This window comes from Chaetodon auriga, chromosome 8 (genome assembly GCF_051107435.1).
Source record: "Chaetodon auriga isolate fChaAug3 chromosome 8, fChaAug3.hap1, whole genome shotgun sequence".
NCBI classification, from domain to species: domain Eukaryota; kingdom Metazoa; phylum Chordata; class Actinopteri; order Chaetodontiformes; family Chaetodontidae; genus Chaetodon; species Chaetodon auriga.
In genome coordinates this window covers 21609510-21746433 of record NC_135081.1, presented here as the reverse complement: position 1 = coordinate 21746433, position 136924 = coordinate 21609510, and the positions used below count along the sequence as shown (strand labels likewise).

General features: G+C 41.5%; 15 protein-coding genes, 2 long non-coding RNA genes, 1 other non-coding gene and 1 pseudogene across 38 annotated transcripts in view; 11 read left to right on the top strand and 8 right to left on the bottom strand.

The window, feature by feature from the left end:
* rab25b (RAB25, member RAS oncogene family b) overlaps window positions 1–295 on the bottom strand; it is a 10435-nt gene extending 10140 nt beyond the window's left edge. The window contains exon 1 of the mRNA XM_076737121.1: window positions 2–295. Coding sequence (XP_076593236.1) covers window positions 2–38 — 37 coding nt within the window. The 5' untranslated portion in view covers window positions 39–295. The remainder of the gene's footprint in view (window position 1) is intronic.
* Window positions 296–1763: 1468 nt separating this feature from the next.
* On the bottom strand, window positions 1764–4881 carry lamtor2 (late endosomal/lysosomal adaptor, MAPK and MTOR activator 2). Its single transcript, XM_076736284.1, has 4 exons — window positions 4678–4881; window positions 3758–3920; window positions 3511–3600; window positions 1764–2362 (listed from the first exon to the last, which is right to left on the bottom strand). The coding sequence occupies exons 1-4, from the start codon at window positions 4743–4745 to the stop codon at window positions 2306–2308; spliced, it is 378 nt and encodes a 125-aa protein (XP_076592399.1). The 5' UTR covers window positions 4746–4881; the 3' UTR covers window positions 1764–2305.
* Window positions 4882–5362: 481 nt separating this feature from the next.
* On the bottom strand, window positions 5363–11049 carry LOC143325142 (uncharacterized). Of its 4 annotated transcripts, none has more exons than XM_076738059.1 (8): window positions 10877–11049; window positions 10043–10194; window positions 9829–9953; window positions 9146–9369; window positions 8523–8638; window positions 7427–7595; window positions 6378–6534; window positions 5363–6259 (listed from the first exon to the last, which is right to left on the bottom strand). In XM_076738059.1, the coding sequence occupies exons 1-7, from the start codon at window positions 11021–11023 to the stop codon at window positions 6394–6396; spliced, it is 1074 nt and encodes a 357-aa protein (XP_076594174.1). In that variant the 5' UTR covers window positions 11024–11049; the 3' UTR covers window positions 5363–6259; window positions 6378–6393. The 4 variants fall into 4 exon arrangements, with proteins under 4 accessions (XP_076594174.1, XP_076594176.1, XP_076594172.1 ...); XM_076738061.1 differs by having other exon boundaries at window positions 9832–9953; XM_076738057.1 differs by having other exon boundaries at window positions 5363–6534.
* A 1558-nt stretch (window positions 11050–12607) lies between these two features.
* On the top strand, window positions 12608–13616 carry LOC143324206 (1-phosphatidylinositol phosphodiesterase-like). Its single transcript, XM_076736505.1, has 2 exons — window positions 12608–12660; window positions 12776–13616. Exons 1-2 carry the CDS (start codon window positions 12608–12610, stop codon window positions 13614–13616), a joined length of 894 nt encoding a protein of 297 aa, XP_076592620.1.
* Window positions 13617–15978: 2362 nt separating this feature from the next.
* Window positions 15979–19160, top strand: LOC143325005 (uncharacterized; annotated as a pseudogene). Its single transcript, XR_013077498.1, has 7 exons — window positions 15979–16019; window positions 16778–16972; window positions 17194–17313; window positions 17478–17534; window positions 17785–17988; window positions 18423–18545; window positions 18716–19160. The product of XR_013077498.1 is annotated as an uncharacterized LOC143325005 (transcript).
* Window positions 19161–19540: 380 nt separating this feature from the next.
* Window positions 19541–25912, top strand: LOC143324776 (uncharacterized). 2 transcript variants are annotated; one of them, XR_013077481.1, is made up of 6 exons: window positions 19541–19590; window positions 21327–21511; window positions 22114–22230; window positions 22880–22936; window positions 23093–24935; window positions 25078–25159. XR_013077481.1 is itself a non-coding variant. In XM_076737499.1 (6 exons), the coding sequence occupies exons 2-6, from the start codon at window positions 21335–21337 to the stop codon at window positions 25258–25260; spliced, it is 732 nt and encodes a 243-aa protein (XP_076593614.1). In that variant the 5' UTR covers window positions 19541–19590; window positions 21327–21334; the 3' UTR covers window positions 25261–25912. The 2 variants fall into 2 exon arrangements, 1 of the variants encoding a protein (XP_076593614.1); XM_076737499.1 differs by having other exon boundaries at window positions 23093–23290; window positions 25078–25912.
* An 837-nt stretch (window positions 25913–26749) lies between these two features.
* On the top strand, window positions 26750–32375 carry LOC143324781 (uncharacterized). The gene is made up of 7 exons (XM_076737503.1): window positions 26750–26825; window positions 27858–28052; window positions 28323–28439; window positions 29841–29897; window positions 30167–30367; window positions 31410–31532; window positions 31633–32375. The coding sequence occupies exons 2-7, from the start codon at window positions 27876–27878 to the stop codon at window positions 31696–31698; spliced, it is 741 nt and encodes a 246-aa protein (XP_076593618.1). The 5' UTR covers window positions 26750–26825; window positions 27858–27875; the 3' UTR covers window positions 31699–32375.
* Window positions 32376–33097: 722 nt separating this feature from the next.
* Window positions 33098–37314, top strand: LOC143325185 (uncharacterized). Its single transcript, XM_076738118.1, has 7 exons — window positions 33098–33208; window positions 34078–34272; window positions 34346–34438; window positions 34918–34974; window positions 35228–35425; window positions 35926–36048; window positions 36754–37314. Exons 2-7 carry the CDS (start codon window positions 34096–34098, stop codon window positions 36817–36819), a joined length of 714 nt encoding a protein of 237 aa, XP_076594233.1. The 5' UTR covers window positions 33098–33208; window positions 34078–34095; the 3' UTR covers window positions 36820–37314.
* Window positions 37315–37975: 661 nt separating this feature from the next.
* Window positions 37976–40047, top strand: LOC143324832 (uncharacterized). 2 transcript variants are annotated; one of them, XR_013077488.1, is made up of 5 exons: window positions 37976–38040; window positions 38818–38878; window positions 38965–39038; window positions 39481–39683; window positions 39835–40047. It is a non-coding gene; the product is annotated as an uncharacterized LOC143324832 (long non-coding RNA). The 2 variants fall into 2 exon arrangements; XR_013077489.1 differs by having other exon boundaries at window positions 39466–39683.
* LOC143325323 (small nucleolar RNA SNORA17) lies at window positions 39615–39739 on the top strand. Its single transcript, XR_013077524.1, has one exon. It is a non-coding gene; the product is annotated as a small nucleolar RNA SNORA17 (small nucleolar RNA).
* Window positions 40048–41089: 1042 nt separating the features above from the next.
* On the top strand, window positions 41090–45518 carry LOC143325184 (uncharacterized). Of its 2 annotated transcripts, none has more exons than XM_076738116.1 (7): window positions 41090–41187; window positions 41963–42157; window positions 42734–42853; window positions 43407–43463; window positions 43692–43889; window positions 44606–44719; window positions 44989–45518. In XM_076738116.1, the coding sequence occupies exons 2-7, from the start codon at window positions 41981–41983 to the stop codon at window positions 45052–45054; spliced, it is 732 nt and encodes a 243-aa protein (XP_076594231.1). In that variant the 5' UTR covers window positions 41090–41187; window positions 41963–41980; the 3' UTR covers window positions 45055–45518. The 2 variants fall into 2 exon arrangements, with proteins under 2 accessions (XP_076594231.1, XP_076594230.1); XM_076738115.1 differs by having other exon boundaries at window positions 41142–41323.
* A 1894-nt stretch (window positions 45519–47412) lies between these two features.
* On the top strand, window positions 47413–49409 carry LOC143324207 (uncharacterized). Its single transcript, XM_076736506.1, has 6 exons — window positions 47413–47559; window positions 47663–47773; window positions 47974–48030; window positions 48150–48320; window positions 48915–49028; window positions 49299–49409. The coding sequence occupies exons 1-6, from the start codon at window positions 47413–47415 to the stop codon at window positions 49365–49367; spliced, it is 669 nt and encodes a 222-aa protein (XP_076592621.1). The 3' UTR covers window positions 49368–49409.
* Window positions 49410–50732: 1323 nt separating this feature from the next.
* Window positions 50733–55401, top strand: LOC143324001 (uncharacterized). 3 transcript variants are annotated; one of them, XM_076736157.1, is made up of 8 exons: window positions 50744–50799; window positions 51447–51508; window positions 52443–52707; window positions 52800–52910; window positions 53042–53098; window positions 53294–53464; window positions 54335–54451; window positions 54696–55339. In XM_076736157.1, the coding sequence occupies exons 3-8, from the start codon at window positions 52537–52539 to the stop codon at window positions 54765–54767; spliced, it is 699 nt and encodes a 232-aa protein (XP_076592272.1). In that variant the 5' UTR covers window positions 50744–50799; window positions 51447–51508; window positions 52443–52536; the 3' UTR covers window positions 54768–55339. The 3 variants fall into 3 exon arrangements, with proteins under 3 accessions (XP_076592274.1, XP_076592273.1, XP_076592272.1); XM_076736159.1 differs by lacking the exon at window positions 51447–51508 and having other exon boundaries at window positions 50733–50799; window positions 54699–55401; XM_076736158.1 differs by lacking the exon at window positions 51447–51508 and having other exon boundaries at window positions 50733–50799; window positions 54696–55338.
* A 6648-nt stretch (window positions 55402–62049) lies between these two features.
* LOC143325036 (protein rapunzel-like) lies at window positions 62050–73190 on the bottom strand. Of its 3 annotated transcripts, none has more exons than XM_076737909.1 (3): window positions 72934–72994; window positions 64958–65020; window positions 62050–64706 (listed from the first exon to the last, which is right to left on the bottom strand). In XM_076737909.1, exon 3 carries the CDS (start codon window positions 64678–64680, stop codon window positions 63505–63507), a length of 1176 nt encoding a protein of 391 aa, XP_076594024.1. In that variant the 5' UTR covers window positions 64681–64706; window positions 64958–65020; window positions 72934–72994; the 3' UTR covers window positions 62050–63504. The 3 variants fall into 3 exon arrangements, with proteins under 3 accessions (XP_076594024.1, XP_076594023.1, XP_076594022.1); XM_076737908.1 differs by lacking the exon at window positions 72934–72994 and adding an exon at window positions 68860–68974; XM_076737907.1 differs by lacking the exons at window positions 62050–64706; window positions 64958–65020 and adding an exon at window positions 69198–71439 and having other exon boundaries at window positions 72934–73190.
* Window positions 73191–84687: 11497 nt separating this feature from the next.
* Window positions 84688–89676, bottom strand: LOC143325128 (protein rapunzel-like). 3 transcript variants are annotated; one of them, XM_076738036.1, is made up of 3 exons: window positions 89461–89676; window positions 87575–88071; window positions 84688–87480 (listed from the first exon to the last, which is right to left on the bottom strand). In XM_076738036.1, the coding sequence occupies exons 2-3, from the start codon at window positions 88066–88068 to the stop codon at window positions 86790–86792; spliced, it is 1185 nt and encodes a 394-aa protein (XP_076594151.1). In that variant the 5' UTR covers window positions 88069–88071; window positions 89461–89676; the 3' UTR covers window positions 84688–86789. The 3 variants fall into 3 exon arrangements, with proteins under 3 accessions (XP_076594151.1, XP_076594152.1, XP_076594153.1); XM_076738037.1 differs by having other exon boundaries at window positions 84694–87480; window positions 87575–88116; window positions 89461–89610; XM_076738038.1 differs by lacking the exon at window positions 89461–89676 and adding an exon at window positions 88847–88939 and having other exon boundaries at window positions 84694–87480.
* A 69-nt stretch (window positions 89677–89745) lies between these two features.
* Window positions 89746–101929, top strand: LOC143325130 (uncharacterized). The gene is made up of 6 exons (XR_013077505.1): window positions 89746–89943; window positions 90511–90631; window positions 97464–97531; window positions 98362–98496; window positions 99301–99431; window positions 101801–101929. It is a non-coding gene; the product is annotated as an uncharacterized LOC143325130 (long non-coding RNA).
* rpz (rapunzel) lies at window positions 92663–100534 on the bottom strand. 3 transcript variants are annotated; one of them, XM_076738041.1, is made up of 4 exons: window positions 99722–100534; window positions 98774–98851; window positions 96038–96117; window positions 92663–95435 (listed from the first exon to the last, which is right to left on the bottom strand). In XM_076738041.1, exon 4 carries the CDS (start codon window positions 95381–95383, stop codon window positions 94700–94702), a length of 684 nt encoding a protein of 227 aa, XP_076594156.1. In that variant the 5' UTR covers window positions 95384–95435; window positions 96038–96117; window positions 98774–98851; window positions 99722–100534; the 3' UTR covers window positions 92663–94699. The 3 variants fall into 3 exon arrangements, with proteins under 3 accessions (XP_076594156.1, XP_076594154.1, XP_076594155.1); XM_076738039.1 differs by lacking the exon at window positions 99722–100534 and adding an exon at window positions 99059–99077; XM_076738040.1 differs by lacking the exons at window positions 98774–98851; window positions 99722–100534 and having other exon boundaries at window positions 92663–95437; window positions 96040–96120.
* Window positions 101364–111495, bottom strand: LOC143325127 (uncharacterized). 6 transcript variants are annotated; one of them, XM_076738034.1, is made up of 10 exons: window positions 111160–111495; window positions 110796–111009; window positions 110247–110332; window positions 107248–107340; window positions 106931–106980; window positions 105503–105601; window positions 104075–104349; window positions 103110–103409; window positions 102649–102739; window positions 101364–101982 (listed from the first exon to the last, which is right to left on the bottom strand). In XM_076738034.1, the coding sequence occupies exons 7-10, from the start codon at window positions 104322–104324 to the stop codon at window positions 101562–101564; spliced, it is 1062 nt and encodes a 353-aa protein (XP_076594149.1). In that variant the 5' UTR covers window positions 104325–104349; window positions 105503–105601; window positions 106931–106980; window positions 107248–107340; window positions 110247–110332; window positions 110796–111009; window positions 111160–111495; the 3' UTR covers window positions 101364–101561. The 6 variants fall into 6 exon arrangements, with proteins under 6 accessions (XP_076594149.1, XP_076594146.1, XP_076594147.1 ...); XM_076738031.1 differs by having other exon boundaries at window positions 106230–107340; XM_076738032.1 differs by having other exon boundaries at window positions 106931–107340.
* A 7892-nt stretch (window positions 111496–119387) lies between these two features.
* On the bottom strand, window positions 119388–129049 carry il21r.1 (interleukin 21 receptor, tandem duplicate 1). The gene is made up of 9 exons (XM_076737659.1): window positions 128982–129049; window positions 128544–128653; window positions 128271–128379; window positions 127003–127175; window positions 126394–126527; window positions 126050–126272; window positions 125768–125849; window positions 123675–123768; window positions 119388–120992 (listed from the first exon to the last, which is right to left on the bottom strand). Exons 2-9 carry the CDS (start codon window positions 128602–128604, stop codon window positions 120219–120221), a joined length of 1650 nt encoding a protein of 549 aa, XP_076593774.1. The 5' UTR covers window positions 128605–128653; window positions 128982–129049; the 3' UTR covers window positions 119388–120218.
* Between the last annotated feature and the right edge of the window lie 7875 nt (window positions 129050–136924).

The window sequence follows — 136924 nt, the reverse complement described above, 5'->3', positions numbered from 1 at the left end:
CCCTTAAAGACAAAGTTGTAGGGCTCATCTGACCCCATGTTCTGTCCATGCAGTGTTGCCAGCCCACAGTTTACTGCCGCGTCTCCAGCACTCAGAGACTGATTGCAGGATGTAAGATGACACTGACTCACACCACAACCAGCCTGCCCCTCAGTTCCTCAGGCTTCAGGAAAGAAAATGGCTGCAAAATGTTTTGACACATGAATGCCACTCGCCAGCTCTCTGCCCTTCACTCCCCTTCCCTGTCTGAGTTAATAGAAAGCTGGCTTGTTTGAACAGGACATGTTGAGGGTATCCAGGTTGTTCTGCTGCAGCAGGCGGGGCTTCTGTCAGGGAGTGGTGGGGCAGCGGTGGAGGTGGAGTCAGTGCAGGGCAGGTTGGACAGGTGGGGCGACTGGCAGGTACAGCTGAGAGGGAGCGTCAGGCGCCTCCTGCTGGACCAGTCCAATTCCTGCATGCAGGAAGTGAGAATGTTTCATCACTACATGAGGAAACCACCCTGAAACAGAAGAGTTTACATAATATTTCTATAATATTACACCATAACGTTTTCTGCGATTTTTTTTTTCATCAGCTTCTTCTTAAGCTCAATTTCAGGGAAAATGACACAAAGATACCATCCATCCTGATTTGATGGGATCTGCACACATACATGATATATTGACATTTCTGTCAATAACAATAACTGATTTGTTTCCTTCTTTTTTGTCATAATCCTCTTGTAAATTCAGGTCTATTGTTGTCATTTGATTTGATTTGAATGACTGTTTGTGGTCATTTCAGTAACATCTGTCAAAAATGCACCATCAAAAGCAGCTTTCCTTTTCTTTCCTGCTTCCAGACTTGATATTTCTATTCATTTAATCACATCGCTCATGTTCCTCCAGTTTCTCTTTGCCAAAGAGGTCAAGGTCACTCTAACTGTAGAGGGTTGGAGAGTTTGTATTCTGGGCCACAAATGCACCATAACAAGATATTAATGAGCCCTTTTTCGCCCTGCCATGGTTAACTCAGCCATGTGCCTCAGACTATTTCCTTGTTAGAATAATTGGGCGTTCTAGTCTTAGAGTTTTAGCAGGAAGTCATCATAATAAACGCTGACATGCAGCGTGGAACAAAGGCACTGGAAGGAAAAATCATATTTAAATCCATCTGATTCAAATCAACTGATTTCAAGTCAAACTGCACTTTGAATCACAGGGTTTTTTTTGTTTGTTTTTTTTTAGTTTTCCAATCACTACACTACTCAAATGGCTTTTATCAGTATTCACTTCAGGTTTTGAGGCAAGTGAGCAAGCAAAGAGCAAGTTTGATGTGATTTCACAAGTGTATCCTCTGATTATCTACAGGCAAATGTCAGAGAGCTGAAGATGCAATAAATCGAGAAATTAAAACTGGTTAACGTTGAAAAAAAAAAAACCCAAACGATTATTTCAACATCGTGGAAATGTGAAAATGATGACAATATGAATCTCTGTTTATGTAATGAGAACAAAATAACAACATGAGGGTTTGCTGGCTCTGTATTCTGCATGTACCCAAATCAGCTTTATGGAGGGGTGATAATACAGCATATATAAAATACATCTTAATGCTTTCTTTAAGTGGCCTTTTTAGTGCAACATTAAAAATACATTATTATATGTCTAACAGAAACACTGAATCCTAGTAAATCTGACGTTTTAGCTTTGAAATCATCAATGACTCATATCAATCTCCAAGCACTCAGTTCAGAGCATAAACACAAAATAAGATCGTGTGAATATTTGTCCAAAAACTGTTTATTAGACAGCTGTGAAAGAAAACTTAGCAAATAATCATAATGCATTTCATCAGGCAGAAATTCTTCTGAGGGTTTCCAAAAGCCTTTGTATTATATGCATTTCAGTCCGCTGATAGGATTCAAAATGTTCAATTTTCTGCTTAACTGTTCTCGGCACGCTTGAACGAAAACTGCAAATGAATGAATCAAGCGTGGGACCAGCTGATAATGGAATCATTTCAGCAGTCGTACACTCAGACTTCCCACCGACAAATTAAGTGGACTTTCAGACTATTAGATGAACGGAGCCACAGGAGGGGGGAAATATTTAAAAACCCATACAAGTTATTTGTTTCAATACCATGATTATAAATACAATGACTCCCCCACCCCACACACACACTCACTCACTCACTCACTCACTCACTCAGGGCCATATGCATCTACACAGAATGTTACAGTAGTCCACGAATGACCTGGATCATATGCTTTTATTTTTCCTGGCAGGCAGAAGAAACAAGCAGAGCTTCAACCACATCTCCACTATGATGCTGCCACTTGGGTTAATGGTTCCTCCAGATACTGCACCAGTGCTTCTGCCTATAAACACAGCAGACACAGAAAAGCGTTAACAAAGGCTGTATTCACAGTCGAAGCCATTGCCTTATGTGCTGTCTGTCATTGTAGTTGTGCAATAAGGCTTCTTTCTAATCTGAACTCTGAGGAAAATCCACTATAAAACAGGTTTCTTATCTGAGTCAATACAACATGATTGGTTTTAAATCAAGCTCAACAAGACATCATGCAGCACTGTGCAACAGGACTATTTTTAATTCAGTGTTAAAGTAATTTTTCAAGCAAAACTGCCAACAATATTTGATTGTTTAACCATCTCAAATGTGAATATTTGCTGCTGTTGCTTGTCTCTAATCTGAGTAAACTGAATATCTTTGGGTTTTGGACTGTTGATCTGACAAAACAAGACATTTGGTGTCATCATCTGGAGCCTTTGTCACTGCTTCATAATGTTTTAGAAGCAAAATCGGGAAAATAATCAGCAGATTTAATTATAATGACAATGACTGTCAGTTGTGGCCACTGTACAGTCAACTCGTCCATATTTCTACAAGCTTCTTGAATGCAGTAGTGTTCTCTTCAAGTAATTTTCAAAGAACACTTAAGGTTTAGATATTTGGGATTGAGTCAATACACCTGGATGTCAGGCGGGGTGAAAAATCTCAACTGCACACATTTTGAAAACTGAAGTCTATCACATCGAGAGGCTGCAGGTGTGAATGCTGTGATATTTTCATCGTTCAATCTTTGACTGAAATATTCTGCCTGCAAACGAAATTCAGTGTTCACCTACTTAGAGGCTCATTCAGAGTTCGCCTGTGAAAAATGTCAAAATCTACATGCAATTTTTCATTGAACAAGCAGCTAGTACAGCATCGCCAACCTTGGTGACTGAATTCAGATTTGTTCAAACGTGTTCCAGTGGTCACAACTCCTTTAATGTCAAATTAATCTTTCTTTTTTTTTGGGGTGGTGGAGGTCAGGGATCTTCAATACAAAGCTTGAAAGGGTCCTATTACATGTTAGTGCTCTAACACAAAATATACAAATGGCCTTGATGAGTACAGCAAACTGCAGTGAATACATGCCATGCCAGTGAAAGCAGGACATTGGCTGTATGGGTAACCAATGAGTGGCGAGAGCATTGACAGGAACAGTGCTGGAACTCTCACCTTGGCTTTAAGCATTCCAAAGCCCACCGTCTCCTTGGCGTACATACACAATAGTAGGTTGGCTACACGAGTAATGGCCACTCTTCCTTCCTGAGAGAGAAAACAAGAGAGAGAAGGTGACCAAGTGCCCAAACGCCACGTGTCTGAATTCACAGTCTAACAATCAAGATCCTTTTGCCAGAACTGAGTTTGTTTAAACTGTCCTCATCATAAACGGGAGAACAGCTGCAGCGGATGGCCTTCTTACCATACAATCCATGAGAATGAATTTGAGTTTGTCCTCGTTAAAGGCTTGGTGGCCGTTCTTGTCGTAGGCCGCCCAGATGTTGCTCGCGATGGCGGCTGTCACTCGTGCGTCAGTGTCCCCATACCCGGAGTAAGCCAGAAGTGATCCTTCATTATTCAATAAGCTGGTGAGAGTGTGAAGTTGGAGGTTTCAGTATCCAGCAGATGAAAGTGTGAAATAATTTTCCTACAGGCTGTCAGTCTATGGATTATACTTGAGCTCCTCTATCGAGCAAGCTAAAACGTACAAGTATGTAAACTGTTATTAGTGATGCTACATGCTTCAGTTAAATGATTATGTTGCGGTCACAGTTAAAACAAGGTGTTTGCAATTTTAATTCTTTCTAAAGTCCACTTTCAACTGATAATAATATATTTACACTAAGAAATAACAAATGAAGGCATCTGTAGAAATGCAGTTACAGTTTAAATGAGCATGACCGAATCAGTGAATTTTTCCACTTTTTTTTTTGGACATTTTATACACATAACGATTACAATAACTGGCGGATTAGTCAAGAACAAAACTAAGTTAATTACTCTACGATAAATATTTGGTTACATTTCAGCTCATTTAAGACGTACCACTAGCAGACAGCATGTTAGGTTGACTGTTACTATCGCTGCTTGTGATCAGTGCATTGATGTTATTATTAGCTTCTGGTTTCTTGTACCGTAGCGTTCAAAAGGGGGGTTATCGTCTATTTATCGTGATATTTTGCTGATTCTTTGCATTTCCACGTATGACATAAAGCCGATAGTTGTAACCGTTACAATAACACACTGAATTATGGTCAAAAACCGTATTGACTCCTGCAGGTTACAAGTAGCATCTTGCTAGCATGCTGCTAGCTAGCCAGCTAGCTAGCTAGCTATACTCACAGGGTGCTCTGGACTCCGTTCGTGTTCGCTTGGCTGAGGACCTGCGTTAACGCCTTTGGTCGTAACATAACTACTTTACTCACTAACGACTGAAAAATGCAAAGAAATTCGACTGTCAAACGACTAAACAGCCTCTAAACTGTCAAAAACTACTCCTCAACTTAAGTCAGCTGACTATTTTCCTCCTTTTCCGGGTGCCTTCTCAATGCATTGTGGGAATTGTAGGAACAGATTTCGCTTTAAAAATCTTGATTGATTTACTATCAAATTTTTATATTTACTATGTGTATCTCAATGTGCATAGTATATTTATTCATGCGCTACAGTTTTAGGTAGTACTTTAAGTAAGTATTTCCATTTTTTTTAGGACTTTACCCTTTTCAACCCCAAATACTTCGGAGAAAAACACTGTTTGTACGCCTGCATATTTATCTAACACAAAGCTATTACAGCTATTAGTTCAGTTTAAGATTCTATGTGTAACACTGATAAGGTTTTTTAAGTTTAAAGACAAAAGAAAATACACTTTTATAAATTGAGCGGTAACAAATATGTAATTTTACTTTAAATAATTGTGTACTTGCATTTGCATAAAGGCACAATAAAGACTTTTACAGTTCCTGGAATAATATTTGTTGCGTTGCTTCAATTACTTAATTAACAGAACTGTACAGATGACTGTCAGTGATGAAGACATCCTTTAAATTTTAATTTCTTAGGAGAAGAACCGTCGTTTTCAGATGTTTCAGAAATCACTGGAAGCAGCAATCAATTTGTCGGAGGCACAAGGCAAAAACTGGCAAATGGAAATTTCAATTGTTAGTTTAGAATTTTAAAAAAAATCCAAATGGGTCCAAGTTTACTTTATTTACTCTTACAGCGTTAGTCGACAGCTTGAACCAAGCCTGTTGGGTAACGCAGTGAAACCACTGGCCGATTGGAATAAAATCCTCTGTAAAGGTTTCTGGAATTTTTAAGGCGATACTGTGACTGCAGCACTTTCATTGAAGAACAAATTACCGATTATAACAATCAGATGGAATTTCTGTTTTTTTCTCGGCAAATTTTGTGAAGCCAGCAACAAAATCAGAGATATCAAAGGGATGTCCACCTCAGCTTAACAAAATCTCTACCATCTGAAAAGTCTCTGTCTTCTCACTGTATAGAAGGTCACATTGTCCACACTCATATCTTTGGTCCAACAACCAGAAAACATTCACTTTCTCCTCCTCAAACATTTAGCCAGTAGTATCATACCAGCAAGATTCAGTACAGTTAAGAGAAACAGGGGAAGTACAAAGTGTCCAGAACTGGTCAGGGTGAGGAGATAATATAAATTAATACCAGTCAACTGGGCAAGAAGATGAAAAAAAGCATGTGAAAACAAGCTGGTTCTCCAGACAGGGAAAGAAAGTAACTGTCGAAAGTTGATCCCTTGGTAACATCACGTAGACGAACTGTGAGTGAGCATGTCAGAAATCATCCTGCACTGGTCGGAGTAACTCAGCGGTCGCGGCGGTGAGAGTCGTGGCATCACTTAACAGGTAGCAGCGCTGCCACAGCATCAGGGGAAGGACCAATTCTGTTAGAAACCAGCAACAGAGATAACAAGTGACTGGAGTTCCACTGAGCTGTCCAGATGTCAGGTCAGACTTGCATTTAATGGAGGACTGTGCTCAGATATTTATTGATTTTTAAACCTCCCATGCCAGTGAGTTAGGCCAGCAGTCTCTCAACGGCGGCGTTGACATCCCCTCCTGTGGCGATGAGTGCCTGCAGGTTGGCTTCTCGGTTGATGAAGCCCATGGCGTTGAGCTGGTCGAGCTGCTGCTGGAAACGAACCTCCGGGGTCTGAAGCTGTGAGGGAGGAGACGACGCATGAGGTCAGAAGCTGCATATTTACAGAGGAGGACCTTCTTCATGCAGATTACAGACTTTATATGGGGACTGAAGAGATTCTGCCAAACGTTTCTTTATGTCAGCTGATGTTGATGATTTTTCCTTTATAACCAAACATCTAGCACTCTGGGTTTGAACTCCCACGTCAAGCATCAACTCATCCTTTGACACAATGTCATATTGTAAGTGTTGGGACTTTTCACTTTTTTAAAGCATCAGAGGAGCCTGTCAGCTATCATTAACTAACACTTTTACCGCTTCCACTTCACCTGCTTTCAGTAATTCCATTTCAACTGACGCTTCGAGCCCTTACAGGTCTCAGGTCTTCAATTTTCAACAAAAACTAGATTAAAAGTAAGCTTCAGTGTGTCCACTTAAGCTGACACTGACATTTTCTTTTAATTTGTACACATAAAATTAAAATTTAATTATTTCAGAACTTACACTTTAACTAGAACTTGCAGCACTTTCACTTAAACCTAATTCATTGCTGATTACATTTCTTTGACTGTATCTCAACTGCTGCTCCAACTTTTCCAGTATTTCAGCTGTTTCAGTGAATGTAGCCCTTTCTAGTTTTACTATATTCTCACTTTAATAACATTCAAAAGAGTGAGTGTTAAAAGCTGCATTGATATTCAACGCCAACCAAATTTACAAATAGCATTATCAATTGGCCTCAATGAAAAACACTAACACTCCCAACAAGTTGAAGAGGCTGCAAAGTGGAAAGAATCTAAACTGATGCAACTGCAGCATCTGTCTCAGTTAAAACTGAATTAGAGCCGCTGAAAAACATTTGGTCTGATTTTAGAAACAGAACAAATTCGGGTAATTAGAGGGAACATACTGATGGCCCCCCACCAGCAAACATCTGTAACATCTGCTGTATGAGCTGTTGCTGAGAGGGACTGGTGGCTGAGGGGGGGCTTGCTGCTGCGGCCATGGCAGGAGGATGACGGTTCTCTGGAGGGATGCTGCCCCCTGTGGTTGGAGGAAATGTGAAACCTCCAAGAGATCTAGAGAAGGGAAAGATACAAATATAAATACACTGTGACTTCAACACATTGACCGCGTGTTTACTGTTTCTTTATATAAATGAACCTACAACCAACGTAAGCCTAGCAATCATGTGAGCTGATAATATTAAACTGAACACAGCGTAAATAATGTTTATCAACCAGGCCACAGAGATCTGAGAGCCAATATTTAAACTTTTATTGAGCTGCACTTCGCTTCACCGAGCACTCACATCGCGAGGCAGTTGGATTCACGAGACCACGATATCATACGAAATCACGTGAGATCACAGGAGCCGAGAATCCTTCGTAACAGGGTTCAAGTTGTGTGTTTCTGGCTGATCCACGGTGGTCTGGACCAATCAGTGTCCTATGAGGAACTGCGAGTTATGGATGGGTGTTGAAAACAACAATGGCGTTGTCTGAAGAAGATAGTGTAGATGCTGCTGCAGCATCAGTTATATTGAAACTGGAGAGCGTTCCTTCAATGAAAGAGCCAAGAACGGCACAGAAGACTTTCCTCAATGGAAAAGACGTTTTCGCTCCTCTTCCAACTGGCTTCGGCAGGAGCCCTACTACAAACATCATATGGTTCGTTGATTTAAGAGCCCACGGTAGACGGTGATAGACAGATGGTTCAGCCAATCACCTGCCAAGTATTTTTTGAAAGTGCATGCCCTTTTCCAAACAGTTTCCAAAGACGACTTCCCAGATGGTTCTGTGTAAGAAACCATCTGGCGTCTCAGGTTACTCACTCACTCACTCACTGTAGTTTACCAAAGACTTGTGCTTTGCTCTGAAGTCTTGATACAATGTCAGAAAGGTTCCTGTATACATTAGAGCAAATCTTTGGGGTCTAAGTCGGGGCCTCCCCTGAGGACTTCTCTTCATGATTTAAATGACTGAGGGAATTCAAACAGCTGGTACCTGGACATGAATCCCGGGACTTCTGTCTCCAAGGTCTGCAGACCCTGTTGGATCTGTATGAGGGCCTGCATGGCTCTGGGGTTGGACAGCATGGACAGCATTTCAGGATTCTGCATCTGCAAAGACAAACATGACAAAAGTCAACTCTAAGCTGAGCAAAGTCCCCAAAGTCCTGAAAGATGATTCCCTTTTTATCTTGTCCACACAAGATACCAATTTTGATGTCTGCATAAATTCTCCACAGAGCAGTATAAACCCAAAACTCAGGGTTGCTTAGTGCCCAATCCTGGTTACACATCATCTCAGATCACTGGTGGTTTCCTTGCCAACTCTATGGTTTCTCAAGGCAAGAGAAAGTCAAATAACAAAAACACTGAGAGCTGGGGCGGCATAGAGGAAGAAGCAACATTCTGCCTGGAATGACAGCCACCAGAGCCACTCCACCGTGTTGGACCACTGTTGGAATGAACTTCTGCAACTGATGTCTCAGACTTTTCCTTTATATTCCACCCAGCCCATTTTACCTGATGACACCTTGGATCCTGTTTCATGCAGAAAATACAGTTTTGAGTAAAACGATAAGTCACAAAATTGCACAAAAATGACATAATGCAAACACACACATCCATGTTCTGTTCCATGAGCTGCTGCATCTGAGGACTGCCTGCAAACATCTGTCTCATCAGGTTTGGGTTGGACATCATGTTCTGGACCAGCGGGTTCCCCATGATCTGTGACATCAGCTGTGGGTTGGACATGAGCTGACTCTGCACCTGCTGTTGCATCCCCATTAAGTTGGAAGAACTCATGCTCAGATGTAACAGGCTGGACAGCTCACTGAGTCCACCTGAGGATGAGGAGAAAGAGGAATAAAAGCAGGAGTTTAGTCCCCTGAAGGTATGTCCTGACAGTGAACTCCTACATTTTGTTCTGACTCATCAACTTTTAATTAATGTTAATAGTGTGTGCAGTGTCTGATGTATGATTTATATGCTTATTCTGGAGGCTTACTGTGCAAGGCTATAACAATTTCCATTTATACCATCAACAATTACGTATCATCAAACTACAGGAAGGGGAGACTGAGCATGTTTTCACATGTTGTCTTTTCACATTGTGTATATGTGAATTGGTGACTTTCTTCTTCTGCTCACTGTTCCTCTTGGGAATAATTAGTACATGATCTATGTGATAGAAATCAGAAAACTTTAACTCACTGCAGTGCAAAATGAAAAGCAAGTAATTCAAAAGAGGTTTATAGTCCTGCTCATTGCATTAGCAGGTTGTGTTGGTGTCTGACTCGTACCACCTCCTGTTCTGTCTGCTACAGAGGCGCTGGAGGAGCTGCTGCTGCTGCTGCTGCTGCTGCTGCTGAGGCGCTGAGGCGCTGCAGGACTGGAACTGGTCTGAGATGTGCTGCCACCTGTTGATCTTAAGAGAGACAGCAACCATCAAATAAGACTCTGGCCTGGCTTGACCTTTGCCTCTCGCCCTGCACACATCTCATGGACTGTACTCACTTTGGGGCCGTCTTGGTAACAAGGTGAACAGTGAACCCGTCTTTGACGCCACACTGGTGTAAAGAGTCACCATCCTTCAGAATCTTTCCAGCAAATATCAACACCAGCTGGTCCAGCTTGACCTCGAACTTTTTGGATACCTCCTGTTTAAACTGGACAAGAGCAAGCACAGATGTGCATTTATATGGGAATTTGCACAAGAACATGATCAGCTGGGACGATCAGATGGTGAAACTACGATATTCAGTGTGCACTTGAGTGCGGACGTGCAGACAAACAACCGAGGCCAGACGGTAGATTTTTGCTTAAAGGCCGCTCAAACAGTCGATTGGTTAACAGTGGAAAAAAGTGAACAGGTCAACAGATATCTTCACTGATCAGTACGCTTGCGTGGTTGATCGTTATCAGCACGCAAATTTGCTGAGCAACGTTGGTCAACTTCACCCCACCCAGTCACTGAGATAGCGAGCTGTCACTGAGCGGTGGGCAGATAACGTGAGATAACGTCACGTCGTTATCGCTCGCCTGAACAAACAGTCATTTCGCTACACGTCCAACTTTAGAATTATGTAGGATCAAATTTAAAATGTCGCGATGTTTCACTAACGGCAACGCTAACATTGACGCGTTAGCTCCGAACCGTTAACTCTCCGGCCATTTCCGTAATCACACAAATGTCTGCTAACTTTGGAAAAATTCAGTCTAAACGTTGTTTTCTACCCGTACACAGATTGTTTTAACGCAGACAGACACTAGATATCTATGGGCCAACGAAAATATATGTAATGATGAAGTCCGCTGTTGGACAACAAATAAAAATGTCCGTTAACGCACCTGTGCGACAGAAGAATCCTCCGAAATCGCAATTTTTTCTTGCCCATTAGGGCTTTTGACAGTGACCATCATCATAGATCCTCCGGGAGTAACGTTTCTCTCTACATCCGCTACCCCAGTTTGGTCAGTGCTGTTTTCCTCCGCCATCTTTACCGCTTCCTCTTCTTCTTTGGTATTTCCGGGAGTCGACGCTTCCTCGGCGTGTTGTTGCCATCCATCGGTTATCATTTAAACAACAGCTTTAAATTTTGGTCTTGAATCGTGGAGAAAATGAAATACTTTCGTATTTTGATATTGACCATCTGAGCCCATGTTGAAAACATCCTTTATCCAATCACGTATTCACAAAGTGGTGAACCTCGCTCCATCTCGTTTGTGAATGACTGAGCCTTTCCAGGATGCACCTTTCATACCCAATCATGGTACTATCACCTGTTACCAATGAGCCTGATTACCTGTGGAATGATCCAAACAGGTGTTTTTGGAGCATTCCACATCTTTCCCAGTCTTTAGTTGCTCCTGTCCCAACTTATCTGAAACGTGTTGCTGCATCAAATTCAGACTAAACAGATATTTACAAAAATCATTGAAGCTGATGAAGTCAAACATTAAATATATTGTCTTTGTATTGTTTTAGCAAGCATTAGCAAATTATCACATTCTGTTTCATTTATGTTTTCCCACAGCATCCGACCTTTTTTAAAATCAGGGTTGTATCTTGACAGCAGGGCCAGCAGCAGATTGGACAGGACTTATGCTTGATTGAGACAGCATGGAGCTCAGAGACAGACCGTTTGGGCCTGTATAACAAGAGCTGCTTGGTGTGCAAAGTTCTTATTTATTTCCTTATTTTCTTGTAAACCACACACACGTGCAGAAATATTAATTCAAGTTCATTCATTGAAACTGACAAATTGCCATTTAATGAACAGTGTGAACATATTTGATTCTGCCATGCTGTAACTTGGACACTATGAATCTCATTGCCTGGAGAAAAGCTTATATCTGAATCCTACCCCTGATGTTTTTACTGACACATCAGTGTGAGTGTGACCATACCTACCTTCCATACAGTCCTTAACCTCCTGTACATTATAGTCTGTTTCAGATACAGCATGTGTGTTTGTCTGTTTGGCCCTTTTCATCAGGTGATAGTACATCTTCAATGTAAAGTCACCAATTACATGGCAAACATGCTAGCTCACACATTTTTAACTCATTCAGCTCTTATTTAACAGTTGAGCCATCATATATTTGTTGCACTGGTGCAGCTGCTGGCATTTGAGATAGTGCATGTTAGAAATCAAATCTAATCAGGCCAAAGATTTTGTTCCAGTAAACGGACCTGCCTTCTCAAACACCACAGTCTGTGCAAACATGTTTTAATCTCCGTCATCAAGAACAATCTGTCACACATCTGATATTTATGGTCCACACCTCAAATTTTCCAGATAACCAAGCAATATAAGTTTGGATTTGTAGGTGGGCAGTCCACATTCTGACCATCGGAGCGGTCTGCAGTGAAATCTTCTTGCCTGTAAGGTAAGGTACAAAAAATAATTAATTTTAGCAGGCGTTGTTTATTAAAACCTTCCAAGTGTGTGCTTACCTTGGATAATTCATTAGTAATTTATCCATGCATGCCTTTTATTCAAAATGAATGATTTTGCTGTGATAAATGTTTAATTATTTTTACAAATTATTTGCTAGATTGCTCATCTTTCTGCAAGAATGAAGGTTGCTCACAAGTGTCTGCTTTTCCACTATGTTTTGCTGTCTGTCATGTAAGTATAATCTGAAAGATTTGCAAATAAAGTACATGCAGAGATACTTTTTAGATTGTAACTTTGTGGCATTGGAGTTATTGTAACGTCACAAAATCTTCTTTTAAATCATCAGCTTTTTGTGCCATGGCCAGTACTTCAATGACAAGGGAAACCTTGTGCTGCCGGAGTCCTACAATATTTCATGGATGGCAGAAATTCAGGATTTCCGCACCCTCTCTCTCGTCAGCATCCCTGGTACCCATGACAGCATGGCCCTGTACGGAGGTCCAGAGGCTCAATGCCAGGCTTTCTCCCTGATGGATCAGCTCAGGGCCGGCATTCGCTTCCTGGATCTCAAAGTGTTTGGGCTAGGTGGCACCCTCTATGTCATTCATGGGGTGGCATATGAGCACAGCACGCTGAAGGAGGTCCTAGACACTGTCCAGGCCTTCCTGTCAGAGTATAAGACCGAGGCTGTGCTCATTGAAGTGCGAGCAGATTCTTTCGAGAAGGTCATGGTCAATGAAATAGTTAAGAGTCTGATTGGCAATAACCAGCATTATTGGGTGACCTCCGGAATGCCAAATATGGGTCAGATCAGGGGCAAAATAGTGTTTTTGCAGAAGAATACGTTCACTCTTGGAATTCCTCTCATAGAACCAGATGGAACAGGTAGCCAGAAGGTCACCAACATTAAAGATAAGGACAACAGAATAATCAAACAGCTGACCCAAGCTGCTGAAGCTTGTGGAGGCGATAATGCTGTTTTGACCTACACCAGCGGCACCGGCTTTGGTTCTTTCTGGGGAATGTTCCTGACTCCCAAAAGAGTAGCTGAAAAGGTAAACCCGTGGCTCAATCAATACCTGAAGCAGTTTTACCCCAATCAGCCCAGACCATGCTTAGGTATCATTGCCATGGACTTCCCCGGCTTTGACCTCATTCAAGATGTTATCAATCTAAACCGCTGGTAGAGGTTCAGGAATGCTTTTCAGTGTGAACCATCGTGTGTTCAAGTGGTCGAAGGTTTGAATGTGATGGATCACGATGACGTCTTTCCTGTAGCTTTCTCATCACTCGTCACTGTTCACACTGTGTTACAGCTGAAATGTCTGGAAATCCACAATGTAATCTGAAAACTGGTACTCTCCCTGTCTTTCTCAGCTCTGTACTGTGTAAAATTGGACACAATGGCAGTAAAATGTTCTGACCATAAACATGAGCAGAATAAATGTCATTATATTGCTTCATCATTGATCTGAAGGTCGTGTCTCTCTTTGATTTTGCCTCTCTGTGACTTTGTGTGAAGCCTCATGCTGCCTTAATGTGTAAATACAGCATTGAAATAAGTACTCAGATCTTGGGTAGAAGTAGCAATACAACAATGTACAAAAAAAAAAAAAAAACCTCAATTACAAGTAAAATAACTGCATTCATTATCTAATTAAGTAAAAGCACAGAGGCATTATCAGCAAAATGTACTAAATGTGTCAAAAAAGTGCAACAAAAGTGCATCATTATATTATTGTATAATCATCAGTGTTGCATAAGAAGCGTTTTAATGTCGTAGCTGGTTGAGGTTGGGCTTATTTGAATTACTTACTGTAACATGATTGATGAACATGATGATTCTGAAGCTGAGCTGCTGGATGTTAATCATTCAGAGTCTGTCTGCAGAGACAGAAGCTAAACTGGCACATTTGTTTTATTTACTACGACATTAAGTTTCTCAATGACAGTAGTGGTGACTGTAAATTTCCCGGTGAGAAAGGACCAAGGCTTTAGTTTCTGCCAGTAGTCGGAAGAAAAGAACATTTCTTAACCAAGAGTCTTATCAGCTTCCCCTGAGTTTCACCTCTAAAGGACAAGATTGGGTCGTCTGGATGAGAGCCACTTGTTAAGAACTGAGATTTAACCAAACAGCCTTACCAGATAAAAAGCGGACGCAGGGCAAGATCCTAAATAAGAAGGAGGGGTGCGAGGAGCATTCAGAGACTTTATTTAAATACAAATAACGAAAAAATACGTTGTGTGTTGAAAATGTTGCTGAAGTGAAAATGTGCTTTTAAGTATCAAAGGTAAAAGCAGTAAATTCAGAGAAAATGGGCCAGCAAACTGTGATTCTTCCCTCTTTTTAGACAAAACATGTAATCAAGAAAATATTTGGGGGATTAATCAATAGTGAAAATAATGATCAGTTGCAGGCTTAATAATAACCAGATGTAACCAAATTGATATCTACGGACACTGTAATATGCATCTCTGTTATTTGGCACTCGAACGGATTTTCAACTGTCCACCAAACTGCAGCTCTGTATCCTTGACCTCTAACAATCGTGATCAATGCATTTCCTTCCTCATAAAATATTTACAGAGCTACATTTTTAAAAATGTGAAACCTGCATTGCTTACTAGCAGTCTTCTTCTTCTTTCCCTTTGTAGGCACGTTGCTGCATGTCTTGGCACATTACCGCCACCTGTAGGTCAGTACAATAGAGACAAACAAAATGGGCACTCGCTTATAGAAAAAAGCTTCATAGTGCCTTTATGTATGAAGCTACAGAGGGAGACAATTAGCTTAACTACTTCACTGTAGACGGCAGAAACAGCTGGCCCGGCTCTGTCTGAAGTTTAAAAAAATCAGCCTATGACCTCTAGAGTTTACTAAATAATAATGTTTCATGTGGTGTTACACACAAACCTTGTAAAAGTCTTTATGCTAAGCTAATCAATTAATAAAACATACAAAAGTCTAACAGTGTCCTGACTTCTTACAGGCACTGCTAGTTCTAGTAAAGGGGATTTAAAAGGGACAAAGCCAACGATGAAGCAAATCAATGAGGGATGTGCATTTCCCACATGTGAGCGTCCACTCCTTTGACCTGTAGTATTCCACTGAAGAAATCCGGGTGTGCACTCTTGCGTAAACTTGAATGTGACCGCATCCTTGTTTGTTTGAGTGAGTTGATTGTCATATAATAATGTAGCCTCTGTTGGGTACGAAGTCCAAGTGCTCTCATATTGACCTGAGGCAGCGACTACTTTCAGTAAAATGGGGTTGTGCTGATTTTTAGATTCATGACACGTGCACTTTTGGCTGCACCCCTGCACATCACTGCCAACTTTTCTTTGCTTTAGGCTGCAAGAGTAGCATTTGAATAAAAATCAGAGTAGTTATGGTTATTTATACTTCTTTGTGTTTATCTGAATGATCAGCAAAGGGTTAAGTTTCTTTATGGGGTAGGTTCTTCTGGGAACAGGCTGACAGGAGTTCTTCTTCTGCTTCTCCAAACAAGATCTGTGCAAACAAACATACAGTCAAAGAGATTTTGGAGTACAATCACTTTGTTTCTTCTTCTGCTCTAAGACACAAAAAGGTGAGTCTTTATTCGATCTCATCGGAGGATAGTGGAACGCATTGGCAGCTTCTCAGGAGAGAACAGGTGCGTCGGTGGGTTTAAGACAGATTACAGTATCAAATATATGTATACCGCCACCTGTGTTACTATATTACCACCTCATGCCACTTTTTCTGCCTGGTGCGTTTCTGTTTAGCCTTCACTGGACAAAATAATGGAAACACCTTTACCTACCAAAACCCATCATCAAGCCTGCCAAGTGTCTGCTGCACTTAATACTGCAGCTGTTCATGCATAAATTTGGGGGGTTTCACAGGAAACAGATTTAGAAAATAGTCACAGTCAAAATGCTGAATGAAAAGAGAGACAGACTTTCAGTTTCTACTTTGGGTCAAGCTGTAAAATGCTGGATTGTACAGTTCCTACAAATTTCTTCAGATCCTTCCTGACTGGTTATTACTGACGTCTTTTGACTGCCATGTTTACAATGAAACCACAGAACTCCTCTTGTTGACTGAACAGATCTTCATGTGCAGAATCAGTGGAGGGCGTCTAACTTCAACTACATAACATTTGACAGATATGATTCATTATTTTATGAACTGTAGTGGAAACTGTGTTGTGCACATCAGTTTTAGCCTCAGTAGCAGCTGGTTTTCAGATTGGAAATGATGATGATGATTTGATGTCAGTATTCAGTATTGAAGTGTAAAGAACCAGCCGCCATAACCTGATTCAGCTGATTTAAAGTTTATGCAGTGTCTTGTCTCTTTCAGTCTGCAGCAGAGGGCAGGATGTCTGTGGCTATGTCAAAGGCTGACGGGGTCACTGTGCTCACTTTGTCCGCTGACCCCCAAAGCGTTTGTCCTCCACTGTGTCAAATCTTTAAAGCCCTTTGTTACAGCCCTGTGTGCTGCTCCGTGTCCCAGCACCTGAGGAGGGTCCGGAAATCTTCTCAGGCAGACTTGGGGGTGAGAAACAACCTCATACTATATGTTTGAAGTTGCTCTGTGAAGTTTAGCCCATTTTAGTCTCAGCTCTGTACCTGTTGTGGAGCCTCAGGTGATGTTCTGTTTATATAGGAAAGCTACATAAGCGTCTGCACCACAGGGCTGCTCTGCACCTTTAACAGCGTCACCTGGTAGCTGCAGTGATACCGTACAGCTTGTTCACGATGTTTCCTCCTCTGCAGGCTCTGCATATTATGATCGGGCTGCTCAACATCGGCCTTGGAGCGATCCTCTACGCATGTTATGATGCCTCTTTGTGGGAAATGCATGATTCCAAGTTTTCGTTTTGGCTCGGAGCAATTGTAAGCAAGTGAATGCTGGATTTTTTTTAAATAATTTTTTATTCAAAACTCACATCTGGATACATCAAATTTTTCCCAAAGCTTGGAGTGAAGACAAATACAACTTTATTCTGGAATGTGGAAAAATGGACGTTGAAAGATTTTGTTTGTTGTCTTTTCTCTAGTTTATCTTATTTGGCATCGTGAGCATCTTGTCTGAGAAGTACCCCAGTCCATGTCTGGTGAGTAGTTCAGATTTCTAATATCCTCATGTCATCTTTCATTTAATTATCATCTTATTCTTGTTTCAGTTCAAGACAAATGAAATGGAGAATTTTGTACTTGGTACATGTAACGTCACATATCACATAACGTCTCAGTGTAAAAGGGCGAGATTGTCTGTGACTCTTTAATTCCATGAGTGCACTGTATGCTGTTCATTGCCTGCTGTGGGTTTGTGTTTGGTTGTGCTTAAACTGTCTTTTATTTTAGGTCATCCTCAATGTGATTCTGAATCTGGCAGGAGTTGCCTTTGCCATTGCAGCCATCGTAGTCTACAGCATTAATATAGCACAGATGAGGTGGAGGATGTGGTGGATGTGTCAACCTAATTATTACAGGCCACGATACACCACACCATCTCCTCGTAAGGACACTGTGATGGAGAAATGCTTGGAGGGCAAAGCAATGATTCTGGTAAATGTGGAAAATGTCATCTCAGTGTTCAAAATACAAGTTGTATTACTGATGAGTGGATAATAGAGGGCGTATTGATTATCTGACCCTTTACAGATCTACAGACTTATAACAGGTTTATTATGAGGAACCTCTCACAATCACCAGCATCACAGAGAATAAATGAAAAAAAAATCCAGTAATAAAATGATTAGTTGATGAATTACTTATCCATTGACCAAAAATACATCACCAGCTATTTTTATGGATTAATCGTTTAAATAATTTATCAAGCAATACGAAAAAGGTTGAGGTGGTTAACTGTCATAGCTGTTTGAGAAGACAGAGCCATGATGGTGTTACCTGATCTCATTTGCTTTCATTCATACTGATCTTCTTCATCACAGGTGTTTCAAGATCTTAAAGTAAACACACTCTTTTTGGTGTCCCACCAGATGCTTCTGCAGAGCATCAATGCTGTGCTGATCATCCTGTCGGTGCTGGAGCTCTGCATCGTGATCAGCTATGTCATCCTGGGGATCAAGGCTCTGAGAAGCAGTATGAAGAAGGAAGTCAAGGTAGAGTCTGCAAACCCATGTCTCACTGTTGAACCTGTTGTTAACTCAGGAAATGTTCACTGCCTCAGTTTTCCTCTTTTTAATGCCTCGTCGTGTTTCAGTCTTTATGTGTGAACGGAGCCATAAAATGATGAACCTCAGGTCATAATTTTATTATTTTTCTCTTTTAGAGCACTGATGACCCAGAACACTACACTGCTGGAGGAAGTCACCACGGACCCTAAAGCCTAAAGAAAGAAATCTCTGCTTTGTGGTATTATGATCCTGTGTGTGTACATCGTTGACTGTATTATAACATCAATGATTTCCACAAATGATCAGGCAGTCTCTGTCTAACTGCTAGTCTTTTCCTGCCTGGGTAGCTTAAAAATATTTGCACTTTTGATAGTTATCTGCACTAAATTGTATCTGCTGCAGTCTATTTCCTTCTCTGTTCACGTTTCTCTAAAATTGTTTCCATTTATCATGATTTTCTACCAAGTCATGTGCCTCACAATCAGTATGTTTGTGTGTAGAAGGGAAGGTCGTGCATGTGTGTGACGTTGATGGACTGATGGGGTCTTTGTTTGCTATTTTACAATATTTGACCTTTAAAAAATAAAGGCATCAAACTAATTGACTGTTACATATTTGATTGTTTGTGTTCCGGTCATGTGTTTAATTAACTAGTTGTAAAATAAGTCAGTTGCTTGGCCAGTGCAGGGAAGTCCTGGAAACTGCATTTAGATAATAATAAAACTGACAGAAAACACGATTGAACAGTTAAATGAACAAAATGGGGTTGTGCTGGGGAAATTTGCACTCATGATCTCTAAACTTTTGGCCACAGCCCCTGCATATCATTACCTTATCGAAGTAGAGTGTTCACAGTGATCTTTTTATCTGAATGATCAGCAAAGGGTTAAGTTTCTTCATGGCTTCCATATCAGGGGAGGTACATCTGGGAAGCTCCTCTCTTCCACTTTCAAGCAATAACTGCGCAACAGTCACTCAGTCAAACATATCAGGTGGAGCACAGCACGCCACACAACAGCAGACACAAAACGTAAGTCTTCATTCTATGTTTTAATTCAGTTTTGTAAAGAAACTTAATCAAGCTGGAAGCAATATTACTCCAATATTATGGAGCTTACACATGTATTGTAATAATACAGCTTACGGGTGATGGTAAGCAATTGAAATATTTGACAAAAATGCTATTAGCCCCATTTTAGAGTTAATTTTAAGGTTTTTTTTTTCTTTGTCAAACAGGATAAAAATTAATTTCAGCACTCAGTTTATGCAATATAGCTTCCGTCCACCGGTGGCAGCACTGAGCACAATGCTGCTGAGTGAGCAGCACTCCGCCCAGTCCGTGAGGAAGAAAGACCGTTAGCTTGGAGTTTGATGCGTTTGGGTATGAAAATGTATCTCCAGTCAGTCGGAATAAGTCGTGTTTCTTCTACCTCACACTGGCTTTTTCCCCCGTGGTACCTTGCGGAGAACAACCTCATATAACCGTCTTCAATGTTGTTATAATTAGGCTCCATTTTAGTCACTGTGATTATTTCGTTTTTCTTTGTATTCATGCATTTTTCTGTCCTCATGTGAACCTGCAAATCATCTGACTATGACCTCACGTGAACCTGCTAATCATACTCCTTAGCTTGAACACTGTTGCATTCTCCTCGATAAGACGGACACCAGATGTTCCCACAGAATCCTCTCCTATCTGTCAAGGTTAAGTCTGTCCCGTTAGACACACGCCTTGAAACCAACACACACACACACACACACACACACACACACACACACACACACACACACACACACACACACACACACACACACACACACACATCTTTTGTATTATATTTCAGTTAGTTCACGTGAACTTTGGTTGGCCTGTTCACGTCAGAGATAACTGGCCAATGAGAGATCGCATGTAAGTCCAACCTCTGTAACGGGGCAAGTCCCAGCCCATGAAGATATGTATGCATCCGCAGGTCTGGGTAGTGGGTCGCCCTAATCGAGGTTCTGTGAGAGCTCTGTCACTTCGAGCGGTTGTTTTTTTACGCAGGTGCGACGCTAACGTTACGATTTGTTAGAGGTTGACAGATTTAGGCGCTGTGTGTCACGTTATGTTTTTTCAAAAGTGACGTGAAACAGTTTAAAACCTGATCAGCTGGACCTCAGTGCTTGTTGGCAAGAGAGAGAAAGTCAAAGCTGGGTAAGAGCATCTTCTCAAAAGGGTGGATCGGACTTCAATGTCCAAAGTCCTGGATGAAGCTTAAAATGTTCACTTAATGTTAAAACTATTTTATGGAGCCGTTGAATCAGTTGTTATGCTCACATTTCTCCTGATGACTAAACTCATCTTCATGTGCAGAATCACGCGTTTAACTTCACTCATGTAACACAAAAAAGTCCACACATGCATCGTCATGAAATAGAATAGGGCTGCCAGCCTTACAAAAATCACCATTTAATATAGTAAATAATTGATAATAATAATAATAATAATAATAACAATAATAGAAATTGAAAGTGACAGGACAACATGTGATTTAGTATTTTGATATCTGACTTGGTTACGCTATGTATGATTCAGTTTTGTTTTGTTTTGTTTTTTTTGTAGTGGAAACTGTGTTGTGCACATCAGTTTTAGCCTCAGCTGCAGCTGGTTTTCAGATTGGAAATGATGATGATGATGATTTAATGTCAAGATTCAGTATTGAAGTGTAAAGAAACAGCAGCCATAACCTGATTCAGCTGATTTAAAGTTCATGTACTGTCTCGCAGCAGACAGGATGTCTGTGACCATGGCCAGGACTGACGGGGTCACTGTGCTCACCTTGACCTCTGACCCCCAGAGTACTTGTCCTCCACTGTGTCAAATCCTCAAAGGCCTTTGCTACAGCCCTGTGTGCTGCTCCGTGTCCCAGCACCTGAGGAGCGTCCAGAAAAGTTCTCAGTCAATCCTGGGGGTGAGAAACAACCTCATACTTTATGTTTGAAGTTGCTCTGTGAACTTTTGCCCGTGTCACTGTCAGAGTTTTTCCATTTCACCGTGTCATTTCTGTCCTCGTCTTCAGATCATGTTGCGTTCATCTATTAGGGCTGCTGCTTATTTTCATTGTCAATTTATCTGTTGATTATTTTCTCAAATAATAGATCATTTTAGTCTATAAAATGTTAGAAAATGATAAAGAAAACATCGATTAATTTTTCCCAAAGCCCAATGTGATGTCCTCAGATGCCTTGTGACCAAAGATATTCAGTTGAGTGCCATTAAACGGAGAAGAAACCAGAAAATATTGACAGTTAAGAACCTGGAATCAGAGAATTTTGACTCTTTGCCTTAAAAAAACTACTTGCAGAGCACCTTTATTAATGGGGAGATGCATTTATAGTTTCAGCTGCAAGAGGGCTGCTGCATGTAATGTACTTGATGTTTTCCTCATTAATGATTTAGCCCTGAGAAGCACTTTGTTCTGCACCACAGGGTTGCCCTCCAAATCAGAGTCACCTGGTAGCTGCAGTGACTGTACAGCTGTTCGTCGTTCATGCTGTGCTTCCTCCTCCGCAGGTTCTGCATATTATGGTCGGGTTCCTCAACGTCAGCCTTGGAGCGATCCTCTGCAGCAGTGGTTTTGGCTCTTGGTGGCAACTGAACCTCTTGTTTCCTTTGTGGTACGGAGGAATGGTAAGAAAACTAATGCAGTATTTCTCTTTCTTTTTTTCATTCTTCTTTTTCCTTACAAAATCTACATCTGTTTGCTCCCAAGTCTGGCTGTGGGCCATCAGAGTGCTTGGTGTAGGACCTTTCAAACATGGTGTCCAAGGTGCTCAGTTCATCAACTCGTCCAGTGGATGGGGTGATAGCACAGCTTTTCTTATTCCAATGAGCGTTTTCCAGACAGCTGCAGGGTTGTTGGTGCTTGATCACACTCCAGTCCTGCTCATATGTGAGTATACAGTGTCAGCAAATGTGTTGTTGTTGTCAGTCAGTGCGCCCCTTGCGGTCTTGAAGCAAAGTCAGTTGCCTCAGGAGTCCATCGCTTTCCTGTAATCTTTTTACAGCGGAGTAAAAGTGTTCCAGTGTGCTCCCTTTGCGTGTGGCCCAAGGAAACAGTTCCTTGTAGCACAGCCGTTTGTGTGAGAGTTGAAATTTTCCATAACAGGAATGACTGAGTTTAGCCGAGTTTTCCACAGAGGAAATCAGCCAGCAAGCGCTGTGCTTCTGCAGAGGGCGCTTGGCAGGGGAATGTAAAGACCAGCGAGGATGGTGGACGAGATTCCTCTCATATGGTAATGTGGAAGTTTAAAGATTTTGTTCGTTCTCTTCCCTCTAGCTTATCGTTTTTGGCATCACGAGCATCTTGTCTGAGAAGTACCCCAGTCAATGTCTGGTGAGTAGTTCAGATTTATAACATCCCCATGTCGTCTTTCATTTTTTTTATCATCTTATTGTTTTATTGCAAGTCAAATTTTGCACGCTGTATGCTGGTTATTGCCTGCTGTGGGTTTGTGTTGGTTGCACTTAATCTGTCGTGTCTTTATTTTAGGTCATCCTCAATGTGTTTCTGAATGTGGCAGGAGTTGGTTTTGCCATCGCAGCCATCGTACTCTACTGCATTGATACAACACAAACAAGGTATTTGTGGATGTGTCAACGTGCTTATCACAGTTCAGAATACAACGCGGCATCCTCTGACTATTACATCATGGAGAGGCAGTGCTTGGAGGCCAGAGGAGTGGTTCTGGTAAGAGTCATCAGCCGTCAGATCAGGTGTAGCGTGATGGTGCTACCTGATTTGATTTACTTTCTTTTCCTTGTTCATTTGAGACAGTGGGACACATTGGTGTCACTGAGTCATGTGGGTGGTATTTTTATTTGTTCGGTACTCTTTGCTGTGAGTAAATAACCGGTCAGATGTCCTGATCACTTAATGCTGTTTAGCTTTTCTCTTAGTTTTGTTTCATTTTGTTTGTAACCCCGATTCCGTAAAAGGTGAGATGCTGTGTAAGACAAAAAAAAAAAAACAGATCTTGTGAACACATGATTGGATGAAGGATGTTACTACATGAGCTCAGGAACACGTCGTAAAACTTGTTTGTTAAACAGAGCTTATTTGTAAATGACTGGATTCCGGTTTTATTTATCTTTTACTCAGAGTCCCAGCTTTATGGAATCGGGGTTGTATTACCCTTTGAGAGATTCCCTTTGTGCCTGTGGCAGCTGTCATTGCAAAAGACTTAACAGTTAAAGACAGAAATTCAACAGCAGAGTGCTCCACAACAACGACATCACCAACAATCAAGCACAACAACATCACAAGAGCTGCGCTGAAGGCTCGAAGGATCTGTGGGCATGAGAAGTCAGTAAAGTACCTCCGCCCTGATGGAGGCGCATTAACACTGTTATTAAGTTTGCAGAGAGCAGGAAGTTAAAACTCTCTCCGCAGATGATCAATAGAAGGAGAATCAATAATATGTCTGTCTGTTCCAAATGTTTGAAGTCATCCTCTCCTTTTCACCCCCATTACGCAAAAGACAGTATTCCAACCAAGCTGTTGTCATGACTGATGAAACTCATATTCCTGTTTACAAGCAGCTGTGCGTAACACAGCCTCACTCTTTCTTCTTTCAACCTCCTCCTTGAAAAAGGATTGTTTCTGCACATATCAGAAAACCTGTTGAAGTGTTTCATAGTGTTTAAAAGTAGGTGTGTTTCTCCTCCCGACTTGAAGTGGATGCTTTTCTTTTGTGCCTGCTTCTCCACGTCAGGCTTGCAAACTGTGGGCGAAGCAATGCGCAGAGCTGACCGTAAACAGGCAAGAGGCTGCGTGTCTCAAACACCCACTGAGACGTTTATTCTGAATGTGCCACACGTGTCCAAAGAATGCTCCTAAAACCTGGATAATATCAGCATATCCTGCATGTCTAAGGCTCCTCTCAGAATAAGGCCTAAATCGGAAAATCCAACCAGAATATGATGTTTACGTGACCCTTATGGAATTGGGAATATTGTCATATTCAGAATAATAGTGGAATATTAGTGTGCATGTAAGCATCGTCAGTGTAATCCAACAGCACTCCACCCATCTCATGCTTCAACAGTTCTCGTCTTGCAGTAGCAACCTCTCTGTTAAACCATGTGATCTTATAAGATTAATTACAGAAGAAAAGTTCCAAAGTTTGTTCTGCACCTCATTGAGAAAACAATCTAACACTGTTCTTTCAACACTCCTCATTACAACACACGTCAAGGACACTGTGCGGTAATAATTTAAGACCAGTGGTTTGGATATTTTCGAAACAGGCATTATAAATGGAGATTTCCCGGCTGCACACCCACTTCCCAAAGGCTGACGCCCAGAAATGTCATGGCACGATAAGGCAGTACAGGTAGAGTGCAGGGTCTCTGCTCACCCTTCTCGTGAGTCAGAAGTGATGAATGAGAGGGATTTTTTTATGTGTGAGTCACTACATTGTTCTTCATTCTGCCTTCAGAATCTTAAAATAAAAACTTTTTTTTGTGTCCCACCAGACGTTTATGAGCGGCGTCAGTGCTGTGCTGACTGTTCTGTCGGGCCTGGAGCTCTGCGTCCTCATCAGCTGCATCATCCTGGGGGTCAAAGCTCTGCGGAGCAGTAGGAGAGAAGACATGCTAGAGTCTGCACGCTCATTTCTGACTGTACGACCTGTCGTTTACTCAGGAAAGGTTCAATGAACACAAATACTCCAGCTACTAGTTTGAGTCCTGAAGTGCATTGATGTTGTGAAGTTTAAGATGTGTCTGAATTGGGAAGAGAAAAGTATGGCCTACAGTCATTCCTGCTGGAAACAGTACAGTTCATGAGTGTATGAAAGGTGTGAATGAGGCTATTCTCAAAAGTTTGACTGTGTCTGCACCTTTTTATGGGCTTTACTGAAATTATTATTCTCTTTAAAGGACTGAGGGCCGAGAACAATACAAAAAAAAAGCTGCTGGAGGAACTCACCACTAATCCTACAGCCTAAAGGAAAGTCTCTCCTTTGTGGTACTATAATCCTGTATGACTGCATGATTTACACAACTTATCAGGTACAGTCTCCGCCAAACTTCTGCTCATTTCCTGCGAGGGTAGCTTAAAAGTATTTACACTTACATTTTAGAGTGTTTTTGATCATTGTCTGCTGCTGTTATATCTGCTGCTGTCCATTTTATTTTCTATTGATGTTAATAACGTGCCTTACAATCAGTATGTCTGTAGATAAAAGGGAAGTTAATGCACATGTGTGACACCGATGGACTGACTATTTGCTGTTTTACAATATTGAGCCTTTAAAAAATAAAGACGTCAAACCAACTGAGGGTTTACTATTTGATTGTTTGTCTTCCTGCGATCTGTTGTAAGGAAGTCCTTATTGGCTGGGCTCTGGTCTCTACACTGTCATCAGTTAACAGGTCGTATTCATTTATTTTCTTGTGTTGTGTGTTTTTAATGTGCAATGAACAAATTAAATCCATCATAATACTTCAAATGTTTTGTACAGTGTCATGCTATGTCTTTATGTATTTAGCAACAAAATATAAATGAATTCAATACAATTAAATGAATTAAGTGTTTATCCACTTGGACTTATTCCTGGAAACTGCATTTAGATAATCAGGCAGTGAGATAAAATGGAGACGTACAGGTGCAGTGAAAGGTTTGGACACACCGCTGGGTTGAAGATTTGTGTGTGAAGCGTCCATGTTTTACAGTTTGTAGCTTCTTTGAAGCGACATCCATATCTGAAGCTTTGTTGTCACCACAAGCTGATACAATCTCCCGAGCTTATATTCTACTTCTACAGTGATTAAACTAATAAAAATGAAAAATAAAAAGACAAACCATTGACTGAGAAGGTGTGTGCAAACTTTTGGCTGGTGCTGCAATTCAACAGCTGAATGTGATAAGTGAAATCAAAAAGGTGATTGTCGCGTTGTCGTCGTGCGTGAAGAATGGACTCATGACCTTTCAATTTCCAGCCGTCGCTCTGCATGTTGTCGCCACCTTTTCTCTGTTTTCGGTGGTAAGAATAGCACTTCAGAGCATCATCAAGGCAGGGTGTTCAAAATTAAGGCTTAGCTGAATGATCATCAAAGGGTTAAGTTGCTATCAGGCCACAAAATTTAGGGAGGTACTTCTAGGAACAGGGTGGCAGCAGTTCCCCTCCAAACAACTGAGCAACAAACATCCAGGCAGACGGAGCTCGTCGGGTGGAGTACGATCATCGAGGTTTTGCTTCTACTCTAATACACACAAAAAGGTAAGTCTTTATTTTATGTTTGAATCCTAGAATACCTTTTTTTTTTTTTTTAAGCCTAATTACATTTTAGCCAGGTTTTAATGTGCATGTCCTTACTGCTATGAACTCAATGAAGGATGGATGAACTTCCCAGGAGCGGAAAGGGTGTGTCCGGTGGTCATTTCTGTTAAAATCTGGACAAACCATGTAAAGTCCAAGATGATACAGAACTTTTCGTTCACTGACTGCAGGGCTGCTCAGATACACTGTGCTCAGGTTCTTTATTGTCATTTACGTCTGACATTAGACCTTAGAAAGCTCCCTGCAGGACCATCAGACCTTAAATGGTCTGTTTCCACAGGCAGCACGCCTCCTGCTGACTAAACTGATCTTTGAGTGCAGAATTTGTGCAATGCCCCTTTAACCTCAATCACAGGACAGAGTGGAATCTGTGCTGTGCACATCTGTTTAACAGGCCTTAGTTGCAACAGTTGAGCGCCTGTCCCGCCATGCAGTTAGTGGTTTACAAACACCACTCTCAGACTCACCACCAAATGGCTGCTTCACACCGTCATGGCTGTGCAGCTGCAAAGTGGAGAGAAATGATGTGAAACTGTTTGTTGGTGGGAATCTGAGACAAACCAGTGTTGCGAAAGAAGGAAGGAAGGAAATGCGGGCCACTGAGTTTAAGGTTAGTTGAAGGTCTTTTAAGCTGAAAGCAGAGACAGGGTTTGTGGACAGGCAAGCCAGGCAGTTGCCCCAGCCACTTATTTACAACAACGATTACTGATAGGCCTGAGCTTTCAGGGACCCTTTGTTGGCCCCTGGACCTCACTTTGAGAACCACTAATCTATTTTTTCAGTATTCATCTCAAATGTCCCAGAAATTGTGAATTTATGTGTGCAAAAACCAAATTTTTGCAATGTGCATGGGTGGGGTGGGGGCCCCAGGCATTTCATTCTTGGAGCCCCAAGAGACCCTAGCAACACCACTGGGTGAAAGAAACCTGATTCAGCTGATTTAAAGTTTATGTACTGTCTTGTCTCTTTCAGTCTACAGCAGCAGGCAGGATGTCTGTGACCAGGACAATGGTTGATGGGCTCAATGTGTTCACAGTGACCTCTGACCCCCATAGCCTTTGTCCTCCACTGTGTCAAATCATCAAAGGCCTTTGCCAAACCCCTGCATGCTGCACTGTGTCTCAGGCCCTGAAGAAGGTCCAGAAAGCATCTCTGTCTCTACTGGGGGTGAGATATATTTGAAGCTGCTCTGTGAACTTCAGCTTTAAAGTCTTTCTGTGTGTTTTTGTCATAAAAGTTTCTGTATTACACAGTCAGGGCTCTGTACCTGCCTCGAGGTAATGATCAGTTTATATGTAGGTAAGCTGCATTTAGAAAACACCAACAGTTGGTTCTGCAGCACATGGCTCCTCTCTCATTAACTTCAACTGTCACCTGGTAACTGTAGTGATGCTGTACAGCTGTCTGTTGTTCATGTTCATGTTTCCTCCTCTACAGGCTCTGCATTTTGTCGTTGGGTTGCTCACCATCGGCCTCACATGCATCGTCTGTAGCGGCGGTGCCACTTGGGACGGAATGGGGCACACCTTGTTTCCCTTTTGGATCGCAACAGTGGTGAGGAAGCTTGTTTTAATGTTGACCAAGTGCCAAACTCTGCAGTTCTTCAAATAGCCACTTGAGGCTGGCTCCAAAAGCGAATCAATCCCCATAGACCCCCATATTAAAATGTCCTACTTTACAGCAGAAATGAACATGTTTACAGCCTGGTACAAAAAAAGTTTTGGTCTCTACAGCTAATTTCGCTGTTCATAACAATTGTGCAGGGGGTGACTCTTCAGAAAACATTTCAATTATAGCTTAAAGTCATGCATAATTATGGGCATGGCTGCTTTGAGTGACTGCTAATCGGTAGGTTTCAGCAACCAGGCTTCATTCGACCTCAGCTTCACCCACTCTCCACCTCTTTGCTCATTTTTGGATTAGCCGGGAGTTTAGTCAGGTGCTGCTAAGATTGCGAGAGCTGGAGCCGCTGACACTAAGCTTCACAGCTGCTCTTCAGACACCTGTGGCTGACGTCACAGAGACCACATCGGTGTTTTATACAGTGTGAGGACCAGACACAGTCTGAGCTCACTTTGAAGTGTGGCTGCACGGTTTATCATTTCAGCATCGATGTTCATTTTCCAGGACTAATCTACAAGAAAGTTCTACCTGATGTTACATAATTAATTTCATTTCGGCAGATTTAAGGGCTCTTGGATGCACAGAGTTTGCTCAGTTTGCATTTTCTTCTGGTGACAGGCGGCACTTCATCACTTTATCAAACAACCAAAGCTGATCCCACGAGTCACCACTAGTGTTTTGTTTTTCTAGCTCCCATGAAAGATATTGGAGACTGTCATACAGTAAATTGCTGTGTTGCACATAGACTTTTCTGTTGCATGTGGAGAATGTGACTGGTTGCACACTCAGCTACTCCCTATTTAAGATGGCCTCTCATTGTCTCAACCCATTTGCCTGATGAGGCTCTAGCTGTATATATGACTCTGAACAGACATGGATGATGAACTGCAACCTGATTGGTTGATGGAGGCATACAACTGTGAGGTGGTAATTCTAGTTATTTATGTTTTACACAGTGTCCCGACTTGGTCGTATAATGAAGCAATTCTAGCTAAGAAGCTTGGCGAGCACCTTTTCAGCCATAACGTGGCTGTCCAGCACACAGACAAGCTAAATGACTGACTCCTTAGCTGCCAGCTCAGTGTCACCAGCAACCAAGGGACCTTTTCAGTTTCATCTTTGACTCTGGACTCAGGTGTCACATCTTGTTTTCATCCACCTGCTGACATTAAGAAGTATGCAGCCGGGACATTCACAAGTGTGAGTGTGTGATGAGGGTCACCTAGTTTCCCTCTTGATACTCAGAATACAATGATGCTTCATATGAGAAATTACATGTATGGTGTTTGATGTTTGTGTTGAAGAGGATTTTGTTTGTTGTCTTTTCTCCAGTTTATGTTACTTGGTCTCCTGAGCATCTTGTCTGAGAAGTGCCCCACTCCATGTCTGGTGAGTAGTTCAGCTCTAAACATCCTCATGTCGTCTTATTCTCACTTTAGTTCAAGACAAATAAAATTGAGAATTTTGCACTTGGTACATGTAACGTCGCGCATCCCTCAGCATTATACACACCCACGTTGTCTCACAGTATGTATTTCCATTGGAGAGGGTAGAATATAGATTCAGTGTCTTGCTCCAAGGGTGAGATCGTCTGTGACTTTTTATTATTACCTGTTGTTGGTTTGTCTTTACTTTAACGGACAAATCTTGTATTTTAGGTCCTCGCCAATTTGATTCTGAATGTTATAGGACTTCCTTTGGCCATTATAGCCATCGTACTCTACTGCATCAGTATGGGAAAGATACGGCTGTGGTGGATGTGCCATCTACATGACTATCCAGAATACAATACGCCAGCTCCATCTACTGATCAGCAGATCTTGATGCGGAAATGTTTGCAGGGCGAAGACCTGGTACTGGTAAGTGTGGAAAATGTCAGCTCAGCACTCAAAATACAGCTTGTTCAACCGGTGAGTGGAAAATATTATTTTACAGATACTGTCTTGAAAGTTACCATCCATGTTGACTATGAAGAACATCTCAACACAAGTTTACAACAGGCTTCATGGAGAGTATAGTCATAAATAAGAAAAGTTAAAGGATCAGTGTGGGAACCGGCGGTGCAAAACTTGTGAAAAATGCAAATGGTCAGTGATTGATTTGTCCGTTCTGGGCTACTGTAGAAACACAGCATGGACCCAAATATTCTGTACATATAAAGAACTCATGTATTTCATGTCTTCCATATTCAGCCAGTAGATCCCCCTAAATCTTACACACTGGTCCTTTAAATAATTGTTTTTATTTATCAAAAAAAAAAAGTATTGGGCAAAAATTCCAAATGTGAGCTGGTTTTAGCCTCTGAAATGTGAGAATTTGCAGCTTTTCTCCAATTTGTATGATTGTAAACTGAGTATTTTGGGGGGTTTGACTGGTTGGACAAAACAAGCAGTATGAAGATGTCACCTTGATCTCAGGGAAGTTGTGATTGGCTGTTCTTGTTGTCATAATTATGAGATCCTGATCTTGTAATTAGATGAGGTTGGTTATCAATCATCACTGTTTGAGACGGCAGATGCATGATGGCACTACCTGATCTAATTAGCTGTCATTTGCTCCTTAGTTGGAAACAGTGGGAGATATTCAAATTATTATTAGTACAGTATTCTGTGCCTTGAGTAAATAACCAATCAGATGTCCCGAGGACTTCATGCAGCCATGTTGAGTGACATGAAATAAAGCAGTACTATCCTGCACATAATTCTCATAATTAATCTCATAATTATGAGATCTTTTCTTGTAAGTATGAGATAGTAAGTCATGATTATGAGCTACAGAAGCCATAATTACCAGATAATGTCTCTTCTTTTTTCCTTCGGTGAATGAATGTGCTTCTGTAATAATTATTTGCAGTCTGAAATAAATGTTAGTAAGATTTTTTTTTTTTTTTTTTCCCACCAGACATTTATGCTTGGCATGCATGCTTTGCTGATTATCCTCACTGTCCTGGAGCTCTGCGTCATCGTCAGCTGTATCGTGTTGGGGGTCAAGGGCCTGAGGAGCCGTGACACCAGTGAAAACGTGGTAGAGTCTGCGAGCTCATATCTTACTGCAGAACCTGTCGTTTACCTGGGTGTGTCTGCACCTTTTGATGTGCTTTACTGATATTATTTTTCTCTTTTAGAACACTGAAGGCCCAGAACCCCGCAGAACACTGCTGGAGGAAGCCAACACTTACCCCCCAGCCTAAAGGAAAATCTCTGCTTTGTGTAATCCTGTGCATGTATACCGTTGACTGTACGTATTGTAACGTTAATGATTTACACAAATTATCAGGTGCAGTCTCTGTCAAACTTCTGGTCTTTTCCTACAAGCGTTGCTAAAAAATGTTTGCACTTATATTTTTGATAATCATCTGCACTGCTGTCCATTTCATTCTCTGTTGATTGTATATTTTTATAAAGGGATTTTATACGGGATTTCGTGTGTGTGTGTGTGTGTGTGTGTGTGTGTGTGTGTGTGTGTGTGTGTTGTGGAGACTCGCCACCCTTATGGGGACAAAACGGAAGCCCCCATAACGTAAATCATTACATTTTACAATGAAAACTTGAGTTAAGGTTAGGTTTAGGTTGTGGTAAGGCTCAGTCTCCAGGAAATGAATGTAAGTCTATGTAATGTCCCCAAAAGTTACAGAAACACATCTGTGTGTGAATGTGTGTGTGTGTATAAACTGTGTAAGTTCTTATCGAGTAACGGGACACATTTACCTACAACCCTGTTTCCAAAAAATTTTACTATGTAAAACGTAAATAAAAAGTTTTACAAAGTGTTCCTGAGTCCGTGGAGTGATATCCTTCATTCAATCATGTGTTCACAAAGTGGTGAACCTCGCTCCATCGTCACCTGTGAACAACTGAGCCTTTCCAGGATGCCCCTTTCTTACCCAATCATGATTCTATCACCTGTTACCAATGAGCCTGTTTACCTGTGGAATGTCCCAAACAGATGTTTTTGGAGCGTTCCACATCTTTCCCAGTCTTTAGTTGCTCCTGTCCATATTAGTTTAAAAAGTGTTGTTGCATCAGATTCAGATTATCGGTTGTTTTTTTGTTTTTAAAAGTGGAACAATAGTCATTGCAGCAGCAAACTCAAAGTCACAGAACACAGCGTGTTTGGACAGCCCTCTCCTCCACCCACATGGCAACCTGATCCCGTCCCTCCCTTCCTGCAGTTGCTCTACATTTCATGGTGCATGGATTCATAGATTTACAACAACACAGCAAAGTGCGCTGACATACTGTACATTATGATGTCACACATGTACAAATTCAAGCCAGCAGCTGTTGAACATCACACTCCTTTCTCTCTCTAAATCCGATTTCTCCGACTGGACTAATTTCCTGGCACTGTGGCAAAGTCCTGGAAACTACATTTAGAAAATGGTGCAGTGAGATAAAATATAACTGAACTGTGAAAAACGTGAAAGCTGTTTCTTTGTCTTTGGCTGAAAGAGTAGCATTTAATAAAAATCAAAGCAGCTTATTCACGCTTATCTTTGTGTTCGGCTGAATGATCGACATAGGGTTAACTTTCTCTCATGCTTCCAGATGTAGGGAGGTACTTCCTGGAAGAGGTTGGCAGAGTTCCTCCTCTTTTCCTTGTCCAAACAAACTGAGAAACAAGCCAGCCTGCCATTAGCCAGGCTTTGACGAGTGGAGTACAAGCGTCTAGCTTTTTTTTTACTCTTAAGACACAAACAGGCAAGTCTTTACTCTGTGTTTGATTCATAGAACATGTGTAAAGTAGTTTATTTAAGCCTGATCACATTCAGCCAGTTTTAAATATATATGGTCCTCCGCTGGAAGTGAATGCATCCATGTTTAAGCCATTCAGTGCTGATCAAGGTTGTGAATGGATGAGTGTTTCAAGTTAGAACTCTCTGGAGGTCAGATAAACATCTTGCCAGCTTGTCAGGAGAGAAAAAGTGACGTCCGATTAAAATCAAAACAAGCCATGTAAAATCCAAGATGGCGTGTGAGGACAACAGCGCTGCTCAGAGGCAACGCTCTCAGGTTCAAGTTCTTTATTGTCATCTGACTTTAGAAAGCTCACTCCCGGATTGATCAAGATATTTGAGCTCAAAAGCCAATCAAATACACCCTCCCTTCAGTGCCGCTTCAGAGGCTGAATAAAGTATTTTTATACAACGTTGGTCAGGTAATGTCTCTGATGATATTCATGTTTCATTTCTATCATGGTGTGAAATGAGCTCTGTTCCTCATGGATGTGGGAAAGAGAGATACAGAAAGTCGCTGATTGACTGGAATAATGTTGTGCGGCTCGCTCTAAGTTTGCAAACTTGGCAGTGAGCTTACTAGTAAGTGGAATTGGCTACAAAAGCCGCCATTTCACACCGCCGTGGCTGTGCAGCTGCAAAGGGGAGAAAGATGATGTGAAGCAGTGGGTTGGTGCAAATAGCAAACAAACCAGTGTTGTAGAAAAAGGCGTGTAGTTGATTTGCAGTCGCCTTTTAAATGGCGGCCAACAGGAAATGCCAGCAACTGAGTTTAAGGTTAGTTTGATCCAACCTCATTCAGCAGATTTAAAGGTCCTCTGTTCTCTCTTTCAGTCCACAGCAGCAGCCAGGATGCCTGTGACCATGGCCAAAGCTGAGGGGGTCACTGTGTTGACTTTGACCTCTGACCCCCACAGTCCTTGTCCTCCACTGTGTCAAATCCTCAAAGGCCTTTGCTGCAGCCCTGTGTGCTGCTCTGTGTCCCAGCACCTGAGGAGGGTCCAGAAAACGTCTCAGTCTCTGCTGGGGGTGAGTTACAGCCTGATCACAGGGCTGCGCTCCAGTTTAAGCGGTTGTTCATGCTGTGTTTCCTCCTCCACAGGCTCTGCACATTGTCGTTGGGATGCTCAACATCGGCCTCGGAGCGATTCCCTACGATGGCGACAACCTGTCTCCTTTTTGGCTGGGAGGGATGGTGAGCGAGCTTTTTTTTTTAATGATATTTTTAAGTGACAACAAATACAGCTTCATCTGGGCTGTTCGGCTGTTGCGGCTAATCACAGCTTGTCTGTTCACAAAAAGAATCACGGGGTGTGGTTCAGTTTACTATTTTTCCATTTCACTTTAACCAACTTGTGGTATCATCTGATGTGGCTGAATCTGAGTGGAAAAGATCCTTTACTGTCTGTGTTAGGGGTTTCAAACTCACTGAAGGGGCCATCTTCAAATATAAAAATGAATGTGCATGTCAGATACGTAGAGGCAGAGGGTGAACAGGTTAGACCCAGCGACTGTTTGGGAGGGAACAAATTTACATTTTAAGGTTACCAAGTTTCCCTCCTGCTGCTCAAAATACACAGATACTAGTCTGAGATACTAGAAAATACTATTACTAGAAAATATTTGTGTGGATGAATGGGCATTGAAAGATTTTGTTTGTTGTCTTTTCTCTAGTTTATCTTATTTGGCATCGTGAGCATCTTGTCTGAGAAGTACCCCAGTCCATGTCTGGTGAGTAGTTCAGATTTACAATATCCTCTTTGTGCATTTTTCATTTTATTGTCATCTTATTCTCCTTTTGGTTCAAGACATAAAAATGGAGAATTTTGCTTCGGCTGTTTCCACTGTAGAGATACAAACCAATGATTGTAAACGGGCGAGATCATCTGTGACTCTTTAATTCCATCAGTGCACTGTATGCTGTTCACTGCCTGCTGTGGGTTTGTGTTTGGTTGTGCTTAAACTGACGTGTCTTGTATTTTAGGTCTTCCTCAATGTGTTTCTGAATCTGGCAGGAGTTGGTTTCGCCATAGCAGCCATCATACTCTACAGCATTGATATAGCACTCATGAATTTGTGGTGGATGTGTGATGATGATGATTACCGTTCACCTTACAATACACCATCTCCTCGAGAGGACGTTGTGATGGAGAAATGTTTGGAGGGCAAAGCAATTATTCTGGTAGGTGTGGAAAATGTCATCTCAGCAGTCCAAATACAAGCTGAATAACTGATGTCTCGTCAGGGACATTAAAGCTGTGCTCTCACAGTGACAATATGATAATCAGAACAATTAGGATTTTAACAAATGACCTCTGATATGCAAAGTCATCCATCAGAAATGCATCCAAGCTGTCAAAGGGTGTCACCCTGAAAACTACGGTACCATCTGGTAACAGCTGTCAGAATGAAACATGCTTATGTTTGAGCGGCAACAAAGCTGAAATTCCTCCTCAAGTCACAGAATCTGATGGGTCATAAATATGGTGTAACACATGTCATCTCACAATTATGAGATAGTAAGTCATAATTACGAGGTAGAGAAGTCAGGAATGTGAGATAATATCGTCATTTTTCTTTTCCTTTGGTGAATGAATGTGCTTGCATAGTCTCAGTCTGACATAAAAATCAAAAGGAAATTTGAAGGCATTTTAAAGTTGACAGTTTTTTTTGTCCTATCAGATGCTGAAGAGAGGCATCATTGCTATACTGATTATCCTCTCAGTCCTGGAGCTCTGCGTCGTCATCAGCTCTGCCGTGTTGGGGATCAAAGCTTTGAAGAGCAGTGAGAAGAAGGAAAACAAGGTAGAGTCTACAAACTCATGTCTGACTAGAACCAGCTGTTTGCTCAGAAAACATTTTTTCCTTCATGTCGCTGCAAATATTGTTGTTATGAACCTCTGGTCATAATCTCAGTTGTAATCTTTCAGATGCTACATTTGAAGGCTCATCGTTTCCTTAGTTTCATGTCAGTCAGAACAGGAAGACAGTGCATTATTTTCTATCGGAGCTGATTTGCGCCATTTACAGGCAAGTTAAATTAAGGATAGGATTACAAGCAGGGGTGCACATAACTGGTACACGTGTGACAAAAATCAGAAATGCATAACATCCGCTTATGTCTCTCAGCCCTGATGCTGAGCTAATGGGAGGTTCATTCAGGGACTGGGTGCTGCATCTTCATCATCTACTCTACAGGAAGCTGAAGCAGAGAACCATGAGAGAGACACAGAGGAGGACAGCGAGAAAGATTGTGTTTATTAAGACTGCACTCTGTATGGATGAGTACCAAACCCCACCCCCAGGTACTCACCTGAGTACCTGACTAAAAACATTATGTGCGCCCCTGATTAAAGGAATAGTTGTACGTTATGGGAAAGAAGTGCGGGTTGGCTCACTGTTTCTCACATATTTTCATGTACGAATATGAGAATATGTGCTATTCTTAACAGTCTGAGTATGTCTGCACCTTTTATCGGGCTTCACTGATATTATTTTTCTCTCTTTTAGAGCATTGATGACCCAGAACAATACAAAAAACTGCTGGAGGAAGTCACCACTAATCCTACAGTCTGAATGAAAACCTCTGCTCTGTGCTGTCTGTTACTATAATCCTGTGCCTTTATGCCATTGACTGTCTGTACTGTAACGTCAGTGATTTACCCAAATTCAGATGGTACAATCTCTGTCAGTCTTTTCCTAAAAGGGTTACTTGCACTTAATATCTTAGAGTATTTTTGGTAATATTCTGCACGATATTATACATGCTGCTGTTTGTTTCATTCTCTGTTGATGTTTTTTTTCTTTTCTTTTCTTTTTTTTTTCCACAATTGTTGTCATTTATTATGTTTTGAAAGGTAAAAGGAAAGTTCATACATGTGTGATGTTGATGGGCTAATGTGTTTTTTCTATATTAAAATTAAGCAGTTGTGCTCTTACAAACAGGAATGATCACATTAAAGCTGATGTGTGAGGTGAAGACGATGACTATGATTTGTAAATCATTACATTACTCTTTTTCTAATGCTGTCTCTGGCTGAAATGAAAGTTAAATAAAATGACTGAAGCCAGTCTGCTCAGTCATGTCAATCCAGCTGATGTGAACATCAAACGCAAATTTCATCTTTAGTGTGGCCTTATGCTTTCTTGTTTCTACAGGCAGACACATTAACTTCGCTAAAACCAACCTACTCGATACTGTTTGTTCGCGAAGCATATGAAGCTTGGCCGCTCTCAGGTTCCGTAGTTGAACAGGCAGACCTGGCTCGACCTCATGAACGGGGGCTCCCGAAAAGCTTGGTATTTCACCCGGATGGGCGTGGCTAAGAATGAGCTAGTTTTATATCTAAAGCCTGGAAAGATGAACTAGTTCTGATTAATAATCGTATACATGAGATCTTTTATTTGATTAATGTCAAATATGAAGGTATACAAATATATTAGTCATGTGTTCCTATAATTTGTGCACGTGGTCTCACAGGTATGTGTAGTCTGCTTTGTAAACCTCTTCAGGCTTGAGGTAGTATGTTATTATGAGAATACAGACCCCCCCAGCTGAGTAGATTTAATGTTGTTGGACATAATTTAGTCTGTCTTCTTGTCTTGTATATTTTAGCTCTATTTAATTGTGCATGTTTTCCAGTATAAAGTTATGATAGTCGATTTTGAGAATGTATTAGAATTCGAGTGCGTAGGTGTGCGTGTGACGCAGAACGTAAGACTCCGCCCCTGGGTAACATACCTGGTTTTTATCGAGTCCCCGCACGTCGGTCGGAAAACTGCGACGAGGATAGTCTGGTGAGTGAGTTTGTGACTGTATACATAATAAATAACTTCATATCTATTGTATTTTAATACATGGCGTCAGATATTGCTAATTAAACACAAACGAACGTATTTTATAATGAAATAATAGCGTAAATTTAGAAACTGAATGCGACATCTTGGCATATTTAGCATATTTTCACATATTTATTGTGTAACGAGAGCAATAATTCATGTTAATATTTGTCACAGTCGAGGTTTACTTCAACACAAATGCTCATACCGAGTGTTGTTTCTCATATTTGGTGAATACCTTCCTGCTTTGGGTGACCTGCCTTACACTTGTTCAGCAACAGGCTATTTTAAGTTTTCTGCTGCCTCAAGTTCACGTTCAGGGAGGCGTCGCAGTTCTCGCGTTTATTACAGGCTCAGTCATACCCACCAGACCTGCTGGCGGTGCATTTGACAGTCCTGTGGAAAAATCTTAAAAAGATAAATGTCAGCTGCATGTAATCATTACTTACATGACGATAACAGTTTGTTTAGATTATTTTTCTAGCTGATTGTTATTCATTGCAACTGTGTGGTCTAAATGGTTTTCCATGAATTGATGCAAACGCTGCGACAAAGTGATTCATAAAAGAAGTGACAGGAAGTTGAATAGGTCATGGAAGATAAAAATCTAGGGAGAGTGCTGTGTTAAATACTTACATTAACATCTCCAAATACAGCTGTTATAGCCACAGTGTGACATTAAGGTTTTTTTTATAATAATAATAATAATCCCTTAAATTAATTTCTCACTCACAGATGTGGCCTTCAGCACGGTTTCGTGGGTTAGGGTTAATGGACCGATGGACCATCATCTTTGGTATGTCAGAATATTCTAGTGGTATGATTTTGGTTGGAATACTTGCCCTCTCTGTCCTCTGATGTCTTGCTCTTGTTCATGCACAGTGAGAAGATGCGTGGCTTTGCCCTCCTGAGAACAGCTGGTCTCAGACGTTGAGATGACAGCGTTTCAGAGCATGGTAACTGGTCTTGTTGAAATTGTGCTCTGTAACTGGACACACCAGAGTTAACATTGCCCCTTGAGACACAACTCTGACTGCAGTGTCTCTGTTGTGCAGTGAGTGGGCAAACAGTAAGTAACTGGCTCACGATAGCTCAATTGCCACGGTGCAGTGGCCTTTGGGTATGGAACCGGGCCAGATACTTAGACTCAGCTTACCCCAAGGTTGATGTATTCCCATGAACTGGCAGTCAGTGGTCATTCATGTGATCAGCCCTCAGTCGTAGAAATCTTCAGAATCTTCAAAAAAATGTTATTATTCTGATAATGAAGTTGTGCAGTACGTCCGTATTTGAAGCAAATGAGAGACATTAGGAGGCACAGGAAGTAGGACAAAAATGCAGTTAATTGAGTTTAACTGTTTTGATTCTGTCCTACTAATGAAGGTCTGTGTCACATAGAGGTCCAGGGGTTCGCCTTTGATGGACCAGGTGAACCTGTGGAGCAGCGGCATAGTTTCCCGGGAAGGTGAGGATCCAAGCCGACCTGATACCTGCAGACTATTTGCTCCTGTGTTTCCTTCGCTCTCGTTCAACATGCCCCTTGAGGCGTTGCAGTCTGACATTGTGTCAAGCCTGTGTCATAAGGCGGCAGAAAATAAAAGGTCAGCATTCTCATCGGTGTTCAAAACCTCCAACAGTGGGGATTTGGACTGATGTAGTTTACCAACAGATCCCTTTATTTAGAGCTGGTAAAAGATTCAGTGTTGGATTAGGGGGTTAACGTAACATCTTAACTCTGATTTGCCTTCACAGTGTAGTACCCCAGGCTCAGGGCAAGACATTTGAGGCCATCTGCAGACACGTATGCCTTGACGACATGGTGGAAAGTGAGCAGTTTACAGCCGAACACCTTGAAACAAGGGCTTCAAGACATGCCTAAAAATATAAAGGCATGTCTCAGGACAGCAGTATACACCTTTATGATATTTGATTGACCAAAGTATTTAAATAAAAGGCCAAATGTGACTGAGTGTGTTTTATTTAACTACCCACTGCATCTTAATCACAAGAAACCTCATTAAAAACACTTCTGTTGCATAGCTAATGCTGTTTTCTTACAGTTAATCATTTCAATATGTATATTTTTTACATGTTACCTGTTGCGTATATTTTGATGTTGAGCTGTGCCTACATTAATTTCTGCATTGAAGTTATCAGGCATATTACTTTGCTGCAATAGCTGAGATCCAAAGACATGAAATGTCCTTTATTTTTTGGACAAGAGTAGACAAGAGATTGTTCAGCAGTCATTGTTACGTTTCCCTCATGAAAAAATGTTATTGAGGGATCTAATGAGCTTCTGTAGAGCTCCAAAATGAACTTTATTCTGTTTGTAATTATCACCAGATGTGTGAACAATTAATGATTTTCATATTTCATGTAACCGCCGCAGCCGTTTCTCTTCACCAGGTAGCAGATGTACTTAGCCAGGCCTCAGTACATCTGTTACCTGACCAGTACTTCATGCAACATGTTTGTTATGTATGTTCCTGAACTGCTACCAAAGAGAACCCATCTATCGAAGCCATTCGGTGCTCAACAAGTGTGTTAATGGATTAATATTTCAAGTTAGCATTCACCGGAGGGTAGATGAACTTCTTGGCAACTTCTCAGGAGAGGTGAAATGTGTGTCAGGATGGGTTTAAAACACAAAAACTGGACTCAAGTCCCGATAAAATGCGGTTGATTTCTATTGAAATCAATACGGCCCATATAAAAATCCAAGACGACGCTTAATTTCTTCCTCGTTCATACTGATTGAATGGAGCGCTGCTGAGAAGCATTGCGCTCAGTGCTGCCACTCGTGGCTGGAAGATAGACTACCACAATACTTACGGAGGATCATATTAAACTATTGACAAAAAAAAAATCCTATTATCTCTTTTCAGGGTTACGTTAACGTCTTCTCTGTCACTCTTTTTAATGTCAAGAATCAGCTTTAACGCTGATGCAATATAGCTTCCGACCACCGGCGGCAGCACCGAGCACAGTGCTGTAAGAGTGAGCAGCACTCGAGCAAGTAGATCCCCAGCAGCTTCAGGACAAGCCTATTCCACGACAGAGCCTCAGAGACCGCAAACACACCGCAGACAGACCCTTCAACCGGTGAGAGACGAAGACACTGTATGTTGTCGTTGTTGGCAGTTTATATGCCGTGGGTGACGTTGGTTTAAAACACATCCTACGGTCCATCGGAATAAGTTGTCTTTCTGCTACTTCACAGTAACTTTTTTCCTCTCTGGTAAGTCGCGAAGATCATACTTCATTATTTCGTATGAATGCTTCAAACGGCTGCTGTTACACAATGGTCCAATGCGAACAGTACCGTATATTTTAGGTTGAGATAAACTGTTTTCTTCAGTCAGCTACTTTTTCCTGATTCCAGTGAACTTAATTCGATGAAAACAATCTTTTTTGGGCTGTGCGTGACGTTACGATTTACCAGAAGTGGCGTTGAACAGATGTGCGTAGAAAAAAACAACAGTGGACCTCAGTGGGCCTATTTGTTGACGCGGAGAGGAGGCGGAGGCAAAGTTCGGTGACACTGAGCTTCTTTATCAAAGGTCCAAGGCTGAAAAATGTGAAATTATTTCATGTTAAAATTGCGAAGAAACACATACGACCTGCATAATGCTCGCGGATCGTGTCATAACAATAGCATACATAACAACAGCAGTTACACCTTTTGACTGACTGAAGCGGAGTAATCGTGAAAACAGGCTTGACTCCAGCATGACTTGCACCCTGCAGTCAGTGTGTCCGCTCAGTTGCCAGTTTGTTAGGGACACCTATTTAAAACCAATGCAGTCTAGATCAGCAGTCATCCACTGAATCCTGATTCAGCTGATTTAAAGTTCATGTACTGTCTCGTCTCTCTCAGTCCACAGCAGCAGGCAGGATGTCTGTGACCATGGCCAGGACAGGTGGGGTCACTGTGCTCACTTTGAACACTGACCCCCAAAGCGCTTGTCCTCCACTGTGTCAAATCCTCACTGGCCTTTGCTACAGCCCTGTGTGCTGCTCCGTGTCCCAGCACCTGAGGAGCGTCCAGAAAAGTTCTCAGTCAGTCCTGGGGGTGAGAAACAACCTCATACTTATTGTTTTAAGTTGCTCTGTTAACTTTTGATCATTTCACTGCAACAGTCAAAATACATGGGGCGCATACAACACATGCGCTGAAGTATGCAGCACAGCCCGTCCATTAGGGCTGCAACTGAGGATTATTTTCACTGTCGATGAATCTGTTGATTATTTTTTCCATTAATCTGTTCGTTATTGGGTCTATAAAACATCCGAAAACAGTGGAAAATGTCCATCAGTGTTTCCCAGAGTCTGAGTTGGCCCTCATATGCCTTGTTTTGCCCACAACCCAAAGATATTCAGTTTACTGCCATAGAGGCTTCCAAACCCTGCAAACCACCTGCATTATCACTTGGCAGAACTGTATGCACACACTGAAGCTGGCACGCAACGCGGCTCTCTACCTGCATTCAGGCGATGTTCTGTTTATAAACACCATGAAACTATGAGCTAGTGGTCCAGTGACAGTTTGCTGTGCACCACAGGGTGGCTCTCCAGAACCGTTTCACCTGGTTTCTGCAGTGATACTGTACAGCTGTTTTTCGTTAACACTGTGTTTCCTCCTCCACAGGCTCTGCATATTATGGTCGGGTTGCTCAACATCGGCCTCGGAGCGATCCTCACCAACGGTGGTGGCGCCTCTTCGTGGGAAATGGATAGTTCCTTATATCCATTTTGGTTCGGAGGATTGGTAAGAAAGCTGGTGTTGTGTTTGTATTTTTGATGTTCTTTTTCCTGACAAAATGGACATCTGTTTACTCCTGAGTCTCTCCCAAAGCTGGAGTGAAGACAGTTACAGCTTGATCAGGGCTGTTGAGTTTATGCCAGTGAGATCCACTGAGCAGCTTCTCTCTTTCGGGACATTCTGAGCTCACTTTGAAGTGTGAAATTATGAAATCCATAAAAAGCAACTCTACAATTTCCCGCCTGTTTTCACGCTGCTGGTTTGCTGCTGTACCATGAGTTTCAGACCTGCGTATGATGCCGTCTAACACGTGTCTGGAAATCATCTTGTTACCGTTACCTTTTCGATCCAATGAAAACTTTTCTATTAGCTTTTGCGAAAATTCAATTTGCCAAATTCAGTGTCGTTATGAAGTTCCCAAAAGCCTCATTGTGTTTTGCCTGAAGCTGGTAGCCTGACTAGAGAGTGATTTAAAACGATCCTGTCATGTAGGGGTTTAATAATTGTGACGTGGATGTATCAGAGATGTATACGATTTTGTTTGTTGTCTTTTCTCTAGTTCATCTGTTTTGGCATCGCAAGCATCTTGTCTGAGAAGTACCCCAGTCCCTGTCTGGTGAGTAGTTCAGCTCTATAACATCCTCATGTCATTTTTCTATCATCTTATTATTTTATCGTAAGACAATTAAAATGGAGAATTTTGTACTTCTTACATGTAACGTCACGTAAACCTCAGCAGTATACACACCCACAGTATCTCCCTCAGGAGTGCTCCGTATGCTGTTTACCACCCGCGGTGGGTTTGTGTCTGGTTGTGTTTAACCTGACGTGTCATTTATTTCAGGTCATCCTCAACGTGTTTCTGAATCTGGCAGGAGTTGCTTTTGCCATTGCAGCCATCGTACTCTACTGCATCAATATAGTAAGCATGTCGCTGTGGTGGATGTGTCATGGCGATTACTGGGACTACGATAGGCCAACTCCGTCTCCTCACGAGGACATCATAATGGAGAAATGCATGCAGGGCGAAGCAATTGTTTTGGTAAGTGTGGAAAATGTCATCTCGACATTCAAAACACAAGCTGATCATTGCATTGGTTTTCCCTCTTATGGACAGAGTGCACAGAAATTCAAATGGTTCGAATGTGTGTATTCTAACGTCATTTGTGGCCTAATACCAACACTGGGCCTCTGATCTGCTCTGTTCATTCAGCAGCAGCTAAACCAGAATGAGATCTGTCAGAAATACAAAACCATCCATCTCTCAAAATGTGTCACCTGAAATACTATGGTACCATCAGGTCACAGCTGTCCAAATAAATTTTCTTTCATTTCCAGTGGCAATATAACTGAAATCCACACTCAGGTCACAGAATCAGGGGGGTCGTGGATGTGGTGTAACACGTGCCATCTCATAATAAGGGCTGCTGTGGCTCAGGAATGGGGCGTCTGTCCACCTATCAGAAGCTCGGTGGTTCAGTCTGGTCTCTGCATATCATGTCGAAGTGTGTGCTTGTGTTGTAAAAGCGCTTTGAGCAGTCATCAGGCTAGAAAGGTGCCGTAGACATACAGTCCATTTAGCATAATTATTAGATCTTTCCATAAAAATGGGATATAAAAGTTATAATTACAAGATAATCTGCCTCCTTCATAATTAGTTGCATGTCGAAATAAAAGTCAGAATCAGAATCACACAAAGAAAACTCAAATTTGAAGGTCATTTTAAAGGTAACACACCGTTTCTTCGTGTCCCACCAGATGCTTGCACAAAGCATCAATGCTGTGCTGATCGTCCTGTCGGTCCTGGAGCTCTGCGTCACCATCAGCGCTGCCGTGTTGGGGATCAAAGCTCTGAAGAGCAGCGAGAAGAAGGTAGAGTCTGCAAACTCACGTCTGACTGTAGAACCCGAATGCTGACTGAACACAAACGCTGCGCTTTTTCCTTCGCCTCACTTTGCGTTGGAGTGTTTCTGATGTCGTAATCTCACTTACAACTTTTCGGGAAAGAAGTGCTGGTTGGCTAGCTGCTAAGCTAATCACCTGCTGGCTGTAGCTTCATATTCAGTGTACAGACATGAGAGTCAGATTGATTTTCGTTGTATGAAATTGTGTGTTTTATTGATGCCCTTTTTCTCTTTCAGAGCATTGATGACCCAGAACAATACAAAAGACTGCTGGAGGAAGTCACCACTAACCCAACGGTCTAAACTAAAGTCTCTGCTTCGTGCTGTCTGTTACTATAATCCTGTGCACTCACACGACTGACTGTCTGGACTGTTACGTCAGTGATTTACTCAAATTCAGATGGTACTATCTGTCAGTCTTTTCCTACAAGGGTAGCTTAAAAATGTTTGCACTTAATATTTTAGAGTATTTCTGGCTATATTCTGCACTATCTTATAAATGCTGCTGTCCGTTTCATTTTTTGTATTGTTCTCATTTATTATGCTTTTCTATCCAGCAATGTGCCCAACAGTCAGTATGTTTGTTGGTAAAAGGGAAGTTCATGCGTGTGTGTGACACTGATGGACTGATGGGTGTTTTCTTTTTTAATTATATTAATATTAAGCCAGTGTGAAGACGATGACTATCATTAGTGAATCATTATATTCATCTTTTTCTAAATGCTGTTTCTGGCTAAAATGAAAGTTCAATAAAATGATTGAAGGCAGTCGTGTCGGTCCAGCTGATGTGAACATCCTGTTTTTTACTCTTATTCATTGTGTGTGTGTGTGTGTGTGTGTGTGCTGTGATTACTGAGTCACTGCAGTGACCTAAAGTTTGACAAAGAAGTGGAAATAACAGCACATTTACTCAAATTCTGAAGTACAGGTTTGAAGCACTTGTACTTCACTTGAGTATTTTTTTTACATGCTACTCAAAAGTATCCCCCTTCTATCAAGTTAATTTAGTCTGCAATTGAGTCCTTAAGTTTTATTTTCCTCTAAAATCAGCAAAGCTCTTGTTTAAAGTCAACTTTCATCTTTAGAGCAGCCTTGTTCTTTAATATTTAAGTTAAAACAGGTTTAAGTATTTTTTCCGCACAAAAGGTTTAAGGACTGAAATGTCTCTATAAGATTGAGGTTATTGAAGATGAAATGGCTGAAAACTTAAAGTAGTTAAGTGCAACAAAACCCCTGACCTGATGTTCTGATGTTGGTGGACCCGCCAGCACTGCCAGGAACACTGTCAGCCTTCAGTGAGTGAAAACACAGCATGGAGGCCACGATTAAAGGGCTATGAGAATATTATTAATGGTTTATTAATAGATTATGAGATCATAATATGACCTGCCAAGAATCTCGTATCTTTCTTTGTGAAGACACACATGTTCAGAAAGCACCAGGGGAAGCGTGTGACTTTGTGTTTTTGAATTGGTCCACTTCAATGAAACTCATGTCAGGTTGAAAGTAGAGAAAAAGGTTGTGAATATAAAAAGAAAACACAGGGTTAACCAGAGAATCTGAAGCATCTTTATAAGGACCAAATGCCAAGTTACCTCTGACTGCAGCCGAAGATGTGAGGAAGACAGTGTACACAGTGATGTCTGGCTAACTTGTGCTTTTCCACTGCTCTCTATTACCTCAAATGCAGTTTCGTCTCACTGCTTCTTCCGTCAACACTGATTACTTGCTTTTTGTGGAAATGAGGCTTTTATTCTGAAAAAAATGGGCCGGACTTAAAGGAAGTAAGATTTTTTATTGCTGCCAGATGAGCAGAGGCTGCTGGCAGAGGAAGCAGACTGTACAACTACAGCATCAAACCATCTGCAGGTGAGTCCTCCTGTGTTCTGATGTGACCTCTGAACTGGAATTTATGGACGTTTTTAATGGGAAAGTTTGCTAATTTTGAGTTTTGTGATATTTTTTCTGTGGTCTCTCAGAGATAGGTGCGTTTTTGGTGCGTGAGGAAGAGCTTTAGATGAAAGAAAATACTTATAAACAACACAGAAAATGCAGCATTTTCAAAGTTCACCCTCAAAAGAAAACAAGACAACAACCGTCGTAATGGCAGAACTTTGTGTGTTATATGTCTTTGCCGGGGTCCAATCAATTGTGCTCAATTTTAATGTCAGAGAAGTACACTGTGTGACTGTGTGACAAATACTTAAAGACTAAACTACAGAGAAAACAAGCAATACTTTTACATGAGCTGCTAAAACCTCTGCTGCATATTTTAGAGTTAATAAATAAAGAACTTCAAGTGAGGGACAATAAGAGTAATCTGATAGAAAACCACGGCCGTAATACATCTGCATATTTGGATTCGATAGGGTTGTTGGTCGATACCACTGACTCTGTTTACTTTTCCCCGTGCTGGAAGTTTAACACATTCATACACTGATCCATTGTCCTGTACGAACACCCACTCCTCACACACACACACACACACACACACACACACACACACCTGCAAAACAAAATGAGTGACTTTAGAGCTTTAACTTCAAGTCAAAATTGGCACTATTCAAGAGGACAGACTTGATCAGAAGGAGATGTTCCCATCGCTCTTACTAACTAAATTTTGTGTTTTTATGTTTCAGGTGTGCGTGCAGGACTGCGAAGATGGCCGTCAAACACCAGAGAGCGACAGCTGGCACTGAAATCACGTTCCCGCCGCTGTCTCAAATCCTGAAGGCTCTTTGCGAGGCTCCAGAGAGCTGCTCGGCGTACCAGGGGCCGATGCAGACGAGTGTCACCACTGCTCTCGGGGTGAGAGGGATTAAAATAAATGAATGCACATGAAGCTGTTAACTGCTGGTCTTAAGATGTTCAGTGTGAGACTCTCAGTCTGATCGTTTTCAGTCTTTTTCAGACCATTCAGATCATGGTGGGCCTGTTCAACATTGGTCTTGGTCCAGGTCGAACAAGCACAAGTCCCGGGGATTTGACCAGTCTGGGAGCTGCTTACTGGCTGGGCGCTGTGGTAAAATGATATTATTGTCTTTATAGTACCATGAGAGCACTGCAATGTCTCTTTGTTTAATACCTGCGTTATGTTACATTACGATATTGTTGATGGACAGAAGAGAGCAAAAGCAATTCCTGCTAATGCTGCAGGTAAACAAATAGGAAAGTTTCTGCTTGATTGTCACTGACATGAGCCGTCTGCTGACCTCTCATCAGTTCATTGTGACTGGAATCATGTCCATTTTGGCCGGACAGTTCCCTTCCAGCTGCTTGGTAAGTGGAGTGCACCAAACTCCATTAACAAATAAAAGGAAATAAGCCCCGTACTGTACACATGATACTGTGTCTTCTTAGTGAGACATCTTTTTAATGGAAGGGGTCTTTCCTCTCAGATGGGCTTCACTGTGTTTATGAACATCGCTGGAGCCATCTTTGCCATTACTGGCATCGTGCTGTATGCCATAGACCTGGCCAATGCCTCTCTCCTCTGGCTGTGCGACCGCCGCAGGAACAATGCTGATCGTCATCGTGACAGCTGCAGAAACGTGGCGCTCCTTGCCGAGGTGAGCAAACAAAGCACACGCACACAGCTGTGGATGAAGTATTCAGAGCGTTTCCTTCAGTAAAAGCATCAATGTCTCACTGCAAAACAACTTTATTACTAATGAAGTCATGAATTGAAAATGTTACTTTTCAGTAAAAGTATGTTAGTGTAATCAGGGAAATGAACTTAAAGTACTAAAAGTAAGAGTGCTCAATGCAGAGAAATACATCGTGTGGTTTGTAAAAATTCAGAAAGTGATAATGAATGTTGTCATGATTACTCAGAGCCCAAAATGACACCTTAGAATCATTTTGAACTGAAACGATTATCAAAATCGTTGTTCATCAATTTTCTGCCATTTGACTAATCAATTAATTAACTACTTATTTGGATGGATATGGATATGGATTTGTCTATACTTTTGTGTTATTTCAATTGATAAAAAAGATTCAGAAGTTGTGTTTTGGATGCAGAAATCTTAATTTGTAAAATAACTAAAGCTGTCAAATAATTCTAAAGGAGTAAAAAGTGCAGTATTTCTCTCTGAAATGCACATCATAAAAATATTTTTTGATAATTTTTTAAAAAATTATTTTGATTTCTCATCCGTCAGAGTTTGTTGACGTCCATGGACACGACGCTGATCGCCATGGCTGTTCTTCAGCTCTGTGTCAACATTAGGTTTACTATTCTGGGCATCAGGGCTTTGACCAGTGAGATGAAAAAGGTATGAACCAAGAAGACAACGCACACACGTCCTCAGGAATCAGGGGACAGCTCGGGTGGTGGGGTGGTATTTTCAGACAGGGGAGGGAAAACATTAGAAGTATGAGAAGTGAGCAGTAGCAGAAATACTTGTTGAAGGGGGATAAAAGTAACAGCAGTTTAATTTCTGGTGCAGTATTTAATATCTGCCACGTTAAATTCAGTTAAATTGAATTCTGCTCTTCATCCTGTGTTTTGCTTTACTAAAGTGAACTTTTTTCTGTTGAACCAGGGAGACAAAGACGTTGACGATCAGCAGCCACGGCTGAAGGAAGTCCCTCTAACCACTAATGCTGCTTAAAGTCCTTTCGGCTGAACTCAAGGATGCATGAATAAGCTGCACATCACTGTAATACTTGTGCTTTTACATACTGTACACTCGCTGAAAGTGATCAAAATGGCTTCATATCAAGGACACGTGTTTCTTTCTTTCTTTTTTTTTTTTTTTTTTTGCCAATCTGTAAATGTTTTATTTTATCTGCTTGTGAATTATTTTTAAAAGTAAAATTACTCCAATAAAAATGTGTAAAATTGATTTTTCAGTTGCAGTTTTCCTAAGATGAAATTCCTTTCAGGTCAGTTTTAACATTTAACCTCAAAGATAAAAGCAGATAAAACCAAAACCAGCACAGATGCTACAGATGCTGATTTCCAGTTAAACTTATCACAGCTGATGTGCAGACATTTTCAGCAAATCTGCACCATATTTACAATAGATTAAAAAGAAACATGATTGCAAATATGCAGAGATAAAACGAAAAGAGAAAGAGATAAAAAGATTACAAATCATAGCATAGAATAAAACAGCCAGATTCAGTCATATAATGGTAGGAATGCAAAATGTCAATATAGAAAGTGTCCTAAACTCTCACAATTCAAACAAATAAGCAATGAGGCGCAAAAGAAAACATCCAGAGAATGGCTTCAGTACCGGAGCAACACAAGAAAAGTGGATAAACCACAGTGACAGTGGAAAATGTCCAAGCTGATCCCGTTTAAAACGGAGCCGCACAGCATCACACTGATCATTAAGACCTCTGAGAGACGATGTCTGCAAGGTGAAGCACCTGAACGCCTCACGCCTCTTCACTAACAGGTCCTGGTCTTGTTCTGCAATATCCTGCTTTTGAGGTACTGAGACCCTGGTCGGGTCATCTTTGCACACTGTCTTCATCCTCCCTGTATTTATGCATTTCAGTTGTGAGACTCTATGAAATCTTGTAAAAGATCATTTTTTCTTATTTTTTCTTATTTCTACTATCATTAGATTAAATGTGGCTATTTTGTATTCTGGTGGGTTACTTGATCTCATCGCATGTCAGAGTGAACCGCACACTATCTGTTTACTTATTTACTTTTGAAGTGTTCATGTGTGCTTTGAGTGTTGTTTTCAGTGTCTTATGCTCTGTTTGAGGATTCCCAGCTTGTGCTTGTACCCCAGTATCTGAGGGAAGTATTATGCTAACTGATACTTTTGATACTGAACAAGGATGTGAGTAAAAGTAAGTAAAATTTAGATTACAGATCTGTTACATTAAAGTAAAGGATCTACTTGCCTCTTCTGCCACTGCTATTTGTTTTTAGTTCAAAATTAATTTTAAGAGACATATATGCATAACACTTTTATTTTGAAGAAATAAAACAGGCAACCGGAAGTGCAAAAATTATTGTTGCTGCCTGAGCTCATCATACAGCAGACTGTCGCAGTTTCGGGAAATCTTAAGACGGAGCAGGTGAGTTCTCTGCCCACAAACACACAATTCATAAGAACTTTAACTTCACAAAGACACAGTCTGATTATTGATCTCTGAACTGGCTGATAGGATTATTGACACGGTCTGAAAGAGAGAGCTGAGTTATGAAGGAGTGACGATATCAACTTTATTTAATTATTTCCCCATGTTTAACAGTTTGCATGTGTGTTTTACTGTCTCTCTCTCTCTCTCTCTGTGTGTTTGGTTAATTTAAAACCCTTTTTGCTGATTTTTGTGAAAGTTGTTGTCACGCACATCCTGTTTTACCATCAGAGTGTGAAATGACGAATCAGGAAAGCGCAGCAATTTCTGGGAAACTGATCTTCCTCCTTCCAAATGACAAAACCTGTTCGGGAGCCTGAAACCTGAATCGCTCTAATTTTGGACACAGTGATCAATGTCAAGCTCGCGGTGTTGAGAGAACACCTTATCACAGGTGTCAAATACCTCAAATAAGAGCTGTTGATAGAACCGTGAATGTTCACCGCTTTTCATTTCCACACATCGTAATCACAGCCCAGGACTTTTCTGGCTTTTTGGCTGAGAAAATGATCATGACAATCAATTATTATTGCTGATTCATTTTCTCTGAATCAACTCATTGATTGTTTAATCAAGTGTTGCAGCTCAGCCATATTCGTAAAGCCCCACAGGACATTCAGAAAGCTGCACATCTGCACGAGCAGCGGTTTGTTCAGGGACTGTTGAATGTTGACGCCAGACTGTTGCTCGTTTAGTTTCATGTTGTTGTAGTTTCGTGTCTCTCTGTGCTCACTTTGTGTCTCTTTTTAGTCGTTTTCTGTCTCTTTGTGTTCATCTTTTTACTTATGTTGTGTCAGGGTTTGTGGTCATTTTGCGTCACTTCATAGACTCTGGTTGTTTTATGCCTCTTGTAGTTACTTTGTGTCACTTTGTTGTCATTTTGTTTTTCTTTTGTGTTGTTTTGTGTGTCTTTGTGCTTGTGTTGCATCTCTTTTTGGTCATTTTGCATCACGTTTTACATGTTTTGTGTCTCTTTGTAGTTGATTTATGATCGTTTTGGGTTTTGCTTTGAGTTTGGTCGTTTTGCAACTTTTTTTTTTTTTTTGATGTTTAATGTCTCTTTGTAGTTGTTTTGTACCTGTTTGTGCTCATTTTTTGTTTCTTTTGAGTTTTTTTTTTTTTTTTTTTTGTCTTAGTGGTTGTTTTGCGCCTCTTTGTGGTTCCTGTCAGCTTCTAACAGTGCTTGGAGGGGTCCAGTCCACCCAGCCACCCCTCAGACCCAACCTCAGGGTTGTTAATAGGTTTTGTTAATACTAGAAACTAAAGCACTTCATACTCAATTGAAAACATGACGTTTTATTACTATTATTATTATTATTATTATTTTATTTGTTTTATTGTTGACATCTGTATTATACCTGTATATTACATACTTGTCAGAGATTCAGTTCCAGTGAAGTACTTTGCCCTTTCTGTACAAGACAATACAGAGTAGATAACATACTTACACTAAGCATGCACAGAATGAGTTCTGTCCTAGTATATAGTTTTAGTTCAGTTTCTAGTTTTCATTTTTTATGTTTTTTTATTACTTTTATTCTTTCTCTCTTTGAGTGTCCTTATGTTGTTTTGTTATTTAGGTGTGATTTGGCTGCTGTAACACTGGAATTTCCCAGTGGGATTAATAAAGAACCATATCCATCCATCCATCCATCCGTCCATCCATCAGGAGAGATGTCCATCACTGTGGTCAAAAACAAGGGGCTGACTGTGGTCACTGTGGCGTCTGACAGTCAGAGCATGTTACCGCCGCTGTGCCAGATCCTCAAGAGTCTTTGCTACAGTCCGGTGTGCTGCTCGGTGTACGAGGGGCTCCTGCAGACCAATGTGGTTTCAGCTCTGGGGGTGAGAGAAATTCATCCAGTCATAGTAGCATCAGGATGTTAAGTTGCTCAAGTGTTAGCCAATGAAATTCATTTGTTTTCAACCTTTCACAGACGATACAGATCATGGTGGGCCTGTTCAACATTGGACTTGGGCCCGGCCGAATAAGCTTTCATCCTGAAGATTTTGCTCATTTGGGAGTTGCTTACTGGCTGGGTGGTGTGGTAAATAATGCTGTTTTGTCAATTATCTTCAACTAGATTTTTGTCTTCTTAAAGAAAAAAATCAAATACAATTGAAAAAGTTTTACCAATTTTAATGGGTTTGGCTGAGCTGCCTGCTGTCCTCTCTTCAGTTCATCGCAGTTGGACTCGTGTCAATTTTGGCCGGCCGGTTTCCGTCTCTTTGCTTGGTAAATAAATACTTTTTTCTTCACTAGAAACATCTGCAGGTCAGACTTTGGGCATCCCTGTGTTTAATGATGGCATTGATGTTAATGTATTTTTTGATTACATAAAAGGCCTTAAGACTAAAATCGGGTGAAATGTGCGAAACTGTCAACTGTGGCTGAGCGCTGTTAAAAGAATAACAGAGTATGTCCTCTCAGGTGGGCTTCACTGTGTTTATGAACATAATCGGGGCCATCTTCTCCGTCATTGGCATCGTGATGTACGCCATAGACCTGGCCGACGGCTCTGTCATGAACATATGTGACTGGAGCAGAATGAAGGGTCGCAGTTATGATGATAACTGCAGATATGTGGCGCACGATTACCAGGTGAGCATGCTTTGAAAGGATGAAGCTGCTATTATGCTACAACTTTCTCAGTACTACTCAGTACTTTCCCTCTTCTCCACTCTTTAGAAACATTTTTAAAAGGCAGTTTCTAAAAGCTGGGCTCTGTAGATGGGAGCTAATGTTACTCGAGGAGTTAATAGGGGATTAGTTGGGCTCTATTTTCAGCATATTATCCACATTTGGTTCTCTGGAAGTGAGTATTTACTGCAGCCACATATCAACAGAGTGGCTTATTGGTGTGTTTTTAATATTTCATGGACAACATGCAGCTCTACAGCACAGAGGAATAAGATTAAAGGTTTAGTGTGTAAGATTTCGGTGTTTCTATTGACAGAAATGGAATGACATATTTGTGAGTATGTTTCCTTTCGTGTATAATCTCTTGAAAATAAGAATTGTGTTTCCATTCACTTAGAAAGAGCCCTTTGTATCTACAGAGAGCCTGTTCCCTAGAGTCCGCCATGTTGCACCACTGTGTTTCTACAGTAGCCCAGAACGGACAAACCAAACTCTAGAGAGCGCCTTTGGCTTTTTGGGAATATTTAGCAGCTGCAACAACCTGCAACTTCAAGTCCTACACACTGGACCTTTAAGGATACCAGGCTTTGGATACACAGATCAATTAGCTGTTTGAATCTTTAAATGGGATTTATTGATAATAACAAAAATATACATTTTTTTTCCAGCCTTGACCTAAAAATACAGTCATACATCACATAGAACATAGAAGCCACTTAAAAGTGACTGAAATCGTTGTTGATTTGCTTCCATTTTGAAGTGAAGTTCAGTTTAAATCCTCTTTGAATTAAAAGGAACGTGGTCTTTCCTCATGCTTCTCGTCCTTTTCAGCGTCTGCTGACGGGCATGGACATCACGATGATCGTCCTGGCTGCTCTCCTGCTGTGCGTCTGCATTAGCCTCGCGGTTCTCGGCATCAAGGCTGTGCACAACAGGAGGAGGGTCAAGGTATGACACAAGACAAACACACCAGATCACAGTTCAAGCAAATGAGTTCTTTAAAGTACTTGTAGTAGTACAAGTGGACCGCCAACATCTGCAGCATTGGAGGTAGTGCTGATGGTAGATGTTGGAGGAGGTGTACAGGAGTGTAACAGCTGGATTACGGTTTGTTGTGATGCTAATTAAACACAATTGTTCAACATACTGTAAGATTCACAACTTCATGAAACTTGACTTTGTTCTCCGTCAGCAGGGCAGTGGAGATGTTGAGAATTACCAGCCGGTGTTGACCGAAGACCTCCTAACCAGTCCTGGTGCTTAAAATGGATTCATCCAAACACAAACCTGTGCCACTAAGAACGCGTCTTTGTAATCTTTGTAATCATTTTTCCTACAACCTTTATTCGAAAAAGGAGAGACGCTGTGTTTGAAACGTGTTACAGCATCAGATTCAGAATAAGCAGATATTTACAAAAATCAGTGAAGCTGCTGAGGTCAAACTAAATATGTTGTCTTCTCCATTGAGTTTATCTCAGAGAGGATTAGCAAATTGTCACTGTTTATTTGCACACAGCGTCCCAGCTATTTGGAATCAGGGTTGTACATCTATCAGCTGAACATTATCGAAACTGCTTTTGTCATAAACACGCTGCAGCTTTATACTGGAGGAAAATCAGTCCTGGCACACTGTGATCAAAATGTTCTTAATTTTTTTTCTGTCTGCTTGTGAATGATGTTTCAAAGTATATTTGCTCGAATAAAGAGAGGAAAAAATGGTACAGCTGTACAAAAACAGTGTTTTTGAGTTTCTTTTACAAGAATGAAAGTCCATTCACTTCAGCGGGGAGGCTGAAAGATGTTCAGTTTACTTTCATATAGAAAGAAGGAAATCCTTTCTTCTTAGATGCAGAGACGGAAATGTTGACACTTTTTCTTTAATAAATGACTTAAAGATGACTATTGATTATTGGAAATGTTTACTTTTCTTTTGATCATGTGATAGAATTGGACTTTCAGCGTTTTCTTTTTGTGGCGATGGCGCTGCCGCTGCATTTAAACGTCAGTTAAAGAGGATTCAACCAGAGAGAGAGAGCTCTGAACAAACACACTCCTCTGATACTGTGAACTGAGTTTTGGGTGTGTTTTAATGGTAATCATGTTTTTATAAGACAGATGTGAGTTGAAGGATAAAAAGTAACTGATGTGATTTTTGAAAACTTTTTTGAACGGGTTGCGCTTGTTTGGGTGACGTTGAAAACCCTGATTCCTCATTTGTGTTAAAGAATTCATTACATCCCTTTTTTGTGGAATCTGACACTGAGAGGATGATGAGTCAAATGAGGAAGCATGCAACCCTCCAACCAGACTTTGGTTTTTTTACTTCTGACCAGCAAACATATGCAGTTTGACAGCTCCACAAACTGCAGCCTCTAAAATAACCATAAAGTTGAATCAGCGCGTCTGTAAAACAGTTTCCATAAAAACTGACCACCCTAACCGTCATGAAGGATTCACTGCAGCACTTCTGCATCAGGCTGAATTAGTTTGTGCCACAGGAGGTGTACCTAATAAACTGGCAACTGAGAGCAGCATTTGTTCTCCTTGTTAGGCTTTGTGTGGTTTCAGGTCTTTCATTTCCTCAACCTGTGGTGACACTGTTTGTCACTAGGTGGCGTTCATTCCCTTAAATCCACACACACACACACACACACACACACACACACACACACGCTTGTGTCTTACCTGCTGAACTGGGGGTTTTCCTCATGCGCTGAGAAGGAAGCAGTGATGACAGTGACATTAAACAAACAAGTTCAGAACGATTAAATATGAAAACTGTCTTACTTGATATTTATATATGTAGCTTTAAGTAATGCCTGAGAAAGGAAAACTAATTTTTAAATAATCAGCTTGTTAAGGCTGATGGGAGGATTAACTGAATCTCGCCGATGGCCTTGAATATTGTCTTTGTTCAATAGTTTCTATTACACTTCTTTATGGTTGAGCAAACAGTAATGTGGTTACAAAAGATAAAGTTTATACTCTGAACTGTGATTTCAAACATGAACCAACCAACAGCGACTAACAAATCCAAGTGATGAGACTTCATATTTTGCTTTGTTTCTGTAAAATAGCAGCAACCTGAGAGGAAACTGTTAAATTCTGGGCAGCCTTTGGACAATTTTTAATGTGTTTTTAACATGATGTAAGCTAATCTTTCATCACGAGTCAGACCTTTTCTTCTTGTTCTTGGAGGCTTAAATAATAAATTATAACGCTAAACTTTATTTGTATAGCACCTTTCATAGAGGAATTACAGCTGTAATTGAAGTGCTTTACAAGAAAGAAATCACATGCAAATGAGTGCTTTACATAAAAAAAACAGAATGGACATATAAACAGATAAATTAATGTGAAATAAGATAGAGAATAAAACCCACTTGAAAATGATAATAAAGATGAAATTAGAATTAAGACAATGCGTAATGCATTTAGACCTCTAAATGTGCAAACATAACAGAGGCACCTGCCTGCGATATTCAGATCTCATTAAAATCACGGCAGGTGCCTCGAATGTGCTTGTCGATTCACGTTGAATTCCTGTTGCACAATAGTTACAAACAGAGCGGCTTAAGGCAGCACCACAGGTATGTCTGTGTTTTCATGTATTATCAGTCCTGAATGATGAGTGTGGGGCGTCTACGTAACTTGTATTTAAAGGTACAGCAGGTTTGGAGGCTGATTAAAAGGCAGACTAACACTTAGCAGCAACTTCAGCGGGTAGGTGTGTAAACAGCTGAAAAGGACAAAAAAAAAACAACCCTTCTCATCTCCCTCATTACCCCACTGAGGTGTGCTTGAGTGGGCCGAACTGAAAAGTCATTATTAAAGATTAACACGTGAAGTATCAGACAGTGTTTTAGTTGAGGTGTTCTGAAGAGGTGGAGCTGTCTGAAGGCTTTGCATAGTTTGTGCAGATGTCATTGTTTTGGAAAAAACAGATATTGGAGTCACTGTTTGTACATTGTTCAAAGGGTAAGAGGTATCAAAGGATGTGAAAGACGCCTGAGGTTACATTCAGAAAACTACAGCAGATTTTTACTGTGACACGTGGCTAAAGCTCCACAACAGAGAATTTTCTCTGACATGCATTCAGATAGTAGCAAGCTTGTTGGGTCTTGCCCAGACGTTGGTATGTGAGGAGGGAGGACTGAGGATCAGGGTGTGAGGAGGGGGACCAAGAGGTGAAAACATGGTGTTTGAGGACAGATTAGAAGTGAAGAAACTCTTCATTGCTCTCAGTTCGATTGATGCAGAAGTCACAATATTTTTCATTAATAAAGACTCCAATCAAAAACTTCAAACCTCAGTTCATTTTGTTCTTGGCCACATGGGGGCAGCGCAGCAAACTGTAAACACAGAACTGACTTATTATTGCCTGTAAACCAAAACAATGAGCTGAAAAGCACCAAAACGCTTCGTCGACCTGAGGGATGATCATTCTCTGTGGATTCGTCACTGTGACTGAGCCCTTTTCACAATAGACCTTTGATCCACTGTTGAGTAGAACAACTTTAAGTGTAGGCAACTCAAAAACAAACTATCGGCACTGTGTAATCCCTGAAGCACAGCAAGGTGGATCAGCTTCGTGACTGTTTTCTGTAACAGGTGCAAAGATGGACTACACAAAAGCTAAAGGTGTTAATCACAGTTTGTTATTTGTGAGTCTTTTGGCTGCAAAGACGGAGCTTGTGCTGTCCTTCTGGCCTCTTCTCAGATAATGCACTGTGGGAAGCATTTTACTGTGATTGGTGGTTCAGATTTCTCTTCATAGTGAGGAAAATCCTCTCTGAGGTGTAATCCAGGGCCTGACTTGGGCAGCTGATCTCTTTTCCACTGGAAACTCTTCAAGATTGATGCAGCCAATAAATCAATTATGCATGGGCTCGGCACACCTTCTGAAGTGAAATAATCTTCAAAAACAGCCATCCTCACCCCATCACTGCGAGAATCCTTCACTGAAAGTTGTTAAAGACGTCTACGTTTGGAGGAAAGTTGTACAGTAGCTGACCCACAAAGAAGTCCTTCAGAAACGTGGGAGCTTGTTAGTAACTGACTAACTTCATTGGGATTTCTTTGAAGTGTCCTTCACTTCTTTCAGCACCAGCAGACTATTTCAGGTTCCTCATGAAGGAAAGCCAACAGATCTGTTTGGTAATCCTAAAGGAAGCTGCATTCAGAGCCCTGAGCAGATGATGTGTTTCAGACACTTAGCCCCTCCCACCGCCCATCTGACCATTGGATTAAAATATGTGGCTGCTTTTTTTTTTTTTTTTTAACCAAAATGACTTCTGTTTCCATTGAGACTGAATTACGCAGAGCTGAGGACTTCACTTATTCGACGGGTGGCAGTACAATGTATTCCTGCAAGGCGGGCGAATCTTTTCGTTGCCACGTGATGTTTTTCTGCGTTCCTGAGATCACCTGATGGGCCGGGCTCAATGCAGGGCTGTGTGGCCAAATCATATTCATGGAGGAGTAATTCTGGTCTGATTAAAAACATCACTTCCCCTATTCAACTGTTTCGGGTCAGCTGCCGCTTTAACCCACCTGAACGTGGACTGAACCGGCCTGTAGCAGCCTTTCAATAGAGAGGACAGAGCTGAAGGGTCACGCCAAAACCCTTAGTTCTATTATTTTATCTTATCTGTAAGACTCCTACAGAAAGCTCCGATTTATACTCCCAGTTTTGTTGTTGCATAAATTTCAATTAATATTAGTTAATATTAATGGCTATTAATTGTTTTTTTTTAAGGTGTCTGTGTTAGCGTTTCCTATTTATTGCGTCTCTTGAACACGTTAAAGTCTTGGTGTTGTGCATTATTCTCCCGGTGGACCACACTGACTACATTATCCTTTCAAGGTCGTGGTCAAGGTCAAGGTGTGAAATCATGGAAATTTAAAACTTTAGCCTTTTGGTAAAGACGATCAGGGATAGTCAAAGGCCGGCAGGTCCGGTAACGAAATATAAATCCAATATGATACGCTGGAGAGTCTTGCATGAAGAACAGTCTGGCACTGATTGCGTGTGGGAGAGCTGCTTAAGTGCCGAGCTGATAGCGATGAGCTGCAGGTGTGTGATCAGGTGAGTGGACTGGTGGGCGTAGCTGAGTGTGGGACACAGAGCAGGTGAGCAGATGAGACGACAATGGCAGCAGGTAAGAGACTGAGTGGATGTGACACTCATAGCCTCATTTTCTGCTGCAGCAGGCAGCAATTTTCATCAAAAGGACTCTAAAAAATAGCCTAACTGTGTACCGCACGTTCATGTGTGCACCACAGCCATTTTGATCAGGGCGGCAGACAATCAACTTTCGGCCCTTAGCACACCTGCCACCTCAGGAGTTGGTAGAGACCAAAACAGAGCTTCGAGAGACAGAAACAGGACTCCAGAGAAAAGCAAATGTTGCTCCATATCTACTGGATGTGTAATTCTTTGCTATAAAGTTTGCTATATCAACTCAACAAGAGCTAATTTCAGTGTTCACAGCTAGTGTCAAACATCTGTCACTGCTGATTTTACAGATATCCAGAATCTTCTAAAATGTCTTCCCATATTGCAATTGTTATCATTTTCAGGCTCATTTTCTGTGAGCTTTTTTCTCAGAGTTGCTGATGAAGCAGCGCTGGGCCTCAGCTCACTGAGCATTGATGTAAGTGGGTCACGAGCCAGTGGAAATTTGGAAAGCGCTTGTGAGAGATTTGCTTCGTTAAGAAGCAAAGGGAAAGTTTAAATTCCTTCTGTCTCTGTCTCGTTCTACTGGCAAACAGGTATCCAGACAACAAGGTCGGTCTCCCCTGAAAGCCAGACTTGGTAATTGGAGTATTTTTCCCCAACATCAAAAGACTGTCTGAGCCCCCCAAATTTGTGCCAAAGTTCCTGCTGTTATTACATTACATATTCTTATGCTAGCACTGGCCAAAATCCCATTCATGATTTGGGTTCCCTTTCTCCTCTCGTAAGCTTTAACTCCATGTCCATGTTATTCAACTGAACTGAACTGAACTGAACTGAACTGAACTGAACTGAAGAAAACCAACATTATTATAATGAACGTAAACAACCAACATGGATATTATTGGTGCTCACAGCTGTCAAGCTAGCATGTTAACATTGGGAAATTTTGGCTGCACTTTCTCTGCCATTCATGTGCAACTAACTGGTTTGTTACAGGTCTGCAACAGCCTCTGAGCAGTTGATTAATTGATTGCTGTTGGGATGTAAAGAGAATTTCATCAAAGATAACAAAATGCTTCTAACATGCATTACCTACCTCAGCATTAAATACAACTTATCTGTCTCCTGACCCTCTGGTTGATCTCTGGGGCTGTTTAGGGATGCAGACCACAGACTGGGGGTCGACTGAGCTGACCTGTCTAGCGAACTAGTGCCTCTTTAGCATTTCAAACAAACCAGTGTGGTTTGACCAGTAATCTAGTGAAGAGGAGACATTATAATCTTGAAAAATAACATGAGTTTCCTCTTTCTCACTGGAATTTTCTGTTGGGGCCATATTAATGTCTTTTTCATTGTAAATGTGATTTTTTTGGCTTTTGTTTCGATGCTGTCATGAGAGGTCAGAGGTCACATTCAGCTTGCATTAACCTTTATGTAAAAGATCAAATCTCCATACAGGTTGCAGGCACTTGAGATTTTAGGCAGGAAATGTGTCTCATTTGATCAAAAAAATGAACATATTGAAACCAAAATATTACAATTTAGATTCTTTGTTTGTGTATCCTGCATTATTCAACAACATACATGTTTATCCAGAGTCCTTAGTCACTTTTTTCTTTGTCCAAACCCAAGAAATCTCAGTAAAAATACACTCAGACGACCATCTTTGACCCACTTGTTTTCCTTTGCACTTGTTCATTTCTGCTGAGGCACTTGACCCACCAGTGTGATGTACTGCAGGAACATGAGTCTTTATATGCCGAAGATAGAAAAGCCTCAACCACATAATTACAGAGCACGATGGGTGTTTCCAAACTGGCTAACCATAATATCCTTCCTCTCTTTTCTCTGTTTTACTAAGCTGCAAGTTTTCTCCACAGAGCAGCTGAGTGTTACCTTCATGGTACCTCGCTCAATGACACCTCACTGGAATCTGGTATGTTACTTATCTCCTTGTCTTGTAATTAAACAAGTCTGTGCTGTTTATCTGTACATTTGAAATCCATGGGTGTGTTGAAACTACCCCGTAGCATTTTTTACAGGGTTTACTGGTTTTACTGGGCAGCAGTGGGGTCAACAGGTGAAGAGACATCCTTGAGCCACAAAGGGCAGATTTGAGTCTTTGTGAGAGTGAGCATCCTGATCCTCACACGTGGGAACACCAACTACGTACATTTTTCACTTCAGTTATTGTGCAGCTTATGTGAATTTCACCTCCTCACAGGTTTAGACTCACTGTCGTTTTAGCAAAATGTCAAACAGCCACAAAAGCACATTTGCTTCATGTTTTCAGAGTCAGTCCTGTAACAGACAGTCAGACATTTCTGTCATTCACATAAATAAATAAACAAGAGAAAGTGTACATATGATTGTGTTTATTTGGAAGATTCATTACATTCATTGCTTTGGCGTACCAACAGGGTTTTGAATCTGAGACACCGACAGCCCAAATACACAGTGTGGAAATAGAAGTAATACACAACAGACGTACAACATAAACCCTTTGTATCAGTAATTTTACAGCAAATATGGGACATGATTTAATGCTGTAATGACATATAAACAATACACAAACAAACAAGAAACACAGATGACTGTGATGTACAATAACACACAAAATATCTAAAGCCATGAAAACAGCTCAGTGGTTTATAAACAGAATCTCTCTGCAATATAGTGTCAAAGTCGTGGTCCCATTATACAAATTCTGATCAAAATCTCTTCAAAGGGAAAAAAATCCCAAATCCCAAACCCAAGATTGTTCAAAATTCAGCAGTTTATTCCTATTTAAAAGTAAATCCTCTACATTTAAACGTATAAAGTAACAGAAGTTGAGGGTTTTGAGCAGGTACAAGTTTCCAGTTTGTGTTGCACAACCACACAGGTGAAGATGTGACACAGGCACAGCTAAGCTAGTCATCTGTATGGAAACAAAGCGTTGCCGTCGCTACGCCCGGGCATGTCCGTGGCAGGGAGTGTAAATAAAGTTTCACAGGCTTCAGTTCACCACAGCAAGTGTTGTTTGAGGCCTTGTCTCTTGTGTTTTCTCGTGCTTTGTTTGTGCGGTGCAGCAGACAGCTTCTGGTACAGCCTCCGTCACAGTCTGGAGCCATTTTCTCTCATGGCTTTGGTAAATACGTCCTCATCAGGGTGAGGTCACCACTTATCACTACCAGCAAAACATAATCTCTGCATGACAGCCGGATCCTAAAGCAACAACTTTCCCACAAAACAAAACAACCTCATGAGACGAAAATACGGTTTAGATCTCATACCTGAATTTCTCTGCAACTGTCAACCTGTAGGTTATTATGTTACTTTCAAAATGAAGCGACACTGGGCTCTATTACAGCCTAAACAAAGGGCAAAACTCTTCCATCTGCTCTGAGACATAAACAAAGTGCGTCTGCATGGCATCAAAAGGGTCTTTATTGTTAGTTAAAGAATCTAGTTTTTGTTACTTTCTTGTGGAAGAGAAACATCTACTACTAACCTGGAGGAGACGTAGGGGTTTTCTCCCCTATTAAAGTCAGGACAGAGGGTGTTATATGCTGCAGGTTGTGAGGCCCCTTGAAGCAAATTTGTTATTTGTAATATTGGGCTATATAAATAAAAAAGCTTGACCTGATGCACATTGAGGTCTGCACGAAAGTGACTTAGAAAAAGAGAATAACTGAGTAAAAAAAAAGACTATTTGAGAGGTGAAACTAAGGCACATACTGTTTAAGGCAGTGATAGACTGTGATTATCTATCTAACTACGAAGTCGCCTACAAACAGAGATTGAGTGACTTTTGAGAGTTTTTTCTGTGTCCGCATCTTCAAGCCGAGTGAACGCAGACGTAGAAGTTTTTGTGCTCCTCCCAGTAGTGGAGCTCATCTGAGAAGCTCCAGGAGCAGGCCAGGTCTTTGCTGGTTTTCACCGTGTGGACCACGCAGTCGCCGGGCAGCTTCTCAAAGAGGAGCTCTGCGACGCCCACCACCGTGACCTTCTTCTGACTCTGGATCAGCTGCTGGACGTGACTCTTATCCACAGGCTCAGGTGAGGAGCTGTAGGACACCCAGACGTTAAGTTTCTCATCTGATGACGGGACCTGGAAGCGACTCTTCCCTGTGGGGCAGTGGTAATCCTTCTTGTTGGCGAACAGGCCTGAAGGGGACTTGAATATACGCACAGACCAGCGCACCCAGTCGTACTTCTTCTTTAATTTCTCTATGATATCCTCGGCCAACTGCTGGTTGGTTAAGTCTGAGTGGTCCCTCACCAGTCGACGGGAGTCCAGCTCAGCTTGCTGGGGGAAGCTGACGATGCAGTCTTCAATGACGGCATTCATTTTATCCTGGACCACCTTCATCTTCTCACCCCAGTCTTTCAGAAGCGCCTCGTCCTCATCATATCCCTTCAGAGCGGCGTGGCCCAGCAGCGCGATGAGCCCGATACAGAAGAGCTTCTTCAGCCTGGCACAGAAGTCCTCCACCGGTCGGCGACTTTTCTCCTCGTAGTTCAGGGTGATCTCAAGCACCGATTCCCCAGAGAAGTTATCTCCCGTCACAGCGTTGTAGAGGGTGTGAAGGTTTTTGTCACCGCCGGTCTTGGCAAAATGATCCAGGAAAAGCTTCTTCTTGACCTCCCGGAACTTGGGTTTGGCGTTAAGGATGTCCATGTACTTCCTGAACTGGTTAGTGATGTTCTCCTCCAGCGGGAAATACACAGCATCCAATCCACTCTTCTTGATCTCATCGTTGATCCTCTGAATCTCCTCCGAGACCACCTCCAGGCGCTCTCGCACCTTCTGAAACTGCTCCTTCATGAATGTGGCCTCTTTGCTGTCTACATTGTCCAGAGCCAGTTTAACAATCGGAGCAGCGATGGAGAAAACAGGGAAAAGGTCGCCGGCAATACTGGCGACGACTTCAGCCCCCTGTTCGAACACCTCCATCACAGTCTCCACCATGTCCTTCTTCTCTGCTACTAGCTGCTGTAGCTGGCTTGTCATCTTTGCTGCTGTCTCTCAGACTGATTCTAGCAGGAGAAAATATTGACATGGTTAGAAAATAATACTGCTGATTGATAGTACAAACTATGACGTTAATACCCTAAACCTAACCCTCAGAGTCAGCATTACTAAGTGCTTTATCATGACTGCTAAAGAGCCAGTATGCTACTAATACATATGCTAACAAGCAGCTATAGTAGTGAATGTGTACCTTGATATGTGAACCATTTCATTTTTACTGACAGAAACAAATGCTGGGTTTTCGTGATTTACTCACAGTTCTGTTCCAGTGTTGTTGGACTGTGGCCCGTGTCTTGCTCCTCTTACAACACGGCAAAAACTGATAAGGAAAAGAGAGAAACAGCCCAGTGAGCTTCAGTGCTGGCTGCTGGCCACACCCAGTGAGCAATGAGTCAACAATGCAAAGAGAATGCAGCAATGACGGCCGGCCGGTACTGGTTCAACTGTCTGCATGTTATGTATGTGTTTACTGTTGGGAAACAACAGTAAACACATACATACACAGTGTCAACAGTTAACATTGTGAGTTCTATGAAAAAGGGGAGCAGCTGCAGTGTTTTATCTCTAAAACAAGCAATATACCATTTCTGTTAGCGCAGTAGTATGACTCATTTGAAGACAACATGGAGGAGCGCTCACTGACTTCAAGCCAAGCCCAAGAAAGGAAATAGTAAACACTGTTCTCAAGGCTAATAATGAACTTTCAGCACCTACCAGCACCTTTAAAGCTCACTAATTAAAATGTCAAACAGTAAAAATAACAAGTTGTGGTTTTATGTGCTGGATTATTTCTTGACTGCAGATTTTCCTGATCATATTTTGTTACCTTTGGACAACTTCAGGCTAGCTGCTTCCCTTATTTACAGTCTTAATACTAAGCTAAGATAACCGGCTGCTGGCTGTAGCTTCATATTGGACAGACAGGCTGAATGATGTCAGTCTTCTCATCTAACTCAAATAAGCAGATGTCAAAATGTTAAATGTTCCTCCTTAACTTCAAGCCAGTGAAGCCTCAATGGATTTAACTGAGCAAACTCCATCCACAGAGTTTTTTTTCTCAGTCTATTTTCATTTTCTGTAAATAAGTGTCTACAATTTTACTTGGAAGGTAAATCATTGTTTTCAATGGCCTTAACATAATAATACAAAAGGTTAGAAGCACTCTGTGATGCTGGGTGATGGTTGATATGAAGAAAATGACTTCCTGTCTTGCACTTATGCACAAGATGTGGAAAATCTTAATAAAACACTAACAACTCCTCCCAGTGGCCAGGAAGCAGAAAAAGCTCAGCCCAGGCAGATTTCAGGGCATGTTCAGACATGTCCTTTTGCAAAAGTGGAAATATGTGATTTGTTTGGAAATCAAATTTAGGTACAGAATGATGGTACAGTCGTTCAGTGGCTTCACAAACTCAGCCTCATATTCACTGTCCATGCAGCAGCTGTAGGTAATGAATGTTTTAATTCAGCTTTCTGGCCTCAGGATTGTTGTTCACACTCAGTTTCTTAATTGTGGCTGAAGGAGAAGCAGTGGTGCTGTTTCTCCTCAGCCGCCCCTGTCAATATTAGAGCAGCAGGCGTGGGAAGTGATTAAGTGGAAGAGGTTAAACTTGCTGGGCAAGGGTGCCTTTTACACTGGAGCTCAGCAAGTTACCACAGCAACAAGACAATGGAAAATAATCTGTCAGCTCATTTGTCTCAGCGCTGTGGTCTGCTCTGTGGGTTTTATCTAGACGGAGATAGCACCCATTTCTCAGCCTGATGCATCACACACCTCTGCAGTGGTCACACACATCTGCAGGCATCCACAGACATGAGGGATGTCTGCACTGGTGGGCGCATCCCACCAGAACAAACACGTCCATCTGAGGGCTTCAACATTAAAGGAATAGTTCGAATTTTTGCGAAATACACTGATTTGCTTTCTTGACCAGAACCACGTGTCTGCACCTTAAATATCAAGCTACAGCCAGCAGCTGGTTAGCTTAGCTTAGCATTAAGGGTGGAAACAGAGGAATGCAGATAGTCTGGCTGAACATAAAATCCACCCACAAACCCCTCTGAAGATCATTTATTAACACATTGTGCCTCCTTGTTTAATTCATTCTCAAAACCAGTGTAAAACCAACACATTTTGTTCATTCTGGAGTCTTGATACATGACCCCTGAAAAAAACTGAGCCTAGTTTTACTGTTAAGTTTTGTAGAAATTAAACAAACGACACATAACGTGTTAATTATTGAGATTTAGAGGTGCTGGCTGGGAGATTTTTGTTATGTTTGCACACAGCCAGGCTAGCTGTTTCCCCCTGTTTCCAGTCTTTATGCTAAGCTAAGCTAAACAGCAGCTAGCTGTAGCTTCATATTTAAGGCACAGACATGAGAGTGGTATCAATCTTCTCATCTAACGCTAAGCAATAAGCATATATATTTAAGTTTTCTCCCAAACAGTTGTATGTTGAATGTCAACCACAAAGCTCTATGACTGTTATAATTCTGAAAATATCTGCATAATTTCCTTGTAAGACTAGAGAACAAAAACAACAAAACAGAGAAAATTCTAGCAGCAGGATGTTTGAACATTTTCAGCGGCTGTATCTTATTTGATTTGAGCGTGATCACACCGTGATTCCTGCTCTCCACTGATGTTCAGCGTCCCAGGGGTTGTGTAACTGCACACTGAGTGCATGTAAAGCACCTTCACACAGACAGGTCAAACATAAAAAAGCTTGAAGAAATCACATTTCCAGAGACAGAGCTGGAGGTGCATCTGCAGTTTGAATGCCAGGATAGACAAGCATGACAACCATTGTTTTCACTTATACTTCCACCAATATTCAGTAATATACAGTGAGTAACTAAATACATTACATCAAGTACTATACTATACTTAAAGCTACTCCAGTATATCCATTTGCTCTATACTACATTGCAGAAGGAAACAGATATTTGAGCACTTTAGTTAGTACTGCTACTACTTTTCAGAAAAAAATAAGCTTACAAAATAAAATGCATCATTAAAATAAAAGGGTTTTCAACTTTTTGGCTTGTCACGAAAACATCATATACTTGGGGCCCGTTTTTAGATTTCAGAAGTCTCTGATTTCCATTTGCTGAATGGTTTCATAGAAATGGAGAAGGGGGCCCAGCCTGTAGTTTGGAAACCATGAGACTAAACTCCCAAATATTTATTGAATAAAATAAAACTAGCTCCACTTCTACCAGCTACTACGGTAAAATACAATACAATGCATCAATACAATACAGTGCTTTAAAATAAATCATATTCTGCACTGCCAGTACTTTTGAATGCAGGACTTTTACTTTAAAGATTTTTACAGTGTGACATTTACACTTTTATTTGAGTGAGTTTTTCCACCTCTGGCAATAAACTGTTTCATGAAATGGAATCTACTGACTTAAAACCTGCATCAGAAACATGTTAATTTCTTGATATTTCACGAGGTCAGTTTCATTCAACAGCATCTGTGATGATTATTACACTGCAATCAACGGAAGTGAAACACATCATGTGCATGCTGCCTGCACAGTGTTGCCCTCGAAGAGTTCATGTCACGGATGCTGTCTGTCAGAGCTTCCTCTGGACACAAAGAGGACCAAAGCCTCCCTCTGACCACTCAGGCCGGGCACTAATCGCTCCGTTAATGCGCCCTCTTAATGGAAACTGTATTGATCAGTCCGTGTACAAGGGCTCTAATTGTATCATTTTACAGGACAGAGAGCCAAACAAACATGGCAGGTTAACACCGCAGATCTGCTTTTCGTTCCAGCGCAACACAAGCGGATCACGCCTTTTACAAAGTTTGGCACTTCCTGGAAAAAGTGAAGCGGTGGCACCAGAGCTGGCAACCAACGCCCATAAAAGTAGACCCTTTTTGTTTAAACTGCATGAAATTCTGCGGATTCATCTAATGCTCCACTTTATTAAATGAAGCTGCGTTAACAAAACGTGTCAGGATGATTTTAACAGCACTGCGGTGCGTCAAAGGAAAAAAGCGCTCGATTATGTAACGACAGACTGGAGAAAAGTCGATGAAGCTGGATCGATCACTTCGTAAAACGGTTTTCTATTAGTACCACACAGTTACTCTAAATGTGCCTGTGCACCACGAAACATTTTGATCAGAAGTGGACTCACCTTAGAAAGTTTGCGGAAGAAACAGACTAACTTCCAGACTGTTTGCCTTCCTATTGGTCATGTGGCTCTCATGTTACAGAGCGCAGGCACACCCAGCCAGACAGGCAGGGAAAAACGTTCATAGCATAACATGTTGTTGCTGTGGTGATATTTTTACAACCTCCACCCATCTGACAAACAATGTCATGTTATTAAAGCTTATAACTGCTGAAGGAGATCGCCTGAATTCGTTTTGCTTAATGCTGAGTCGTGAATAATTGTAGGTTTTAATTAAAAAGTTCTTAACAGCAATGCAGAAATGATTTCCAATAATGACAAAAGCATTCATATTTTTTTTTGGTTTATTACAAATGAAAAAGTGAAATATACATAAGTATCTTGATGAATTGACTGTGGACTGTAGATTTTTAGAAGTATGCCCTGCAGCACTGTATTGCATCAAAAGCTGCACGAATATTAGAATAGATTTTTCTTTTGCAGACCACAGAACATGCCATTTATTTCTTTTGTGATATATATGTTGTATAGATAGTTCTGAAAAACCGATTGAGAACTTGGATAAAATAAGTAATTGGCAAGACTCAACTCAAGGACCAGCTATTCGCCTGCTTGCATCTTATCACACAGGCTTCATCAGCAGGTTTGCTCAACTGTACATGCTCAGATTGTGCTGGTAGGCAGATTTTGTTACCTTTGGACAGAGGCAGGCTCGCTAGTTCAAGCCTTGATGCTAAGCTAACCCAACTGTCTCCTGGCTGTAGCATAAGAGTGGTATCAATCCTCTCATTTCACTCTTTGTAAGAAAATGAACAAGTGCTTTGACCAAAATGTTGAGGCTTTAAAGTTCATTCTTGATGTCAGAAACAGCAGCTGACAAAACAATTTCAACACAAGGTCCACTTGCTTGCTTTTTCTAGAGGTTTCAAAGGCCAGTAATGAACTGTGAGGCTCAAATTAACCACATTAAAGGGAAAGGGTACCTTAATACAAACATGGTAAAGTCTCTGGCAGCAAAATCTGGACAATCTTGGGTCATAACACATAACAAGTCAAAGCTGGTATGGAGATGTGTGGCCCTGAAAAATTTCTATAACACCCTGAAATGGCTGTATCATCAACAGAGGATAGATATACATCTAAAATAATAAAAATTGTTATAATTATGACAATGAATCACATACCAGAAACCAGACAAGGCAGATTATGCATCAACATTGACAATATTTCTGAATACATTTCTAGAATGGAAATATTTCCAGTTCCCTGGTGAAGACATTCATGAATTGATTTGCAGTTCACTTCTTCCTGTACGCAGCTACACGCCTGTGAGCCTATTCAGGGTGGATACACAGGTAGGCTCTTTTGTGTTTTCCATAGTAGTAACAATCCTCATGGAAGTTGTTGGTCTCCACCACCTCCTTGTAATGGCTGACAGCATGGACCAGGCAGTTGGGGAAGCTCTTGTTCAAAGACAGAGCCACCCCCATCATGTTGCCCTTCAGCTTCTGGCCCTCAATCTGCTCCAGGATCTGGCTCTTGTTAATGGGCTTGGGGTTAACACAGAAAGAGACCACAACTTTGATCTTGTTCTTGGTCAAAATGTCAAACCAGTTGGCTCCTCCGCTTCCATGGTATTTCTTTCCTGCCAGCCAGTTGAAAAAGAAAATGCGCTCCCTGTCGCTGAAGGCCCTAATGGACCAGTTCACCCAGTCGTATTTCTTGGCAAGTGAATCCAGAAGAGATTTGATGAAGTCTTGGTTGACAGTGCTGGGACTCTCCTGAAGGATGTGCTCCATGTCAAGCTTGGCCTGATCTGCAAAGTTCTCTGTACAGTCATCCACAGCCGCTTTCATTCGTTTCTCCACATCCTCCATACGATCCTGCCACTTCTTCACCATCTCCTCTCCCACCACCCCTTCCTTGAGGGCAGCATGGCCCATGACAGCGATGATGCCCACAACAAAGAGCTTCTTCAGCCGGGCACAGAAATCCTCAACTGCCCTTCTGCTTCTCTGCTCTGTGGTGACTACTGTGTCCAGCATAGGGTCTCCTGAGGTGTTCTCCCCAGTGACAGCATTGTAGAGGGCATCCAAGTTCAAGTCGCCATCAGTGTTCTCGTAATGGCTGAGGAACTTCTCCATCTTCTTCTCTTTGAACTTTGGCTTGGCGTTGACAAAGTCCTGGAACTTTTCATACTGGCTGAGCATCTGCGCCTCTCGATCAAAGTTCTGCTTATTCATCGACGTCCTCTGCAGCTCCAGGGCAATTTTATCAATCTCATCTTGGATTCCCTCAAGCTGCTGGTTCACCAGTTCGAACTGCTGAGTCATATAGCGAGCCTCTTTGCCTTCCGGGTTGCTGAGTAACTCGGCAGAAGCAACGAACACGGCCTCCAAGACCGGGTGAAGTTGGCCCACCGTGGCAGCGAGCACCTCAGAGGCTTGCCCCATGATCTCCACACCTTTCTCGATCTTGTCCCTGTTCTGCACGAGCCAGTCTGCCACACTGTTCATCTTTGTGATATGTATTTCGCACTAGCTAATCTAAAATGATTTCCACCGCCCAAGACTTTTCTGGTGCCTGAAAGAAGAAGAAACATGAAACCCTTGTAAAGTTCATTATAGTGTGATTTTATAACACTTCAGAAAAAAATCTTCCGCTCCTTTTTCTTTTTCAGGTATATTTGGCAAAGCAAATGCAACCAGCTGAGATTAAGTCATTTTTTCTCACAGGACATTTTCCTGACAAACAAAACCGTACAATAAAGCAAACGGCAGGTCATGTCAGCACATGTAGGCATCCAGTTTCATGCCGCACCCTCAGAGCCTCGGTTAATGACAGGGACTCGTTTTTAAGCCTTGGTGGCATTGACACACATCAAAAAAGCTCATGAAAGTACACAAACGAAGCACACTTGGATGGCAATTCAGAACAAATATCAAACATGGTGTGTGTACTCATGAATTATGACGTGAAGTATTGTGCAACATTGCAGCACTGGTCCTTTGGGATGTCATTTTTACTGCACTAACAATAGCCAAGGCCCAAAGCAAACACAGATGTTCACAACATGGCAGATGATGGGAATTTACTTTTGGTAATGATAATATGGTTTTCAGTGTACAATACCCAGGAGAGATGACCTAACTCATTTCTTGTTCCCTGGAGCCCATATCCAGTTCAAAAAAAGGCACACCCAGGTCTGAGAGAAGAAAATCTCCACCACAGCAGTTGTTCAATAATGCAATCACACGTCCCTCATCATTACAACCACAGCGTAATTAAAACCAAACACAAATATCTTTTTTGTGAGTATTTGTGACCAAAAGCGGCAAATACAGGTTTATATGTATAACCACTGAACATAAGATCACCAATAATTGCTGCAGTGATGAGATCAGTGGTGTCATTTTACAGCCTTTCCTATCACTGCACTAATTAGATTTACTTTATTCAGTCACATGCCATCAGTGCCTTTATAATTTTTCCACATTTCTACGTGAACCAGCTGACAAAAATAACAAAAACTGCACTATTCAAAATTCAAACCTGTAATTACACAACAGAATCAAATTCCAGTCTAAAAAAGGAAAAAAACTAACAGTAAAAGAAAAGTACTTACTGAGTAATTATCTTGGTTTGTGCTTCAAATTATCGACCCTTGTAAAACCAAAAAAGAAAAGTCTGTCTCCTCTCAACACAGAGAGTGAAATATATTTTTCTGAGGTGAAAAAAAGGCGAGTCCCACAGAGCACTTGATCAAACACTGGTCTCCCCTTTCAACGTTATATGCTTTGCTTCAGAGCTACACAGCTTTAATGGAGACCACATACAAAACCACATCCCCCAAAGGGCTCATCTCTACCTCTGGCATTTTACTTTAATTTGGGCTTTTTTTCTGCAGAAAAAAACATTGAACTTTCAAGTAAATAGAAAGAAATATAGAGAGTTTTAATTATGCGGAGAAATGCTGAACCCTAGCTTTACACTAGTAAACTAAAAATGTGTGTAAAGTGATGAAGTTGATGATGGAGATGTTTCATAAAGAATTAGGGCAAAAAAAGAAGAACTCACCTTTCCAGTTAAATATCCAGTGGGCTACAGTCCAGTTATCCAGCAGTCCAGCTGTGCCTGTGAGCACCAGCCTCCTTGGGATGAATATATACTCTCTCTCTCTCTCTCTCTCTCTCTCTCTCTCTCTCTCTCTCGGGCTCTCTCGTCACTCCCCCTTTGGAACTCCTCCATCTCGTTCCAGCATTCCTCAGAAACCCACTCAGAGAGGGATGAGGGGCCGGCACTGACACAGATAACATCCTGTAAACACTCCCCATGCAGGGACACCACGCACCCTGGGAAAATAGGAAAGACTGGTTTCTGTGTGTGTGTGTGTGTGTGTGTGAGTGTGTGTTAGTAGTGTGTGAGGGGGAGAGGGAGAGAGAAAGAGAGTGAGAACGAGACTGAAAGGAGACCAGTCGCAGTGGGGTTCAGCAAAGCGACCCATCAGGACAAAACCCTTCTTGTTGTGGCTCGAGCACAGTTGCCATGGCCACTGCACTGCTTCTCCTGACTTCTGTGAGACAGTGTGTGCTCCAAAGACAAATTCAGCTCCCTCTGTTTGCAACAAGTTGGGATTCACAGTAAGTTAGTGCCATAAATAACAAGATAAAGCGTTATCTAAATGTGCAGTCTTCAGGAAAAAAGCCTTTTGAAATGATTTCATAAATGCTGACCTACTTCACTCTGAATTTGATAATTAGTGATGGATGGTGATTGGACATTAGATTCAAGCATTGCAAAGAAGGATGACATTTGCCCTGCAGAGGCAGAGCTTTCAGAATCGGTCCGTCACAGTGCCGCCAAGTGAAAGACTGTCTGTGTTTTCGAGTGCACACCATGACAGACAGAGCTCCCTCATGGCCTTTGTGCTTTATAACGCAGCCTGTGACACACACGGCCCGATGTCACTGTCAGCTATGCTCACAGGAAGAGGGGGGAAGGATGTCTGCACCAAAATGATGCTTGTCAGGCGGGCAGAGGAGAGTTAGGTGAGCACATCTGCCGCCGCCCTGTTCCTGTGTTGTTGACTCCACAGTATGTGGCGTGATGGGTGGCACAGGCCAACGCTGGTAAACACACACAGTAGAGGCCTGAGCGAGACGTCACTCAGCTGGAGGACCTCACTTGCTCTCTGTTGTGTTGCGTGTTTGTTTTGCAGTTTTCTAAAGATCTGAACAGTGAACGAACAGCAGGTCCTATTAAAGACGCTCTGGCTCCAGCGTCAACGGAAAGTGTCGAATTTGTAGAAAAGTTTTGCCTTTGTTGCTTGTGGCTTCGGGCTCACCAGGTGGAAACATGGGTGAAATATTTGAGATAATGATAGCCAGCTGAGGAAAGAGGGTCAGAAAGCTTTGTGTGCATCTGGCTGCTTTGTCTGGTTTTCCTCAGCATGCATCCACTCTGCATGTCTGATGAATTAAGGGAATCTCTTAATGATGCTTTAATTCATTATGATAGAGTTGCTGGCACTAATATTTCCAATATCAGGAGGCTTGATTCAATGTCCTCAATAATATATATTTATGCACTTTTTGTACCATAATAAGATGTTCTGGATTTAATTGAAACCATGCTTATGATTGATATTGGCATTAGCAGCACAAGAAAATGAGATTAATCACATCTGTGAACTGCTGCCTCATCGTGAATCACCAACCTGTAAAAATCATGAAGAGACACTTTTTAATGTCTTTTTAGACATTTCTGTCATTTAATATAAAGCCCATGCCTCTTTCATCTCAAGACAATAAATCTAATTCTAAAAAACGCAGTAGCAGAGGCTGTGCTGTCTTTCTTGTTTGTGTTTGTGAGCTGAAATGATAAATGACTTCCTTGTCCGAGGAAACTATTGACCACGTTTTATCTCTTTGACCTTGGCCAATGGCTAGTGTTTCCTCCTCGCCACAAGATGTCTCTTCAGCTCACAGGAAAAGCCCCCAGTGGCTCATCCCACGGTAGAGCATACAGCATTTTCAGGAAGGGGGCTGATGTTAGAAAACATCAATAGCACTAATTGTGAGACAAGAGAAAGCACTTCCACGTAAGAGGAGGTTTGTATAGTTGTATATCACGTGCTAAGAAAAGAGAGAGCACTATGGTGCAAAGACATACTCAGAGGACAGACCCTCACAGAGGAATACAAGACTTCATTTTGGTAGAGCTTCAAACAGAGACATGAAAAATGTTGGTGACCTGCTTAGACCAGGATACAGTGCCAAATTAGAGAACCATTTTAGTTGTAAGCACACTATTATCTAAATCAATCAAGATGCTGTTGTGAAGAAGAAGAAGAAGAAGAAGAAGAAGCTGATATGTTGAGTAATATGTGCATTTTCTTTGATGTTCTATATTCACTCCTCAGTATTATGTCACTGCATCAACTGATTGCTTTACAAATAGAAACTTCTTAGTGGGAAAGACAGGATTTAGTAACCGTCATGCTGGATTTGGCTGACTCCCATGGGAAAATAAATGTGGGCAGGATTGACAAGTCTTTGAATGCTGCTGAGCTGTAGAAATGAAAGTGTTTTCCTGGTGTAATGGGCGGTTGATTGTGGGATATTGCCAGAGGCCCCAAACAGTAGACAGAGAGTTGATACCTGTCCAGATTCTCACCTATGATCATTTCCCTTAAAAGTGTGTTGGCAGAAAGACGTGTGTTCACAAGAGCTTGATGCAGTTTGAACAGAGATATCCTGATGACAACCTGCCAAGATGTAAACAATGTTTAGTAAGCTAATGAAATAACACTGCAGCTTGTAGATATAATTTTTATGGGCTGTGTGTGTCTTAACAGAGAAAGACTGTGGCCTCCATCAGCTTTTAAAGCTGTGAATATTTTATGATTGCATTTCTGCTCTTTGCTGCAACAGCATGAGACCCGATGAAAGTGAACACTGCAGCCATGTCAAATACTCACATCAGAGAGTGGTGATGTTTCAGTGTGTTACAACACCAGGATCAGTACTTCAAAGTTCCTCTCGTGAAGAGTGGTCTGTGCCATATCATCTTTGCACCTGGCATTAAAATTCGATCTGCAGCTGCATACATTTTCTAGGAAAAGAGGCATGTTTGTGGAAGATGAAAATGCATGTCGGACCACATGAGGCTCATATTGTGATCAGATCTCAGCAAAGCGTAAATGCAATCCATGCAGCTTGACCACATTCATAGAAAAACGGTTGAAAGATCACCTAACCTAGCATTTTAACACCAGGTTTATCTGTAAATGCAAAGATCCATCTTTATCCAGAGAATGTATCTAGATACTGATCACATGTATCAGGTGCCGTTTGGGGCCTTAGGGTAGTTTCAGAAACAAGCTAGCAGCTCTGTGATGCTGTTTTTAGCCACAGCTCAATGCTAATGTCAGCATGCTCACATTGACAATGCTGACATGCAGATGTTTAGCAGGTGTAATTCTTACAATGTCCACCTTCTTAATTTAGCATGTTAGCATGCTAACATTTGCTAATTAGCACTGAAAACAAAGCACCGCTGTCTGATGGGAATATCATAAGTTCTACAGATATTTGGGCATGAATCCAAGTGTTGAGCTCAGTAAAATTTGGGCCTGTTGATGGTGCTCGAAGTCAATGGCTCCCCAAAGTTATTACCAATAGATGTTGAGACATTTCACTAAAAACCACAAAGTTTTCATTGCAATAGATGAAAATTCATCTTCCGGGGACCTTGACTTTCTGTAAAAAATTTCCAATAAATCAAGTAGTTGTTCATTCTATTTAATACTCAGACTGAAACTTCTTTGTGGCATCTTCAGGGATTTTTTGTGAAGTGGCACGACTCAGAAAGTCAGCATACCCTATATAACAGTTGCTGGTTTTGGTTTCAAGGTGTTGTTTTTCATTCTGAGTAACCCCAGCCTTCCCGCTTCCCTCTCCAGATGTTTCCAGGTCACAGAGAACATGCCGTTCGGTGACAGACTAAGCATCATCTGCTCTAAAGAAGTCAAGGGAGGACAGGGACATACAGAAAGTGCTTCCTTACTTAATTTCAAGGGCAGTTTCATGGAAAATAAATGTGACAGAGCTGCTATCAGTTTCTCTTTGCTAGCTGTTCCCTGCTTATCTCGTGCTGTAGCTTGAACAGTGGGTTGAAAGTCATAGTAAGTCATAGTTTGAATGAAAATATAGTGAGAAAGTTCGATAAACTTTACCTCAACTTGGCTATTTGGGAAATGATTGTGGAGGCACGTTTAAGGCAAGAGGCGACAACTGACCCTCAATAATTAACACTTTAGCTGCTGCCGCTAAATTCACAGTATCACTGACCAACACTCTTGTATTTATCTCTTCCCAATTCTCTTTTTATTGAGTTGCTGTGTACAGTTTGCTCATGATTCATCACACAGCTGAACTTTGACCAGTCTGAAGTCACACACCAACGATCTGTATGCGCAGCAGTCACTGAAGCTGACATGCAGCCTCAATACAAGCCCATCCATCACTCACGCAGATCAATACAAACCCCAGTTAGATCTGAGGAAACAGATAAAGGTTCAGAGTCTGGGAGAAGATGACTTATTGATTGCAGGCAAATTCACCCCCGAGTCCATCTTTGCCCTTACACAAGTGAGTCAAACCACCTTCAAGCTTCATGTAAATTGGAAATCCAATTACTCTTGCTGGCAGACATTTTGTTTAATCATATTGTTGTACTCCTGATTTACGGAAAGCCTCCAAAAAAGCCTGTATCTTCTACTTTTATGTCAACCTGCTGCATACAAAAGTTAAATTAAGTCAAGATTCTCTATATATATTAATAAACTTTTTGATATATTGTTTTATATGTCGAATTTTCACAGTAAAAGCTGCTGTTACTTGCTCCAATTTTGTCCTTTCTTATGGAAAAATGGGTCACATGTATTGTCTGCAAAGACTGCTGGGACAAACAGAAACTGATGCAAGGGATAGAGCATGTTTTACAGAGCAGATCAATATAGCAATTACAACTGTAATTCACTAATGCTTTTCTGGACAGACAAATAAGCCATGGAGACTATTTATACCTTCTCTTAGGGGGGAAACTCCCAGAGCCTCCCTGAATGCTGAGGTTACACATCGTCATCCTCCTGCCTCCTCCTAAAATTATACTGTTACTTCTTCTCGAAACCGCACTGTGTTAGTTGCAGAGAGGACTCCTACACATATTAAAAAAATCTGATGCAACAATTCAAAACTGAATACTTGCTTTAACTAATGTCCACTTCATCTTACATCCACGTCAGATATTAACCCAAACCCTGAACGGAAAAAAACACAGCGTACATTTCACCACACGCAGTCTTAAAATCCGGTAAAGCTGTCTGCTGTATCTGCATAACTAACCGGAAACAAGCTGAGATCATTTTGTTTATCAATTTCAAGAAACTTTACTTTTTTTTTTTTTTTTTTTTTCGCAAAATGCTTTTTCATTTTCCCCTCCAGTGACTCATACATTTGGTCAGGTTTCAGTTAACCCACTAATTCCAGAATATTATCATAATTTTCAGTTGTGTTATGATTTCAACAAAGAGTCCCCTGCTGTACATCTACTGCCAATAACTATTACTGTGGATGCTATAAAATTGAGGTCTTCTAAGCATTAGGTCTGTTTAAACTGAAGGCCAAAGGCAAATAATGCAAGACTGATAAGAAAATATAAAGGAGTGATGATCAGCACTGAGATATGATGAGTGACACAGCTATGGAAGATTTGAAATGCCTAAATTAAAACAGAGTAAGGAAAATTAAATGCAACACACATTATTAGTGTTAGTTTTTTATTCTCTGTCATTAGCATAGACGGACATAGATGTCTACCTGGTAAACATCTGCAAGTCACATAAACAGTCTGCTGTGGACCAGCCGGCTGGAGGGACACTACCCTGCCCACTGACTGTTCTTTAAGTTACATTTGTGCTCGACTCTGCACATTTCAGAGATGGGCTGTGCCGCAGGAGGCTGCACAAACAGACACATAGCAGAATTTGAGCAGAAGAGTAAGTGTTGAAAGCTAAGCTAATTAGCGTGAGCTAGCTAGTGTTAGCTTACAGTAAGCTTACAGCTTGTTAAATACAAGAGGATAAGCAAGTGCTACATCTTCATCCAGAGCGTTATATAAATAGGTACATTTTATTTTGTTTTGGGCACATTTACTGGAGCGATGATGCTATTGCTTTTTTGGGGGTCGATTTTCATGTTGTATTTCCCTATAATTCGCACATGTATGTGGCAAATATAACCATTAAATGATTGTGTTTTTTATGCTTATGTTTAGTCTCCCAAAGCTCTTTGTTAAGGTTTTGTAAAGATCATGGTTTTGGTTAAATATTGAAAAAGTCAAAAGTGACTGCAAATGCGAAATACAGCGTATTTACTAACATTTAACCAAAACCAAAGTCTTTCCTTGATCTAACTTTTTATTTTAACCTAACCACACGTGGGATGTAAATTCCGGTCTTGTGCACCCACCATCCATCCCGCCCACCTCCTTCTGCCTTGTGTGCACTAAAAAAACACTTCACTTCCTCCACCAGAAAAATGTTGCTGCTAATCTGGGCAGCAATTACATTTCCCTCAAAATGCATTTATTAATCAAATTAGCATTGTTTTATCATAATATGTAGCAGACAATGTTGCGCTTTTCTCACTTAAGACAGATTAGCTCCAGAGTTCAGACTCTTGGGGGGCCCATGCTGGTTTTTGCCTCAAGCCCTCAAATCATTAAGTCCACTCCTGCAGCTGATCCTTTGTGTTTGTTGACGTTCTCATGAGGATTTGATGCAGATTGTGAAGATTAACCCACTGAAGGCAATGACTCTCTGTGACATGGCATTTCCTGGTTCTCCTCTCTTTCATTTCCCCTTTCTCACGCTTTTACTCACTTACCTCCCACTCCCTTGGGGTCATTATCCACAACTTTACCTCCCCCATTAATGTTGCACAACCAGGCTCACCGAGCTTATAGTGGCTGTTACTGGTGAAACCAAAGAAAGTGGATTTATTTCTTTTAGTATAAAAAAGCATTCCTGCTTTCAGTGACCAGATTGAAACCAGAAACATAATGCAAGAACTGTTCAAACCCTCTGACAGTCTGGCGACTTAATTCCTGATCATTTCAATATGTGAAAAGTGTTTTTTATTTATTTCTTTTTCTGCTGCAGGACATAGAGGAGTTGTTAGGCGTTAAAAGGCTTTTACCTTGTTTGCTCAACAAAGAGTAACAGGATGAGAGAATACAGGCAGACAGGTAAAGAGCTGCGGACAACAAATGAGGGAAGACAGATGGGTGAGCAGCAGAAACAGACAGTGAGGTAAGTAAAGGTCAGGGAGAGCAAGACTGCAGATTAATATTCTGAGATTTGCCAGTCCTGACAGGGCCGATGACCTGCTGCAAATGAGGGAGAGAGGAATCTAAGTGTATGCATGTTTGAGTGTGTGTATGTGTGGAGGGGGGGTTAAACTACAACAGCACTGGGGGTTTGGGTGAGACAACATGGGGCCTTGAAAAGGGAAGGCAGACAGTGATGGCATCACAGAAGAAAAGGAAGTGTTGGAAAACATGAGGGAAATTCTGAGGCACTGCAGATGGCCAAGACACGTGTTTACCACCCAGTGGATTTCCACTTAAAAGCAGTACTGACAGATGGATTCTCCAGACATTCCAGACCCATTCAGACACATAAAGGTCCTCTACTGATATATGTAGCAGGTAAAACTACCATTAAAGCTGAAATCTGCAGCATATTCATTTTGTCAGCATCAGCAAAACCCACAAACCTCTCATTTATCAGATCACTTTGAACTCTGTAATACCAAAATACTTTGTGGTACTTTCGAAATCATGAAGTAAATCAAGCTTCTTTTCAGAAAAGGTTTTCTGGTTTTCTGTGCTGCTTCTTTTAGAGGCCGGCCTTTCATGTGTTGGCTTCTCATTGGATAATTGACAAACAATCGGCCATCTTGTTGTGTATATAAAGGCTGTTTTGAGGCACATTCTGTAAGACACCCAGAGGATAGCACTATGTGCTGGTAGTTGTTGATAGAACAAAGGCCAGACCTTTCTAGTATGTCTGATAATGTTTCCAAGTTGTTGTTCATATGTAGTTCTTTCTTTAGTTGAGTCCTGTTGAAGTAGCACAACACTGTGTCCTGTGTATAACCATGTGGCAGCCATATTGGAAGATCTCAGCCTTGGACCAGCTACAGTATACTTGTGAACAACAGGTTGCATTTCGAAAGGTAAAACCCAGACATCTTCACACTATTTTTCAGATGCTTCTTTATGTCCTGTTTGTGATGAGACAGAGTGAGAGCTAACCATTTAAACACTGAAAGCCTGCGTGTGATTCATTTTTCTTGAGAAGAAGCCAGCTTGTAAGCTAGCCACAGAAAGCTTGCTAGCTGCTAGCAACTTATGATCCCTGATGATACAGAAGCTAATAGTAGCAAGTAGCTGCATATTAGCTATATTGGCAGAAGTGGTAGCTCCTGTTAGTGGTGAGACAGATCGAGAACTAAACACTTAAAAGTGAAAACCTACATGTGATACTTTTTTCTTGAGATGGAGCTAGCTTGTAAGCAAACCACAGAAAGCTAGCTAGCTGCTCGTGGCACAGCTTATGGTCCCAGACTAAAATGATACAGAAGCTAATAGTGGCAAGTAGCTGCATATGAACTAAAATGGCAGCAGTGGTATCTTCAAATGCTAAACTGTAACATAGATATAATAATTAACACCACATATAGGTGATTGTGTAAGTTAAAATGACATAATTTTTCAAACCACAACTTAGCTTGTATTATATCTTGAATGTTAAAACTCAGTTACTATCTATCCATCTCACTAGAGCACTGATTAAATGATCTACACCCAAGTCAACCTCTATCAGGTGTAGTTTGTTCTGTTCTAGACATCACTCAACACTCATTTGTTGGACATTCATGATCCAGATGTGGTTGTCAGGTCACTTGTAATAATAAAATAACACTAAAACTATATTAGTTCTGCAAAATAGTCCTCTATGTCTATGTCTATGTCTGAACAGTGTTCAGCCAGGTGGGTTCAGCAGTCCTGAGTTCTGGGCTCGGACCTGCAGCCAGTGTGTCACAGAACAAATGTTTTAATGCTTTTTATTGGATTAGCCCACTCACTGAGCTGCAGGCCGGTCGATGGTCCACTCGGACTGATGGGTAATAGCATTATCCTGCGTGGGTTGGGACTGGCAGACACCAGCGGACAGAGCTATCCAACCATTGATCGACTCTCCCCTCCAGGGCCACTCAGATGCGAGCCTCTATCCAGTGTTTCATTTGTTTATGAAATATTGATATTGGCTGCTATCTCCTCTTAGAGAAGAAGAGCTTCAGCCTGATGGAAAGGGGGGAGTTTGGGGATGCTGGAAAAAGGTTTTGTTGGTGGTTTTGTGACGTTTTTTTTTTTTTTTCTTTGGAGATGTAATTAGTTTATTTCCAGAATTACACTCTAGTGCATTTTGTTTTTGTGCCATATTTCCTCCTTTAAAATTAACTTTATTGAGCCACAACTTAAATCCCAGCCAAGGAAAAGGTCAGAAACATCTGTACCTGCTTCCTTTAAGTTTTGTGGTTTAAAAAAAACAAAACAGGATGAAGGTGATCAACTATCTGCTGTGACACTGTGATGCTCACATACTGCACTTTCACTACGTATAGAACCTCTGCAGTGAGAGTGGGTGCTTAAACTCTTTCAACATATGAACAAAGCATGAAACAGCCATGAAAGCACTACAGACTACATATTTGTAATTCATCCTCTTTGAAAAAAATTCTCTAAAATGTTATTCTACAAAGGCTCATAGCAGCAGGCTGACTGTTCATTCCCTGGATTGCTTTTGTTAAAATTGCCCCTAGATCTGTATGTTGATAGCGCCCTCTGTCTGCAAACCCTCTCTGGTACCATTTCCTCATCAGATTTCACCTTTTCCTTCAGAAAACCTAACTTTAACCTTCCCTCAACCGCAGAACAAGCTAACTCTGGCTCCTGCGGCATGAGATGGATGCAGTAGATCTTGTCTGTTAAACAGATGCTTTATTCTTCCCATATTGACAGTCAGGATCGACGGGCTGCCACAGCCAAAGCCTTTTATGCAGCGGAAGAACCTCTTGGATCAATAGTTGTTACCTAGGCAAAGCCCACACAACCACTAATGAATCCAATGGCTTACAATACAGGCTGCAGGAGAAAAACCTTAGAAATACTTAACACTCCTGACAATAATGTCAAAATCAACATCCAAATACATCCATCACATTGGATCAAAAGATGAAAACAAAGAGATTATGATGACAGTTTTATTTTAAATTACCTGTAAATAGAAATGTTTTATAATAGCTGAATAGGCCTATTGTCCAACAGCAGCTGCAGGTGCCACACCAGTGAGTTTCCGGTTTTGTTTGTTGTCCTGTGTTGCAACATTTCAGTGGTCTGTTCTCTGACTGGTTCTGTGGTGTGTTTAAAGACTGCAGACGGTTGTCTGGCACACCCATCTGTCTGTCTGCTCTGCATTTTCTGTTTTTTCAACGTGGGACTGAAGTACTGATCCATCAAAGGTAAAGTGTGTTAGTCACCTGTCTGGGATTTCTAATTATAAAAAGGCTTCGTGCCAACAAGGCAGCAGGTGCATGGCTGTGTGTTACACTGCAGTCCGTAAGTGACACATTTTCCTTTGTTTTGGTTTTGCACTCCAGCGCATGTGATGCAGAAAACAATGAAGACCAAGCTGAGTTTTGGAATTAAGTGTGTTTTTAGGGTGTTCACATCCGCGTTCAAGGAGAAGGCCAAAAACAGTCATGTTCCTGACACTCTTCACCGAATTTAGATGTAAATATCCTTAAATCAAAGGAATAGTTCAGCCTTTTATAGGGACTTTTCTTTTAGTGAGTTAGATGAAAAGATCATGCCCATATGTAGGTTAGTCAGGAAATGATTGGCTTAGCTTAGCATAAACTCTGCAAGCATTGGGAAACAGCCACCCTAAAGGTCAAAAATATACCTGAATACTTTGACATTTCAGGTAATATGCTTAGACTGACACCACTCTCATGTCTGTACTGTAAATATGAAGCTACCACCAGCAGCAGCGTAGCTTAGCTTAGCATAGCATAAAGACTGGAAATTGAGGGAAAACGGCTAGCCTGGCTCTGTCCAAAGGTAGCAAAAATCTTGTCTGCCAGCACCACTAAACCTCACGAACAAACACATTAAATATAGGTTGCTTAATCTTTGCAAAAGTTGAAGTTTAAAAATGACAATCAGCGGTTTATTGCCAGACTATTTTTTTGGCTGGGAAAATGTGACCTTTGAAACCCTTTTCATAAACAATGCCCCTGAACCTCATCATCATCAAGAGCCTCATCTTCCCACCAGCAGCTATTTTTCACTGTGCACAGACAAACCGCAGATGATTCAACGCAGTCCACCTCCTGCACTGTGCTGTGTATTACAGATAGAACTTGATGGATTCTGACAGGCTTGATTTACGACAGAGAAGCAGAGCAGCTAAAGACCCTCCAGATCCACTGAGATACGAAATGATGGCCGTCTCCACGCGCTCTGCCCCTACCCCATGCATTATGACTGATACCATCCTGCTAAGCCAAGCACTTTGCTGCTCGTCTGCAGGATATTAGCTCAGCCAACGGTTATTCATAGACTATCAAACTGGAGCTGTGGTCAGGAAATGCTGACTTACGTGTAAATATCAATTAAATTAGTCGAGTTCCTGTTGCTGAGGGTGCACTGTCTGCTTTTAATGGGTACAGACACCAAGAGCGCTGCGTAAATCACATCTGTACAAGAAATAAGAGGCAGATACTAGATTATACTTGTTTACACATCAATTAGCTATTTCTTTGTCATTAATTGTCATAAAGAATATGCTGAGCATTGATCATGCACTGATTTTATTGAGATTATTTGGTTTGAATACAGAAGCTGATGTGGCTGAAGTAATAATATATGACATTTTGACCGAAATAAATGTTCATTTACTACTTTATATAACTGTTTGGTGGATTTAAATTTCACCAGTTCATATAAGTGGTACAGTTTACTCTTTCCTGGGGAAAAACCTTTTGATCCCCAGGAGGGAAATGACTGGATAGCAAAAATCACAGTGGTTTGTTTGAAATAAGGAAAAAATAAATGTTTGTGTGTAGTGTGAGCAGAGATATCATAACAGACATAGAAAAATGACACATAAATTATATATAAATCATAAAAAATCATCATATTTAGCTGTGAAATACAAAGTAAGACAGCAATTATTGGTTATCAGCAAATCTTACAAAAATAAAAAGCAGAAATGAAGACTCTTGCAGATTAAATCACTTCCCCTCCAGGCTGAAGCAACAGACATGAACCATTACGTAATTACAGGCACAGCAGTGGAAAGCGGTGGGGTTTGCTCGTTTGGTTCGAGGGGTTTGAATGTGTTTAAAACACAAGGCACATTGTCGCGTCTCCAGTGCCAAACTCCAAGCCTCTTTGTTTTTCACGCCTGAAAAACTAACCTCTGTCCTTCCTGTCAGAGTTATGTAGGCCAGCCTGCTGAGCAGAGACAAAATGGGAGCAGAGCTCAGTAGATGCAGCCTCAGCAAAACCATCTTTAGAGCTGTAGGTGCAGAAGCCATTTCTCATGGGAGACTGGATTACTACTGTATGCAGCTGAGGTAAAAGCACAGACACTTCCTGTTATGATATGCAGTACAGTGTTAGTATAAAATTTGTTCTAGCTACAAACAAACTGGTTGGTAACTCATAAATTACAAATAGATGCATAGTGACACATTTCATAATATGCAAGCAGTTAATATTTGAAACAACATAAAATAAATTTACATCAAATGTCTATAATTCAAATATTCACCATTTAAAGAGTTGACAACCCAGAGAGCTAATAAAAGTGAATTTGTGAATAAATTATATTGATACACGATCTGAAATACAATGTTTCTGATAAGGATGCACTGATCTGACTCCTGATCTCCTGATTCAGATTCCAGCATGTAAACTCTTGGCTGATACTGATTCAAGACCAGCGCTTCAAATCTTTGTACCTCACTGCATGGATCTGATACACAGTGGTGGGAAGTAATTTGGTACATTTACTGAAGTACTAAAATGTCATTAACTGCAATTTTGAGCTATGTGTACTTTTCCTGAGTATTTCCATTTTATGCTACTTTATACTTGTACTCCACGACATTTTCAAATGAAAATAATTCACTGGCACTGAACTAAACTACCTAATGAGAGTTAAAATAATTAAAATCAGCTCCAAATGAAATGGCTGCAGCATAAAAATTTTGCTTATGCATCAGTTGTACAATCTAATAACAATGTCTATGGAGTCACAGGATCCATTTTTCAGCAGAAAGAGTACTTTTGCTTTTAATACTTAGTCATTTTCACTAATATACTTTTACTTAAGTATGACTTTGAAGGCAGGTCTTTTTTGTAATGGACTGGAAGAAGCAGAACTGAAAACATCAGAGCTCCCTGCTCTAACAAAGCCATTTATATGACTAGAGTGACAAATAACTGCTGACAAACGCTAATAAATAAGATGATACTTGCACAAAAGATTGCTGTGGTGCTCAAAATTTAGTCGACACTGAATAAAGGTGGAATGACTGAATTTTACAACAACAGTGACCAAGTTATAATTTAAATCTTGCTGATACCTGAGCAGTTTCTGATATCCATTATTTTCATTTCTTTAAGATAAACTGATATTCTCAGCTCAGTCTTGCAGATGTTCAAGCAACACAAATCTGTAATTTGAACACACACGTCTGCTGTAAAATCCTAAATCTTAAAATGTGTCAGCGTTACTCGGAGTGAACACACACTGCCACATTCTTGTGTCTCTCCCAGTAGTGACACTCTTCCGGAAAGCTCCAAGCTGCTGCAGACTCCTTGTGGCGACTGACGGCGTGAACAACAAACCCGCACAGCTGCTTCTCCAACACCTCCACCACCGCTGGGGCGTTTCCCTTCTTCCCCTGGCCCTCCATGACCTGCCGGATGAAGTCGCGGGGCACCGGCTGGGGCTTGGTGCTGTAAGACACCACCAGGTTGATGTTGTTCACCTGGAGCACCTCGAACCAGTTCCGCCCTGCCACATGATGAAAGTGCTCCCCTGCTCTCCAGTTCCGGTAGGTGCTCCCTGAATGGTTGATCAGACGCACTGACCAGCGGACCCAATCGTACTTTTTCACCAAGAACTCAAGAAGCTGCTGAGTCGTATCTTGCAGGTTTTCTTCTTCCTTTTCTTGCAGGACGCGCTGGGCATCTAACTTTGCTTGGTCTGGGAAGGCAGCGATGCAGGACTCGATTGTTGTCTTCATCTTGGACTCTACTTCTTCAATTTTGCTGCTCCACTCCTGGATTTTGTCCTCTTCCTCCTCTTGGCCCTGAGTTAAGGCACAGTGGCCCAGCAGGGCAATCAGACCCAAACAGAAGAGCTCCTTCATGCGGACGCAGAAGTCTTCCAGGAGACGGCGGTTCCTTGCTACATACCTGCAAAACAGAAGAAGCATTTATATTTACATTAAAGAAATGAACCTGGTTCTCCAGTGCAGAGGCTACTATGATAATGAGAGCTACAATTTACCTTTCCACCAACTCTAAAACCGACTCGCCAAAGCTGTTTGTCCCCATCAGAGCATCGTACAGCACAAACAGGTTCTTCTCTCCACCAGTTTTGGCAAAGTGCTCCAGAAAAAGCCTGGTCTTCACATCCTTGAACTGCTGTTTTGCCTCCAGGATATCCATATATTTCCGAAACTGGTTCCTAATGTTCTCCTCCACAGCGAAGTACTGGGAATCCAGTTTGCCCTTCTTGATCTCGCAGTCAATGTCGTCCAGTTGTGTGGAGAGCACGTCAAGCTTGTTCCTCACCATCAGGAATTGCTCTTTGACGTAGAACACCTCTTTGCTCTGGACGTTGTCTAAAGCCAAGCGGAGAACCGGAGCGGCGGCCTCGCAGAGGGGGAAGAGCTCGCCCACTGCGCTGGCCAACACCTCGGCCCCTCTCTCAAACATATCCATCACTGCCTCGATGGCCTCCTTCTTCTGGGCCACAACCCTCTCCAGTGAACTGGTCATGTTCTGAGACACAGTGGGACAAAACCTGGTGTCAAATATAAATTAAATCTGGGGAGGAAGATATGGAGTGTGTGACAAAATGGGTCAAAGTCTTTATTCTGTTAAAGTATTCATGAATCTGAACCTTTCGGCTCGTGAACCCTTAAGATGTGGCAGTGTCGTACGGGACCCCTTTTCAGAGGTTGTGTAGGTCTTTAAGTTGTGACCACTTCAACAAAGGTGTGATTTTGCCTCTGAATTTCTCAGATTGTTTCAACTGAACAGTAGATAGAAGCCAGAAGAGGTGCATCTATCTTCAATTTCATAAGAAAAAAGCAAAGATTAGAGGAAAGGCCAAAGAAAGAAAAGAGATATTTGCGTAGCAGAGCAGGGTATTTTTTCTTTTTGCTGTACCATTAATCTTCTTACAGCTCTTCAAATCAACCTTGACAACCCTTTTGAGGGTTCTTGGCTGGAAACCAGTAATCAACAACATTATTGTATACTTTCTTTAAAAAATGAAGTCCATGGCGCCCACATGTTTAAGCACCATAATCAACGGATGAATAGAATAGAGACTAAATGCTTTTCAAAGAATCTTGGTCTCTTTACTCATAAAACAGACACTCATGAGGAGAGGCTCTCTCCTGCAAGATTATAAAATAAATCAGTTAAACACTCTCTGCTTACTGCTTCTCCAGTGTGAGGATCTCGGCTTTTCTTTGTCTTTTGTGATAATAAACTAATTACATTTGAGTTTAGGACAAATCAAGACAATGCTCAATGTTCAGATCTTTACCTTGACCCTGTCAGCTGTGACACGCTGATTAGATTCAATCTGATGCAGGTAATGATGTCATATAGCCAAAATGGGGGCCTGAGACCACTTGGATGAGGAAATGGCACAATTGCCCTTGGGGTCTGCATGACTCAGAGCAGAGCGAGGCCAAACCATGTTTAAAAATCCCCTTTCATCCTTGCTTGCAACCTGACATCCATAAATTACCGCGTCCTCTCTGTTCAGATGTCTGCGGATGGATCCCAGATGCTGCGTCACCATACTCCATCCACAAATTAACGTCGACATCAATTTTGATTTCATAATTCGTATCTAAAAACGCGTTGCTGATTTCTAAATTTATAGTGAAGACGGGAAAATAAGCAAACACCTGAGAATTACATAATCAAATAAATACAACTTGAATGTCCTTTAGGTAAATAAATGAAGGCTTGTCATGTGTCCAGACTGCATCGTGTTTTACTGTCATGCGCACCCAAAAGAAATGCGCAAAGCCTTTTTTTACGCACAGCTCCCCTGAGCGCACCGGACACACCTTGCAGCATTATTTACCCTTTCTGGTGGAAGATAAAGACATTCATCACATTCCTACAATAACAGCGTTTTTTCTGTACCTGGATGAAATGACTCTGCTGCTCCTTCACGTCTGATGAGCTCCAACAGCTGCAAACAAGTTTTTTTCCCCTTCAAGTTTGAGAAAATTCCCACGGTTCTCTCATCCACTGTGGAGCTGAGGAGGGGTCCAGAAAACAGGATCCAGAGAGGAAGAAGAGACACGCACTCAATATCTGCAAAGAAGAGAGAGAGAGAGGGAAGGAGAGAGAGAGAGGAGAGACAGACCGACAGACAGACAGAGAGAGCAAAGGGGTGAGTTATGTACTCAGCTCCATTTTCTTCTCAGTCTTCATGTCATCATGAAGGACGGTTCAGTCTCTTCTCAACACAACGGAGCTAAATTAAAATTATTTTTGCTGTGTGTTATTTCCCACATATTTTCATCGGGTTTCTTCGTGAGAGAGGTCTCCTGCGCACTTGGTGCGAATGTCTCTTCATGATGCGCTTCAGCTGCTGTGAATGTAAAAGGATCCAAACTTGAGGTAAGACGATTGGAAAATTATATTTGTGTTTGAATAAGGTAACTTGATGTAATAATCCTCATTGTTATTTATACTATAGACGAATTTCAGATCATAAATGAATGTGTTGTACACCCAAACCTTTGGATTTTTTAACAAGAGTCAGAATCTGTTAAATGAATTCAGATTTTAATGCGCATACATCGAATTTATCATCCACACAGTGTTTATTTATAACAGCAGCTCGGACATGCGTCACCTCTGTCTGGTCAGATTTCTCTCATATATAAAGATGCCAGGTAAAACGTGCATCTACCATCGAAATAAAGGCGGAATGTGGTGTTTTTTTTAATCAGTCAGAGGACTTTCTGCTGATCAAATCAAAGCTCACATCCTCTTCATCTGTGCGCTCACGACGCGCCCTGTGAGCGCCCAAGCGCAGCCTCCCTCCCCAAAAAAAGAAAAATCATTACGCAAATCGTTTCTCCTTCAAACCATGAAGGGCTTCACGTCATGTATGAAGGTTTCTCTTCGATTTATGCTCAACACTTTTATCTGAATCACTGAAATAACACCTATTTTCTTCAGGGGAAAATGGATTCTCCGACACCAGCGCATGTCATTGGAAGAAAAATGAGCTCCATGGAGGCGCTGACGACGAGCGGCTCGAAGCGGCTCAAAGGCACTCATCACGCAGTCTGCAGGGCAGGTAAGAACCTAAACTCTTTGTGCCTCAGTCATCTACATTTCAAACACTTGCAATGCACATTTTCCTGTTTGGTTCCCTAACTCTGAGCCGTGACTCAAACCTGTTCATCTGGATAATGATGCATGAGGGTCATTCCAGAGGTGCTTAACCCAGGCCATGTGCCTATTTTACTCCACCTGAGGTAAATTTTCCCCCGCTCCCCCCTTTGAGCCTTTATTTGCATGGACTTCGCGCAGGTCATGTAGAAGATTGGGTCCTAGACAGGAAGCAGGCTTTAACAGCTCTTCAATTTTTAAACAGATGTGATGCGAGAGTCCTGTGGGCCCTCAGGGAGTTCAGAGAAAACAGGTGTAATGGTGAAGCAAGTGACGTACTCACGCCCTCTTGCGTGCAAATTGGGAAATAACACTTGTGCATCCGTTTATCAATGGCTTCCCAGTGCTCCGTCTGAAATACGCAAATCAAATAGACTGAATTTTTACAGATGCAGTCATTAAAAGTGAGGCCTCGGGTTTGAATATTTACTGTGTAAGTATCACATGAATTTAAAAAAAAGTGTTGCAACCAGAAACTAAATATATATGATATTGTCAAAAAAACAAAAATCTTCACATTGCAATAATCTGAAAAAATGACCCCAACAGGAAAAGCTACCATGAAACCACACAAATGATTTGATTCCAGTGTTCTCAGAGTTTCATTTCGCTGCTGGATTTCTCTGTCGTCACATTCATGAGTGATATTTAATATTAGTGCAGGAGAAAGTGACCATGTTTAGACTGTGTGCGTGTTTACATGAGAAAGCACAAGCAATGTGAATCTTTTATTACATAATATTTGTAGTGAAAATGCACACACTATAGTCAGAAAAACGATGTATTTATACCTTAAGTATATTTCTACCAATACATGCAATGTATTTTTGCAACCCACTTTGTGCTTTCATGGTATTTTTAAGAAGATTCATTAAACATTTCATCCAGTTTAATTTGCTGGGCATAAAGGATACACTTTATGGCCAAAAGTATGCGGACACCCATACGTCATACCCATGTGTGATAGCTGAACATCTCGTTCCAAAACCACGGACATTAATCTGCTGCTTTAACGCCTTTCTGTGAATGCTTTCCACAATATGTTTGATCCTGGCTCCAGGGCTTTGCTCCCATTTAATTAGACTCACCTTTCAACACACACTGAGACAACAAAGTGCAGTTTAGCATCAAACCAGAGGGGCAAAAAGCAGTAAAGTGTAGAGTAAATGATATATCAATTTTAATGAGGGTATATATGAATGTGCTAAAATAATTACAGTATAAACAGAATTAACAAAATGTACAGAGTGAACTGAATATGCTGAGATATATAAAGCATGTACAGGAGGTACACGAGATAACTGCAGGTATATGTGTACATATACAGTGTGGGTCTGAGTAATGCTGCTAATAGACAGGCTGTATAGAAGAAACAGCTCCAGTCTGAACAGTAGTATTAATGTGCTCTAGGTAATGTGCAGTATATGCTCACCCGTAACAGCATTAGCGAAATCAGGCACACAAAGTCTCGCTCAGGGCTCTGTGCAGGCCAGTCAAGGTCTTTCACACCAAACTGGGGACATGATTTCTTTCTGGACACTGTTTTTTGGACGGGGGTCAGGTAGAATCAGGAGAGGACTTTCGGGTAACTGTTTGAAGTTGCTGGAAACACTACTGGGTGTAAATGGAACTACAGGCTCAAACCATGGACAGCACAGACCATAAGGACACAGAACGATGTGGACGGTCGACAGTGTCCTCATATTAATGGTCATCTTACAGTAATTAAAGCGTACATGCTTTCAGCACAGTCTCCTTAATGTGACAGGTGCTCAGTGGAAATAGATTTTTGATGGGATGAGACCAGCCACCACCTACATTATTTCACATGAACACATAAATAATATCTACATCCCAAACTTTAAGACATTTTAAGGCCAACACAGAATTGAGTTGTGAGTATTATTCATGGATGTAAGAACTGACTCCAAATCCCTATTATTCACTCATGTTTATTTATAGTGGTACATACACAACCAGACATCAAAGACTCCGAACAAAAAGGCAACATATTCACATACAGTATATGACATTTCAAAAAAGCCTTTACGATGTTCATGTAATATTCCTCCACATCAACAGCATTTTGACTCGATATACTGTAAATACAACCGATTCTAAAACAGCTGGGACGCTGTAAACCATAAATAAGACAGAGTGTGATTACTCGCTAATCCTTTTTGACATGCACTCAATTTGAAACAGTATAAACACAATATATTTAATGTTTCATCTGATCGGCTTCATTGATTTTTGTAAATATCTGCTTATTCTGAATCTGATTATTTACATTTCACACAGCATCCCAACTCTTTTCTGAATCAGGGTTGTATTTGTAGGGCAGACTGTAGTTTTTGTAGCAGTGAGAGTTACCAGAAGCCAGTTTAGGACAGAGTTATGTATTTAAAGGATGAGAGTAATTACTTAGTGATACCGCCCGTTTCCTCAAAAAGAAAAAGAAAAAAAGCATTACAGACATTATTTGAACCACAGGTTTAGACTCTAAACTGTAGCGTATCGACCTTTCAGAGCGTAATGCCTTACACAATATCATACTTGAATGATTAACAAAAACCCTTAAAAAAAATAAGACAGTAATACAAACTAATGGCACATCTAGGCACTGTTGGTCAGATGAGGAAGAGTACGAGAAGAGCCAAAAACCTTTATCTTGATGCTGAGGCTTTACTGTAAAAATGAAACAAAAAACAAACAAAAATAAGAACATTAAATGCTTTACAGGCTCCAAATGGCCAAATACCAGAGAAACCCATTGATAATAAATCTATATATTACAACAACACTTGGTGCCCCTCCTGCTTTGCATTGGAACAGGAAGTAAAAGTGACAGAAGAGCACGAGTGGAAGCATTCATCCAGTGACATTATGGTTTCTTTTAGTGTATCATTCTGGGGCTTTGCCACATACTTGTGTAGCGTTACAACAAATCGGATTTCATGTGCACTGTTAGTGTTTTAAGTTTTCTAACTGGAAAAATAACGTTCAGCAGCATCTGATATTAGTGTAGAACTAGATTCAATGTGGTGCTCGCCAGCAGCGGGCAGGCATAGTGTATCAGGAGCTCCATGCATAAGAAACATTCAATATTTGTGGCACATATTCTGCTAACGTGACAGTATAATCATGTTCAGTATACGATAAGGAACATATGACGATGGCGATGGCGATTACATTCACAGCTCTGAAAACTTTGGGTTGATCCTTGTTTTGATTTTGCATATTTTTTAAACTGCAGAGTGTATTAATTACACATAAATGGGACAATATTAAAACAGGATATGGACTCATCAGTTTTAATGGCTTCATAGGAGGCCCTCTAGTGGAGATGCACTGGTATGACAGCAGCCTAGGAGAGTTTCTTGTTCCCCTTTAAGCCACACAGTCGTTGAGCCAGGCCAACTGCACATCCCAGCAAACTGATTTCCTTGTAGTGTGACACAAGCAATTTCAACAAACTACAGTAAATGTTTTCCAAAGGTGGGTAACAGGTGTGACATCACACACTGAAGCAGGATACATTTATGTGAGAGAATAAATGCAATTTCCTCACGTTGCTCAAAATGTAGCTTTCAGAGTAGATTAATGATTCATCGTTATGAGCCCACAGCTGAATCGTGTCCTGCATCTGTATCCATTTAAACCATAACAAGGCAAATACTGTGCAATAATTTAGTTGTCTTTAACTCAGCTTGGACAAGAAACACATGCCTGTGGCTCAAAGACCACTTACACATGTAGCAGGTTAGTGTTTTGAAAGGAAAGTGGCATATTGTTGCTCATTATCACCGAGCAGTGAACAGACTGTGGATGCTTACAAAGTGCTTGCAGGGACAGAAGAGGAGGAGGAGGAGGAGGAAGGAGGAGATACAGAGGGAATGTGGACATTTCAGTCCTGATCATGAAGGAAAAGCAGCAGTAGAGAAAGAAAAGAGCTCTTCTTCATGCTTCCTCTTCATTTGCACTTGCACAGAGCCTCCTGCATCTTCTCCTGCACATGCTCCATCTTCTCCGCCCACTCCTCGCTCAGGCCCTCCTCATCGTCTCCGATGACGGCGGCGTAGCCCATGAGGGCGATGAGGCCGATGCAGAACAGGTAGGTGAGGCGCGTGCAGAGTCGCTCCATAGTCTGGCGGTCGCCTTGCGAGTGCTTCAGGTAGACCTCCAGGATGGGCCGGCTGAACAGCTTCGGTTTGCCCACCACGCCGTCGTAGAGCGTGTGCAGGTTCTGGTCTCCCAAGTCGTTGGAATAGCTCTCCTCGAAGTCGTCCTTCTTGCGCTCGCGGTGCTCCGGCCGTGCCTCCACCATCTCCATGAACTTCCTGAACTGGTTCTTGAGGTTCTCCTCCACGCGACAGTATTGGCCATCCAGCGTTTCTTTCTTGATCTGCACCAGCGTGTTGCGATTCAGCTGGGACAGCTGGTCCAGTTGCCGGTTGACTGAGCCGAACTCGCGCTTCAGGGTGCGGATGTCCTCGTCATCAACGTGGTGCAGCACCACCCGGATCAGAGACCCGGCCACGCCGAAAATGGGGTTAACCACAGCAGCTGCAGAGGAGATGGTGGCCACACACTGGAGCACCTTGACGAGGCCCTGCTTCAGCTTGGCCCGGTCCTCAATGATCTCCTCGTCCATCATGACTTCCAGGTGTTGTTTCCAGATGTGGAGGTCACTGTGTGAAGATGACCGTCTGTGACAAAGATGGGAAGAGAGAAAGATCAGTTTACTGCAGCTGATGTAAAATACTTTTCTACTTGTAGCGCATTAAGTTTCGAGTGTAGTATTAAAGGGACAGTCCGCCAATCTTACACAGCTGCCTGTGTTCCAAACTGTGCATGTGGGGTTTGAAACAAGGGGGCTTATAGGAGGCGTGGCGGATCCACACTGTTGAGATGCATTATGGGAAATGTTGGTGCCAGTGTTTTGAAGCTTGAGCCAAACAAGGGACTAAAAGTCAGGATATCTCGGCCCCTGCTGCTCTGATTTGATCACTTTTTTTATGTCTCTCACAAGCCCCTCAACTACATGCAAATACAGCACTAAAACACTGCAGTACCCTTAAAAAACAAATGGTCATTTGCATTAGATGCATCATGGAGAGCCATGAAGTTAACTGAAGCTTTATTCTAAGAGCCCGTATTTTCCCAACAAATTCCCACTCATTTCCTCATAACTTTCCTGGAGAGAACTTTGTAATTACTGGGGAAAATGAAGTGTTCAATGAATACAACTCTAATTAAATAATTTCAGTTGTTTCAAGAATATTCCAACACAACAGTTTTTGCTTCTTACAGCAAATTTCTTCTCCTCAAGGCCACACAGGAACCTCGTCCTGGGTTGTTAAAGATCTCTGGTCCTGATCAGGATGATTTCTGAAACAAAAGACACACAGAAATTCAGACACAAGATGCAACTGAAACACATTCAACACACAAGTGCTCATTTCGCTTCTGTCTGTTTCTGAAGCAGGAAGTGAACAGATTTTCGTGGGCTGCTGGTTGCAGCTTTCAGCAGTGAAGGAGTTAACAGGCTCTCTGCTTCAGCTCGGCACAGCTGCATTCAGCACTGGAGCCTTTCAGCACCAGGCTGCTGTCTGTGTGTTCCTATGGACCGAGCTGATAGCTCCTCAGCAGCAGCGAGCTGCATGAGGACGCCGTGTTGAGACATTAGCAGCAGCGACTGGGCGGGACAGAGAAACTCTTACAGCTGGAAGACAAACAGGCCACAGCTGACTGAACTGCAAAACTTGTTTGTTACATAACAGGAGCTACTGTACAAAATATGATATGGGTTCAAGCTGGTTTAGAGGCAGAAATCAGATATTTTGAGTAAAATCTGTGCGAGCTGACTGGCCGCTGGGCCGGCACCTTACACTTGTGCTTGTTTAAAATAGGATTACACAGGAGTCTTATTGAACAAACATGCAAAATATAGGACAGTGGCATGAGCCGCGGAGCTAAATGTGGTTCAGGGACTCACGTTAAGTACAGTAAAGTATTTTGTTATCTCCACTACACCTCAGTAACTTGTTGACAGCTCGACGTGTGTGCTGTGATACTGCAGACAAATGCCACTGTGAGGTTACAACAGTCACAGAGATAATAACAACACAGCTGATGACCACAAGGTTGTGCAAGTTCAAACAGCCCCTGAGACACACACACACACACACACACACACACACACACACACACACACAGAGGTTGGTGTGTGTGTTTCGTTTTCCTCTGTTTAAGTACCCATGTCCGCCAGAGGGGGCAGTGATTTACCTGTAGTGACAAAGACCAGCTAATATCCTCCATCTGATTTCAGCACCACCACTGTGGACTGACAGCAGTGACACGCAGGAGCAGGATTTAACCCTTTAGCTCCAGGTTAACTTTAGGTGATGTGTTCAAATGCACAAATTCAACAGAAACATGAGCAAATGTTTCACTTTGTTCGAATGACTGTGAAACCTACGCTTGTAAATGAGATGGGATCTCCAAAAGATGCTTCTTAAATGCCACTTTTGCGGATTTTTATTTTTTTTACATCACACCCTCTCACCATTGGAGCTGAAAGGCGACAAATCTGCCCATAAATGTCCTTTTATGAGGCTTTTTTCCCATTATGACTGACGTGTTATTTGCTTCACAGTTGGTATTTGATAGCTGCTTAATTATCAACCAATGACATTCATGTGTTCTATTCCTATTTTTTGTCCTTGTTTTCACAGATGATGCTCTTCACCAGGAGACACTCCATGTCTCAGCCTAATACAGCAAACTGCAAGAGGAGACGCTGGTAATGAAAGGGTTAATAACAGCTTTTTGGCACAAATTAGCTCTGGAACCAAATCAACATAAAAAAAATGTTTAACTACTGAATAATCTGAGCTATATTTATCACACATCGGATGATTTTTGTGAATCTTTCAGCTTCCTGCGGCTGCATTTTAATCTGCAACAGTAAATTAACCCTTTGTGCAGATGAAATTATTCCTAAATTGACTCCTCAACTTCAAAGACGCGTCTTAACGAGTGAGCTTGATCAATTCATAATATTTATTAATCCATCTGAGCGCAGCTGAGGACTGATAAATGACCATGTGGGTTTTATACATAAATAAAAATGTTTATAAAAGGCCGGTAAATTAGACCAATCACGGGTGCCAGGTTGAAATGCTCTTCATGGGTGAACCAATCACTGCTCTGCATCAGCATGGCCTTCAGAGAAAGCAGCACTCCCACCTCTCAGCCACAGTCTTCAGCTAAAGTTGGTGCTCAATGACTCAACTTCTGCCTTACTGAGCGTCTACACAGAAAGTCGCTATAATAAGATGTAAAGTTTAAGTAATTTCCAGGAAAAAAAACATTTGATGATGAGCTGGCCGTGAACAAAGCAGCTGTCAGTGTAATCAGGAAGTGAAAGCCGCCTCTTACCTGTTTCCCTGCACTGCAGTGGCCATCTTGAATGTTTTCTATGATCACAGCAATGCTAATGCTAATCCAAAATTACACAATATATTGCATTAAAACTGCTCCTAAAGTACGGGGTTGGCATTTTCAACCTCCTCTGAACGATTTTCTGCCTCTCCTTCGTGTTTCCTGACACTTTGCTCTCTGTCTCTACAGATCACAGCCTGTGGGGCTGCTGGGACACTTTACTGAGGAAGTGCACACCCTTGAGGCTAAGCACTTCAAGCAATAACTGCATTCATTAAGACTAACATGCAACAATGAAGTATCTTCCGGAGTTCTTCTATATTTGTAAGTACTAACACAAGCAGAACATCCCTCTCCTTCCAGCTCAGGGCCACACAGCTGCCTTCCTGCCCAGCTATGGCTCCCCCTAGCCGTGCCTCCATATTTCCTTGTTAATGCACACCATAATGCCCTGACCCTCCCTGCTCAGCAACACTGTAAAGACACCAAAATACACCTGAAAACTTCCATTTCTTGGTCTAAATGTGGAGTATACAGCCTCCATCTGCCTCCCAGCCAACATTGGGCACCATAGGACACAGCAGAGGACAGGATTTCTTACCTTTTCAGAGTAGCTGTGCCTGATCCTCCCTCACCAAAGTCCCAACCTCGACAGCCTCCTTCTTCTTCCCAGCAATCCCTGCAAAAAAGGACACTTCCATGTATGTTGAATATGTAGGGGTGATCAAATTGGACTAAACCATTTTCAAAGGGCCCATAGAGCCCCTAGAACCCCAAAATGGTCCTTTTGGCCCCAAATATACATGAGCGCCAAATTTCAATTTTAAAATCCCATATCAGTGGCCTTAAACAGTAAAGCCCACTCCTCAAATACACCTTGCCCTACCCCTATGGTTTCAACTTATTTTGGTCCATGCAGCAGTCACACAGTTGATACTGAAGAGCAGTTGTCAGTGAGTGCGCAGCTGAGCTCTCAGGCGCTTTCTGGTGCCTTTTGTGCGTTTGCCAAGCCCTGGGGCATCTTTAGGAGGCTACCAATAGTCCATTGGTGTTATTTATGAGTCAAAGGGACCCTTTTCCTGTGGACTGGACTAAAGAAACTGAAAAAAAATATTTTCATGTGCGCAGAATCCAACCACGCAAAAAGAAAGCCAAGGATCCAAATGGACCTCTCCAAAAGTGCACAGGTGTATCCAAAGGCACAGAGAGCTCTCCAAAGACTCCAGGAGGAAAAAAGAGAAGTTTATCCAGCTTTAAAGGTAACTATAATCATATTTTTGCTTAAATTTTACCAACTGCACTCAAAAATTTAAAGATACAAAGTGGAATTTAAAGTCATTTTAAAGCAAAGTGCATCACGAAAAAAGCACCAAGTGGCGCAGTTGGCACTGCAGATGTTAGGTCGTTTATTTCACGTTTTCAAACTTATCATAGACTTATATGTCTGTGTTAACACAGACAGCATCGTAACACAACTAACAAATTAAAATGACCGTCTCCCTGACCAACAGTCGCCATGAAGCAGGCAAAAATCTGAGCTGTAACGCACCCGTTCAGTGCGCCAAAGTAGTCCTGCAGCGAGCCGCAGTCTGCCTCCTTATCCAGGCTTGAGTGAGCAGAAATTCAGTCCTCTTCCACAAAAAAAATAATTAAACGACAAACCCTGCAGACACATCCAATGGATTCTTAGGTGGGTGAATTACTGCGCCGACGGTTGAAGCTGTTTCCCCCAAAATAAACCTCATGCAAATTATGTTTGGAGCTGCCAGCAGAGCGTTAAAGGACAATCCTGTTCCCTGCGAAGCCTGGCTGGTGCCTGCGGTGTTTACGTCGTATACATCAGCACACAGTCACAAACATGCAGGGCGTTTGCCTCCCTGCGTGTACAGACCTGAGTCTCCAGCAGGTTTAAGACCCCGCATCCCCTCTCTGAGACACCAAGCCTCAGGCAGCAGCAGCACAAGGGAAGCCCTGTCCTCCCTGTGGTGGAAACTGGAGAGAAAATAGAAATAAAAAGACGATTGTCCGTAAGAAATGACAAAGCCTTCGTTATCTGTTCAGAAACGACCCTCCACATCAACGCTCAGACGGTACGAACAGGCGCATGTGGTGCCTCCATTTAGCACCAAAGCACAGCCGGAGCTGCGGCCGGACGCACGCCCGGCCTCATTGTGCATTTGCTGCAGCAGCTGTCACACAGATCGTATTTCACACTGAAGTCACGAAGACTCTCAGTCATATATGATTCTGTGATGCCCACACTTGCGCAAGATCAGCTGTGCGTCGGCGGCGAGCAAAACGCGTAATATTCAGGCTCCAGGGTGACAAACTGCCGCTGTTGCAAGATGTTTTTTTTTTAGCTGGGGGGGCAGGAGGAGCGCTTTGTTGACGCTTTGAAAGCCACAATCATGATGACTGGAGGCTGTAACGAGAAACCGAACGCGAGGCACAAATCAGCCAAAATATATCCAAGACTCTCTGTCATCGACGTTAATATTTATTATCTAGTCCTTATTCCACAAAACCGATGCTTTAGTGGATCACAGGAGTGCTGTCCTGCCTAATGCCACACCAAAGAAGAATTCATGATACGATGTTGCAGCATTCATTGTGTCGATGTTTAAAATAAATGAAAAGAAAGAAACGCATATCTTGTTTGTTTTATTGTGTTTAATTTCCAGAGAAAATTGAGACATTTCAGAACAAAGACAGCTTCCTTCACTCAGTGGTCAGCAAGTTCATTTTTCTTCAAGTTTGCATGAACTCAAATATTTAAAGACACAACTGGTAAAAAGCAAATAACTGTTGGTGCAACAACAGACAAAACTGTGTTAATCATTACAGACATGTTTTTTGATTACAACAAAGACAATACTACAGACGCATTAAAATGATCTTGTTTTTATTATTTGTGTTCCAAAAAATCATCAATGATTTGACCATTAGTGATGCCTTGATTGTAGTTACCGACGCTGAACTCCAGGGGCGCTGTAGGCTGTTGGGAGTATTACTGTACAATAACTTTATACCACCTGTTCAGTCCTGCAGGGAGCATTTAGTGTAGGCCTGCAACGCAGTGAACCAGAGCAGGAAAAAACTGAGCAATCAGAACCAAGTGATGTGACTGCAGTGCTGTTCTCAGGTCAGCAGCATAATTCAGCTATGAGGGAACACAAATGACAGTTTAAACATACAAATGAAGGTTTAATTTAAAACACTGTGTTCAAACTATTCAGACCGTATCAGAGGACCTGCGACAAAGCTCACCCTCATCAGTACAAACCAACCAACAATAGTAACAAAATACAAACATCCACGTAGTCCAGTGTTTTACGTAACAGTGAAATCGACCTTTAAATATGCAGAGTAGAAAAGTTCAGCAGCGTCCATCAGCTGCACAGTATTCCTCCACTGTTGGTGTGGGATCCTCCTCTGCTCGCTCCCAGTGTTTCTTCAGACGGCTCCATGTTCTGGAGCAGCTGTACGTACTGCATGGGCTCGGTCTGGTGGCGGGCTGTTTTTCGGGCGTAGTACCTCCTGGACGCGGCTCTCCACGCCTCCCTCTGCAGCGTCTGCGTCTCGTCCGGTAACTCTGATATCAGCGTCCTCCTTCTCTTATCCTCTAAAGAGATGGGCTGTGAGTACCTGGAGTCTGTTATGCGAGGAAGGGGGCCGGAGCGTGAGGGGTTTGCCTGCTGGCGGGCTATTTTTCGTGCGTAGTACCGCCTGGAAGCCGCTCTCCAGGCCGCCCTCTTCAGTCTCTGAGCCTCCTCCGGCAGCTCGGACATCGGCACGCTCTTCTTCTTGTTCCTGAGGAGGCCAAGGATCACACAGATGAGCAGGTAAGCAGTTCACCAAGCACTGAATGTTCAGATCTCCCAAAGACAATCATGCTTTCAATCACACATGTATGGACTTTGGTTTTTGAGGTCGTGTCTTTAATACATTTTTACCAATTAAGCAATAAATCAATCAACAGAAAATGAATCGACAACTGTAATATTCAGGCCATTTAAGCTATTTATCAAGCAAAATGCGAAAACCATTTCCTGGTTTTGGCTTCTCATATGTTTTAAAAATGTAATGTCTTCGAACAAGCAATTTGTTGCATGTGACGCCCTCTCTCACCTGTTTCCTGTCTACCTCTACGCTGTCCTCTCTAATAAAGGCAACGATGCAAATAATTTCAAGAAATGACTGTGTCTGTGTCTGGTGATGTGAAAGTTATAGAGTAAACGATTAATCAAACAGATAAACCAATGATGAAAATAATCCAAGTGCAAAGTCAAAGGCCTTATTTCTAAAGAGCTGATGCCAACAATTAAAGTTGTATATATACAGTCGGAGAAAATCTCTGCATTTGTTTAATTATCTGCTGAACAGGGCGTCGGGTGGTTTGTCTCAACGAAGCAGAAACGAGGTAACAGTCGGCCTCATGCATCGATTTGGCTCATCTGTTTCTGTGAGATGACCCACCTCAGGTGTTCTCCCTCAGGGACTCCGGGTCCATCTGGGTCTGCATGAGGTTTCTCCCTGAACTTTCTCCTCTCTCTGCTCTCCTGTTTTTCTAAAGGGATCAGAAAGGATGAACATTTTCTCAGTCATACAACTCCACTGCCATGCTCATACATTCTACAGTGACAGCTTTTAACCAAGGCTTTTCTCTGCAGCACACGGCTGGGTATTGTTAGAAAATAAGCCAAAGATTTCAAACGATGTGAACGACAAAATATCTGAATACATAATTAACAATCTGAAGAAGCTGATGAAGTATGTCCATGCCAAATTTTTGACATTTGGTTGTGACAGTATTGAGGATCGAATCCCAGCGTTAGTGCTACAGAACCGCCATTTGTGCAACACAGAACAGGCTTAAAATGAGAGATCATTTTGGGAAATTATAATGTATCGCGAGAATAATGGGTAGGATACGTTACTTTTTACACTGGGGCTTTCTTTGTCCTGACATGGACTGCCTGTGCTCTCCTGATGCTCCCCGAATCGCTCTTCACTCATTTCCCACTTGATTAAGACGGTGTCGATGTCACACGGCTCCTCTTTGACGACGAGGCTGCTGGGAGATGTGGGCGGATTCCTGGCGGCCTCTGACCCACCTGAGGACTCTGAGGAGCGGGAGGTGCAGCTCTGGTCCAGACCCATTCTGCTGGGGGATGACGGAAGAGCCGACTCATGGCTTTGGGAGGAGACGTGTGAGGGAGGTCTCGCAAAAAGGCCCACTGGGGAGGGAGAGACAGAAAATGACATTGTCAGGGGTTGAAATAGCAGATTTCATATACCCGTTTTGACGCCAACAAAGATGTTTCTTGTGTATTTGAACTAGAGCTGCAACAATTGTTGTCAACTATTAAATTAATTGCCAACTATATTGACAATTTGAGTAATTTTTGAGAAAAAAGGTCAAAATTCTCTGATTCCAGCTTCTTAAATGTGAATACTTTCTGGTTTCCTTACTCCTCTATGACAATAAACTGAATATCTTTGGGCTGTGGACAAAACAAGTCATTTGAGTACATGATCTTGGGCTTTGGAAAACACTGATCAACACTTTGCACCATTTTCTGACATTTTATAAACCAAACAACTAATTGATTAATAATTACTAATTGACAGGTTAATCTATAATGAATATAATTATCAATTGCTGCCCTAATTCGAACATTATGTGAGAGTGCAAAGACACACATGCACACAGATGAATGGCTGATGATGCCCAAGCCAATAAATAAATGTACAAAGACTCACAGAGCATTAACAGTGACGTTTCATACATTTACTTGAGAAAAATATTAAATACTCTTCCCAAACCGCGGCATTGATGTCATGGTGAAGTTGGAGAGGCTGTGTTCTTGCTCTATTATTCTTTGTTCCCATGTTTACTTACATGAGATGCTCATTTCACACTCCTGCTGCCCTGCCGTCATCTCAGCGCCGACGCAGTTTGGTTCAAAGCCGCTCTGCTCTGCCTTCTGTGGGTCAGCGGAGGTCTGCGGTCCGACGAGGCTGTGGGAGGCCGTCTCTTTCTCAAACATCCCGCAGGTGCATCCCTGGCGGCGCAGCACCTGCAGTTCGTACTCGATCTCTTTCAGCCTGCACTCCAGCCGCTGGATCTCTTTGTCCCTGTCGGCCACCATCCGTTGGTACTCGTGAGTCCTGGCACTGTTGACACCGTACAGCACGTTAATTATCGAGTCTATCGCCAGCCGGATGGCGTTTTCCACCACAAGAGCTTCGTCGTCGCGAAGGTGTGGGTGCAAAGTCCTGTTTTTGACCAAATTCATCTTCAAAATCAAGCTGTTTTGGTGTTGGCAAGATATGTGGATACGTCAGGCTAGCTACAAGGATGCTAGGCTAGCGGACGATGTGGCTCACTGAGACACCGGTTACTCACAAACGGTGGTCAAAAACAATATGGTCACATTTAACACACGAATTAAATGCGTTTCTGTAACGTAAATCAGGCGCAAAGAAAACAAAGTAACGTAGATTTATATGCAGCTAACGCTAATATTAAATTTACTACACCAGAGGTGCAGGTTAGTTTCCTGCGTCCTTCTCTTCTTCGACGAAAGCGGCTGTCAGTGGATATTAGCTTGGCGGCCACAGCGCCACCTGGTGTTTCGGAGAACTGCTCACACGGACACAACAGGCGGCATTGCATGGCCATAAAAAATACTGCTATTCGAGCTGCAAATAAAGATTTGTGTTATTGACTCATCTGACTGACTGAATTGATCGATAATCAATGAATTATATAAATGTAGTCTGCAAAATGTAAGGGGAAAAAAATCAATCAGTCAATTATTTGAGAGTAATTGTTGAGTATTAGGCTGTTAAAAGACCTCCTACTAAATATTGGAGTAATACCAGGTTACAATTCTATGTTTTGAATGTCTTTGTCTGACCTATGATACCCTGCCTGCACCTTTCATCTTCAGTTTACTGAAAACCATGAACATGAGGTAACATTTCAGTTCATCTGGCAAACAATTAGGTCAAACAACAGCCAGGTACCTCAAGTCAGCCCAATATCAAATGTTACTGTTACACATCTCTGCCATTGGTGGACTGCTATCACTGATAAACTGCCATTTTAAATTTGAAGTTTTTACTTTTTTACTATTTTCAACCACATACATTGAACACCCAGACAGAACGTCTTTCCACTTTTGGAAATGATATTCCTTACACGAACATTTTAACAATGCTGATTATAAAGGAGCATTAATAATGAACACATTCTCAACTCAGATGTCTTTTTTTCAAGCTTGAAAGGCATCAAATCATCGGTTAGACATTACAGCATACTCACTGAAGATAAGTCTGTCGATGGTTCAGGTCCTGCTTGTTGTTCCTTCCCCTCCTGTTAACGTTTGGCCGTCATCCCTCCGGCCAGATCCAGATCTGAGATCTGCAAAATGTCAGCGGAAGGTAAATGTCTCCAAAGCAAAGTTCAAAGCTGGAACATAATAATCAATAATATACAGCAGGTTTCGTGGGAATCAGCAGCCTCATGAGCTCCAAAGGAAAACTTCAGTCTTGAAAATACACTTGTTTGCTTTTTTTTTGCTGAGAGTTAGATGAGAAGATCAATACCTGTCTTATGTGATATTAGGCTACATGTATATATAAAACTGACTTATGTCAAGCTACAGCCAGCAGCTGTTAGCTTAGCTTAGCATAAATACTGCAAACAGGGGGAAACAGCCAGCCTGGCTCTGTCCAAAGGTAACAAACCATTCCACCACAAAAACGTGTCAAAATGACAAACTGTGCTTTTACAGGGTTTATCTGTCAGCTTGTTTCTTGACTGGGAGCAGACAAGTGAGGAAAAGTTTTTTGCTTTTACAGAATAACAGACAGCAGATGACATAAATTAATTGATCTAACTGATTGTTGAGCCTTCGAGGTGCTAGCAGGACTTTAGACAGAGCCAGGCTAGCTGTTCCCCCCTGTTGCCAGTCTTTATGCTAAGCTAAGCTAAGCTAAGCTAAGCTAAGCTAAGCATCTCATGGCTGTAGCCCCTAGAGTTTATTTACCTCATAGACGTGAGACTGATATCAATCTTCTCATCTAACTCTGGGCAAGAAGGCAAATAAGCTATTTCATGAAGCTGCCAACCAAACTACCGATGGAACAACAGGATGGTCTCCAGTGAAACGAGGATGTTGAGAGGAATTTTGCTTTAAAAGAAGAAAAACAAACATGTTCATCATTAATATGCATCCACCGTGGTCGCACATGAACTTTCATTCATAGCCGCTGCAGCCCTGCGGTTTAACACCAGCTGTGTGTTCGTACACGTCTCTTTCTGTCAGTCTGCAGATTAATGGCGTCAGTGGTAGGAAGCAATGCTCGCAGTGACTGGTGGGTGGCAGCAGGAGGCTGTCTTGTGTCGGGCGGCGGCTTAATGTCGCTGTATTTGTTGGAGGAAGCTGGAGGTGTAAGAACGGACTCTATCAACACATCTCTCAACATTAACTGAGAAAGAGAAAGAAGATAACTGTGTGGAAAAGTGCACAGCAAAGCTTCACTGCATCAAAAATACAAAAGACTTAAAGACAAAACTGAGCTGTATTTAAAACTTTTAACTGGCCCAGTATCATTTTAAGATCTACTAAGACCCACTGACCCCCTGCAGTATCACACATTATGGAGATCTGGTGGCTGAAACTTAGACACACATCTGTTACTCTTACTGTGAAAAGGCAGGATAACTACTAAAAATAAAGGCTCTTACCGTCACATGTGGCTTGTGTGACGGTAGGCGGGCGGCATCCGTTTCTTCCTCTACACTCAAAATAGAGAATTATTAATAGGAAATATCTCAAATGCTGTCGCTGCTTTCTCTGTGGAAGCACTTCATCACGCCTTGAAGATAAGACTGAGAGTTCACTGCAAACACAGAGTTTGGTTCATCGGCTGATTCTCTGCTCAAAGACTGGATATCTGCAGGGAAAACATGCTTTTTTTTCCTATTAAAAAGGCTTCATCAGACAAACCCTCCGAATGTGTGCTTCATTATTGATTCCATTAGGATGTAAAAGTCGTCGTTACCTCCCTTTCTGTTTCAGACGGTCAGCGCGTTGGTTTTCACGCTGTGCTGTCATCGTCCTGTTCATCTGGGGATCTGCAGTTTCTGCCTCACGTCTGCAAAATAAGGTGTCAACATTGTTCAAATTAACAGTGTTGACACGCAACTAACACACCGTCCTCTTCACTTGCGATCAGTAGGAACGTTTCAACACACAGACCTTCATCCCGTCACATCAAAACCGATTTGGTTTTGACTAAAAAGTCTCAACGACTGCTGTGAAATCTGGTACAAACATTCAAGTTCTCTACAGGAAGAACTGATATAATTTTTTGCAATCTCTAATCTTTTCATCGAGCACCACCATCAGGTCAAAACTGTAATTTCCAAACACTAGTTTATCACCAAATACCTGCAGAATTAATGACACTCCCACTGGCTTCAGCTCTACTTTGTGCTAACTGCTAAACCAGCTAAACTTCACCGTGTAAGTCACAATTCTGCCAACAACAGACAACGATTAAAGAACGAGTCGGTTTTGGAAAGAGGAAAACTATTGATCAGAGATGCCCAGACTTTTCCCCCTCAGAGAGCCAAAACTGAATCTTAATGGTGGACCACAGGCCAGAAGCAAACACCTGCCGTACTGTCACAAAACAAAATGGTGCCAAAATCCAAAGAAGATGCAGCAAGGACAGCAACAAAAATCCTCATATCCTATATTATGCAGTCGAATACAAAACCACAGTAACATGTCACACAGTATAACCACAGCCGTCAGGTGCAGAAGGTCTTTTCTCACGTCGCACGTCTTGATACTGAAATCAAAAGCTGATGCTTCTAAGGCAGCGATCTGTACTTCCTTCCATTTCACACAGGAAACGACCACTTTCTACTTGAACTGGAAGGAAGTTGTTACCTCACCACCCGCTGAACGGTGAGGGAGGTCGTGTGTGAAGGAATATTTCTGGAGCATTTTTCAGACGCCATGCGTGGAAGCAGCTTAAGCTAAACAGAAAGGATGGAAGACTTCCATATCAACCAACTGCGGCACACACGAGAAAACACTTTGTATCAGCAGGTTTTCAGATACCAGTGACAGTTTACACAACGGTTATAAGCTCATTAAAGAAGACTTGCTAGATTATGTTTTTCTTATTGCCCACAAACCCGTGAAAACACCAAACGTTACACTGAATTGCTCCGACTAACAAGTTCTGTCTGTGTAGCCAAAGCCTGATTTGTCCTCTTCCACACTGACATGTTTCCTCATTGCCATGAACACACACACCGTCCTACAGCCATAAACACCCACTCACACCAAATGTGTATTTATCCGCAGCTGAAAATAGTTCCTAACAAAAGAAATATTAGCTTGAGCAAACTAATGCTAAAAACGACAGAATCCAGCAGCTGCATCAAACTATTTAATCTTCTTTTTAGAAAGTTAATTTTATTTTTGAAAATTTGCACCGGTGGAAAGAAGAAATGGGCTTTGGGACTGCAGCAACTGAAGATTTAACCTGATACAACAGGTTGATTGTGACCAATTTCAAAGAAAAATCCTACAACATATCAGACCACGACTATTAAAAACTACATTTTCTCTGCCGCTGACTTAAGCATTCATCAAAAAACAGTGAAACAGTTTTAATAAAGTTACACATTTGAACACATCAAGATATTTTCGATGTTTTTGTGTTGAGATAACTGTACAGTTAACTTGATAGTTTGCTCACTGCTGACTATGATACGTAAACATGGAAACAATCTGCCTCGAATCACAGCGACATAGAAATATTAGCCACCTTTCAACCTACTTTTTACTGCTTCAGCAAATGTCACAGAAAGACACAAAGCAGTATTTTAGGTCCCTGCTAACAAGTATTCAAGCTACCGAGGGGAGACTCCAGAAGCTGCATCCAAGTTTAAAGGACCACATAATCTGAAGGACACGGGGAGTGAATGTGTGTCCGGCGGAGGCTCTGAAGTTTAGGCTGAACCAACGCTGCCAGGCAGTAAAGTTCAGATTATATCCAACAAAAACGTGCACTGTTTGAGGTGTCTGCAGACATGTTTTGCTTATGAGCGCAGCCGTCGGCCCTCGAAATGGGAGCTACTGGCCCGATTGATCAGCTAATAATGACAAAACATTTCAATTTTACTACAGCTGTGACTTCTGGCTTCAGTGAACGAGGCTTCTGGGTGTTGTAGTCTGCCGTGTCAAACTGACGGACAAAACTTGATTTCTCAGAAAGAAACATCCAAGAGAATCCCACATTTCTACGTGACGTGAAACCGAGGATATTGCTCAAACACAGAATCACAGCTCTGTAAACTCTTCAGTCACATTTTATAAAGAAAACAGTGCAGTTGGTCCAAATTGGACACATTTGTAAGTCACCGTCATGCTTTAGGACAGACAAATACACAAAAGCTGTGTCCCAAATCCACACGTCATACTAATGATGAAGAGATTTTGGAGTATGGAGAGACAAAATATCATATACTCGTAGTACAGCTGCTGTTATTGAACAATATTCTCCAATAATGCAAAGCACAAAGGAAACAGAGGGACTGCTCACAGTTAAAGAAAATACACTTTTCTCTTTTCACTGACAGTGGTACTACGAAGTCTGGCGTCCAAAGGTATTAATTATTGTATCACTTCCTGTTAGTATACTACCTGCTAAAACAGTGTAGTATGAAGCTTAGTGTGGAATATACACTGTACATACTGTATGAAGTACGGTGCCGAGACACAGTTCAAGAGATGGTTTGTGGTTTCTTAGGATGAAACACAGATTGAAAACTTTTGTCTTTCCAACCTCTTTCATACGTCTTTGTTACTTTTTTCAACACTTTCTGAATTCCAGCGTCATCACCGTCTTAACGTCACAACGCTCTGCACCGGGGGTCCATTATTCTGGCTGATTTCACAGCGGAGCAGCCCTGGGCTGTCAAAGATGCCTAGTTTCAGTGCGTCTGAAAGAAACTACGTCTGGAGGCAAAGTGTTTATACCTTTTCACCAGGAGGGGGAACGAGCAGCTCTCTCAAACAACTGGCAGCACACCCCCTCAGCCTCTTCTCGAATGCCTTCATAGATGCTGGTAAACACAAAAAGAGGCAGAAGTATTCGTGTGAGGAATGACAGAAAAAGTGCACTTCAGAGAGAAGTTCAAAGCCTGCCTGCCTGCCTGCACAAAGAGGCCCTGCGGTCAGATGCTCTGTCTGTCAAAGGAACAACAGCAGTCAGACGCAGACCTAGAGGGGCGTTCAGGTGCTGTTATATCACCTGATAAGATCTGACTTTGAATCACCCGGAGACCCCGAGCTTCTTTTCCCAGGGTTACTCTTGATGGGCACATTTACCAAGATGTGACTAAATCCTGTAGCTGTGTGGGCGACCGGTTTGTCCACCTGTTATTTCTCAGTTCATTTCAAAGCCAACTGATGTCAGATCAGGAGCTTGACAGCCTGAAGAGCATCAAGGTGACACTTTTTAAGGCATTTTCTACTGCAACAGGCCGAACTGATGGAAAGTACTGATCACTGCTGCTGCTCACTCACTCTTCCTGCAGGTTTCTCTTCGTGCTGACCCTCCTGCTGCTCCTGCAGACTCCCCTCACACTGCCCTGAGGGCTCCCCTTTAACCCGTGAGGTGCTCCAGCTGCTCCCTCACCCTCCCATGGAGCGTTCACCGCCTGGGCATGTTGGTGGGGAAAGGCCTCCGCGATGTCATGGCACTTGGGGGAAATGTGCGTGGGCGTTTCTGCACCTGCAACTGATGAACAGATACGTGAATAGAAAGATGAGTGGGTGGACTTCCTGACCACACACACACACACACACATGCAGCTCTGCAGGGGAGATGTGGTACCGCCTGATATCTCGATCCCTATCAGCCACCATCCTCTCGAACTCCAGCACTCACCTTAATCACGCTGGTGGCTTTTCTAAGTGCAGGTCCTCGTCCTCGCTGTGCAGACCTGGGGGCTCCCCGGACGGACTCTGACTCATTCTATCACTACTCACCGTTAGCCGACACGGCTCAGACCACAGCAGCGCGCTCGCTGCTTTGCTAACTTCAAACAACGGCAGAACTATTACATTACACTTTCATATCCGAACATAAACGTTAAGTGACTCCCAGTTCAGGCCAAATAAAACACACAGGAGATTAAAATGATTAAAATCTCACGCAAGTTACAGCAGCGAAGGAGCAGAAATGTTTGTAGGCTCTTCTTCGTCCGCTGTGTTTACATGTGTCGTTTACACGTGTTGTAAGAAGCTGCGTTACCGCCAACTACTGGATCGTTGTGGAACTGCAGGTTTTGGCGCCGACTCGCTCAAGCCAGTGTGGCTGTTTGGACTTACGTTTTAGATTTGGTTTATTTTAAGAAATACTCCACAGGAACTGTCGGTAACTGTTTGTGAGGCACTACAAAATAATAAGAAAACAGAGACAGAGGGCAGCGCCTCTGCAAATAAATACACCACAACACTCCTCTAATGGGACAGAAGTGATGATTGATTGATGTCTACACTGTTTTGTTTTTTTTTTTGTTAAATAAAATCATGCATAGTAGAAGTGACAATTAGCAGAGCAATCAATAATAATAATAATAATAATAATAATAATAATAATAATAATAATAGGAAAAAGTATGATGAATAAGCCACACTTAACAAAAGGATTACAATTAAGTTAAAAAAGAAAATAATCTCTACTGCCAGTTTATCAGTGTTGGTGGAAGAAATGTTCAGATCCCTTACTGAAGTGAAAGTAGTAATACCACAATGTAAAAATAGTCCATTACTGGTAAAAGGCCTGCATTCAAAATTCTACTTCTAAAAGTACAAAAGTATTATCAGCAAAACTTAAATGATCGAAAATAAAAGTATTCATTCAAAATAGAAATCTGAATATTTACATTTATTTAGAAGTGTGTGTAATTCGGTGACTGACTTAAATCAGCCCAGTCCAACACACTGAGCCTTAGTTATTCATGTAATAAATTAAAGCTTTTAAAAATTTCTTCTTTCATACAGCATGAAGCAACCATGATGCATGTAAGTGGACAAAACATAGCCTCTTCCTTTTCAGTAGTGCAGTGTAGCTATGCCTGATGTTTACTTGCAATCAGTAATGGAGAAATTAATAGAGAAGCATTCATACTGAGATTAGTCTTTATTGATCCCCTATTATTGAGATATACTGTATCTCCCATGCGTCTCACTCAGTGTAATTATTTTAGGAGCAGTGCCAGCGGGCCTCACCCAGGCAATGCATCTGTAGTTTCCACTGCAGCGATCAATACCAGCAACTCAAACAATTAAAAAGATGGATGAAAGCCCATCAAATATTTTGAATTCAGAGATTGCTTAATGCTCCTTAAATTACTTGCTCGTCATTAAAAAGTGAAGGTAAAGTACAAACACAAATAAAAAATGTCCGACTATGTGTAAAAAAACACATTTCATAGACAGATTATATGAAAATCACGCACATTCGCTCGCTGTCATCACATTTTGCAGTCAGCATGAGCGTAATGTGCTAGCCAAGACAGAAGACTACTGTCACATGAGTGCTGCACTTGTCTCATCAAAAAAGAGAACTAATGAAGTACATTTACATGGTTTATAGATGTCGGAAAATCAAGGCAGAACACCACACAAAACCTATAAAGGGTGTCTGTAAGTGTACAGTATGCACTGTATACAGTAGGCGTGAGCATGCAAGTTTCAAGTCTGGTTAGAATTGTCTCCTACAAGGCAATATACAGCCGCTGTGATCGCCATCAACAGTCTTGTGAATTTTTCTTTCTCCAAACCAGGTGACCAGATCACCTCTCATTTTTAGCTCTTATCCTCTTGAGGGGCATCAGAAGGAACATTCACACTGATTCCTTTGGACACTAAAACAGGAGCAAAACCCTCTGCAGTTTTGTTGAGAATGCAGTAATCACTGCAGCTACAAGGCGGTGGACTGTCATCAACGGGACTGTTTGGTAAACTGCTCTCTGGGCTCTGGGTCAGGTCCACACAGCTGCAGCCAGAGTCTGAATGGCTGATGTTGAAGAAATCTTTAGGTGGAGAGGAGACAACTTCTATTTCTGCAAAGCTGACTCCCCAGACGGAGCAAGGGAGCCGGGTGTAAGACGAGTCTCCTGGACAGACAGGTAAAGGTGGGGGGGCCTCGTGTATCGCAGGTAAACCAACATAGGAGCTTTGGCACTGAGTGAATGTCAGCTGTGTGACTGGAGGGTTGTGGAAGTCCTGGTTCTCCTCTGGGTCCTTGGCAGTGGGTTTCGGCACAATAACCACAGCATCGGTTGTCAAGATCTCCTCAGTTTTATGCGTTAGCACAAATCTGCCTTGAGGTGAAAGCCATTCCTGCAAATTCAGTCGCATTGAGACGCATTCAATGTGACAAAGTTGCATGACTCATTTTCACTGAAGTGTCTTACACACATAAACAAACCTCATGTGAAAACTAATTACTACTATATGTTATTTACCATCGATCCTCATACTGACTTTAAAGACCGTCTGACCTTTGCTGTAGCGCCACATTCATGGTTGACTGGAAGTTTGGTAAAGACATTCATGTCCCCTTCAGGAGGAACTGTACTGAGTTGTGATCTCTCGACCTTCCATCCAGATAAAATTTCAAGCTGGTCCGATACTTTGGTTTATGTCCAAATACCAAAACTAAAGAGATGCCATCAGCCTCAGCTGCACTGTGCCTGTAGACTCTTTTTTCAGTTATGCTGATAATTCCCTCAGATTATTACAGCAGCTATTCTGGTAGCTGGCAATCTCAGATTTTTCCGCATGTGTTTGACTAACACAGAAAATTCTTAGTTAGTTTGCGTCTGTGCTGACAGCCAGCTGGCATATAGAGGGTACAAAATGTGTTTCAGTGGATGCTGCAGAATGAATTGTGTCTTGTGCTTTCTTTCATGCTTTGCATCATGTTTCTCCTTAGGTGTATTTCTCTTTATTACTGTGCACGGATACTTCCGCTGTAGTAAAGCCTAAATGAAACTAAACAAAATGAAAACCAAATCATCCTTCAGGCCTCTAATATGTTTACTGTTGCAACAGACTTCTGGACAACACTTCATACCTACAGCATGTTGGCTTACTTTCCCAAAACAAGACAGTAAAGACAGAGAATGGACAAGGGGACATCGCAATTCCACCTCACCTGGAGATTGCCGTCATGCTGTTGAAAAAGAGGTTGGAAGAACGGGGCAGGCGATGGCGTGTGGGACAGAGTTTTTATCTTCATTCTGTTGTGCAAATTGTGAAAGATCAGAACGATCAAATCACATTTCACTTGTCAGGCTTGCAACCGTTAAATTTCCCCTCAAAGTAGCACAGATGAATTACCTTGCAGCGGGACTGGAGAAAGCAAACAGCAGGACTCCAGCAGCCACACACACTGGGCCCAGAGATTTGGTCAAAATGACTAATATATTATCTTCTTCTGAGAACGTTTGAGGAAATAAGACAGAATTAGTGAGTCATATCCAGAGATGACAGTAAGTGTATTAGGTGGCTGATGATTAATTGTATTATCTGTATGATCTGTATTATTCTACGAAGGCGGTAATAAAAACAAAGGAAATGCTTTGTTTGAGATCTTTGAGACTCTGCTTAAGTCCTTCATACACTTGCTCCTGATGAGACGCACATAGTTCAGGGACGACAAGGCCTCACACACAGTGAGAGACAGCAGAGACTTTATATATATATGAGCACATTTACATTGATCAATGACCTTCATTCGAAGGAAAAATGACACTTTACCTCTTCCTGCTTCATTTTTCCAGCATGTTGATGGACTCCATTTACTCCACGTTCCTGTGTAATCGTCATGATTAGGTATAGATCTCACTTTGACGCAGTACGTAGCATCTGGTTGAAGTTGTGATCTCTGAACTGATACAGACTTCGTATGTGTATTAGAATGAAGAGTCTGAGGAAAGGTTGAAACAATCACATACATGATAATTGTTGTTTCTTATAATGGCGAAATGTTGTTCAAATACGGCTGTTTACAACAGAACATCTTACTTTGCTCTCCTTGCTTTGAGATGTTTGAAGTAAGAGTTCGTAGTCGAGGAAAACAGAGAGGTAATCATCTTCATATCCGCTTTTCCAAGTGATGTTGAAAGCCTCTGGTCCTTGCTGGACCTCAACTTCATGCGGGGGTGTCAGCTGAACTGAAGACAAACATTTATCAAACCACATCTACAAAACTCTAACACATACAGTACATTTTGCAAAGACATTACCTAATGTTTGATGCTATATCATGCAGACATATCTGCATGCATGCAAAGAAACACAAACATCAACACACACAAAAGTCAGACACACACAGCACAACTTGTATGAATGCGGTTCATACTTACTGTTCTGTGATGGTTCGAATAGCTCTGTTAGACGAAGGCAGCGAGATTCATTGCAAAGATGTATGACATATCCATCCAAAGCTATGAAAGGCACTGAGTCGTTCTTTATTTTACAGACACAGCTGTAACTGAGATTTGTCGCCACAACTGGACAGGAAACCTCGCTGCTGTGGGGTTTTAAAACAACAGAGCAGTAATGTGTTTGTGGCATGAACATTAATAAGTAGTAAGATTTTAACATTTCATTTATACATGCAATTCTGCAAGAAGTGCAATTACCTAAAATTGTCGGAGAATTTCAGGCTGTAGGTGGGCTGTTTGCTGGGACTACCAGTGATGTTCAAGGCACAAGTGACTGTGGTCCGGTAGGCACTCACGCATGAATGTCCATCAACTACGAAGGTGGGAAGAAAAGATGATCGTCATGTGCAGTTCATGATATTATATCAGTGCATAAGTAGCATTTTTGTGCTGTAGCTGGTCGAGATGGAGCTAGGTTGAACTATTTTATATACAGTTAGGTAGTTTAGTCCAGGATAATGTCACCTGTTTCAGCTTGACCAGTTATTTTAAAATGAAAAGGCACAGGAGAAGTTAAGATGGGAAATGTCTCTTTGATGGAAACAACTCATAGACTTCTGAAAGTCCACAACGGTCCCATTTCCATGTTGCTTTCTTAACAGGTCCCAGGCCTGATATAGTCCTTAACAGTGCACAGTATTCTATGAACTTATATGTTTTAATTACTTAATCACCTAAATTGTAAAGTAACCAGCAACTCAGATCAAAGAGTGAAAAGCACAACATGTCTCTTATACTTAGTGTAGCAGAAGAATAAATTCACATAAAATGGAAATACTCAAGCAAAGTACCTCAAAATTTTACTGAAGTGCTCGAGTAAATGTACTTAGTTACTTTCTACCACTGTTATATTTCTCTAGTGTAAAGGTAAGCACAGATGATAGATAAGATTATAATGGTATGACTGAGTATTTGACATTTCTATAATTTCCCATGAACCTCCTACTGTGGGTGATGACTGACATGTATGGCAGTAAATGTAGCTGTTATCTGTACACAATTAGTCATACAAAAGGAAGATCTGCACCACATGAGCACAGGCGACAAGCTGAGATATGACACAAGCTGCTATATTAAAGCTTTGCCCACCAAAGGAGTTCGGGGGGAAACATCAGTGTGAGCAGTACCTCCAAAGCAGCTGGTCACTGTGAGGATGCTGGAGAACCAGCACACGAACTGCAGACACCTCATGCCTTCATGGATATCACACTGTGGATAAAAAAACACAAACATTTTGCCTTACAGTCTCTTTCTTGAGTGTCTCATTACTTCTGTAACACATTTATCTGTTCAGTCTACGCCGGTATTCACAAGACATTACCTGTTACACCTGTGATATGAATAGAACAAATTCACAAATAAAATAATGTCCCTCAAGCTTACATCATCTGAAAAAGACAAGACGCTGAGCAGTTGTCATGTGTGCTGTGGTGTGTAGTGATGGAGAAGTGCTGTTACCTCAGGGGACGTTCTGATGCTGCTGATGTCTCAGACAGTGAATGAGACCCAGAGCTGAGGTTTATCTTATCATTGACTGCATCACAGGAAGTCAAACCTTTTCTACGTCACTGTTTTTTTTTTTTCTTTTCTGCTTTTACCATTTTGGTTGGGTTTGGGCACGTGCTCTCGCTTTCATTCATAGAGTGAGTGAAAAAAAAAATGAAGGCTCTTTTATACTGAAGGTAAGTCTGTTTCTTTTCCAGTATTTGAGCATTGATTAATAAAACTTAAATGGGTGTCCTTTCATGCCACCGGCTGGAGTGGATTATAGTACATAATTCTAGGATCTTAAGAACAAAAAATAACTTATTTTTGTGTTGAAGCATCTTCTTTATGGGAGGGGCAAACACCATTCTTCAAAAGATATTTCCTCATTCTGTATTTTGATGATGGTGGCCAAGAGCGCTGTCCACCATGCCGGTCCAAAATCTCCCATAGGTGTTCAGCTGGGTTGAGATCTGGCCCCTAGCATACGATTCACATCATTTTAATACTCAACAAACTGTTCAGTGAGCCCTTCTGCCTCGTATGGAAGACTCTACTCACTTCTCTATTCATTTATTCCTTGAAGTTGTCGCCTACAGTACTGACAACACGGACAGCAGCTATAAAAAAGCAAACATCCCAAAGAAAATACCTCAGTGTAAAAACCTGACTCAACATTTACTCAAAAGAAAGACAGAGAAAATGGAGGAAAAGCCAGGCCCTCTGTACAACACCCATCATCATTATACATGTATACAGTATGCACATATTTGTACATACAGCACATACTGGACTTGGAAACTCAATTTCCTCCCCTACCAGACTTTCTTCTGGTGTACCTCAAGGGTCGATTCTGAGGCCATTTTCTTTTCCCACTTTAAATGCTTCCTCTCAGTCACTTAATCAGTAGGCACATTATTTCATTTCTATGCAGATGACACACAACCAAAGGTGTTACAGCACCTAAACTGTGGAATGAATTATGAACAATGATCTCACTCGATCAGCTCAGATGCAACAGCTCTCGTACCTCCTAATTACTGGTCACATGACAACTTTCTGTCAATGACATACTGTCTTAAAGTGACCACAACAAAACACGACTTCTAACACATTAGCAGGGTTGCAATAAGTGTAACGTGGATTTATGTAATATTAAGTCTAAGTTATCGACAACACTGCCACAATCTAAGAAAGATATGTTAACCTTTGATCCTCTTAAGTTTGAAAGTGAAGACTTTGAGGGCTTTACGTTCAAAGACTGTAACTTAGATTGGACACGATTGTATTCAAACAGTATTCTTGCTGCTTGTTGTTTTCATAACCGTCAGTGCGTACATCTAATAATTCAAGTGCTCCTGCATTTTACTTGCTGTTACTTGAATGTGTGACTTTGACTGTCCAGAATGTTTGACACCAGAGGACTGTCTTTACGTTCATTTGCTACAAAAGTGACTCAATCAGTAGACACAGCATGAGATACACAAGAAGAGGCAGAAACCAGACTGAAGAATCCTTTTCTGCACTGCTGGAAATTAGTTGACGGTTGCTTTGTCTGCTTTTGTTGCCTTGCTTACTGATGAACCACAAAAATCCGAAGTGTATGACTGGAAACCTTCTACTGTATCAGTCCGACAGCTGCTCCGCAGATAGATAGATAAATAGATAGATAGATACTTTATTCATCCGCGAGGGAAATTCACAGATGTATGCTATCAAACATGCAACTGTTCTTCCAGACGGCACGCTATGCGACTACAGACTTTACTTATTTTATTAATTGCGTCTGAAGGTTGTGGAAAGTGTAGACAATAACTTTCAACACTGTGAGACCATTAGCTACGAGGGAAACACTGGAGCTGGAAATTAAAGGAAACTTTCTTCCGCCTCCCACTACAGCTACCATCAGGAGCCCTTTCAATGGAAAAAAACCCACCCTCAGACGTACAGTTAGATGTTATCAGTCATATGTGTACCATCAAATTCGAGTAAACATCCCAATATAATGTCAAAGTTATATTTGCTCAGAACAGGAAAAATCCGCAATATGGACCCAGAAAAGCAAAACTCTTGAAAAACATTAATTTTCAATTTTTATGTGATTTTATGGTATTTCCCAGCAGAACAGTAAAATACTCACAACAACAATATAAATATGAAACCCGCAATTTGGTCAGACAGAAGCTGCAAACATTCTCTAGATAAGTCAAGGTCAAAGAACAGACTGTCAAAGCTGGCATGTTTCGAGCCACAGAAATAATCGCTCTTGTGTTTACTGATGATAAACATTTTCTCCAAGTTTGCTCTTTTTACTGACATTGCACAGAACAGGATGGATGGTTGCAGTGGTTACTGACAAAATGCATGTGCAAGGTAAACAGACATTATCAGACATCTTGATAAGGCAGCATGCTTGCTGGTGCTGCAGTACAAGCTAATGAAGCTGTGCAGTATATACAGGGACAGAAAGGACAAAGAAAAGACAAAACACTCACTTCCATACTTAGTTATTCTCATGTTGGCACACTCCAGTCTCCATAGACATCAGCCCCCCCATACTTTTTTTTCTGAGAAAAGAACATTGTACTTTCAGCGCTTTACACTATGAGGTCGCCCCACCTGTTGTACATCGGATGTACAAAGATAACTTTGCAACAAAGGATTTATCCTTATCCTCTGTTGGGTTTAATACATTAGACTGGATGCCATGAGATACTGCTTCACAGGGACACCTCTGATCTGAAGGCAAGTGCTACAGTTAGGAAGACCTTCACATTTACTGCTTAAAAGGAAATACCACAACAACAAAGAAAACAAAGAAACTTGACTATATACATAGTAAAAAGTGCACAACTAAAGGATATACAGGATTACATGATGGGCAGTTACTTCCAGTCTACTTTTAGTTGAAGCAGATTTTCTGGAATAGTCATGAAATGTTTTAAATACGTGTCCCACAGCACTACTGGCTGTGATTGTGGCAGTAAATCAGCAGCAATAATCACTGTGTCCGGTGGAGTTCACTCTCTGAGTTGCTGGAGTCTTCTTGAACAGTGCTACATACCATCCACTGCTTGACATAGTTGGAATTTGAGTTTTTGTGCTCACGAAATGAGTCTATCTGCTCTGCAATGTTTGAGTCTGAGGCTCCGGGGCTGCTGCACTCTCCAAAGCCACTGTCAATGGTGTCCAAGTCCACATGAGGGTATCCGTCGTCCGACTGCTCGTTTGAGACGAATGAGTCAAGCGATACCCTCTCTGGTTCATGAAGCTGGACATGTGGCTGAAAGTTTAGATTTTCCAATGATAAGTCATTGGATATTTGGTTTTCATGCTGTGGTAATACCCCACTTTGTCTATCCATCCTGGACACCTGGGGTTCCTCTAAGTCACAGCCAGCTTGTTCTCCGTTGTCCTCCACAAATGAACCAAAGCTTTCTCCATCTTGGTAACTTCTGAGGGTGTGGACAGAGCTCTGTGACACGACTTCCTCCTCAAACTCTTCCTCTCCAGACAGGGTCACAGTGTGGATGGAGATGTGTCCGGTGGAGTGGCTGGCACCCTGCGAACTGCCATCCTCCTGGACAAACAGCGAGTGGCTGTGAGGCTGCAGCATGTGGGAGAAATGGCCACCATGTGTCATCTCGTTGTCCTCCCTGAAGCTTTGTTTCTCGCTGTTCCACTGGAGGATGTCGTGCTGCTTCTCGCCGTTCATAGGAACCTGTGAGCCGATCCTGAGGTAATCGTACTCGCTGAATGCAGGCTTCACCCACTCCTACAAAAGAGTGAATGGAAACACAAACGTTTAAAGGAATAGTTGCATTTCTGCTTTCTTGCCCAAAGTTAGATGAGGAGACTGAAACCACTCTCATGTCTGTATGGTAAACATGAAGCAGGGGGAAACTGTTAGCCCGGCTGGGTCGGTCAAGAATTAGTTTAAGCTTGAAACTTTTCATCCTTACACTTTGGTTTAAGTGTGATTACCAAGCCAGATATAATATGTTACTTTGTGAGCTTTAGAAGTGCTGGTAAGATGATCTTTTTAGCTTGCGGACAGGCTAGCTGTTTCCTTCTGCTTCCAGTCTTTAAGCTAAGCTAAGCGGCTAAGGGGCTACACCCTCATGTTTAACGGACAAACACGAGTGGTACTGATCTTTCCATCTAACGCTCATCAAGAAACCAAATGAGTGTGTCGACTAAAAGCAGCATTTTCTATGTGTACATTCAAAAATAAAGTGCATGACGGCTCCTTATCAAAGTGGAGAATCTGCTCTTTATCGATTTTTCAGTATGTTTTTAACTCATGCTGCTTGTCTGAAGAGTGGTTGAGATTCTCTGGCACGTACTGTAACGTATTTATTCTATGAAGCCTTCAGTGTTCAGCAGGAAACATATGAACATTCAGGCTTTCATCAACACACACACGCCACTAAAATGTAAGGTTTCTGCAGCAGTAGCCTCCATTCAGCGATGCCCCGATAAGCATGATTCAGTTTCTTCATGCAAAGGCCACCACATCCTGACGTACAGAGCTCATCAGCATCACTGACTCGTCTGAGCTGCTGACAAACAGCAAGCAGCCTGCACCACAAGAGGAAGATAGTGCAAACTAGAACAATGCCTTCTAAAAGAGCTGGTTCAGCCTGTCGCAATGATCCTGAAGATGTGATGTACAAAGACAAAATGCTATACAGCAGATAAACTATCTTTGAAGACAAACCTGTGCTTTAAGAACTTCACACCTGTCACAAAGCTCCACACACTATAGACATGTGCTTTCACTTTCACAGTGTTGCCTATTATTGCACCAGATTTAGAATATGTGATCTATTAACAAACCAATTCAAGTAAATTCAAATTCAGTTTGATGATTTTGAGAGTGCATTGTGTACGAGAATGTTAGTATAAAACTAAATCTGAACTGTGAGAGAACTTTGATGAGAAAATACTCTTAATGATGGGGGACTGGTGACAAATTACTGCCTTGTGGAGTAAACACTGGGCGCTTAATCACACTGTGTCATCAAAACATGGAAACAGAGATTCAGTGAAAATACAGATTCCACTGTGAAAAGGCTTAGCAGCGTCTGTACCGTCCACCTAAACTACACTCCTCTGGAGGACACTGTACATTAATGTCAATCTTTTGCTGCTTTTAAACCCATTTATTGAGTCCTCAAAGAGGAATACGTAGTTGTCAGTGTCACTGTTTGTGTTTTTATGCATGTAAATAAGCTTTATTTAAAGCACAAAATGCTGCTCATTTAATCCAGTTTAGCACATGTAGTTTAGTGAAGAAAAGCACAACAAAGCAGACTTTTCTATGTTACTATCTGTGTGCTACTGTCACTCTGAAAGTATGTTCACTTTGTTATTTGCTGCTTTAGTGCACTCTGCTGACTAATGTTTGTAACTCCACACACAGCTCAAGCTAATGGGGTGGTTGAGCTTGCAGTCTCCACTTGGATGTATGTAAGAGTCCATCCCGGAGCAACTGTGACAAAATCAACTATAACAGTACTGACAGACTGCTCCAAAGCAGACAATGTGATGATATCGTAAAGAAACACTCGACAAGCAGCTGTAAGTAATGATGACAAGACAACTGACACAGCAGGTGCATACTGTCCTTCTTGCTCGGCTAAAACTGCCTGCTGAGTTCAGAAAAAAATACACCTGTAAGGCCGTTCAGACCAGGAAAACCTTAAAAAGCCACATTGCAACATCAATACTAACGTACCATTTATCTACGCTCCTGACCATACAGGTGGTACGCTGTAAGTCAGACAACACTCAAATATATGGCTGAAGTTGGTGAAAGATTATTTTTACTTTCCTTTGAAATCCAGAAAACCTAAGCAGAGTTCAAACATCTTAACAGCTGTTCTTAACTGGACACTGACTAAACACACGCTCATTTACTGTGTACTACACATATTTCTAAGTAATTTTAGATATTTTGCATGTGTTTCAGGTGCTTTTTGTTGTGGTAGAGGGAGTATATTTCAGAGTGTCTAAAAGACAGAAAGAAGAATTTACATTAGGGGAAAATATAAAAAGGTAATGGAACAAATAATCACAGAAACATCAGTAAGATAATGAAAAATGTAAACCACATAATTCTCCCTGTGTGCCCCTATCGAGTGACAAACAGGCTGTTTTTAGCCTGACAAAATGACACATCAAAGACCTGAAATAGATGCACCAGGGGTATTTTCCAGCGGGGTGGAACAGGTCGGTCTGTTCTCTGCCCACAGCATGTCTGACAGATGAGAAACGAAAAATCTCTTGAAGCCCCTGCACACTGAGTCATTCACGTCACGACAGCCTTTAAAGGGAAAGTCCCATCAAGCGGGTCCAGATGTGCTGAAAGTCCCCTCTTGAGCAACACCTGCTGGGCCAATTTGGAAATTACACACAAAGCCCAGCAAGCCGAGGGTGTTTTGCTTTCCCTTACCTTAAAGTTTCCTCCATAGTTGTGGTAGAGGGGCTTGAAAAACTCATCTGGCTTGGGGATGTATGTAATCAGCTGGAGTTTCCTCTGCCAAAACCTGAAACATGTATGTTGTAAGTTATTTCAGAAAAACCTCATGAAAATAAAGACTAAAAAATAACATGACATGTATTTATTGGACTGTGCTGTGTCACGCTTGATGAGGTGATTTCATTTTTCGGTACGTGACTTGAGCAGACGCAAAGCTGTGACCAGAGGGAACAGATTCCTAACTCATAACCAGCAGTGCTGACAGCACAAAATGGCTTTCGTCCGAGTGTGAAGGTGAAGTCGTGAGTCAGTCGCATCGAAGTATCTGAGCAAGAATCATTCTAAACATCGAACATTTCATGACTCAGAATAGAATAATGAATGCTTTGTTGAGAGGTACACAATGTGAATCACATCTTTAACCGAACGTTTTTCAGTTCAGCATATCCCACTTTGCAGCGATCTGCTCAGAGAAAATGTAACTTAATTATTTTTTAATCGACAAAACTTTACAGTTTAACCCAATGTGAGTTTTTTAGGAAATGGATGAGCCACTGATGCCATGCAGCAGTTTGATGTGTTGTGGAAATCTGGCTCATATATTGACTTACATCTTAAATGCTTAGAAAGTAATTGTCAGAAATATACACTCAGCTGCCAATTTATTAGGTACAAGTTAAACTAATGCTGATGTTGAAGGAGGCCAGTCAGAGACCATTTCTTTTAAGTAAACTAAGGGATTTGAGGGTCAGTCAAAATGTGCTGTCAGTGACAGAGAGCATTTTTAAAACATGTCAGCAAGCGAAGGGAAGATTTAGGCTACCTTTCTATTGTTTTATTAGGGAGATGAAGTAAAATTTCCTGGGCTGGTTGAGCAATCGGGTTGGCTGTATTTTATTCAAGAGCCCAGCAATAAATCCTCAACACAGAGGTGTTGATTCAACATTATGATCACTTTGGAGGCTGCAGTTTGTGATGCTGTTGACCTGACAGGCGTTTCTAATATTTTGTCTACCCTTGTTGATATAAAAACAGTGGACAAAGTATCAGCCTGCAAGTATAACATGATACAATTCATCAGCACTAAAAACTGCAGCCTGCGAAACGGCCACAAAGTTGAATCAACATCTCTTTAAAACACTTTCAACGAAAACTGAACACCGTGTGGTTCATGAGGGCAGGATTAGTTTTAGTTCAGCGTAACTCACAAACTGGAAACTGGGTGAACATCACAGATGTGCATATGCAGGCCGCACATGCAGCTACTACTAATGAGATTCATTGCAAAGAGCTTATGTAAGCAGTGCATGAACCAAAACCAAAGTTGACAGTGTTTGACAGTGAAGATACTGTCTTATGTCGTTCTCCAAACTGGATGGAAACAAACAGAGAATCGTGTAGGCGCTAAGTTCACTGACTATTTTGAGCTTGCATTTGTTTCATGTAACCTTGTGCCCTTAATAACACAGGTATTCTCGGTTCTCTGACATTGATGCTCTGCATGACTTCCTATGCCTGCTAGCCATTTCAGTGCAATGTGTTGCTGCACGTAAAGCACAGCAGTGGTTTCTCTATATGTGGGAGGTGATGCCAGGAAAGTGTAGATAGAGGCAGTGAGAAGCTTTGCTAATCATTTACTGGAAGTCAAAGCACTGCTGACCTTAAGACTTAACTTGCTGTCACTTGCTAAGTCATGTCTCTGTTCAAAGAATGCAGATTCCGTTTTGCGCAAAAGGAGCAGGAAATTTAACCTTTCACATCATTTACACATTTTATTTCTATAGTTAGAAAAGCAGTCCAAATATCTTAATCCCTTCAGGTTTCTTCAAAAGCTAGCTGTAATATTTGAACATGAAGGAACAACTGTTTGAAGACAGACAAATGAGGATTTTGAAGCCGTGTGGTTTTGAACTGGCAAACATATTTTGGGAAATGTGGAGAAATCGCTTATCAAGAGACATTTTGAGTTCTTAAGTTCTGCACCAACAGTGCCAAGGTTCAAATCCCCCTGAAGCCACACATGCTTTAAGAAAGAAACTGGGTTAAACTGTCACTACAGTACTCACGTTTTTTGGAAAAAAGCCAGCATCAGGAGACCGAGGACAAAAATGATGGACAGGGGGATGTAAAGCAAAAGTCCATTAATTCCTGTAAAGGAGACCAAACGTGCAGAATATGAATTGACAGAATTGTATGACAAGCAAACTTCACACTTCCTGTTTCTGCGAAGTTTGCATGAAGGATCAGGAAGACACACTTGTATGATGGTTAGAGGCATAAAACCACAACAAAAATAACATCTGTGACTGGCCTCAACGGTCTGATTTAGGGACAAAAGCTGATTTTACCCTGCTTCCAGACTGGAAGGTGCAACGCTCTTCTACCTTCAGTCTCTGCACTTCCCGCGGTCCTCCATTCTGCAGTGGAACTCCACTCGCTCCACGGACCCTCATAGAGATTCCCTGGACACATTTTGGCCTTAACATCCACGGTATAGTTGACGTGTGGTCGCAGCGTCTTATGGTCTATTAGAATGTGCTTTTCTTCCACTTCAAGGGAATGAACTGGATCCTGTCAGGAGGGAATGAAACAGTACAGCTTTGCATGGGAGTCGTCAGCAGAGGCACTTCATGGTAATTCACTGCAAAGTCCGTTTTCAGTGTTTGTTTTGGTGATTTTGCTCACATATTACCTTTGACAGATCTGTGCTTTCTCTTACGCGCACTGTGTATTTGAGACAGTCTTCTTGATTGCCGTGTTGCCAAGTGATGTTGTAGAATCCCTCAGTGTTTGTTAGCTGAACATCGAAAGGGGGAGCAGGTTTCACTGTGAAAGTAAAGCCCCGGGGGAATATTACGAAATTGAAAACACGTGTATGCCAATAATACTTTACACCACAAGTGACAGTTGAACATCATTTTTAGCTTTTGCCTTAATCTGGAGGGTAAAGCAGGTGCGTGGGCGTTTGCTGCCAAACAACAATTTGGGTAATTTGGGAAAGTTGCCAGAACTATTCTTATTATCTCTGAGTGAGCTGACAAGAGGTGGCTGCATTCAACAGAAGGGAAATGTTTCAAGTGTTTTGCAAGCATCTAAAATGTGTAAAAATAAAATCTATGCTGGAAGGATTACGAGAAATGAGCATTTAACTTCTCATAAATCACTTTTACAAACACATTTTGATGCCACATTACTGATGTTGCTGTGACCTCTTTACATTTCTGGGTTATCTTCTGATCCGTTCAGCAGAAATGACGAATACTGAAATGTCGAATCTCATACTATTACCAGTTTAACTTACCCACATCACTCAGTGCCCAGCTGGATGACTCAATGGGATCTCCTTGTTGACTGGCTGTTGCAGTACACTCAGTTCCAATGGATGCAACGTCATCAAACATTTCTGGGTACATCACGCACCAGGACTGAGGAGGACTGATTTCACAGGTGCCGTTGACGTCAAGAGATTCATCACTTCAACACATAAGCGGTTTGTTATGATCAGCGATGCAAAGCTCTAATTCACATCATTAATGTCTCTTTAGAGCAAGAATAAACTGGAGACACAAAAGCAAAGGTTAGCATTGTTTACCCGCCTCTCTGTTTCAGAGAAATGCTTCCGGCTGATGCGCTCCACTCCACTTAAAAGTATTATTATAATAGTAATACTTCAATACACAGCTGCTAAAATTTCCTTACGTGAGCTCAAGAAATGCAACAAACCAAAGAAAGCCACTCACTGTATAATTTTCCTCAGTCCACACTGTAGTTTTCGAAAAATTCACTTTCACATATATTCGATTTATCTCAGCCAGCGAAAGTTGCGTGAATGAACGCTGATGAATTATTATCAAAATAGCATTTAGCTGAGTTTTTGTGATAGTTTAGAAACAGTGTTGCCATTACATAGTCTGTCCACCAGGGAGCACTTACGAATCTTTTAACTGTAAAATGTCTTATCGCATAAATGAGCAAATTTAAGGAATCTCTCTCATAATGTTTATTTTTTTATATAAAAAATAAAAATAATGGCTTTTCATTTAGCCCTGTGCAATCAATTAACTGTTAACTATCAAACATCAAAATCTGCCTCCAAAGTGCAATTTGAGTTGGGCTCTGCAACTTCCACCACTGACAATAAAACAGGACATAAATTTCACATGAAGCCATCAGTGAAGGGCGTTAATACTGAGAACATTCTGATGGACACTTGCGATGAGCAACGCTGTGAGGAAGGTGCAAATGAGCACACTGTGTCAAAGGTCTATTCAGCACAGATTGACGCAACTGTTCAGAAGCAACTCCACTTTCAAAAGCTCCCCAAAAGTTGCCCACAAGGCAGTAACAGCTACATAGGATCCGTCAAAATGTTGCTAATATTACCATTATTATCAATATTATAAGTGAGACTGCAATACTCAAAAATGACCCAACTTGGTGATCCCTGTCATGATTATGTAAATTTTTACAGGTAAACCAGCAGCGAGCTCCCAGACAACCATTTGAAGTAACACTAGCCACATGCTGCAACAGCACCAAAACATTCATTAACAGCAAAACGTCTTGTACCTGCACACGACTTTGAGGTGGACAGAATATGTCGGCACAGCGCCTGAGCAGGAACAGTTCAGTGAAGCAGTGTAGTCCGTCGAGCAGGTGACATTGCACAAAGACGTGACTGCAGCAGAAAAGAAAAGTGAAATCATACATACAAGGTCGTATTTACTAAATGAAACATTCACGGTCTAGCAATGTCAAACCTTTAAAGTACTTGTTTACAAAGGAAATCTCACTGAAGTTGAAATAAAAAGAGCTAATTTTCAAGGAAACCTTGGGACTTACCGCCATGAAGAAACAGAGTGAGGTCCCACAGCAAAAGTAAGAACACAGGTTTAAGAGCCATGGGGTAAACCCACTGTGAGCCACTGGTTGGAAAGGAGGAAAGCCAGCAGCTGAAAGTAATGTAGACATAATCAGTCATTGAAAAAAGGTTCCCCCGCTAATAGGACCCAAAAAAGATCCACCTTTTCTGTGGGATTTGCTGCTAAACTGACAAAAAGGTTAGTTAGGCTCAAAAATCCATCCATAATCTCACATGTGCTAACATCATCATGGCATTACATCTGTAATTTAACACATATAAGACAGCATCAGCGCTTACTAGTCAGAATTAAATGGTAATTAATAACAAATTATCTCCCAAACCAGCACAAAAAGAACATTTTCAATCAGCATTTTCAGTTCTAAATTTTCACACAATTATAGAATTAACCCTCTTACCTTTTCTGAATTTTGAACTTCTGCCACTTGATCAGTCAACAAGCTAACTGAGTCACCGACGCACTGACGCCTGTCTGAGAATGTTTTGTGGAACAATGTTCTGGTTTGTCACAGTGAAAGCGTCATCATCAGTGGCGTGACTAAGGATGTGGTTTCAGACCCTTTGAGCGGTGTCGATGTGGTGCCTTCCCACCACATCCACGCTGCTGCTATGAATATGCATAAGTTAAACAGAGAAAAAAAATCAACAGGAAACTGAAATTATCTTGTGCAAAATAATTTAATCATTATATTTGTGACACCCAGATAACAGCTGAAAGATCTATTTCAGTTTTTTGAGAACGAATCAAGTTAAGGAAGTGGCATGAATATACAGAGAAATGGATGAACTTTGAGCAACCTCTTCTTCTTCTACTACTCTGTGCTCCACTGACTGTCGCAACGTATTTATTATTACAAAGCACCTCCTTGCTCCTTGCTTACACCTCCTTGCTCATATCATTTTTAACATTTACTGAAAACATGACCACTAAATGTTTCAGTACAGAAATGATGCTAAACTCTGACAGCAGACATGCTTTTTGATAGCTTTCAAAAGACCCTTATCGCACACCTACATGTCTACAATAACAGTTAATTTGGGGTTTTCAGTAGTTTCCAGCTGTGTCTTCCATGAAGCTAAATGAGTCAGAATTCTGCTGTGGAGCCCCTCAGAGTTCACCATCAATAATCAAATTATCTCTTTACTATTATCAACTCAGAGCATTTTCAGCTACATGTCTACATTCTCCACCAGAACCGGAACTGTGAGACTCATGATCCATGTGTGTATTATAAAGTGTCATTTGAACTATATTACAGCGTAATAACAGTTCTTGTTCGGTTCAACTGGTGGGCCTCTGTGGTATTCAAATTACCAAGTGGGTGTGCAGACGTGTCTCATTTAATGCCATTGTACACGTATTAGTCAAAGCCAAATGTCATTCTATCGCACAAAAATGACACAAAGTTTAGCCCCTGCAGTGTTCGGGGTAGGTTAGTCGTACATGACGAAGGCAAGGGCTGAACAATAAATGTGACCTGTGTAAAGCTGTTTCTGCCATTGCTCTTGAGCAAAGCGTCGGTCTTATTCTGGAGCTTAGTTGATTAACAGAAACTTAATCAGCAACTATTTTTACAATTGACTAATTGTTCAAGTCATTTCTCAAGTGGAAATTACAAACATTTGACAGTTTCTGAAATTGAGAATTTGCTTTTTCTCATCTTACATTATAGTAAATTAAACATTTTTTGGTTATTGACTGTCGCTTGGGCAAAAGAAGACATTTGATGAAGTCACCTTGAAGTCAAAAGATTTTTTTTCTGCTAGCATTCACAGGCATTTTTCATCATTTCAACCATCAATTCATCAAGAAATAATAGGCAGATTATCAGCAGCTGCAGCCCTGCTGAACTGTGGTTGCTAGTTATGATGAGTTAAATGGAGCTGATGAATTATTTCATGAGGACTAGAAGAAGAACTTTATGTAATGCTGTAACATTGTATTACCTTATAAGGTGCTGATAGGGTCGTGTGTGTGTGTGTGTGTGTGTGTGTGTGTGTGTGTGTGTGTGTATACTACAGTTTGGGTGCAGGTTAGAGCCTAAAGCCAAGTCCAGCGGTCTCAAACCTAATTGTTGTGTCCTCAGAAGGTCAATGATCAAGATGTGCCCAAAGCAATCCAGCCAATGACCTAAATGCAGCTGCTGTCTTGTACCATTACTTTACTGCCACTAGAGGTCACTGTAAACGAGGCTTAACTTGACAGTGACAGTTTTAAAGTTCTGCTGTCTTCTACTACCAAAATTCTCTGTTTTGTTCCGTAAGAAGGATAAATTTGTCTCTGTTGTGTTGGCTCATTCTCTGTGTGAGAATACACACATGTGCAAAACTCTGGGCCATGATCAGCATGAAGGGAGGTTGGTTTGTAAAGAATGGGAGCAGAAAGAGCAGAAAATGCAGCTGTGTAGTCGGGCCGTGGGAAACGAGGTGGGAAATGGAGGCAATAGTTTTCCAATGTTGTTACAGTGTCATATTAAACAATGTGAGACTCCATCATACTCCAGCAGCAGTTCAGGAGCACTTAGAGTCTCAGGCCTGATATGGACGAAATACAATGCTGTCATGTAACTGACAGGCAAGATATGGAAAAGTAAACAGGCTGCCTAAAATATTTTGTTCTTTCATTTTCATTTTCGTTTCCCCCCCCCCCCCCCACAAAATTCCTGCAGATAAAAATTTCTGATTAGACTACGCTGGAAAAAGAAGACTGCATTTGTTACAGTATTTTCTATTTTAGATGCCTGTGAGAAATTTTGGTGATGTCCGAGCATGTTTCTGCTTGGATGTTTCTATTGCTCATGTCATTTAGACCACGTCATTTTCACCTTGAGAGACTTTAAGATACCGCTCACATTACGTATCAACCAAACGTAATATTGTGTAATCATACATTTAAAATGTCAAGTATTCCCATTTCAATGCCTGTGATAACATATATCAAATAGATCTTTAACAGAATATTTTAATCCTTTGATGTATAAAGGGTCTGATCAAAGATCCTATTTAAGCCATTTCATTACTGACATTTACTGAAATGTTAAAAACCTTCAACATTATATTTTTGCCTCTTTCATCTCTTTTGTTCGTTTTGTTAAGAGTCAGCTGTGTGCAAAGTTGCAGATTGGATTCAATATCAATGCACAATGGTAACACGTGATAACACACACACTGTCAGTGTCAAATTAGATAACACCAGTACCAGTTTCTTAAAAACATGCAATAAAAAATAGTTGTGTGAGAGATAATCTAGCTTTGTGGTTGTGAGATTCTGCAGCCCTCTTCTCACACCGCTCCCATTTGATGAGGACAGTCTCAACAGCTCTTTTACCACGAGGCCGGCGGCTTTCCTGCAAGTGAGTCCATATTATTCACTTGAGGATAGGATGCTGCTGGAGCACCACATGAATTGCAGAGGCTGCAAAATTGCCATCTTTGCACCCTGCAGTGACTGATGGAGGCGTAGCTGTTTCAAGACAAAGGTGTTTCTGAACAAAGAGAGAACCAAGTCTTCCTGTGAGAGGGGAAGCAGGTTCAGACTGATATCTCAGGCCTTTATGGAGAAAGTGGATGTCAAACTGTGACTAATTCCACCTCTGATACTGAGGTGAGGACATTACCCAACAAGTGCAAGGGTGTGACAAGCCTGCAATGAAACCTAAAAACTGTTTTAAAATCTGCAATCCAAGTAAAAGTAAAAATGAATTAGACTAATCTTATTTTACATAAGGGTGTTTCAGGAATATTTTCACAATATGGCTTTTCAAAGGGCCCCTGATAAGATTAAACCTGGGGAAATCCTCTGGGATTTTTTGGTATAAAAAAAATTAGTCCCCAAGAGGGTATGAGTATTACTACTAGCCATTAAAATAGATGAATGTTGTTGAACCCTACTGACTGTGTGTGTGTGTGTGTGTGTGTGTGTGTGTGTGTGTGTGTGTGTGTGTGTGTGTACGCGCACACACACCTAATTTCAGTAACGGGAATAAAGCAAAGCACAATACTATCCAAGCATGACAGGATACTCACTGGGGAACTCCATTATGTCTTGCTGGTTTCGTTTTCAAATTGATGTCTCTCATAACCTGAATCAGTTGCGACCTGGTCACAGATTTGTAGTAAGCGGGCCTCGAAGACCGGCCTGAGAGTAAACCCACCCGTTTACTCCAATTTAATCCACTTGTCCCTCACCTGTAAACTAGCGTGACACTGCAGTGGTTTATGCCTCGTTTACACCATTTAAACAGGAGAACTTCCTCATGTGTAGCCGTTAGAGACTTTCACTTTTAAGAGATAACCGTTGACAAGCTAACAGATTGTTAGCTGGCTACCTAGCTAAATAGCTGTTAGCGTCACATACTTTTTCACAAAAAAACGGGACGTTTGCACCGGAAGTAAACAACAGGTTAGTTTTTGACGATTTGCTTTCGTTGCGAATAAACAAATGCAAAGTGAAAAATCTTCCTAACGGTTCCACGACGACTTCTCCGACAGTTTTAGCTGGATTTTGTGCTCACAGACGTTGTAAAAGACGCACCGCCGACATGTGACGTAATCGTATTAGTGCAACTTCATCTCAGGCTTGTCAGGTTTAAAAACGTAGTAAAAAGTCGTTTTGAAAGTAGACCACATTTAAAATGCTGTGGAATTTGACTGGTTTGCATAAAATAATAAACAAAGTAATATAATAGGACTCTCCACAGTATATGGAGCAGTCAGGCCTGGTAGATCAATAAAATACTTACAGTTTAACAGATTGCAGTGTTCTTCTGATTGAAGCTCCTGTTGATCAGACTGGAAGCCAATCCAGGAACTGATCCCATACAGAGGATGTAGTTAAAAGTTAACCTTTAAAAGAAATTAACCACTCACGTTGCAGCATATTTAGAGGAAGCAGCCCAGAATGCAATGCAACCCACATACACACGTCTGTGCAATGAGTTTACAACTGAGAAAACCTACATCTGCATTCAGAACTTCTGATAGGCTACTTTCCATTTTATGGCAAATTCTTCTATATTCTTCCATATCTCTCTTTAGTTGACTTTTTGAAAGCAATGTCCTTGACATAAGCAATAAACCCTACCTGTACCAGAAGAGTTGCTTGAGAAGCCACTCTCAGAAAAGTGTATTAAAAACAAAGAGGAACATTTCTCTGTACACAGAAAGAATAATGTCCAATCATGAAGGGCCACTCATAAACCACTTCACAGTACCTCCAATAGTTCTGGCACTTTTTGGCCTCACGCGGCTAGTTTTAGCTATTTTAAGGTATATATCTCTTACAAATATCACTATTTAAGTAAGCTTACTGTGCAGACAAGTGTCATCAGAGCTGTACTCATCTAACATGCTTGACTTCTCCCCTTGAGACTAATAAATTATGAGTCACAGTCTCAGATTTGGAATATTGCTCTAAACTTTACATCTTTTATTCACATGCCAGTGTGCCTTCAGGCAGCAAAAAGTCTCATAGAAGTTGTAAAATATAAATATAGATTTCAAGCGTTTAAAGGATTTGTGTTAGCTCTATAATAATATGGTATATATCTGCTTTGCTCTTGTAATCACAGTATCTTTATACCTTTTTGATAGCTCTGTGGTTTTAGACATCTCAAATCAAAATAAATATTGGTGGTATTACAAATTCCCTAAAAGTCTGAAGCTTTGTTGTTGTTGTTGTTGTTGTTGTTGTTGTTGTTGTTGTAAATCAAGGAACAGGGTTAAAAGTGTTGTACCTCCAATACAGAACATCTCAAGTTTTGCGTGAGGCAGAGCATCTCAGTCTCAGACTTTCTCCACTAGAGGGCAGTATAGATGATTTTCGTTCATGTACACCAAAAACATCTATGTGTTGTATGCGGGCAGCCCTGATACTCTGTGTTTGCACACATGTAGAGGGGAGTTGCTTTGCACTGTGCATCAGTCCTTTTGTCCCTGTGTCACTGACTCATTATGTATTTCTGTTATTGAATGAGTGTCACCAAGATCCTGTAGTTTTGCTGTACTTGGCACCTAAAGTGAGCTATGGGACACAATGCAGTGCAGAAAGGTGCCTCCAATAATAGGATACCTGACATATGATTTATGCCTTGTCCACAAAACTCAAATGTGTGTTCTGACCTTTTGTCCACATGCAAACGCAGTTTTAGGGCACTGAAAATGGACATGTTGGAAAACTCCTTCCACTCCTTCCAGTGTTGATATGTGGAGTTACTGAGCAAGAAAAGTTCTTGGTGCAGTTCACCATGCAGGCACTTCAGCTGTTCTAATCAAACAGATTTCAGATAGCAAACACTGAGAAAACTGCTTCTTCTCAGTCTGACTTTGTTTGGTCTTTGTGTTATTTACTTATTCTTCTTTATCAATGAGCACTTTGCTGTAACTTCCTTTACATAAAGTCAAATTTATATTGTAAACCACTTCAGTCCAGTTGGTCCTGGGGTGATACCTTCATTAAATCATGTTTAAAAGTAAAATACAAATAAATACGGAACATGGAAAATATGGCCACCTTTTAAATTTTTTTCATTTGTTTTAAATTTTTAGAAATGGGAACCTTTAGCCCAGTAGAAGCTGTTCCAACAATCCACACTGTGTGGCACCTACTTGTAGAGAACAGAAAAAAGACAGTTACAACATGTATGTTTGTGACCTTTCGCCAGTTTTTGTCATATCTCAGAGGGTGTTCCTGGGGCCACGGTGTGTGTGGCGTGTTGGGAGAGGGGGACTTTGCTCTTTCTGGTGGAGGTGGCTGAAATAGCTCTCGTCAGGTTGAGAAGGGGTTTTATCCCTCTTGAGGACTGCAGGCTCTCGTCGAGTTGTTGTGTGAAGTGACCCGCACACTGAAGCAAAGTGGTTGAGGTGTCTTTACGGTGAGGGTGGCGAGGGCGGTGGTGCGGTCACATGCTAAGAGGTGGTGGTGATGGTGGGGGTGAAGAACTTGGCTGTGTGTGTGTGTGTGTGTGTGTGTGTGCTGGGGGAGGTATTTGGGTTGTAGTGGGTAGATCTGCAGTCTTGCAGCTGTGCGTGTGCTTGTCCATGTCTGAGTGAATAAGGGGAGGAAGGGGCAGCGAGGGAGAGGGGCGATTCAGGTTCAGAAGTGTTGAAGCATAAAATCTCTCTCTCCCTCTTTCCCTTTCTCTGTCTCTCTGTCTATCTCCCCCCTCTGTTGCCGGGCCAGACGCAAAGCAACAGCAATTTGTGCGATTTCACAGCTCACCGGATCCCTAAAACTCTGACAGCCTTGTGCTGAGGTGGGGGGTAATGAGGGAGGGGAGGGAGAGATGGAGCGGCAGAGGCGATGAATGTGGAAGTGACAGTGAAAATTGAAGATGGACAAATTGGAGGATGAGTAGGAGATGAGGAGCTGATGGCTGATAAGATGGAGAACAGACAGGGTCTCAAAACATACAGGCATCCACTACATCCTGGCACTTTGTTCTGATGACCACAAGAAACAGATTCTTAGATACTCGACTCCATGTGCTTCTGACACCATCAGCTCAATCTTAACGGCACATTCAGAGATATATGGGCAAGAAGTTTGACCAAGGAGTTCTGATTATCAGGCAAATGTCAATTAAAGGTCATATAAGAAGCCACCTCAGGCAAAATACCATCCAACAGTTTCTCAAACATTCATTAATCAGGTATTTACAGCAAAGCTATAGCTGCTACTTCCTAAGAGTTTGACTAACTCTCAGTGTTAAAACAGAACTAATGGATGGTTAAAGTTACTAAAAATAAACTTTAAAAAGTACACAATGGGTCGAACACAGCTTGTCTTTTTTGCACAAGAGGCCATGGTTTGTGCATTTTTTTGTTTGTGTTTGTTTTTTTGCTAATACATTGGTGTCACAGAGCTATGATCTCTGACATGGAAACGTCCATAGCCCATGCTATCTCCAATCTCATCTTGTGAAAACATGAACCCTCAGCCCACCAAAGAAGACACTCACAGAAAATAATTATCGAAACACCTAATCTCATATTTGGATTACGCTCAGAAGATCTGTGGGAGTCTTTACTGATTGAAAGTAATCTTGGATTGTGCCCCCTAGAGTGATTTAATCCATTCATTGTCCATCGTGCCCCTCTTAGCCTTTAAATGATGCTCCAATTGGGTGGCCATTATTTGGACCAAGACTTGACTTATAGCCCTAAAAAAAAGGGTCACAACCTAAAAGGACCACCACCAACCTCACAGGACCTCTTAACACTCTCCATATTAAGTGACTATTTCCTATTTTTATTGAAATGTGTGGTTCAAAATCTCACACTCGGTGTCTTTGCCGGTGCCTCTTGACCTTGGTTTCCTATTTGAAAACACACTGGAACCAAA

Excerpts from the sequence above, each read along its gene's own strand:
- LOC143324207 (XM_076736506.1), top strand. The coding sequence starts at position 47,413 with ATGGCCGTCAAACACCAGAGAGCGACAGCTGGCACTGAAATCACGTTC. Across the intron at positions 47,560-47,662 it reads GTGTCACCACTGCTCTCGGG|ACCATTCAGATCATGGTGGG; the intron begins GTGAGAGGGATT and ends AGTCTTTTTCAG. Across the intron at positions 48,321-48,914 it reads ACGTGGCGCTCCTTGCCGAG|AGTTTGTTGACGTCCATGGA; the intron begins GTGAGCAAACAA and ends CTCATCCGTCAG.
- LOC143324001 (XM_076736157.1), top strand. The coding sequence starts at position 52,537 with ATGTCCATCACTGTGGTCAAAAACAAGGGGCTGACTGTGGTCACTGTG. Across the intron at positions 53,465-54,334 it reads ATGTGGCGCACGATTACCAG|CGTCTGCTGACGGGCATGGA; the intron begins GTGAGCATGCTT and ends CGTCCTTTTCAG. Across the intron at positions 54,452-54,695 it reads ACAACAGGAGGAGGGTCAAG|CAGGGCAGTGGAGATGTTGA; the intron begins GTATGACACAAG and ends GTTCTCCGTCAG.
- LOC143325128 (XM_076738036.1), bottom strand. The coding sequence starts at position 88,068 with ATGACCAGTTCACTGGAGAGGGTTGTGGCCCAGAAGAAGGAGGCCATC. Across the intron at positions 87,481-87,574 it reads GTTTTAGAGTTGGTGGAAAG|GTATGTAGCAAGGAACCGCC; the intron begins GTAAATTGTAGC and ends TCTGTTTTGCAG.
- LOC143324206 (XM_076736505.1), top strand. The coding sequence starts at position 12,608 with ATGAAGGTTGCTCACAAGTGTCTGCTTTTCCACTATGTTTTGCTGTCT. Across the intron at positions 12,661-12,775 it reads TATGTTTTGCTGTCTGTCAT|CTTTTTGTGCCATGGCCAGT; the intron begins GTAAGTATAATC and ends TTAAATCATCAG.
- LOC143324781 (XM_076737503.1), top strand. The coding sequence starts at position 27,876 with ATGTCTGTGACCAGGACAATGGTTGATGGGCTCAATGTGTTCACAGTG. Across the intron at positions 29,898-30,166 it reads AGTGCCCCACTCCATGTCTG|GTCCTCGCCAATTTGATTCT; the intron begins GTGAGTAGTTCA and ends CTTGTATTTTAG. Across the intron at positions 31,533-31,632 it reads GTGACACCAGTGAAAACGTG|AACACTGAAGGCCCAGAACC; the intron begins GTAGAGTCTGCG and ends TTTCTCTTTTAG.
- lamtor2 (XM_076736284.1), bottom strand. The coding sequence starts at position 4,745 with ATGTTACGACCAAAGGCGTTAACGCAGGTCCTCAGCCAAGCGAACACG. Across the intron at positions 3,921-4,677 it reads AACGGAGTCCAGAGCACCCT|CTTATTGAATAATGAAGGAT; the intron begins GTGAGTATAGCT and ends CACTCTCACCAG. Across the intron at positions 2,363-3,510 it reads TTGGAATGCTTAAAGCCAAG|GCAGAAGCACTGGTGCAGTA; the intron begins GTGAGAGTTCCA and ends CTGTGTTTATAG.
- rpz (XM_076738041.1), bottom strand. The coding sequence starts at position 95,383 with ATGATGGACGAGGAGATCATTGAGGACCGGGCCAAGCTGAAGCAGGGC.
- il21r.1 (XM_076737659.1), bottom strand. The coding sequence starts at position 128,604 with ATGGCTCTTAAACCTGTGTTCTTACTTTTGCTGTGGGACCTCACTCTG. Across the intron at positions 126,273-126,393 it reads AAAGCACAGATCTGTCAAAG|GATCCAGTTCATTCCCTTGA; the intron begins GTAATATGTGAG and ends CCCTCCTGACAG. Across the intron at positions 123,769-125,767 it reads CTGGCTTTTTTCCAAAAAAC|GTTTTGGCAGAGGAAACTCC; the intron begins GTGAGTACTGTA and ends TACATGTTTCAG.
- LOC143325036 (XM_076737907.1), bottom strand. The coding sequence starts at position 71,372 with ATGAACAGTGTGGCAGACTGGCTCGTGCAGAACAGGGACAAGATCGAG.
- LOC143325127 (XM_076738029.1), bottom strand. The coding sequence starts at position 104,471 with ATGAATTTGGTCAAAAACAGGACTTTGCACCCACACCTTCGCGACGAC. Across the intron at positions 103,410-104,074 it reads GTGTGAAATGAGCATCTCAT|TGGGCCTTTTTGCGAGACCT; the intron begins GTAAGTAAACAT and ends CTCCCTCCCCAG. Across the intron at positions 102,740-103,109 it reads AGAAAGCCCCAGTGTAAAAA|AAAAACAGGAGAGCAGAGAG; the intron begins GTAACGTATCCT and ends TGATCCCTTTAG.
- LOC143324776 (XM_076737499.1), top strand. The coding sequence starts at position 21,335 with ATGTCTGTGACCATGGCCAGGACTGACGGGGTCACTGTGCTCACCTTG. Across the intron at positions 22,231-22,879 it reads CTTTGTGGTACGGAGGAATG|CTTATCGTTTTTGGCATCAC; the intron begins GTAAGAAAACTA and ends TCTTCCCTCTAG. Across the intron at positions 23,291-25,077 it reads AGGCCAGAGGAGTGGTTCTG|ACGTTTATGAGCGGCGTCAG; the intron begins GTAAGAGTCATC and ends GTGTCCCACCAG.
- LOC143325184 (XM_076738116.1), top strand. The coding sequence starts at position 41,981 with ATGTCTGTGACCATGGCCAGGACAGGTGGGGTCACTGTGCTCACTTTG. Across the intron at positions 42,158-42,733 it reads GTTCTCAGTCAGTCCTGGGG|GCTCTGCATATTATGGTCGG; the intron begins GTGAGAAACAAC and ends CCTCCTCCACAG. Across the intron at positions 43,464-43,691 it reads AGTACCCCAGTCCCTGTCTG|GTCATCCTCAACGTGTTTCT; the intron begins GTGAGTAGTTCA and ends CATTTATTTCAG.
- LOC143325185 (XM_076738118.1), top strand. The coding sequence starts at position 34,096 with ATGCCTGTGACCATGGCCAAAGCTGAGGGGGTCACTGTGTTGACTTTG. Across the intron at positions 35,426-35,925 it reads AGGGCAAAGCAATTATTCTG|ATGCTGAAGAGAGGCATCAT; the intron begins GTAGGTGTGGAA and ends TTGTCCTATCAG. Across the intron at positions 36,049-36,753 it reads GTGAGAAGAAGGAAAACAAG|AGCATTGATGACCCAGAACA; the intron begins GTAGAGTCTACA and ends TCTCTCTTTTAG.
- LOC143325142 (XM_076738057.1), bottom strand. The coding sequence starts at position 11,023 with ATGGCGGAGGAAAACAGCACTGACCAAACTGGGGTAGCGGATGTAGAG. Across the intron at positions 10,195-10,876 it reads AGGATTCTTCTGTCGCACAG|TTTAAACAGGAGGTATCCAA; the intron begins GTGCGTTAACGG and ends GCTCTTGTCCAG. Across the intron at positions 9,954-10,042 it reads GTTACCAAGACGGCCCCAAA|ATCAACAGGTGGCAGCACAT; the intron begins GTGAGTACAGTC and ends GTCTCTCTTAAG.